Genomic DNA, 144,179 nt, shown 5'->3' on the forward strand with positions numbered 1-144,179 from the left:
GTGTGACTCCATAGTGTTTCAGCATGGATTAACATGGCTTCATTCTCATTTCTCCTCTTTTCCCTTGTAATCACTGTAAAATGACGCCCAACTTGGCTGCCAGCCAAAAGAAAGTGCTGTTTATATAAAGGACATGAAAAGTAAAATAACGTAGTGTCACTCATCTTTAAACTCCTTGAAACTGCCTAGATTCTGCCTTAGTCTTTACTGCAGTCTACATTCTCATCTTTCTCTAGTTAAATCTGTTTTCTTCTCCATAAACAGATTTAGATAAATATAGTTAAGACTAATTATTCAATTATTTAATCCTGTGGATAGTCGTCTTTTAGTTGCTGGTATTAAACAAAATTGTTTCCTATATTGAAAAATATGCAGCTTGCAGCTACATTTTGTTCAAATGCTTCTAAGGGCTAGAACTGGACCTTGGCCTCCACTTGGCCATCACTGGTCATCAAATATTTATTGAGCGTCTACTATGTGCCATGTCTGTACTACATTTAGAACATGGTTGGTTTTTCTGGTACTTCAGGTTCCTCATGATGCTTTACAAACAAGATTTAGGATCTGGCTTATTTGCAAACTCGGAAAGGCCTGAATACTGACCATATATTCCCTTAGGGCTGGCATTTGGTATCCACAGGGAAGTGAGGTTTTATGAGCCTGTCACCACTTCTGATGCACAGCCCAGGGCAGATAGCTTTATGGCATTGTGGTAACTAGTTCCTGTCTTATTGGAGGAGCAGTGGTGGGCCCCAGGCAGCTCTATTTGCCTGCAGAAAGCTCAGCTGTTCCCTGGGTGCCTACAGCAGTGTTACGATGAGAGGAGTATGAAACGAGACCCTGGGCAGACTCTCCGCCAAGGGTGTTGGCAGTTCAGTTGGAGACAGCTGTGTAATGTCCCTGTTGCACTGGCCTGGGCTTCTATCTAAAGCCATCTTATTTGTAGTGTTTATTTTCTTCCACTTTTGCCCTTAGGTGCCCTATTGATGTTAGTGGATTTCCATATCAGAGAGGGACTTGAGGAGCTCAAAGAGGTTAATCAACTTGTTCCTTGTTACTAGGGAAGTGTGGGGTAGAACGAGAAAGGCATAGCTTAGCACTCCTGCCGCCCGTTAAGATCTGTCTTAGTTACAGCCAGAGAACTTACAAGTTCCCATGTGTCATTAAAGGAAATACACTGTGGGACCTACACAGGCTTTGGCATGTGTGAAATTTCACACCTCACAGATAGCGCTTCTGTCTGTGTCCAGGCTGCTTTCTTGCATGTTAGGTTTTTTTGAAAGTGTGAGTTATTCTATACCAAGAACTTCACCATAAATTATTTAATTTTTTTTCCAGAAAAACATTTCCCCCATTTTGTTAATCACCTAGTCACAGAAGCAATTCCTGAGTTTTTTTCAAAAAATACATTTTCTCCGTGGTTACAAAAGTATTACATGTTTATTGTTAAAAAAAAAAAAAAAAAAAAAAAAACAGAAAAGCATAGGGAAAAAAGTTTAAACGTCCTATAATTCTATCACTCTGACATAACTACTGTTAACATTTTGTGGAATATGTTTTTAGTCTTTTCTCGGTACATATATAATTTTTAAACAATATTGGGATCATACTACTTCCTATAATTGGTGCAGTTTGTATTCTGTTTTATTTACAAAGAACATCAATGTGTAAGCATGCTCTTGAAAAGGGTTTTCAAAAATGTTATTTTTTTAATGGCTTCATAATGTTTCAGCAAGTGAATTAACCATAATCTATTTAACCAAGCTCTATTTGAACATTTAGTCGTTTCCAGCATTTCGCTTTGTTGAGCATCCTTGATATGAATTTTTGCCCTACCCAGGATTATTTTCTTAGAATAAATTTCTAGTGGTGGAATTCCTGAATGAAAGGGAGTGAACTCTTAACAGTTCTTTATCTTCCAGAAGGCTTGGCCAAGTCTCCCGTCTGTCAGAAATGTCTGAACGTTCATTTGGTGGCATTGGGCCATTTTACAAATATTTTTAAAAGCTCTCCCGATTTGATAGGAAAAAAATGGTATCTTAGTCTTATTTTAAGATTATTTAATCATTGATAAATTTGATTATGGTATGCCTTATTATACCATAAGTTTTGGATGGGAAAAACAATCCTTGCAAATTTGGTTCTGTTTTATGGTTAAGATTTCTTCTAAAGTTTGACTACTCAGAAGTTCCCTGTTATGAAAATAAGAAACTTGTTCGGTAGCTATTGCTTACAAAGCATTAATTGTGGAGGGTTTTTGGTTGTTGCTAGTTATCATAGATATGGTTAATTTTTATTCAGCAACAGTTTTCATAGGTAGGGAAAATGCCCACAATATTTTTGCCAAGACTATTATGGTTTGGTTTTGAAAAAACTCCCCTCGAAGTCTCCATGGCCTATTTCATTTCCTGTGTCTCAAACACAGCTTTCACTAACATTCTGTATACAGTCTTCTGCTCCTATTTTTGGAATTACATTTAAATCAACAATCCAGATCTACCTGCTACTTTGCGCTCCGCCAAAACAGAGCAAGACCTGGGTCTTGACTTACAGAAGCTTACAACTGAGTCAGATGGCTACGTGTATAAGCAGATGAAGATGCCTGTAGTGCTAAACATTGTCATAGGGTGTAAAATGCTGGAAGGCCACTGAAGGGTGGGAGTTATACCAAGCATGAGGATTTGGGGTGGCTTCTTGTGTTGAGTTTTGGAAGAGAAGACAGATTTTCCCAGAATGAATTAAAAAAAGTTTCCAGTGCCACACGCCCTTATAGAAACTTTCCACTCACCCATCTAAAGGTAGAGTCTATATCCTCACCCCTTGAACCTGAGGGAGCTTTTATGATTGCCTCTCTGAACAGTAGAATGTGGCAGAAGTAATGCTGCCTGACTTCTGAGGCTAGGTCATAAAAGGAGATATAGCTTCCTCCTTGCTGTAGCTCACTTGTGACATGTGTTTGGAGCCTCCATGTGAGAAGTCTGGCTACCCTGACCTCCTGAGCCACCATGCTGGAGAAACAGGACAGAGGAAGAGAGATTGAGATTATTTCAGCTGTAAGAACTTGACTGGTGATAGTTACTTGAGACATTCTGAGCAAGAACCACCCTACTAAGCCCAGTCAACCCTCAAAGCCATGAAAGTTTACAATAAAATAATTGTTGTTTGAAGTCACTAAGTTTTGGGATTGTCATGCAACAATGCATACCTGGAGCAGCAGGTGTGAGAAGAAAGGGCATTCCAGGCAGAGGGGATAACCTGAGAATGTTTTCTTTGCCGCTTTCATTCTGTTTTATGTTTAAGTGTTCTCTCTACGTAGATAATGTCTGTAGCTATAACTGTGATCCTCCCCTCTCTCAAATTGATGCCCAGTATTCCTCTTTGCTTCCTAGAGTGCTATATCTGGAGATCCTACTCAAACTCAATAGATCACAAAATGAGCTCAAAAAGATCCCCTAGGCTGGGCATGCTGGCTCCAGCCTGCAATCTCAGCATTTTAGGAGGCCTGGGTGGGTGGATCACCTGAGATCCGGAGTTTGAGACCAGCCTGGCCAACATGGTGAAACCCAGTCTGTACTAAAAGTACAAAACATTATCCGGGCATGGTGGTGCCCACCTGTAATCCCAGCTACTTGGGAGGTTGAGGCAGGAGAATCGCTTGAACCTGGGAGGCGAAGTTTGCAGTGAGCCAAGATTGTGCCATTGCCCTCCAGGCTGGGCAACAGGAGTGAAACTCCATCTCAAAAAACAAAACAAAAAAAACCCCTAGAAACACATATTACTTGTGTTCAGTGTTTTGTTAATGTCACCACCACAGTCCTGATTATCCAAGCTGTTAATCTTAGTGTTTTCACAGATTCTTCCCTCTCCACAAATTTCACATCCAATTCCTCTTACCTCTAGCAGTTCTCCTTCCACAATATTTTGCACCTGTTTTACCATCAATGTCCCCATGTTGTCGTACCCTACTTCTATTCAAGTTTAGATCCCTCACTTGACCTAGATGAGTAATCTGAAACTGGTCTTCAGCTTCCTCCATCCTCACATAGTTTTACCGTAGAGCAACTCTGATCATGTCATCTTTTGCTCAAAAACCTCCAAGAGCCAACTCTCCTCACCAATTTCTTACCAAAACTATGCATAAAGTAAGATGAGAAAAACACACAAGGAGGCCATATGACTTCCAATCTGAGCAGATGATGAAATTATACTCAGGTGGAGAACAGGGAAAGTAGATTAAAAAGTAGAAGGCTTTGTGTATTTTCTGTGAGTCTCCACTACCCCAGTGTTGTGTCAATAAGTGTCCTACAGTCCTGGGATTCATTCCCTGCCTAGTCACCCAGCTGTATAGCCCAAATCAGAGTAGAACTGGAGAAGCGGTGGGGAGAGCAGGGAACCAGCCTTGAATGGTGGCTGAAAGCCAGGGACTGGGAAATGGTTAGCTATGTGTACCCATGGGCCTGGCCCAGTCCTTGGAATAAGATCAGTGCCAAGGAAGTAGCCTAGGGTGGAGCAGGGAGATGGAGGGGGCAGGGAGTCAATGAAATTTCATGAAGCAATGAGATTGAGTAAGAGTTATTGCCTAGTGGGTCAAGCTTAGTAGGGAATTTTAAAAAGCTCTTCCCCTTCTTTTATAAAGTGAACTATACAAAGCACCTAATTCCATTCTTATTCCTTCTTGGATGAAAGGACTAAGTGATCGGCATCAGTGGAGCAGACAGAGGTCGAGACAAGAGGAAGGGCAGCAAAGTACCAGGAGGAGATCTGACTGGCAGGCTGGCTGAGCATTCCAACCTCTAAGATCAACCATTAGTCCTAAAGTTCTGGTATCTTCAACAATGTGATAAAATAAAAGAGATCTGCCTGCCTAGGTTGAATAGGTCCTAGAGAGTTCCAATATGAAAGCTCAGTATGACTGGATCAAATAGTGTGAGACAGGGAGAGCTTGCAAAAGACCCTCTGTCAGACCATGACAAAGGCTGTCCTAAAAAGTGCCAAGCCTGGGGAGCTCGAGGTTGGCAAGGCCTACCCAGATGCTATGAAGGCTTCCCAAAGGCCTTTGGCTATGATGACTACCGGCTCCCTCCGGGGGCTCTTGTGCCTGCATTGCCAGCCAGGTTCAGCTGTAGGAGAAACATGCTGTGGGAGCTGAGGCCACAGTGGAACAAGCAGCCATGGTGTTCATGTACAAATGCCAGCCTGTGCCAGGAACCCAGCCTGGGACTGGGTGGGGTAGGATAGCTATTTCAATCACTTAGCGTCCACCAGCAGCCACTAGCTAAGTCCCTACTGTGTGACATCCTACACTAGGCTAGGGAAAAATTGGAGAAAAAGCAGTCCCTGTCTTCGAGGAATTCACAATTTATTAGGGGAGACAGTGTTGGGAACAGGCCCCCAAATCTGGCCATAAACTGGCCTCAAAACTGGCCATCAACAAAATATCTACAGCACTATGACACGTTCGTGATAGCCATGATGCCCACGCTGAAGGTTGTGGGTTTACCGGAATGAGGGCAAGGAACACCTGGTTCACCCAGGTTGGAAAAGCACTTAAAGGCATTCTTAAACTATAAACAATAGCATGAATGATCTGTGCCTTAAGGACATGTTCCTGCTGCAGATAACCAGCCAGACCCATCCCTTTATTTCCTGTAAGGAATACTTTTAGTTAATCTATAATCTATAGAAACAAGGCTTATCACTGGCTTGCTGTCCATAAATATGTGGGTAAATCTCTGTTCGAGGCTCTCAGCTCTGAAGGCTGTGAGAACCCTGATTTCCCACTCTACACTCTATATTTCTGCGTGTGTGTCTTAATTCCTCTAGCGCTGCTGGGTTAGGGTCTCCACAACTGAGCTGGTCTCGGCAAGACAGACCAACAGAAGGTGATTTCAGTGTAGTATGGGGCAGGCAGGAAAGCACCAGGTAGGACATCAAACTCTGGCCCGGGCATCAGTGAAAACTTCCTGGAGAGAATCTTGATAATTCATTGAACATGGGAAACTGTCTGCATTCCCCAAATCCAAGCCAGAAAGATCTCTGTACAGAAATTTGGTGCAAAAGAGTCTGCCTGGTCTTTTGAATCTCAGGAGTTTAGGATATCTTTGGCATTTCAGGGAGCAGCTCACCCCAGCATTGCAGACCGGAAGGTCTCAGAGCAGCTACACCATTGCATGTCTCTGGTTAAATGGCCTTCTCTGGGTGATATATTCCTCCACTGGTGGCCATGATCAGCTATATCTCACAGTCGCTGGACATCTGATTATCAAGGTGCCTGGCTCACAAGCATGTGGGTCAATAGTACTCTCATCATCCAACCCCAGAAACCTAGGGGCAGCCACTGGGTTGAGATCAGAAGCAGACGGAGGCAGACACTAGTGAAACCCCCCACTGTCCGCTCTGCACACACCAGCACAGCCTCTTTCTAACTCCTTCCCAGCTCCCCTCCCTGCCCAAAGGAAGAACAGGTGCTAATCTCACAGGTCAGAGTCCAGAATATTCACTGGGCCACATTTTATTGGTAAACCGCCAGGTCACTGTACATTAAAGGCAACACCTTTTCTCCTCTGTCCTGCTTTGGTCCTAGGAAGGTCTCGGTCTTTGGGGCCTCCTGTGCTTTTGCTTCCTTCCTGTATGTGGTGAGCAGACCCAGGTTGTGCTGCCACCTCAGCGTGGGTCTGGCCGTGCCTCTCTGTTCCTGGATATGTAGTCAATAAGTAAGTTCAGTTGGGGCCTGCTCTCTCCTTAGCATGTGTACTTGTGTGTGCTGCCACCAGATTTAGATTCAAGAGGAGGGGAAGTAGGGAAGCAGCCACCTGATACAGTCATTCTTTCTCCAGCTTTTGCATTGACGTGTCAGCTACCAATAAGGCTAGCAAAAAAAAAAATGTAATTCACATCCTGTTATTCCTCCTTATATGAGAGGCCAAGGGGCACTGAATGATTGGCAGGACAATATTTTAGCCTTCCTGGGTCCCTAGCGGTAATGCCATTTTACTATTTATAGTTCTGCTGAAACCCTAACCCAAGCCTCTAACCGTCTCCTGCAAAGGGAAAGCAGAGCCTTCTGCTTATGGGCATGTTGGACTGAAGCCCAAAATCCTTGGGATCCTCCGAGGCATGTTGGCTGAGCTTCAGGAAACAGGAGTGAGCAGACAGGCCACTCAGGGCTTGGGGTGAAAGTACCAGCCTTGTACCAGCTCTCCAGAGGGAGTCGGCTGTGCCAGGTGCTCAGCCTCGCCTTGATAGTGATGCATTGTGGCATGAGTCTGGTGAAGTATTCAGCTGGGAGGTCTGGCCAACTGGTTCCCAGGGATGGGTGTGTTGTGGGAGGGGGATGGAGGAGAGGAAATCATGTGGGTCTTCCTTGGAATTATCTCTAAGGGACTCATACTCCTGGATGAATCTTGGCCAAAAGGGCCATGGTAGCTGAATAATGGCCCCCGAAGATGGCCTTGCCTCATCCCTGGAACCTGTGAATATATTAAATTTGCATGGCAAGAGGGACTTTACAGATGCAATTAAGGTTATAGATCTTAAGATGGGCCAGGCACAATGGCTCATGTCTGTAATCCCAGCACTTTGGGAGGCTAAGGCCGGCGGATAACTTGAGGCCAGGAGTTCAAGACCAGGCTGGCCAATATGGTGAAATCCCACCTCTACTAAAAATATAAAACTTAGTGGGGTGTGGTTGTGGGTGCCTGTAATCCCAGCTACTCAGGAGGCTGAGGCATGAGAATTGCTTGAACCCGGGAGGTGGAGGTTGCAGTGAGCTGAGATCCTGCCACTGTACCCCAGCCTGGGTGACAGAGTGAGACTCTGTCACCAAAAAAAAAAAAAAAAAAAAAAAAGATGGGAAGATTATCCTGGATTAGCCGGGTAGGCTGAGTGTAATCACATGAACCATTAAAAGTGAAATAATTGGCCAGGCACAGTGGCTCCCGCCTGTAATCCCAGCACTTTGGGAGGTCAATGCAGGCAGATTACTGAGGCCAGGAGTTCAAGACCAGCCTGGCCAATATGGTGAAACCCCATCTCTACTAACAATACAAAAATTAGTGGGGGGTGGTTGTGGGCACCTGTAATCCCAGCTACTCAGGAGGCAGAGGCAAGGAGAATCACTTGAACCTGGGAGGTGGAGGTTGCAGTGAGCCAAGATTGAGATTGCGCCACTGTACTCCAGCCTGAGCGACAGAGCAAGACTCCGTCTCAAAAAAAAAAAAAAAAAAAAAAAAAGGTACAAGAATCTTTCCTAGTTGAAGAGTGAGAGATGCAGCAAAAGAGAAGACAGGAAAGGTAAGGCATGAGAAGGACTTGACCCTTTGTTGCTGGCTTCAAAAATGAGGGGGAAGTGAAGGAATGTGGATGGCTTCTAAAAGCTGAGAATGACCCCTGGCCAACAGCCACCAAGGAAATAAGGACCCCAGTGCTACAACCACATGCAACTGGACCCTGCCAGCAACCTTCATGAACCTGTAAGTGACCCTCCTCCAGTAAGGAACACAGTTCTGCTGACACCTTGTAGTCTGGTGAGACTTATGTCAAACTCCAGACCTGCAAACTGTGAAATAATAAATGGGTGGTTTTTTTTGAGCCCTCACATTTGTGGGAATTTGTCATGGCAGCAATAACAAATTCATACAGAGGTGGAAAGCCAAGAGGTATTACTGAATCCATCAGTGACCTTGGTCTTGGGGTGCACTTGTCCATCTGTATTTTCTTAAGTGGCTGGTAGGTGAGATTTTTAAAACAAACTGTGATTCTCACAGGAATGTCCTGCCAGTTTCTTGGGGCTCTCATTCTGAACAGGAAACTACTCTGCTTCTTGCCCACCTACCATGGTCATGGATGATATCCTCTGACAGTCCTGGTCCTATTACCTCTAGATGGCTTTCTCAGGAGACCCCACAGTTGCCCTGAGTCTTTCTGAGAAGAAAGAGTAGCCCATGGGCAGGGAATAGCTATGTCTGGTGCAATCAGGGATGGCATGCTCTGTGTCCCACAGGAGAGGATTGTGGAAATCAGGGGTACCATCTCATCTTTGACGGTGTGGTTCTAGACGTTAGGACAGAGCTATTAGCTGAGAAGTCTTTGAGTCTTCCTGGAGACTGGGTCAGATAGAATTATGTCAACCCTAAGCTGTGGGATTAGCCAAGGACAGGCCTGACACTTCCTGAGGGGCCAGCTGGGGACATTGCTTGGGAACTAGCTATCTAGAAGATGGGCCTTCCCAGGTAGGATCCAATTAGCTAGGAGCATGTTGGTGCAGCTGGGTTTTTGCCTGTGTTTGTCTCAGTTGGCTCACTCTCTTTTTAAAAGAAGCAGATTCACTCTAGGAACCACCTGACATCGCTCACACACCTCCCATTAGCCTACCGGGAGGAAGGGAAACAAGGCAAAACCCAGACTTCTCCAACTTGACCAAGTCGTCCAGATGGCAGAAAAGGCAACAATTTAGGAGAGAAATCAAGGCTCTCTGCCTTCACCAAGTCTTTCTGGCAAATAAACAGGGGAAAATCATGATTAGATTCTAGCCTTGCAACTTAAATGCTAAGTGAAGATTCAAATAGAAGATTCAAAACCAAATCAACAGGAAAAGGAGTCAAGGAGATTTCATGCATAGCATTTTCAAGCAAATGGTAAACCCTAAGAGAACTGCTCTCCATTAAAGATAGGCAGTAAAATACTCAGCATGAAACCTATGCAAAAAAGCATCTGCAAAAAAGAACATAGTAGACAAAAGATGGATGAAGAGAATCCTTCTGAAGTTTTTCTCTAGGAAACAGAAGAATGACAAGATCTCGGACTGGTGAGGGGCTGGAGCCTGGCCCTTTTATGCTCTGCTGGTGGTGACATAAATTGGCCCAGCCTTTCTGCAGTCCACTGGGCTGGCAGGAATGAACATTTTAAATGAGTGTACCTTTGACCCTGTGATCTCACTTCTTGTAATTTACCCCTGGACAATCATTGCCGAAACAAATGGAGATCTAAAGACAAGTCTTTCCCTCTCAGCCTTGTTTATAACAGTTAAAAGTGGATGGCTGAATCATTGGTTTAAAAAATATAAAGAAATTATGGCACTTCCATATAGACAATATATAAACGACGATGTAGATCTTCATTTGATGATATGAAAATTTGCCTATCACATGTATAATTGAGTGCAAAAAAGAGATAACAGAACAGCATGATCCCATTTGTATAATATTTTAATAGGTGCACATGGAGGGATGTCTGGAAGGATGTTCACCCTAATAGTTGAATTTTACTTTATTCTTTGTACATTTCTGTATGATCACAATATTTATAATAAGCCTAAATCTTTAAAAGAATAAAGCTACTTTCAAAATAAGAAGGATATAATAGAAGTCTGCTCAATCTACCAGTTGTGATAGGATCTATAGTTGACAAGTTGGAAATTGCCAGTTACTGTGAGGTATTTTAAAGAATGACATAAGCATGTGTTAAATATTTTAACTTAAAATATATAAATGAATGCCCATTCACTATCTTTTGATATAGGGATATTTTCTTTTTATGCTTCATAAACCTAATCTGAATGCAGAAGCCTTCTAGATTTTTCCCCATAATACCTGCCTATATTTAATCTGATACTGATTATTTTTAACTAAAAAAATTTTTTTAGAGATGAGGCCTTACTCTGTCACCCAGGCTGGCATGCTGTGGTGCAATCATATCTCACTGCAGCCTTAAACTTCTGGGGTCAAGGATCCTCCTACCTTGGCCTCCCTAATTGCTGGGATTATAGGCATGAGCCACCACGCCCAGCCCTAATCTGAAACTGACTTTTTAATCACCTTTATCAAGTCAATACTCAGTCTGAACACTCCCTCCTCCTTGCTTGCTTCTAGATTAAGAGTGGAAAAGTTGGCCGGGTACAGTGGCTGATGCCTGTAATCCCAGCACTTTGGGAGGCTGAGGCACTCAGATCACGAGGTCAGGAGTTCGAGACCAGCCTGGCCAATATGGTGAAACACCATCTCTACTAAAAATACAAAAATAACTGGGCGTGGTGGCAGGCACCTGTAATCCCAGCTACTCAGGAGGCTGAGGCAGAAGAATTGTTTGAACCCAGGAGGCAGAGGTTGCAGTGAGCAGAGACCGTGCCATTGCACTCCAGCCTGGGCAACAGAGCGAGACTCCATATTTTTAAAAAAAAAAAAAAAAAAGGAAAAGTTGCTTTTCCAACCTTCTCTTTAGCAGGAATGGCCAGGTGGTAAAATTCTTAACAAGGCATTAGCCATCTACTAAGGGTTTCTGGGGTAGCTTTAGCTTGCAGCTTTCCATTCAGCCATCTAGTCAGCTACTAACATTTTGTTCCTTCCCTTCTATCCTAATTTCTCTTCTCCTGTCCTTCTAACACTGAACCTGCCTTTCCACTGAGCATTGGCCTTTGCAGGACATCACTGCAGATCTGTGGGACTCTTCCACTCCTCTGCATTAATTAGAAGTTGTCGCTGCATCTGCTGTAGCTCACATGCATGACTGCTGCTACTCTTGGACGCTGCCACCTCTGCCATGCCTTGTTGTCACCGTCATCCACACCACTGCCAATAGTGTCAAAGTGGTATAGTGGTCTATAGCAAAATGAGCAAGGGTTACAGTATCTGTACTCCTTGAAATGTTATGCTCTATTGGAAGAACCCCAAGTGAGAGCTGTGTATACCCCTTTGGGTCCCTGAATTTTCAGTGAAAGAACTCTTTCCATTTTAATTCACACTCTCTTGCTGTGCCCCAAGCCACAGGAGACTGGCTGGAGCAGGTCTGAGGGATGGACACTCAGCTATATATGGAATTATACCTCACTTGAAAACCAAGGTTCCATCAGTGGACCAGCTTGGTATCTGGACTCTTGTGCTGAGTGAGTTTTCTACTAGCAGGCTCCTACCCCCTCGTGCCAACAGATCCCACCAAGTTCTCTAGACATGGTTACATTTTATTGGTGAACACACTTGGACTCCAACTGGGTCTTCCACTGCAGACTTTTTGGGAAAGGAGAAGGAAGCAGGGAAATATTCTTAAATATGTTGACTTTGAAACAAATCTTATTTTATGATTACAAAATTAATACATACTTTTATAAAAAATATGTAAAGTACATAGAGAAAAAAGACCCAGTGAAGAACATAAAATTCACCTGCAATCCCACTACTTGGAAAGAATCACAGATAGGCTGGGCATGGTGGCTCACGCCTATAATCTTAGCACTTTGGGAGGTCAAGGCAGGCAGATCACTTGAGGCCAGGTGTTCAACACTAGCCTGGCCAACATGGTGAAGCCCCATCTTTACTAAAAATACAAAAATAAGCCAGGTGTGGGGGCATGCACCTGTCATCCCAGCTACTCTGGAGGCTGAGGAACGAGAATTGTTTGAGCCTGGGAGGTGGAGGTGTCAGTCAGCTGAGATCACACCACTGCACTCCAGCCTGGGCAAAGAGCAAGACCCTGTCTCAAAAAAGAAATAAATAATCACAAATAATGTTTTGATGGTTTTTAACTCCTCCATTGTTTTATATTGTTAAGATTACATTTAATATAATTTTATAGCTTGCTTTTTAATGACCTATCATGATGTCAGAAGCCATTTCTCTTGATACTAAAAATTATTTATAAGCAAATTTTTATTTTATTTAGATAGGGTCTCATTCCATCACCCAGGCTGGAGTGCAGTGGTATCACAGCTCACTGCAGCCTCAACCTCCCTGACTCAAGTGATCCTCCCACCTCAGCTTCCTGAGTAGCTGGGACTATAGGTATGTACCACCACACTTGGCTAATTTTAAAATTTTTTTGTAGAGACAGGGTCTCACTATGTTGCCTAGGCTGATTTGAACTCCTAGGCTCAGGTGATTCTCTAATCTCAGCCTCCCGAAGTGCTGGATTATAGGCATAAGCCACCATACCTAGGCCTATATGCAAACTTTTAACAATTATCTGATGCCCAGTGTTATGTGGATTAGGAGTGTTTTGGTAGAAAATCACAAAAATCCACTCAAGTGAGTGTAAATTTTTTTTTAAATGAAGAAAATTTGTTATGGGATCAGGGATGTTTCCTGGAAACGAAAGGAAGAGACACAGCCAGACCTCAGATCTAGATTATGAACAGATACTAGAAAAAGGGGTAGGAAGCCCACAGCACCCCTTCCCTCCAACTTGCCTCTGTTCCCCTCTGTACTTCTCTATTTTTGTATATGGTCTTTTGCAGAAAATATGGCCATTGACCACTCCTGAGTTTGCATGTCCAGGAACTCCAGGGAGAAGCTGATCTCTTTTAGTTCTCGTTTCAAATATTTGGGAAGATGTCTTAATTGATTGACCCAGTTTTGATCAGGTGCTGATCCATTCAACAGTGGGCAAGATGACCACAGTCATTCAGTAGGAACTTGTCATTCAGTAGGAACATGTAAACCGTGGCAGTATGAGGGGTTAAAGGAAAGGGAGCTCCCAGAACACTGGGAATCAGTGGAGTATGGTCAGGCAAACTATGTGTTATCCCAGAGCTTACCAAACTATTTCCCAATCATTTTGATCAGTGCTTGCAAGTAGATACTGGGTTGGGAATGAGAGTTGATATGTTGCCTCACCCTGCTATCCATGAGCATACAGGTCCCAGCTCCTACCCAGCCAAGGTACCAACTTGTACTTACAGACAGGTATTAATGGAACCGATGGAGAACTCTTCTGGGTTATCAAAGACTGTTGCTGGACGTCTCTAGAACTGAGCAGGGAACTTTCCATATGCAGCTCTCCCCTCAGGAAAAAGCTTCAACGTGTTCATAATATGAGAAGCCTCTCATTCAGTAGAATTAATGACTGGTAAATTTTAACAAAGGAAAGGAAATACTTCTTTCTATCCTGAATAACCCAGTCTGTGGCAGGGGGTAATTTGTATCGGAAATAAGGCTTGGATTTCCGAAGGAGTTGGATGGTTTTATGATCGCTAGTAACACTCACAGTTATGCATGTGTGGATTTCGTATTTCATGGTATGAGCTGATTGCCTGGAGGGGTCAGGAAGGCATATTTTCCAGAATTATATGAGTGGGTAGGTCCATTATCAGAAACCGTTATCTTCTTCTAAAGCATTAATTGTCGATCATTGACTCGGTGAAACTATCAGAAATGAAACAAAACCAAGCCCTGTGTATTCTAGGCTTATTTCTGAGGTCTCACCGGCTTACAAATGAGCCTTGGGGGATGCTGTGGTTCAGTGGTCCTAGCCCAAGGCTGGGAGGAGGCAGGAACCGGTATGGGTTCCATACTGATTTGCATAGATTAAGATGTAGGGGAGTTTCCTGCCTCACACAGGAAGGAATCTTTCCCAGACACCTCCCGTCAGAACTCCCTTCAGGCTCCAGTGCAAGGAGTGGATCAAGCGTCCCTGTCCTTGTACATCAGAGGTTGGCAAATGCAGCTTTCAGGTCCCCTCCTCAACACCCTCCTGTAGTAGAAGCTGGATTGGTCAGCAAGAAAGCCTTGCTGTTGGGTGGGCAGCCGTGAGTGTCTGTCTACCACCCCACTGTGCACAGAGCACTGGTGCTCGGCATCGTCATGGGACACAAAACAAGTATAAGTCAGTTTCCACCCTCAAGGAGCTCAGTATCTTTAAGTACAACTGAAATAATGGTACTGATCGAGTCAGAAAAGAAACAAAAGGATGAAGAGGCCAGTATGTGCTGGAATAGTCTGAACAGACTTTTGGCAGAGGTAGGGACAGAGCAGGAACCTTGAATGGATGATGACGTTTTGTTTATTTGTTTATTTTTAATTTAATTTTTGTGTGTTATTTTTTAGATAGATTCACTTTTGTTGCCCAGGCTGGAGTGCAATGATGCAATCTCGGCTCACTGCAACCACCACCTCCCAGGTTTAAGAGATTCTCCTGCCTCAGCCACCTGAGTAGCTGGGACTACAGGCATGTGCCACCATGCCCAACTAATTTTTGTATTTTTAGTAGAGACAGGATTTTGCCATGTTGCCAGGCTTGTGTCGAACTCCTGACCTCAGGTAATCCTCCCACCTCGGCCTCCCAAAGTGCTAGGATTACAGGCATGAGCCACTGTGCCTGGATGGATGATGGAATTTTTAAAATGGAGGGAGAGAGAGGAGGACATTCCAAGCTGGGGAAGCACACACAGGCTAAGACAATGAAGCAGATAGACAAGACTGCTGCACTGCGGGGTGGGGGTCACCTAGATGCACAGAAGGGGCTCCCTAAACCAGGAGGCTCTAGGCCTCTGGGCCCCAAATGGTTGGCAGAGAGTTTGAACTGAGTGCAGAGGTCTTCATATCCCATTGAAGGTTTTTGAGCAAAAGTGCCAGTTGGCCCAAGGCAGGACTGTCTTAGGGAGATGAATCTGTAGTATGGTATAGAGGTAGAAGAAAGAGAGTCTTAAGGAAGCAGGTTAGGAGGCTGTTGAAGAGAATCAGTTATGAGGGGGACAAGAAAGGCCTGTGTTATGTCCAGGGTTCCAAATGAGGAAAGTTTTCTGGTTAGGGAAAGGGGTAGGAAACTCAGTGAAGGACCGATAGGGCTGGTTATTCAGGAGGCCTGAGCCTGGGAGGATCAGGCTTTGGGAGGAGACAAGCAGAATCCCAATCTGCATCCTCAAACTTATAACAGTCCTGTGAGTCCAGAGAAATCCGTAGCTCAGCAGAGCTGCCCTGAGATCCTGGACCTTGGGGACAGCCTTAAGCTGGCAACAGAGGGTGACGCCTCTGCTGCTCAAAACCCAGGGTCCTTGAGGAAGATTCCACACCACACCACACCTCCCTGGAGTGTGAGTGATGAGGCCATTTAAATCCTGCAGGACCTGAGGTGAGGCTGAGCTTCCTGGAGGAAGGATCACCAGGGACTCAGGTGAGGGAAGTGAATCAGGACTGGATGACCATCAGACAGGGCTGTGACCTGGGAATCTGAAAGGAAAGGACAGGTCCAGGAGGCAACTTGAAATTCTATCTTCCAGTCAAATACTGGGGCAGAGCACAGATGTGCAGCTTCTCCAGGGGAAATCATTCATCAGGAATCATGTAGACCCTGCAGCAGCATCCAGAAGAGACCGTAAGAGTGAGCTGATTCAACTGCTTCATTATATAGAACGGAAACTGCCCAGAGAGTAGGAAGGACTTGCCAGAGATCAAAGAGTGAGTCCTACTGCCCACCCTAGTGCTTTACTAGCAGGGAGATTCTGGGCAAAACACCTAGAAAGCAATACATCTCCCTACTGTCTTTCCAGTTTTCAGCCTGCAGTGTGGATTCTGGAAGACTGAGCCTGTGTTTATCAGCTCAGATCTCCCTTTGCCAAGAGACTTGTTGGTCCCAGTAGGGTAAGCAATTGATCTCTCTTCTGCAGATGAATCCCATGTTGCTCTGGGTAGCATTTCCCCCTCTCCCCCAGGGCACACCACCTCCTCTTCCCACTTGGCATCTACCAGGGCTTTACCTTGGGGCAGCTGGCATCAGGCTTCTCTGGGCCTACAGAGGGCTACAGCTGTGCTGAAAGGGTAGTGACCAGGTCCCTGACCTATGAGCCCTCTGGAATATCTTCCCTTGGTTTCCCTTGAGGAACCAAGACAGGTTCTCGGCACTGAGGGGATCTGTGTCTCTATACAGACTGCCCTTGGAGGCACAGGCAGCCTGTCCTTGCTGACCATTGGAGAGCTGGGGCTCAGATACACCCCTTGGATACCATGGCTCACAACAGCACCCAGAACTGCTGTGCTGGACCTTAGCATAATGTATTCATAAACCATGGGTTTTAATAATAAAGACCAGGAAATTGGAGCACTGGCTTTCAACCCTGGCTGCATGTTATAAATTACCTAAATTCTTAAAAATTTTTATTTATTTTTATTAATACATAATAGTTTTACATATTTATGGGATACATGTTATATTTTGTTACATGCATAGAATGTGTAATGATCAAGTCAGGGTATTAAGAATATCCACCACTTCAACCATTTATCATTTCTATGTGTTGGGAACATTTCAAGTCTTCGCTTTCAGCTATTTTGAAATATGTAATACATTGTTGTTAACTACAGTCACCCTATTCTACTATCAAACATTAGAACTTACTTCTTTTTTTCTCTTAAGAAATTTACAGTCTAAGTACTTATTCCTTCTATCTAACTGTATATTCGTATCTATTAGCAAACCTCTCTTCATCTCCCACACCCACATCCTTCCCAGCCTCTAGTAACTATCATTCTACTCTCTTCCACCATACGATCAACCTTTTTTTTTTTTTTAGCTCTCACATATAGTGATTATACGTGATATTTGTCTTACTGTGTGACAAATATCACTTAACATAATGATCTCCAGTTCCATCCATGTTGCTACAAGTTACATGGCCTCATGCTTTTTTTTTTTTTTTTAGACGGAGTCTCGCTCTGTCGCCCAGACTGGAGTGCAATGCCGCCATCTCGGCTCACGGCAACCTCCACCTCCTGGGTTCAAGTGATTCTCCCACCTCAGCCTCTGGAGTAGCTGGGATTGCAGGGGCCCGCCACCATGCCTGGCTAATTTTTGTATTTTTAGTAGAGATGGTGTTTCACCACATTGGCCAGGCTGGTCTTGAACTCCTGACCTCAGGTGATCCACTCACCTTGGCCTCCCAAAATGCTGGGATTACAGGCATGAGCCACGGCACCCAGCCAGCTTCATTCTTTTTTATGGCCAAATAGTATTTAATTGTGGATCTCCTTGTGTCAGATCCAAATTCTTAGAGGAAGGGCTTTTGGCTTTTTCCCATTCAGCATGATGTTAGCTGTGGGTTTGTCATATATGGCCTTTATTGTGTTTAGGTATGTTCCTTCTATGCCTAGTTTGTTGAGGGTTTTTGTCATGAACAGATGTTGAATTCCATCGAATATTTTTTCTGCATCCACTGAGAAGGCCATATGGTTTTTGTCTTTTATTCTGCTGATGTGATGTATCACATTTATTGATGTGTATGCTGGACCATTGTTTTATCCTTGGGATAAATCCCACTTGATCATGGTGCATTACCTTTTCCTGTGCTGTTGGATTTGTTTTGCCAGTATTTTCTTGAGAATTTTTGCATCTATGTTCATCAGGAATATGGGCCTCTAGTTTTCTTTTTTCAATGTATCATTATCTGGTTTTGGTATCAGGGTAATGCAGGCCTTAATAAATGAGTTGGAATTTCCTTCTCATTTTTTGGCAATACTTCAAGGAAATTGGTGTTAATTCTTTCAGTTTGGTGGAATTTGGTGGTGAAACCATTACGTCCTAGGCTTTTCTTTGTTGAGAGACTTTTTATTACTGATTCAAAGTTGTTACTCATTATTGGTCTGTTCAGATTTTCTATTTCTTCCTTATTCAGTCTTGGTACGTTGTACGTATCCAGGAATTTATCCATTTCCTCTAGGTTTTTCAGTTTGTTAACATATAGTTGTTCACAGTAGTCTTTGATGATCTTTTATATTTCTGTGGTATAGTTGTGATATCTCCTCTTTCATTTTTGATTTTGTTTATTTGGGTCTTCATTTTTTTCTTGGTGAGTTTAACTAGCAGTTTATCAATTTTATCTTTTTTAAAAAACAACTTTTTGTTTGTTTGTTTCTTGACCCTTGGTACTTTTTTAGTCTTTCTTTAGTTCTGCTCTGATCTTTGTCATTTGCTTCCTTCCACTAATTTTGGTCTTAATTTATTCTTGCTTTTCTAGTTCCTTGAGGTGCATCTTTTGGTTATTTGAAATCTTTCTCCTTTTTGGATATAAGTGTTTATTGCTATAAACTTCCCTCATAGCACTGCTTTCATTGTATCTCATTGGTTTTGGTGTGTTGTGTTTCAATGTTCATTTGTTTCTAGACATTTTTAAATTTCCTTCTTAATTTCTTCATTGACCCCGTGGTCATTCAGGAGCATGTTGCTTAATTTCCATTTATTTGTACAGTTTCCCAAGTTCCTCTTGTTATTGATTTCTAGTTTTATTCCAGTGTGGACTGAGAGGATACTTGATATGATTTCAATTTTAAAAAATGCATTGGCACTTGTTTTGTGGCCTAATATATGGTCTATCCTGGAGAATGTTGCATGTGTTACTGATAAGAATGTGTATTCTGTAGCTCCTGAATGAAATGTTCTGCAAAGGTCTGTTAGGTCTATTTGGTTTAAAGTGCAGTTTAAATCCAATGTTGCTTTGTTGCTTTTCTTTCTAGATGCTCTATCTACTGCTAAGAGTGGGGTGTTGATGTCCCCAACTATGACTGTATTGGAATCTATCTTTCCCTGTAGGTCTAATAATATTTGTTTCATATAGCTGAGTGCTCTGCATTGGACACATATACATTTAGAATTGTTATAGCCTATGGCTGAATTGATCCCTTTATCATTAAATAATGACATTCTTTGTCTTTTTTTTTTAACAACTGTTTTTGACTTAAAGCCTGTTTTATCTGATGTAAGTATAGCTATTCCTTCTTGCTTTTGGCTTCTGTTTGCATAGAATTTTTTCTCCCATCCATTTACTTTCAATCTATATGTATCTTTACAGGCAAAGTGAGTTTCTTGTAGGCAGCATATAGTAGGATTATGTTTTTTAATCCATTCAGCTAGTCTAAACCTTTTAAGTGGAAAATTAGTCCCTTTATACTCAAGGTTATTATTGATATGTGAGGGCTTATTCTTGTCATTATGTTAATTGTTTCCTTTTTGTTTTACATATCTTTTTCTTTATTTTTCTTATTTTATTACTTATCATTGGTTTGGTGGTTTTCTACAGTGGTAACATTTGAGTCCTTTCTCCTCCTCACTTGTGTTTGCTCTACTTGTAAGTTTTATACTTGTGTGATTTTATGATGGTAGATATTGTGGTTTCACTTTCAGGTGTAGGATTCCCTTAAGCATTTCTTGTAGGACTGATTTATGTGGTGATGAATTTCCTCAGTTTTTGCTTGCTGGGTAAGTCTCAGTTTCTCCTTTATTTATGAAGGATAACTGTTGGATGTAGTATCTTTGGCTGATAGTTTTTTCTCTTCTTTCAGTACTTCGAATATATCATCCCATTCTCTCATGGCCTGTAAGGTTTCTGCTGAGAAATCCACTGTTGGTTTGATGAGGGTTCTCTTATGTGTCACTAGATGCTTTTTTCTTGCTGCTTTTGGAATTTTCTTTGTCTTTGCCTTTTTTTTTTTTTTAAGATAAGGTCTCACTCTGGAGTGCAATGGCATGATCACCATTCACTGTAACCTTGACCTCCCTGGGCTCAAGTGATCCTCCCACCTCAGCTTCCTGAGTAGCTGGGACTACAGGCATGTGCCACCATGCCTGGTTAATTTTTCATATATTTTGTAGAGATGGGATTCCGTCATGTTGCCCATGCTGGTCTCAAACTCCTGAGCTCAAGCAATCTGCCCGCCTTGACTTCCCAAAGTTCTACAATTACAGGCATGAGCCACTGCACCTGTACTGTCTTTTACTTTTGACAGACTATAATGTGCCTAAAAGACCTTTTCGGGTTATATCTATTTGGGGATAGCTGAGCTTCCTGTGTCTGGATGTCTAAATCTCTTACTACATTTGGGATGTTTTCAGCTATTATTTTGTTAAATAGATTTTCTATGCTATTAAACTTCTCTTCACCTTTTGGAATGCCCAAAATTAGAATATTTTGTCATTTTATGATGTCCCATGTGTCATGTAGGTGTTCTTAATTTTTTTTTATTCTTTATTTTTTTCTTGTCTGGCTGACATATTTCAAAAGGCATGTCTTCAAGTTATGAAATTCTTTCTTGTGCTTGATTCTAGTCTATCGTTGAAGCTCTTGATTGTATTTTTTATTTCATTCATTGAATCTTCCATTTCCAGGATTTCTCTTGGCTCTTTTTTGTATCTCTCTTTTCAGTGAATTTCTCATTCATACCCTGAATTGTTTTCCTTATTTTTTATATTATGTATCTGTGCTTTCTTATATTTCACTGAGCTTCTTTAATATCATTACCTTGAATTATTTTCCAGGCATTTCATAAATTTCTTTTCACTGGAACCTATTGCTGGAGAATTACTATGCTCCTCTGAAAGTGTCATATTCTTGTTTCTTTGTGTCCTTTTATTGATACCCACACATGTGGTATAACAGTGACTTCTTCCAATTTTTTGGATTTTCTCTTTTCTTTTTCTTTTCCTTCTTCTTCTTCTTTTTTTTTTTTTTTTTTGAGATGGAGTCTCACTCTATCACCCAGGCTGGAGAGCAGTGGCACAATCTCAGCTCACTGCAGCCTCCACCTCCTGGGTTCAAGCGATTCTCCAGCCTTAGCCTCCCAAGTAGCTGGGACTACAAGCATGTGCCACCGCGTCTGGCTGATTTTCGTGTTTTTAGTAGAGACTGGATTTCACCATGTTAGCCAGACTGGTCTCAAACTCCTGACCTCAGGTGATCCACCCACCTCTGCCTCCCAAAGTGCTGATTTACAGGCATGAACCACCATACCCAGCCTTGGATTGGTTTTTTTTAGGGGAAGACTTTTTAACAGGAAAAAGTCCTCCCCTACAGTGTTAGTTGAGTAATGCACTTTGGCTTTGATTCTGGGTGTGTGCAGTACTGTAGTCTGTGTACGATGTCTTTGGCTGCAAACATTATCAGTGGTATCTGTGATTTTCTTAGTGGCTTAGGCTATGGCTGCTGGTGGTGGCTGTGGTGAAGTTTTACTGGGGACAGAACACCAGATGGGCCAGTCCTCAAGCTCTAATGGTGGCAGCAGTGGCCTGAGAAGGTCTGTCGTTGGGCCGCCAGGTGGCGTACATGAACATTGGTATTAGCAGGTCCAGGCAGGCTCACTCTTGGGCCTCCAGGAGGTTTGCTTGGGTGCTGGTAGTGTCGGTGGTGGACTGGGTAGGTGGGAGAGTCCTTAAGCCCCTGGGCCACATGCTTGGTGTGGGTAATGATAGTAGTGATGGTGGAACAGCCCCTGGGCTCCCATATGTCATTCACTGGTGTTAATGGTGGCTAGGAGGGCCAGTCCCCAGGCCCCTAGGTGGCATGTGTGGGTGGGTGTCAGTAGTGGTGGTGGAGCAGGCTGGGTGGGCCCATCCTCAAGGCCCCCAGAAGGAGTGTCCAGATGCCAGCAGTGGTGGACCAAATGGCATGCTTGGGTGCTGGTGGCAGGTTTTCTGGGCCTGTTGTTAGGCCTACTGGTGGTACGCATGTGTTCTGAGAGCAACTGACAGGGTGGGGCAATACTCTGGCTCTTGGGCAGTATGCTCAGGGACTGGGGGAGCAGTGCCAGGCAGGCCAGGCCTGTTCCCAGGTCCCCTCAACGGTGTACATGGGCAAAGGCTTTGGTGGGCAGGACAGGGTGATCCCCAGGCTCTGGGCAGTGTGCTCAGGTGGTAGTGGCAGCAGCAGCAGTGGGCAGGGAAAGCCTGTCCTCAGGGCACATGTAAGTCCTTGGGGCCCCTGCTGCTAGGGTGGGGAGACAGAGTTGCTGTCTGTGGTAGCTACCCCAGACAGGTGGCTCTCAGGCTCTGGGGAGTGTGTACATTCGGGTTCCTGCATGCGGTGGCTGGCTGAGAGAGGCTATCCTCAGGGCACATGCAAGTGTGCTGTTGTTCAGCTGCTGGTGGGGTAAGGTTGCTGTCAGTGACAGTGGCCCCAGGCAGACAGGTTTCAAGCTCTGGGGCATGCACACTTCAGCTCCCTTTGTCTGGGGGACAGTCTCCTCAGTGCACTACTCTGCCCTTTCCCCAGCATACAGGACACAGAGTAGGCTGGAGTGCTGGGAACGCTGCTGTTCCATGGGGTCCACCTGCATCACGCCACTGCAGCCCTCTGGGTGGATGCAGGGGGATGTCAGTGGGGGTCCAGGGATATGGAGAGGCAGAGGCTGTTGGGCCCTGGGGGAGGGGATACAGTCTGGTAGGGGCTGAGCTCTCAAAATGGTACCATTCTGCATCTGCTTGGGTCTTAGGGGGTGATATGGTTTTGGTCTGTGTCCCCACCTAAAGCTCAACTTGAATTGTAATCTCCATGTGTCAAGGGAGAGACCTGTAATCCCTACGTGTCAAGGAAAAGAGTAACTGGATTATAGGGGTAGTTGCCCCCATGCTGTTCTTATGATAGTGAATTCTGAAAAGATCTGATAGTTTTATAAATGGTAGTTTTTCCCTGTACTCACACACATATACACTGTCTCCTGTCACCTTGTGAAGAAAAGTGCCTGCTTCTCCTTCCGCCATGACTGTAAGTTTCCTGAGGCTTCCCCATCCATGTGGAACTGAGTCAATTAAACCTCTTTTCTTTATAAATTACCCAGTCCCGGGTAGTATTTTTATAGTAGTGTGAAAATGGATGAATACAGGCGTGTGGGACCCAATGCGTACTTCCTATCTGCAGCAATGTTGTCATGTGGACTCCAGGGAGTTCCTTATACCAGTCTCAGGGCCCACAGGTTGAAGGACTCTGCTATGGCTAGGACTGTAGGAGTCCACAGTAGGAACGTGGACCACTGGAGATCGCTCATGTACTCTTCTTCCACACTGGAGAGTTTCTCCAGGTTCCTGGCTGATCCCAGTCAGGCCGTCTGCCTCACTTCCTTTTCGTTAGACACCTCAGCTGTTTCCTGTCACTTCCATGCTGAATTCTAGAGTTCTCTCTTAGATGTTCTGTTCAAAGTGTTATTATCTAGTCATTATTTTGTTGGTTCTTTGTGGAGAAGAAGGGATGTTCAGTGCCTCTAGTCAGGCATCTTGAAGCTCCTCCTCACCTAAAATTTTTTTTAAAATTTGGATGCCTAGGACCTCCTCCCAGAGATTCTGGTTTCCTGAGTCTGGGATGTGGCCTAAGCCTCAGGATTTTTAAGACTGATATGCAGCCAAAAGCAAGAATCCCTGAATTAGAGAAATTGAGATAAATTCATTTTATATTACAGGGAATCAAAATATGTCCTGTCTTCATTTCATTTTGTATGGGTGCATCCAGATTCATCTGCTGATTTTGATTTACTTTCTGGTTGCTTTTGTCAGGGGCTTCCTTCCCATTTCTATTCACTCTCTCGCAATTCCCCCTAGATTCTGGGGTGAGTACATGGCCCATATGGATTCAGCAAGGCTCAATGAGCCAATGAGTTCTGAAAAGAAATTGTTGTTGACCCTTGTTAAAGATGGTAAGGCAGACTTTAGTTAGGACCATTATGATAGGTGTAAGGACCACTGCAATAGGATTTTGCAATGGAGAGAGATTGGGCTCAACTCTGAATACAAGGAAGAGTGGGAATGTATAGCCAAGGAGCAAGGTGGGGATCAGTGGATAGAAAATTACTTAGCAGAAACATCAGAGGTAAAGAGAATCCTGGCTAAACTGACCAGACAGAATTCATGCTGAAGGCAACCACGGTGATCCTACATCACCGGGCGGATGGTGGAGTATGAAGAACCTCTGTAGATATGATTAGATTAGGGAATCTGACCTAGCAGGATTCTTACCAAAATTGGACACTGCAGAGGTAAACACAGAAGCCCAAATGTCCCAGCTTAGTTGAGAAGAGAGTTCAGGGGAGCCTGCAGAGAGTTTGTTCAAGGAGAGAATCTTTGTTGGAGTTGCAACCCTTGGATTTTCTCTGAAGCTACGGGGAAAGAGAAGCCCTCTTTCTTCTGAGTTGGAACTGGTAGCCTGTGGCACTGGCGTTTCGGGGACCACCATGGAGAGAGGGTGAGCTTGAAAATGAAGCCACCATAGGGAGAGCAGAAAGAAGAAAAGGCACAGCAATGAGGACATCACCTGAACACCTGGGTCTTGGCATACATGAAACCAGGTACTCCTGGATTTTACTGTTATTGAGCCAAAAAATTGCAGGTTTTGTTTAATCTATTTGATTTTGAGTTTGTTGTTTGCATCTATAAGAGTCCTATCTATGATAAGAAAGTTTCTCAAAACCTTACAGATAAGCTCTTAGGTATGTAAAGGTTTCTTCTTTCCCTTGCGTTCTGCCTACATAGGTTGGCATGAGCAATTTAATGACCAGAGCAAGGCAATATTTTAGATTTAAATAGAGCTGGCTCTATGATACCAATCTCAGGGGTTTGCTGTGAGGATCACATGAGATAAATCTTGTAATGGATGGTCCAACAGGCTTTTGTACAAAAATGTCTTGCCGTTGTTATATTTTGTTGGTTGGTTAGTTTTAGAATAGCTGACAACAGCATCTCTGTCTGGGTTGGGGCAGGGACCACCTCATGCTATCCTTGTTATATAAATGGTCAGACCAACAGACTACCCACTTCTGGGGAAAAGGAAAGGTATAATAGAACTTTTATTTAAGATGGCAAAGACAGATAATCACTTAGGTGTCCAGAACTTTAGACAGTGGGAGAATCAATTTGCAGAAAGCACCCAGAGTCCCTCCTGGGAAGAATGGACTGACAGCCCAACTCCTTCTCTCCGAGACCTGGAGCTGGTACCTGTGAAGGCCCAGTGCCAGAGAAGGGTGAGAACAATATTGAGACAAAGGTATCTTGAGAGCAGAAACAAAACAACAGGCAGCTCAGTACAGAGTAGTAAAGGACAAATGGGAGAGGATAGTTCTAGGTTTAGGACACAAGGCATCCTGGAGCCTGTCATAACCACTCTTTGTAGTGAAGACCTCCACCTTTCACAAGCAACTACATGCGAAATAACTGGTCACTCTATCCCCTAGTAGCAACCAGATAACTGCAGTAACAGCAGCAGCAGCAGCAGTGGCAGTAGTAGTAGCAGGAGCAGCAATAGCTAATGGTTATTAAAGCGCTATGCTAAGCACATTTACATCTACATCTCCTTTAATAATCTCAGCAATCCTATGAGCTTGATATCATTATTATCATTAGTAACAGAAGGTGCTTACTCTTTTCTACAGCTGGGGGTAGAAAAGATTAAGCACCTCGCCCAAGGAACTCTGACTCCAGAGCTCACAAACTCTACCACTCCTTGGTCATCACCCTGCAGACAATCTGACAAGTGCTTCCTGCCCACTGCCTGTGCCCCTCCATGGCAGGAATCCTTATGGGAACAGATCCTTACCCAAACCAAAGCTGGGGAAAGAAACAAGCAGCACTAGGACTTTGGGGGCCTCGGGTTGGAGCCATAATACTAGAGAAGTGGAATCACCTATACCCCTGCTACAGTTTGAATGTGTCCCCCAAAAGTATTGCTGGAAACCTAATCCCCAGTGCAACAGCGTTGACAGGTAGGGCCTAATGGAAAGTATTTAGGTTATGAGGGCTCCACCTTCATGAATGGGTTAATGCCTTAATCCCTTTATTATAGATCTCTTGCTCTTCTGCTCTCTCACTTAAATGCACTCTCTTGTCCTTCAACTTTCTGCCATGGAATGATGCAGCAAGAAAGCCCTTACCAGACGCAGCCCCTTGATCTTGGCCTCACCAGCCTCCAAAACTGTGAGACAAATAAACTTCTATTGTTTATAAATGTCCCAGTCTGTAATATGCTGTTACAGCACTACAAAATGGCCTAAGACAGCTTCACAGGGCCTGCCACTCAGGCAGTCATTCCGTGGAAGAAATCAGAGAGGATGAGTTACTCTGCTTGGGAAGAGCTCCACTGTACCAGGCAGCTTGTCCACACTGGGCAGCTTCTCAACACCAGGCAGTTAGAGTCCCTCCCATGCCAGGACAACACAGTAGATCATGGCAGAGACCAAGTCTTTTCTCCCTGTATCCCTTCTCTCTCTCTCTTACTTTCTGTAACAGAAATGCACCACCAGCTGTTAGCAGGGCACATTAGCCCAGCTAGAGACTACATCTCCCAGCCTTTCTCATAGGTAGATATGTTCATGTGACTATGTTTTTGTCCAGTGAGATGTGAGCAGAAGCTGTAGGATGTGTTCCACTTTGGGGTCTTAACTAAAAAGAATTGGGTCCCTTCTCCCAGCCCCTTTTCTTTTCCTTTCTGGTTAGGAAAGAGTAACAAATGGGTCCTATGCCTTGGACCCAGAGATGGAAGCCATGCATTGAGGATGTACCTTGCCAGCTATTGTTGACATCTGAACTTTTATGTTTAAGAAAAATAAGGGTCTAAAATTTTCATTTTATAATCACCGTATATTTTGGTTTATTTGTCTATAGCCTAACTACTATAATGTTCAAGCTGACTGGAATGTCCAACTCCCTACGCAAAACTAACCAAAAAGGCTTGAAGCACATGGCGATTCCTAGGCAAATAAAGCTTTTGATGGGGGAGAGGAGGCTTACGGGAGGAATACAGAATTTCCTGATAATAACAGTATATGTTTGGCCATTTATGGCAAGGCAAGTTGTTAGTTAGGATAGAGTAGATTATGCTGTATTGACAAGCAACAACAAAATTCTGTGGCTTAACATGTAAATACTTATTTCTTACTCATGCAAAACCCACCACGGATCCAGTTGACTCTTGAGGGCAACCAGCCTCCATATGTGGTAACCCAGTGACTTGAGCTCCTCAGTCTTTTGTCCATGCCACCTATACACAAGGCCTTCTCCAAGATTGTTGCACTAGGAAAGGAGAGCATTGGGAGGTCTCACGCTATCAATTAAATGCTTCAGTCTAGTATGGACACATGCTACTTCCATTCACAACCCAACAACCAGAGCCGGTCATATGGCTCTGCCTAACTGCTGGAAGACAGAGAAAGAAACATTGTCCTTTTCATGCCAAAAGAAGAGCACAGCTGGGTATGGGCATGCACTGGAAGTCTCCCCAATAAGGGCGCCTCCAATTATACGTAAGGTACTCAGTAAGGGGCTTAAGTGCTCAAAAAATTGGGCAAAGCGGGGAGGTGGGGCAAAAAACCCAGAGAGAGGAAAGAGAGAAGAGAGGAAGAAGCATGAAGAAAATTTGCAAAAAGAAATTAGATCCAGAACCCAAAGCAAGAAGGCCCCAGGGCCCAGCCAGTGGTTGCTGGAGCCAGCTCATGTACTAGCTCATAAGCATCAGTTGCTAAATTTTCAGGAACGGAGGCCAGTTATTAAGCAGAACGATGATTAAAAATTAAATTATATACACTTAAAATCTTATCGAAGACAGAGGTAATAAATACACAGATACATCACATCCTAATTCTCTGACTACATTTTACTATTAGCTGTGTTCTTGAGGTTATTTCCATTGATTACCGCATGGTGAACCCCACTTCCCATCTCCATGCCCAGCGACATGGCTTGGTAGCCTGTGGGAGTATTTACTCCTTGGGAATCAGGAAATGCTGCAAATCAGGGCTTTTATTCCCTAGAGAGCTGGTGAAACATTTATCAGCCAGGGAGTGGCCTTCCTTCCCCTGTGCATCTAAACTGAGAGTTGCAGTGAAGCTGGTAAGTGTGTCTTGACTTCTCCAGAGCAGTGCTGGGGCAGGACATTTCCATTTGTCACCAGCAACTGGTTGGGAGCAGGTAGTTTAGGGAGTGCTGATGGGTGAGCATTTCCATTTGGAGTTCCTATGGGAATGGACTACAGGGTTAGCAACCCTAAGTCATAGGGTTTTGCAAACAGATATTCCCTTCCAAGTCTGCAAAGCATGGCCCTCGCTCAGAAGCCTACATCATTGTTATGTTCCAAGGAACCAGAGGCTGGTGCTGAATAGTAATCATCACCTGCCAGGAGCCTATTGACAGGAGGACTGCCTGCTGCCTGTAACTCCTGGTAACAGGGAGGCCCTTCTGGGAGCTATCCTTACACTGGCTCCTCAATGAGATGGTGATGTCTTTCTCTCTCTCAAAGTATTTTTACTGGGTCTCTAAGACAGTAGCCACCAGAACCAGTGCCAAGGCTGACAGTGTGAACTGTGAGAGGCCTGAGTTTATTTGGCCAACTCAGAATCTAAATGTATGAGCATGGGACTTCTTTTTATAGCCACTGTAAAAATTCTCCTTACGCTCACTACTTCACTTTTCCCTTAAGCCCAATCCTCTCCCCACCCTGTCCGTACCCAGCTCAGCCATTACTGGCCACTTACCCTCCAGTGTGCAGGACCTCTTTTAAAGCACTATTAGATGTCTGGATGGTTTATGGATCTCCGGGCTTCTGACTCCATGTACTGCATTACTTTAAAAGCTAGACCATAAGATGCAATTGCAAAGGGGAAAGTTGGAGGGGGCAGTGCGTGAGTTTACTATTTAATGAGTGAATGTATTACACCAAATGGATGGAAACGCTATGCTAGCACTTTTTACTTCTTTATAGGTTTCTGATTTTTTTTTTTTTAAATCAATTGGCATGTTTTTACTTATATTAACTCACATAGCCTCAGGATCTTCAGTCTTTTGGAGTCCCTCTCTTCAAGTGGTCAATTAAACATGCTGAAGCCTTCATCCCATGTACCACAGAAAAGCTACTGCCCTTCTCAGGATTTCCAAGGGACCCCCAGGGATTTCACAATCCCTTGGTTACATCACCTTGAATTTCTGCTCCCTTTGAGTTCTTGATCTTCTTTTGTCACCTGGCCTTAGAGTAATCATTTCACATTCTCCTTTGTTTCCTAAAGCTCCACTCAAATAAGGTTTTCCATGCAGCAGACCTTTTTCTAAGAGTTTGGGGATTCCTAAGGGGACTATAGGGCAATTCTGAGCAGGGAACAACCCACTGTAGAATTTCTGCCATCTTGGATATTATAGGCTTGAGCCACACACCATAGGAAAGCCTCAGTGGCCGTTGTTTCCCTTGGGCCCCAGCATCTGCCATTCTTTGGGCCTGTTCTCTCTCTTGTCTAGACTGTTTCCCCATTCCAGGGTCCCTCTCTTTGCCTGGTTGCCAGCACAAAACTGGTGGCCTTTTCAGAGTAAGCTAGCTCTCTTTGGTTTCAACCCTCTTTCATTTAGACTATCTCATAACCAAAGAGCCTGTTATGAAATGTCCTAACCAACAGAGCCATCCACCCCATGCAGCCATCCTGGGCTACACCTCCAGCAACATGAAGAACAGACAGATGTGTGGAAGTTTTAAAAATGTACCTAAGACGTACCTGAAAACATACTTGCTGAAAAAAACCCTGAAACCACACAGACAAACCACACTTTCCTCCAACGCTTCTCCATACTTTCTGCAACCCTAGTCCTCCCCGAGAGAGGACCCCTGTCATCAGTCCACACTGTGGCCTTCCAAGACTTTTTTAGGCATTTACATACATTTGGAAATACATATCATTTTGATTTGCATGAGACATTTATTTTATACCAATAAATCCCAGATGACGGTCTGCTTTTTCTTTGATAACCTGCCCTTTAGATGCATTCATGCCACATTGTTTGGAAACAGCAACGCTCAGTTAGGACACTGCTGACATGACCACTGGTAGGCAATGGTTAAATGGTGTTCCTTAAATGCCTTGAACCATCGTGCAGATAGATGTCACTGCTTAGCCAGTGGCTAGGACTAAAATGAGGCAAGTAAGAGCAGGTGTCAGGACCCACTTCCCCCACCCTGGCTTTCTATGCTTGGCCCCATCATCCTTCCTCTTCCAAAGGTTCCAGGACTCCTGCCTTGCCTCCTCCACTCCTCCCGCCACCCACTCTGGCCTAGCTCTGGAGTGAAGTACAGAATACTCTGCTTCTTCCTTCACTGATCCTCAAAACAAGCCCATGAGCTCTTTGGATTTAAGGATTTCATTGTTGCTTGCTCTGGAGACCCCGGTTCCCAGCATGGACAAACGCTAACAGTCCCTGGTCTGCAGCTCCCAACTTCCTCTGAGATGGCAGCTCCTGAGAGGGGTACGTCCACCCTGGCCATGAAGTTTCTCTTTGTGACCAGGCTCTGTGGTCAGCAAAAATATTCAAGTGGACACTTTGTGTTCCTGTAGCCTACAGGACTAAGCCATCCTAGGTCCTTCAGCCGAGCCATGGAATGGCTACTTTGGGAATGTTTTCTCAGGGTCCGCTGAGCTCCAATACTGTGGGCCAGGTTTACTGCTGGTGTGAAAGCTGGCAGGACAGTGGGTAGGGAAGAGGAGCAGGAGCCCAGGGGGTGACTGGACTTGGCTGGGAGGCCTGGGTTTGTTCTAGATGCAAGGAGGCCTATCCAGCTGTCTCCATTGTGCTTAGAAAACACCCAGCAAGATTACTGCAGAGAGTGCAGCTCCAGGAGGGTGGAGACACCCAGAGCAGGCCAAATTTACAGGTGTACTCACACACGGTAGCCTAACCTATCGCTGAACCAGAGTAATTGTCAAGTAGAGCCAAGATATTTACTGCAAAGTGCTACAAATGGTCAAGTCTGAGGTAGGCTGACAGTGAGCAAGAGTGAGCCAGCTCCCCCAGCAGCCTCCTGCACAGCCTTGCCACCCCTCCCTTCTGGGCTTGGATTTCTTCTGGGCCCTTGCTTCATCTGTCCCTGAGCTCATCACACTGCATTATACTGTCAATTGGCCAAGTCTTGCCATCTTCCCTCGCTGGACCATAGTAAGAGGGTAGGGAAGCATGGCTCAGAGCCATGGCTGTGCATGGTCAGCAGTGCTGCTCTTTCTGTGACGGCTGCAGGGGATGGGGCCCAGAGAAGCATACACAGCTGATGGAACCCCCTAGATGTCAGAGTTGAGGGCCCTGATGCCCAGCTTAGACCTCATTCTAGAGCATGGCGTTGGGTAACCTGCAACGTGTCAGTGGCATCAGACTATAGCTGAGGGACCTAGGGATAGCAGGGATGCAGGGTAAAAACCATGCTGCTTGGTCTTCCTCTTCTACTTGGCTTCCTGGCAGCAGACCCAGACTCCTGAACACTCCCTTGCTTTATGCCTGACCGATGACCTCTCAAGACTGGCTGTACGTTACCTTGAGGTTATATACGTGTCATCATGGAGGTCCCAGCCCAAACATCACTTTCTCAGACTTTTCCTAATCACTCTAAAAATCAGTTACCCATCTTCTATCTATCCTACATTACATTAACTTTTTTTTCATGTTACTTAGAACCATCTAAAGTGATTGATTGATGTAGTCAGTGTGTCTTCCTAACCAGGAGACAATCCCCATGAGGGCGGAGGGTTGTCTTATTCCCTTTTGCAACCCCAGTGCCTGATGTGTACTCTGTGGGTGAGAAGGTAGTGAGGAATGAATGTGGAGTAGAGGGGGCAAGCAATTAATGCCCATTCCATACCTGAATGTGGAAATCAGCCTTCACCAGAGAGTTCTGGGAGTATCCTGACCAGGACCACCCTCAAGGGTCTTTTTAAAGAGCAATCTCAACTGCCAGAGCTCCCAGTACACACACCCAAAGGGAGGGAGAGAGCTGGGAAGAGAAGGATAGGCCATTATGATGAGTCAGAATTTGCATTATTCTTCACATACCCATAAACATTTTATCAAATTTTGAAATCTGGTATTTGTAATAATCCCATTCTCCACCTGACTGGCAGTGGCATTGGTGATATCAGTATCAGCCCCGACTGGAAGCAGAAGAACCCCAGATGGGTTTGGCCTGATAGGTGAGTTCCCAAATTCAATGGAAGGAAGAGGTTGAGGGTGGAGGGGAACCTTGAGATTTTCCCTCGGACTCTTAGATATTCTTGAAAAATAGAAACAGTCACCAAAATAACTAAAGAAATCCACTAAGCCTTTTTCCTTCCTCAAATTCGCAAGAGAACATAACCTTTTTCACATCTCTCCCTGCCATGGTATAAGGTGCCCAGCAGGGCAGTCTGGAAGACACAGGAAGTGCCCCAGGAATGCGGATACCCTCTGCTAATGGAGGGGAATTTCAGCTCTTCTCCTTGGATTTTACCAGGCCTTCCTTTCCAGGAGAAATCCCCTTCCAGGGGCTGTCTTGGGGGTCTGCTCTGTAAAAAGGAAGGTTCTGTCTCTGTTTCTAATTGAAGGCTGGCATTCAAGCCAAGGAAGGAGATATTAATCACCACAAATGGATGGAGATTGCCCCTCAGAGCTTTGTAAATTCCACACCACCTCTTGTTTCGTGGCTGTGGGCCTCGGTTTACGGTATGCCTTGCCAGAAATGAAAACCTTTCATCAGTGCAGAAGCAGGGCCTCACTGCTGCTGTGTTTGGGCTACAGAACTGAGGTGGAACGTGTTATTTTAGGGTGTTGCCAAGAGTCAGAGCTGTGATTCGAACAGCAAACTCAATTACCCTCACCTTTTCAGTTTTTAAAAATAAGAAATAACATTTTAGGTCATAATTTATCTTGTTGATATCGTATTTATTTATTTAGGTCAAGAGAGGTAATTTAAGTTAAATTCATTCAGTGGACTTTCAGTTATGGGAAGAGGGAAAATAAACTTTCTGTTACCAGAGGGATTTTGCGTGCAAACACACACGAACTTGCGCATGCTTGCACAAACAGATGTAAACACACACAGAACTATAGCACGCAAGTCAAACAGAAACATGTCATTTAGGATAGAAATGTACCCTGTAAGCTACAAGAGAATGTTATTTAAAAATAAGAGAGATAGAATCAATTTAAATGTAAGTTTTCAAACATTTTCCCACAGGATAAAATCAAAATATAACAGAGTGGTACTCTATATGGCTAGAACATCTGGAAACTCAGCCTTTTAGACAACACATTGTTTATGAGGCTCCACCATGTGCACTATTAGGCACTATTTCTACTGAGAGGTGAAAAGCTTGGATCCATGCTAGCCCACATGAAATCCTAGGGACATGACAAGGAACTCCATTGTATATTATATAAGAGGTTGGCAATAGAAGAAAAATGAAATAAGGAGACATTTACAGGGAGAATGAGCAGAAGCTTCTGGGACAAACGGAGAAAGAAAAGTGGGAGCCAATAAGGAATCGTCAGCTGATGAGAAGGAGTAAAGTATTAAAAACGTTTGTTGGATGAATGAACAAAGCACCTGATCATAAGGTGGTAGAATGGGAAACCCCTCTAGTGACTTGGCCTGCTGGGACATGCCACTTTCTGAGACAAATCACATGACGTCTCAGAGAGATGCCATGCAGACCCATGACTCCAGAGCATTTCTATAACTACTCATAAATGTGTTCTTCTAGCTATTAAAAGAAACAGAGAAAATTTGGGAGGAAAAAAGAAATATAGATACCTGAGCTTAGAAATCTTTTGGATAAAGGAATCATAAATGTAAATTAAAAGTCACAGCTGAGCCAACTGTATGCCACATCCTCTTTACATAAGAAAAACCATATTTCAGAAAGCAAAGCTGTGGCCAGCCAGTTCTGGCAAGGTCTGAGTTGTAGGAATTCATTTCCTGCATCCATTGCATGCTTTCGGCTTGAGTTATGTGGGCAGCCTCATCTGATCTGACAGCCCAGACTTCTACCATCTGAAGGCAACAACTTGGCATGTGGAAGTTTTGTGACTTATTATTATCCAGTCTTTTCTCTTCTGTATTTTCTGCTCATGATGAGCCGGCAAACTAGGGATGCAGTATTAGCTTCCTGTGACTGCTTATAACTAATGATCACAAACTTGTTGGCTTAAAAAACATGTATTTTCTCATAGTTCTGCAGTCCTGAAATCTGAAATCAAGGTGTCATCAGGGCCATGCTCCCTCTAGAGGCTCCAGGAAGAGTCCATTCCCGGCCTCTTGTAACTTCTGGTGGCTTCCCAGCAGTCTTTGGTGTTCCTTGGCTTGTAGCCCCATCACTCCAATCTCTGTCTTCTCATCACCTGCTCCTCTTCTGTCACTCTCCTCTATACATATTATAAGGATACTTGTCATTGGACTTAGTTCTCACCTGGATAATGCAGAACGTTCTCATCTCAAGATGTTAAACTTAATCATATCTGCAAAGACCCTTTTGCTAAAGAAGGTAACATTCACAGGTTCCAGGGATCAGGACGTGGACATATCTAGGGACCCCCATTCAACCCACTACAGATGCCATCACAGAATTGTCCATGGTGCTGGTATACCTTTCAAAGAGGCTGACCTTGAGGAGATGCTGTGAAAACTTAGAGGGAAGGTAATGCAGCATAGCTCCTCTTCAGATGGCAAGAAAGACAATGGTTCCAAATTTGAGCAGCAGGACAGGGGCCACATTTCAAAGCGCATTTGAGCTTCTCTCTCACACTTCCTCCATGGCTTTCTTAACCTTTCAAGTGTCTGTCTGCCAAATAAAATCAGAACTATCTCAGCTAAATTGAAACCCACAGATTTCAAAATGATTATGAAATCATTTTGCCTACCCAAACTTTCCTCCCTCCTTTATTCCCTCCCTCCCCATTCCCATTCCATAGAAGGAAAGATTTAGCAGCTTGTGGGCCTTTGAAATGTCAGAGGCTTCGTTATTTTCCAGAATAGGTGTATAGTTCGTGGTGAGTGAAGACGCTTCATGCTGCATTAGGCTTAGTTCACTAAAGAGAAGCTGATAGGAGAAGAATTAATTACAGTTTAACAGTAATAATAAAAAGCAAAACAAGAGATGGAGATAAAATAGCCAAGGGAACAAATGGTATTCCGAGAAGAATGGTGTCTATTCACCGTGGAAAATTTATATGTAGAATAAATGCTGGGAATTGGGACACAGAAGAGGCAATCAAAGGCCCAAGGAGGCTCCAGCAAGCAGGGGCTGCTTTTCACTGAATTGTCTTATTAGCTGGCTGGAGGTATAAATAAATTCCTCCAGTGTCTTTGTTGTCTGACAAGATGGAAAGCAGAATGAGTCCTGACGGGGCAGGGGGTGGGGGATTTGAGGAGAGGGAGGATGACCCTGACAGCCCTTGGAACCAGGGCTGGGAGGGAGTCTGCCAGTGGGAAAAGAATAGCCAGCGAGGAAGGTGTCGGCTTCCTTTCATGGCAGAGGCAACTGGGTGTGGGCTGCACTGAGGGCCAGGGAGGGGCTGGGATTCCCAGGGCTGAGAGGCTTTGTCCTGAGGCCAAAAGCATGGCTTTATCATGGCAAATCCTACTCTATGTCACCACAGCATGTACTGGGAGCAACAGTCGGGAGCCACAAAGCCTACCTCAGGGTGCACTCAGCCACCAGCTTTCAATCACAGCACCCTTGATAGACTGCCATGTGTGACTGTTTGCAAGGCATTTTACACAAGACTTGTTACAATGAATGGAAGTACCAACATTTGTGAATAATTAATATTTTTAGAACAAGGAGATTCTGGGAAGATGGCAGTTGTGACAATATAGCTGCATTTTTAAAAATCAGCTTCATTGAGGTATATAATTCACATACTATACAATGGAATGGTATTTAGTATATCCACAGAGTTGTGCAAGCATCATCACAATCAATTTAGGTCATTTTCATCACCCCTATAAAGAAACCCCATCCCAACAGCAGTGACTCCCCATCCCGCCCCCGACAGCCACACCTTCAGCCCTAGGTAATCACTAATCGACTTTCTGTCTCTATAGATTTGTCTCTTCTGGACTTTTCATATAAGTGGGTCATATAATAGTTGTTCTTTTGTGTTTAGCTTATTACACTTAGCATAATGTTTTCAAGGTTCATCCATATTATAGCATGGGTCAGAATTTCATTCCTTTTTAAGGCTGCATAATATCCCATTGTATGTATATGGTACATCATCCATTTGTGGACATTTGGGTTGTTGCCACTTTTTGGCTATTATGAATAATGCCTCTATAAACATTTGTGTGCAAGCTTTCATGTGGGCCATTCTTATGATACTGATTATAAAGTCTGAGAACCACTGATCTACAACATAAAAAGATGACAAGGTATGGTAACAACTCCAAAATATTAGTAGGTGGGTATAAGCTACTGACAACTGCAAGAATCATGTGATTTTGGAAACTGTGTGGGAAGAAAGGAGAGAAAAGGACTCTAGTATTCCTGAAAGCCAACCCACAAATTGCCTTGGAAATTTTGGTGGCTTAATCTGAGAACATCAACCAAAAGTTGGAGAAAGTTTCATAGGATCCCGTTTGCATGTGAATGCCAAGGGATCTCTGGAAGGTGGAAAATGTTGGAATACTCTGGACTCTCTGAGTTTTTTAAACTAACACATCAAATTTTGTTACAGGATAAACTGCACTGAAAAGCACTCGCTGGGAACAGAATTTAAATGAAGCATCATGGGGATGGGGGGAGCAGAAAGAAGGAGGGAATAAAAGTGAGAGACAAGAGCAATGGTGACTCAGCTTAGAAAATATTTGGCCTCCGAGACGGGCGGATCACGAGGTCAGGAGATCGAGAGACCATCCCGGCTAACACGGTGAAACCCCGTCTCTACTAAAAAATACAAAAAAACTAGCTGGGCGAAGTGGCAGGCGCCTGTAGTCCCAGCTACTCGGGAGGCTGAGGCAGGAGAATGGCGTAAACCCGGGAGGCGGAGCTTGCAGTGAGCTGAGATCCGGCCACTGCACTCCAGTGTGGGTGACAGAGCAAGACTCTGTCTCAAAAAAAAAAAAAAAAAAAAAATTGGCCATATTTTTTAAAAAATCACTTTGTGGGCTGGGTGCGGTGGCTCACACCTGTAATCCCAGCACTTTGGGAGGCTGAGGCAGGTGGATCACCTGAGGTCAGGAGTTCAAGGCCAGCCTGACCAATATAGTGAAACCCCATCTCCACTAAAAATACAAAAATTAGCTGGGCGTGGTGGTGTGCTCCTGTAGTCCCAGCTACTCAGGAGGCTGAGACAGGAGAATTGCTTGAACCTGGGAGGCGAATGTTACAATGACCCGAGATGGCGCCACTGCACTCCAGCCTGGGTGACAGAGTAAGACTCCATTTCAAAAAAACAAAACAAAACAAAACAAAACCAAAAAAAAACCCTACTTTGTGAAAGTGAGCTTCCAGGATAGTAAATCTAGGAAGATTATACCAGCCTACCTTTTTCTCCTGAAAGTACAAAAAAATTCTCTCATTAAAAATGAGGAAATCGAGACACATTTTAAAAAAAAATCTAGAAACAAATGAAAGTGAAAAAACATACCAAAACCTGTGGGATACAGCAAAAGCAGTGCTAGGAGGAAGGTTTACAGCATTAAACGCCTACATCAAAGAACTAAAAGGTCGCAAATTAATAACCTAGCATTATATCTTAAGGAACTTAGAAAAAGAAGAACAAAGACAGGTAGCAGAAGAAAAGAAACAACAAAGATTAGAGCAGAACTAAATAAAATAGAAAAAAATACAAAGGATAAACAAAATTAAAAATTGGTTCTTTGAAAAGATGAACAAAATTATAAACCACTAGCTAGACTAACCAAGAACAGAAGAAAGAAGATCCAAGTAAACACTATCAGAAATTAAAAAGGAGACATTACAACTGATACCACAGAATAAAAAAAAAAATCATCTGAGACAGGTATAAACAACTATACACTAACAAAGAAGAAAATCTAGAGGATATGGGCAAATTCCTGGAAACATACAACCTCCTGAGATTGAACCAGGAAGAATTGAACAGACCAATAATGAGTGGTGAGATTGGATTTGTAATAATAAAAAAAAAAACTTCCCCTCCCCAGAAAGCCCATGATTAGATGGATTCACAGCTGATTCCTACCAAACGTACAAAGAAGAACTAACACAAATCCTTCTGAAACTATTCCATAAAATCGAGGAGGAGGGAATTCTCCGTAATTCATTCTACAAGGCCAGTATCACCCGATACCAAAATCAGAAAAGGACACAACAAAAAAAGAAAATTACAGACTGATATCCCTGATGAACATAGACACAAAAATCCTCAACAAAATACTAGCAAATTGAATCCAATAGCACATCAAAAAGATAATACACCATGATCAGGTGAGATTCATCCCAGGGATGCAAGGATGTTTCAACATATGTAAATCAATAAATGTGATACATCACATAAACAGAATTAAGGACAAAACCATGTGATCATCTCAATAGACACAGAAAAAGCTTTGATAAACTTCAGCATCCCTCAACAAACTAGGCATAGAAGGAATATGTTATATTCCTTAGAAGGAATAATATGCTTAGGAATAAGTATGTTTAAACATAAGGCCACCCATGACAAACCCACAGCCAACACACTTAACAGGGAAAAGTTAAAAGCATTCCCTCTGGGACCTGGAAATAGACAAGGATGCCCACTTCACTGCTCTTATGCAACATAATACTAGAAGTCCTCACCAGCGCAATCAAGCAAGGGAAAGAAATAAAAGGCATCCAAATTTGAAAAGAAGACGTCAGATTATTCCTATTTGCTATCATATGATCTTATATCTGGAACACCCTAAAGACTCCACCAAAAAATTATTACATTTTATTAATTAATTCAGGAGTTTCAGAATGCAAAATTAACATATAGAAATCAATAGCATTTGTATACACCAATAACTGTCTAGCTGAGGACTGAAAAAAGAAGGCAATCCCATTTATAACAGCTGCAAAAAAAAAAAAAAAGGAATATATTTAACAACAAAAAAGTGAAAGATCTCTATAAAGAGAACTGTAAAACACTTATGAAAGAAATCATAGATGACATAAACAAGTGGAAATACATCCCACGGTAGTGAATTGGAGGAACTGATATTGTTAAAATAATCATACTACTTAAAGCAATCTACAGATTCAACATAATCCCTATCAAATTACCAATGTCAATTTTTACAGAATTAGAAAAGACAATCCTAGAATTCATATGGAACCAAAAAAGCTTGAATGGCTGAAGCAATTCTAAGAAAAAAGAACAAAGCTGGAAGCATCACATTACCTGACTTCAAATTTTACAAGTCTATCGTGACTAAAACAGCATGGTACTGGTATAAAAATAGAGACATGGATCAATGGAACAGAATATAACCTAGAAATAAAGCCACATCCCTACAACCAACTGATCCTCAACAAGTCAATGTATACTGGGGAAAGGACACCCTGTTCAATAAATGGTGCTGGGAAAACTAGATATCCCATATGCAGAAGAGTGAAACTAGACCTATACCTCTCATCATATACAATAATTAACTCAAGATGTACTAAAGGCCTAAATGTAAGACCAGAAACTATAGAAATCCTAGAAGAAAACCCAGAAAAAACTCTTGTGGACATAGGCTTAGGCAAAGAATTTATGACCAGCCCTCAAAAGCAAATGCAACAATAACAGAAATAGATAAATGGGACTTAATTAAACTAAAAAGCTTTTGCACCTTTTTTTGTCAGTAAACAAGACAACCTACAGAATGGGAAAAAGTATTTGCAAACTATGTATGCAACAAAGGGCTAATCCAGAATCTACAACAAACTCAAACCATTCAACAAGAAAAAACAACCCCATTAAAAAGTGGGCAAAGGACATGCACATTTTTCAAAAGAAGACATCCAAGCAGCCAGGAAACATATGAAAAAATGCTGAACATCACTAATCATCATAGAGGTGAAAATCAAAACCACAATGAGATACTATCTTATACCAGTCAGAATGGCTATTATTAAAAAGTTAAAATACAACAGATATTGGTGAGGATGCAGAGAAAGGGAACACTTATACACTGTTGGTGGGAATGTAAATTAGTAAAAACCTTTATGGAAAACAGTATGCGGATTTCTGAAAGAACTAAAATAAAACTGCCATTTGCTCTGGCAATACTGGGTATCTACCCAAAGGAAAATAAGTCATTATACGAAAAAAGATACCTGCACTCATATGTTTATTGCAGCACTATTCACAATAGCAAAGAGAATTAACCTAAGTGTCCATCAACAGAAGACTGGATAAAGAAAATGTGGTGTGTGTGTGTATATATATATATATATATAATTTTTTCCATAGAATACTACTCAGCCATAAAAAAGAATAAAATTATGTCTTTTGTAGCAACATGAGTGGAACTGGAGGCCATTATCCTAAGTGAAATAACTCAGATTCTGGGCTTAATATCTAGGTGATGGGTTGACAGGCGCAGCAAAGCCATGGCACACGTTATCTATGTAACAAACCTGCACATCCTGCACATGTACCCTGGAACTTAAAATAAATAAATGAACTGATTAAAGAAACAACTCAGAAACAGAAAGTCAAATACCACATGTTCTCACTTATAAAGTGAAAGCTAAACAATGGATACACATGGGCATACAGAGTAAAGTAACAGACACTGGAGGCTACAAAAGATGAGGGGGTGGGAAGGGTGTGAGGGTTGAAAAGTTACCTATTGGATACAGAGTTCACTATTTGGGTGATGGGTACACTAAAAGTCCAGACTTCACCAATGTACAAAAGATGCAAGTAAGAAATTTGTACTTGTATGCCCTAAACATATGCAAATTTTAAAAATGAAACAGAAACAAAATACCTAAAAAAGAAAGAGATGAGCAACAGAAAATGATCATGAGCAAATTCCATACAAAGTCACATAAGAGAAAGGAAAATAAGGGATAGAATGTTGTGACACATAATGAAGTCATGTTAGAAAGACGTGCTTATGAAACAGGTAAAACTTGTAACCTAATACATTAAATGAACCAAAAGAAATTAAGAAAAATGATAAGCATATGAAGTAATAGTGTAATCAGGTTAGAAAAATTTAGAAGGGAAATAATTTGAGAAAAGGAAGATTTGAAAAGAGAAATGACAACTCCAGAAAGAAAAAGAAATAAAAAACAGTTTCATAAATGAAGATTAAAATGGAAGGGACATGTTTTAATTTTCTACTGCTACATAATTTTTTACCCCAGAATTTAGTGGAATGCACCAACAACAATTGTATCATGCTCATGGATTCTAGGCTTAATTGGGACAACTTGAATGGTCAGGGGCTGAGACAGCTGGGATTAGATTTAGATCGACTTCCAAGATGGCTTCTTTAATTACCTATCTGGCACTTGAGGTAGGATGGCTGGAGCAGAGGTTCAGCTAGGACTGGCCATTGGAGTGCCGACAGGTAGCCCCTCCAGCATGATGTTCTTGAGGTAGTTGGGCTTTATACATGTTGACTCAAATTTCTAAGCGTAAGGGTTCCAAAGACCAAGGCAGACCAACTTAGTCCTTCATGACCTAGCCTTGGAAGTCTCATAGCATCACTTGCACTGTAGTCTATTAGTCAAAGCAGTCACAGGCCCACCCAGATTTAAAGGGAGGAAACATAGACTCCACTTCTTGGTGGAGGAGTGTCAAAGAATTTTTGTCTATTTTTCTCAGTTTTGTTAAAGTATAATTTGCATACAATAAAACAAATCCATTATAATTGTGTAGTTTGATCACTTTTGGTAGTTATATACAAGTTTGTAACCACTAACAGTCAAGATATAGAACAATTTTATCATCTTAAAATGTTTCCTCATGCCTCTTTCTAGCCATATTTCAGACAACCACAGAACCCAAATATGAATGAACACCAGCTGTAAAGGAGAAAACTTTTAAAATCAAAGACAAATGAAGAAGACCCAATATATGTGGAATAAAAATCCTGAAGATGAAAATCAAACCAATAGAATAAAACAAATACAAACATATTTAGAGTAAGAAAACTTTCATGAAATAAAACAGACTTGAAACTTTATAGTGAAAGGTGTATTTTTGTATCTGGGAAAATCAACCTAAAGCAGCTAATATTCTAGTGGAACTACTGACTTCAAAGTAAAAGAAAAAAAAGTTCTTAAAAGACATTGGCAAAAAGACCAAGTCATTAATAAGAGAAAGAAAATTAGATTGTCATTAGACTTTGGACACAACCCTTTTTGCTAGAAGACCATGAAGCAACATATTTAAAATACTCCAGGAAATAAACTGTGAAGCAAGGATTTTATAGCAAATAAGCTGATCTTCAAATATAAAGACAGACACACTGTTATGAAATGCAAAAAACTCAGGGAATGTTGTTCTTATGAATCCATCCTGAGGAATCCACTAGAGAATGTACTTCAAAAGACCAAAATGACTGGAGAAGTATCAGCACAAAGACTGCTGATAAGCATGAAAGACATGGTTTCCTGTAGAATTAAGACTAAATGATGGTTCTTAGCAAGAAAGAAAAATATGAACAGCTTTATGTCCTGACAATATAAATAGAGCACAATTATCAAAAATGGGAGAAGAATGGAGAAAGTACATAAGAAGTTCAATAAGCTTGAAAACTGTCTTGTAGAGTACAGCAGGGAAATTATAGTTAATAACAATTTATCATATATTTGAAAATAGCCAGAAGAAAAGAATCGTAATGTCCTCAACACAAAAAGAAAAGACAAATGTTTGAGATGATGAATATTCTAATTGTCCTGATTTGATCATTACACATTGCATACAGGTATCAAAGTATCACATATATCCCCAAAATATATATAATTACATGTATCAATTTTAAAAATCTTCCTTGTAGGTTTTAACGGGGAGTAAAAGGATATTATTGCAACTTAGATTTGGAGAAGACATGGAGAAAGAGGAAGTTACTAGGTAACTTCAATATCACTCATGGGGAAAGGGGGATCAATCAACAGGCAAGAGCATGAAAAACAGGAGATTAGGAGTAAACGTTTTAGAATTGTTATAAAGGTAACAATCAGAATGAAAATATAAATTTGCCTACATTTAAAAGATATACCCTCCCTGATAAAAAAAAGAGACCAAATAAAATAAGCCATAAAGGCAAATATTATTTCTATAAGATATACTTCCAATATAAAACAAGATGACAAAATTTTAGAGGTCAACCTATCAATAACGTCAGTGTACTCAAATGGTCTTAACCTAAAACAAAATGATTTTCAGCTAGCCAAGCAAAATTCATTACCACATGGTACAGAGGAAATAGCAGATTTATAAAGGTTAAAATAAACATTTAGACAAATATATATCCAGCAAATGCAAATTTTAAAAAAATAGAGGTCGTCGTAATCTAAGTAAAGGACAAGATAAAATTCAGACCAAAATCATTAGAAGAGACAAAGAAGGACACAAGTGCTAAAGGATACAATTCACAATGAAGAAATATGGGTTATTAATATTTATGCACCCAAGACACAGTATCAACTTACGTAAAATTTAAACTAGAGGACATGCAAGGAGAACTAGACATATATATACTAAGAAGAACTTAACACATTTTGCTCAATCCAAGATTAAGCAGGCAAAACTTAGATATACATCCAACTCAACCCTGATGCTAGAGAATACACCTTCTTTTCCTTTTTATTTATTTTTTTAAGAACAGTGTTTCACTCTGTCACCTAGGCTGGAGTGTAATGGTGCAATCATGGGTTACTACAGCCTCAACCTTCTGTGCTCAAGCAATCCTCCCACCTCAGCCTCCCAAGTAGCTGGGACTATATGTGCACACCAAGACACCTGGATAATTTTTTATTTTTTTGTTCAGACACAGTCTCACTATGTTGCCTATGCTAGTCTCAACTCCAGGCCTCAAGCAACCCTCCTGCCTTAGCCTCCCAAAGTGTGGGCATTACAGGCATGAGCCATCTTGCGTCCAGCCTATGTCTTTTTAAATGCCAACATAGAGCATTCATGAACATTGACCAATACATTTCAAAGGCCATAGCAAATATAAAGCAAATTCTTTATCCATAATGCAATAAAACTAGAAAGTAATAACAGGAAAAGCAAAAAAGCCCTTCTTTCTGGAAATTTTTATATTTTATAAAAGAACTCTTCAGTCAAAGAGACAGTATAAAATGAAATTTCAAAATGTCTTAACAACTATTGTAATGAAAACATATCAGAATTTATGAGATATAGCTAATGCAGTTCATTGGTTGAAAATGTGTAGCATTAAATAAAATAGCTAGAAGAAGAGAATTGCAATAAAAATTCTAATTTAAAAAAATGAAAATACCTAACTGAAAAAGCTAAAAAATAATAATGAAAACACAGGGAACAAATGTAAGAGATAAAAAATCAATAAACTTTTTAAGTGTTAATGAGTTAGAAAATAGAAAGGCAGTACAAATAAGTTTTTTAATCCAAGTCAACTTCTTTAAAAAAAAAAAAAATAGCAATTTGCTAACTTAATTAAAAAAAGAAAGCACAAATGTACAAAAATAACTATAAAACAGTGTGTTACCGAATGCAGGTTCAGCCGGTTACAAAACAAATTAGCAAGATTGAGATATGGTAGAAGTAGAGTGACTTTATTATAAACCAAAGCTAGCAGTGGGGAAAACAGTCCAGGCTCTTGCCTTAATGGAACCACTTCAAATTTCCAAGCAAAATGCAAGGGCTAAAGAAGGGGAAGCCTTGGCATGGAGGACACGCAGGGGGCAAGGCAGTGCAGGTCTACGTGACTTGTTGCGATGACTCGTCTTGAGTTATGGACCCCTCTGGTGAATGGGGTGGCATTTTCTTGGGCTCAGTTGGATTGTAAATTAACTCTATCCTTGAAGCAATCTCCTGGTCAGGGAGATTTCCACAGGTGCCTGTATTGTTTCAACATTTAGTCTCTGGAACTTTTGTGTAAAAGTGAGTTGTTGAGTGAGAGACAAGAAAAAGCACTTTTGCTTAAAAAAACATAGAATTAGATGCACTAGCAATGTGAGGGGGTGCCTAGTGATAAAGTGAACACAAAGAAAAAAAATTAAAAATAGGGTACTCAGTTACAAAAGGAAAATTTAAAAATCGTGAGAAGTTACTTTGCCCTAACTCTGTGAAAATAACTTTGAAAACCTAGATGAAATGACACATTTCTAGAAAAAGTTATCAAGATTGATCCCTATATAGAAAATTCTAATAAACCAGTGTTTGGAAAATTCAAAGTAAAAAGATTACATAAAAATACCATAAAAACCATCAGGTCTAAATGATTTCACTTGGGAATTCTATCAAATATTTTTAAATTAGATAATCCATTATTTAAAGTTAGGCAATCCAATATGATATAAAATGGCAAATTCCAAGTTTAATTTGTGAACCAGGTATAACATTAATCTCAAAACCTCACTGAGATTAAATCAAAAAACCATATATATCATTTATGGATTTTACTGCAAAAACTATAAATTATTTCTTTTTGCAGACAACATCACAGATCTCCAAAACCCAAATGGAAAAGGTGCTACAGATGAGAAGAAAATTTTGTAAAGCAGTAAATTATAAAATCAACATATAAAAATCTATAGCATTCATAAATACAAACCAAATCAGTTTAAAAAGCTAATGGAAGAGAATATTCCATCTATGACACCACAAAGAAAACAAAATACCTAGGCATAAACTTAACAATAAATATCCAAAATGTACATGAGAAAAACAATATTCCTGAAAGACTCCAAGTGGACCTAAGAAAAAAAAGGTAAAACAGATCATGTCCTTGGATAAGAAGAATACAATAAAGATGGCAATTTTTCCCAAGGTAATTTATAAATTTAATGTAATACTTCTAAAATACCACCAGGCTTTCTTCTGGAGCTACATAAATTGATAATAAGTTTCATTGTGAAGAAAAAAAGCTGCTTGAGCTAAAAAGACTCTTAAACAGCAGATACAATGAGGGTTACTGGTCCTAGCAAATGTTAAAACATATTTAATTAAAACAGCATGATGTTAATATATGTGATAATGTGAGATCTGTATTTGGTTTTCGACCCGTTCCCAGGCTCACAACTCCTAAAATCCTTGAAATCTCCCAAGTGATGTCTTTTTGTATGCTAATAATGATTGACTGGTGGCTGGCAGCCCCTAGGTAGCTTCAGAATGGGGGCTGATCACCAGTAAGACCAAGGCAGGATTAGAGAGTTGGGACTTGCCACCCCACCCCAGGACCTCCTAGGAGGGGAGAGGGGCTGAAGGTTAGGTTGATCACCAGTGACCAATTGTTTAATCAATTGTGCCTCTGTAATGAAGCCTCCATAAAAACTGAAAAGGGTGGGTTTAGAGAGCTTCCATAGGTGAACATGTGGAGGTTCCTGGAGGGTGGTACACCCAGGGAGAGCATGGAAGCTCTGTGCCCCTTCTCACATGCCTTGCCCTATGCATCTCTTCGTCTGTATCCTTCATGACATCCTTTATGATACACTGGTAGTTGTTAAGCTTTTCCCTGCGTTCTGTGAGCTGCTCTAGCACATTAATTGAACTCAAGGAGGGAGTTATGGCATGGGACCCAATTTGTAGCCAGTCAGTAAGAAGCACAGGTAAAAACAACGTGGAGCTTGTGATTAGCGTCTGAAGGTGGGGGCCAGTTTTAGAGACTGAACCCTTAACCTGTGGGATCTGATACTATCTCCAGGTACATAATGTCAAAATTGAACTGAATTAGAGGACGTCCAGCTGATGTTTGCTGCAGAATCGATTGCTTGCTTGGTGAGCAAGGAAATACCCTACACACAGCTGGTCATAGAGGTCTCTGTATTGATTGTTGTTGAGTGAGAGACAAGAAAAAGCACTTTGAGTTTGTGTTTTTCTACACACATGTATAATAAAATAAACTATGGAACAGAATAGAAATACAGAAGTTGGTTCAATTGCAAATGGAAATTTAGAATATGAAAAAAATTAGTGGCAAAAAGATGGCATTTCTAATTTACATTGGGATATCTAGATAGCTGTATGAAAAGACAACATTAGTTTCATTTATTATATCATATACCAGAATATTTTCCAAATGGGTCAGAGATTTAAATATTTTTAAATGAACTAATACAAATTAGTCTTTATAACCCAGGAGTTGGAAAATATGTCCTAATTATAATACAAAATCTAGAAATCATAAGGAAAAAGATAAATTTTATTACATCAAATTTTTATGACCAAAAAAGTGCCACAAGCAAAGTAAAAAGACAACCACAAAAAAATTTGCGTCTTTTATTACAAAAGGACTAATATTACAAATATGTAAAGAATTTCTAAAAATAGACAAGAGAAAAAACTTATAGAAAAATAGGTTAGAGATAAGGACAGTCAATCAGAAAAATAAATGCAAATGTCTCTTAACCATGTGAAAAGATGTGCAACCTCTCTCATAAGAGAAATGCAAATTAAAACACTCTGAGATAACATTTCACACATGGAATTGGCAAAAATTCATGTTGGATTATGTCAGGGTACTTCAGAGAAACAGAACCAATTGAACATACATAGAGAGAAAGAGAAAATAGATTTATAAGGAATTGGTTTACATGATCATGGAGGCTAAAAGGCCCCCAAGACCTGCAGGCAGCAAGCTGGAGACCCAGGAGAGCCAATGATATACTCCTAGTCCAAGTCCAAGGGCCTAAGAATCTGAAAAATCAGTGGTATAAAGTCCAGCCTGAGTTTGGGTCTGAGACTGAAGGCAGGAGAAGACCAATATCCCACCTTGAAGAAAGGTAGAGGGAGAGAATTATCTTATTGAGCCTTTTTGTTCTATTCAGGCCTTCAGTGAATTCAATGAGGCCCATCCACATTGGGGAGGGCAATCTTCTTTACTCAAACTACTGACCCAAATATTAATCTCTCCCTGGTGGTCTAGTGGTTAGGATTCAGTGCTCTCAAATGTTAATCTCATCCAGAAACATCCCCAAAGACACACCCAGAAAAAAGTTTAAGCAAATATCTCGGCACTCCTATGACCCAATCAAACTGACACATAAAATTAACCATCAAAGACTTATGTGGAAAAACATGTTCTAATTCATTGCTGGTAGGAATGCAAATTTTTATAACCACTATGAAAGAGAATTTGGTAATATCTAACAAAATTACATATGTAGTTATCCTTTGACCCAGAAATTACACTTTTAGGAATAAATCTTAAAGATACGGTGGCAAAAATATGAAAAGATGCAAGCACAATGCTATTCATTACAGCACTATTTGTAATAGTAAAACACCGGAAACAATCCAAAAGTTCACCAATAAGGGACTAGTTGAATACACTATGATACAATCGTATATAATGAAGTTCCATGTAATTGAAAACAAGGAATGAGAAATCTCTCCACATACCATTGTTTAGTGATCTTGAGAATATTGTGTTAACTGAGAAAAGAAAATACAGTTAAAAAGATGTAAAATATTCTACCATTTATCTAAGAAAAGAGAGCTACATATATATTAAATATATTTGTATATATTATGTGCATATGCATTTACATGTGTTAAAAACAATAGAATGATTTAAAAATCTTTCGAATTCTTATGGGGGAAGAAAAGGAAAAGGGCAGAGAAAACAGGTTAGGAGCTAGACTTCTTGAAATATATCTTGTTTTATAGATTAGACTTTGGAACCAATAAATAATTATAATTACAAAACAAATTAATTGGGTTAATGCTGTTACTAAAACTGAAAACCAAATGAAACAAGGAACTCTCACAGCATATCCAGTTTGTGGCTAACATGACAGAAAGGAATTTTTCCAAGTGACTTTAAAAGCCAGTAATTGACATAATAATACAGCAGTCTATGTATCCTTATACATCCTTAATGGGATATATCCTAAGGACAAAAAGAATAGAAAAAAATACCTAAACTGTTTCTAGTAATGATATTGTTGTTAGTAGCGATGTTGTCATTCTGTCAAACACAGACTGTGGCTTGTGTATTAAGGGATAAATCAAGTGGGTAGTTAAGTTGGTGTCAATGAGAACTGAGATTTTCAACAAGATCAAAAGAGATACAGATGTTAACATTTTGTTGGAGTTAAATAAGAAAGCTATAGTTTTGACTTTGAATTGGAATTACCATCATAAATTCATAATGTATTTTATATATATTCTGTCAACATAAAGCACCTTGAAACAATGATAAACCCCATAGTAATAACCACTTCTAGTCCCAGATTGTGTATCTAAATACCATTTCCCATTAAAAAGAGTCAGGGTTTCTTTAAGGCTCCAAATCTGGAACAGGTATGTACAGAGTGAGCCTGAAATATCTTTCCAAACTACCAGAAGCAAGGAAGCAATCACAGACTATTACGATCATATTAAAAAGACTCCTGAGCTGGCTTGAAGGCTCACACTGGCCAATATGGGACCATTTTAGCATTGTGTTCCTCCAGAAACTGACCCCAAGATAAGTATTTTAATGTAAAGTTTATCTGGGAAGTACAAGAACCACTGGTAGGGGAACAGGAAAGAGAGAGAGAGAAGGGAAGGCAGCCTATAAAAGGTGTATTATCGGCCGGGCGCGGTGGCTCAAGCCTGTAATCCCAGCACTTTGGGAGGCCGAGATGGGTGGATCACGAGGTCAGGAAATCGAGACCATCCTGGCTAACACGTTGAAACCCCGTCTCTACTAAAAAAAAATACAAAAAACTAGCCGGGCGACGTGGCGGGCGCCTGTAGTCCTAGCTACTCCGGAGGCTGAGGTAGGAGAATGGTGTAAGCTCAGGAGGCGGAGCTTGCAGTGAGCTGAGATCCGGACACTGCACTCCAGCCTGGGCGACAGAGCCAGACTCTGTCTCAAAAAAAAAAAAAAAAAAAAAAAGGTGTATTATCAAACTAGGTACCGCAGTGGTGACTGGAGCTTAATCCTGTGGGGGAATTCTGGGAAATAGTGTAAGGTACATTTTTCAGTGTTATCCCACTCAAGGAGGTGAGGAAGTGCAGTAGTTACACACTGACTCCTGGCAGTAGCTTATTGAGGCCTTTTGGGGGTAGGTGTTAACTCTCCAGCCCTTCTTGATTTTGTATGTAACCAATTTGTAATTTTCTGGTAATTGCCTTCAAAAAAATAAAAAGAAACAGGCCGGGCGCGGTGGCTCACGCCTGTAATCCCAGCACTTTGGGAGGCCGAGATGGGCGGATCACGAGGTCAGGAGATCGAGACCATCCTGACTAACACGGTGAAACCCCCGTCTCTACTAAAAAAAAAATACAAAAATTAGCCGGGCGCGGTGGCGGGCGCCTGTAGTCCCAGCCACACGAGAGGCTGAGGCAGGAGAATGGCGTGAACCCGGGAGGCGGAGCTTGCAGTGAGTGGAGATCGCGCCACTGCACTCCAGCCTGGAAGACAGAGCGAGACTCCGTCTCAAAAAAATAAAAAAATAAAAAGAAAAATAAAAAGAAACAGACAAAATTATTTTTAATAATAACTTTTATTTGACCCATCACATCCAAAATAGTCTCACTTCAACATGTAATCAATATAAAAATTAATGAGATATTTTACATTCTTTTTCCAAACTAAATCCTCAAAATCAGTGTGTATTTCACACTTAAAGCACATCTCAGTTTGAATGCTAAATTTTCATCAGAAATACTTAAGCTGTATTTATATTTCATAAAATTTATGGTTGAAAAAGCAGATTCACATACCCAAGCTGTATTTAGATTTCATAAAATTTATGGATGAAAAAGCAGATTCACATACCCAAGTTGTTTCAAACTTCAGTTTTCCAATAACTGAATCAAGTATCACTTTTAAATTTAAATGTGTATTAATTAAAATTAAATACAATTTAAAATGTAGTCCTTCAGTCACACTAGCCACTTTCCAAATGCTCACTAGTCAAATGTCGTTAGTGGCTATTGTGTTGGATAGTGTACCATTACAGGATAAACTTGCTTTCTTCAACCAAAAAACTATAAAAGAAAAACAAAACTATGTAGTGAGAACATGCAGATTAAAGAAACTTCGGAGACGTATCAATTCATCATTTTGTATGAATCTTATTTGAATTCTGAATCAAACAAACAAAAAAAAAATTAGGAAAATATCAGCTTCCAAAAATTCAGGTAGAGAATAGTACTTGGGGTACCAATTGGCCTTCTATTGAAAATTGTTGAAGTCATACACTGGGATCCTTACACTATTCACTCTACTTTTGTTTATGTTTGAAATTTTCTGTAGTAAAGATAAATATGTATGCGTGTGTGTATATATATATATATATATTTATGTGTGTATATATATATTTATTTTATATATATAATAAAATAGAGTCTATTCAAAGTTCTCCATAATAGCCTTCAGATCTGTTTTCTTGCGTAAAAAAGAAAGTGTTCCCAAGATAGCATATGACGTCGTCCTGCCATGCATCTGAATGCCATCTGTTGCATTTGAGATCCCTGTTCTTTCCCCACTTAATATACTGTGAATGTATTTTTATTTGTGTACATAGAGATCTACCCCATAATTATAATGGCTCTATACCCTTCCATTGTGTGGATGTGTCATAATTATTTTAACGATTCCACTATTGATTGCTATTTGGGTTGCTTCCAAACATTCATTAATATAAACAAGGGTTGTGATGAGCATTCTTCCTCATACATCTTTTCACATCATGTGGTTATTTCCTTAGGATTCATTCCAAGAAGTGGAACTGCTGGGCAAAACAGTCATTAACAATTTTAAAAGCAGATCTTTGAAAAGATGAGGCCCACAGCACCAGAACTGGCCTACTGCCAAAGAGTTCTGTGGTTGCTCTAGGCCCCAGGAATTTGGTCCTGTGGCCACAGGGCGCTGAGCTCCCTCTCTCAGGGCAGAGAATATCCTACTCCAGATTCTTACTCAGGAGGTCTGCACTGGCGTCCAGGAACATGAATCTTTAAACAGAGGTCCAGCCGATGCTGATGCAGATGGTCCAGGATCACTTCAGTAAATGAACACTTGTCAACCCTGTCTTCTCATCAGTGTCTCCTGAGAAGCTCTGAAAAATACTCAGGCCTGGGTGTGACCCTGGGAAATTTCTTTTTCAGTGACTCTGAGGTAGGGCTGGTATATGAATATACTGACTATGTGAATGCAAACATGAGATCATATCATAATGCATGCTGCCTTCTCCTTAATACAGTCTTATTTTGCTCCCTTTTCTATTTTTGCTTGCCTCCTTTCTCTTCCTCTCCTCCTCATCTTCACCTCACTGCCCTCCCAGGCAACCTGTGTTAACAACCTAGTTGTTAAACTGAATTGTGAATATGATATGATTTTCTCCATGCCAATGTAACAAATGCAAAAATACTATGCATTAAATATATGTATCAGCCAGGGTTCTTAGGAAGCAGCAGAAACCAACTCTGGCTGGTTTAAACAGAAAAGCAGTGCCTTAAAAAGATACTGAGTCATTCACAAATGCTCTGTGTGGGTTGGAGAAGCAGCCAAGAAGGCCACTGATGGCCTTTTCTGAACCGCGCAGGAGTGTAGGTAGCAGGGCAGAGATGAGAAGGGATTGGGAGGTGCTGAGAGGCAGACTTCATGAAGGAAATTTCAGGTAGCCACAATTAGAAGAGGAAAATCTTGGCAGGAGAAGACATTTCATTTTGTTTGTTAGACCACTTGGGGGTCATCTGGAATAATTCCTGGGGAGGGGTATTTCTGTGGAAAGAATGTGTAACGAGTAAGTCCAGGCTTCTTACAGTATGTTCAGGAACACAGAGGTATCTCGTTAGGTCCTCCAGAAGGCAGACATCAAGACAGAGTTAGTGGTGCCGTCCTGTGCTGCCACTTAACAAAATAGATATGTTTTGGGAAATGCTTCCATAGGCGCAATTTCTTCTCGGACCTGCCGTAGAGTGTACTTACAAACCTAGATGGTCTAACCTACACATACATAGGCTATATGTACAGCCAGTTGCTCCCAGGCTACAAATCTGTACAGCATGTGACTGTGCTGAATGCAATAGGCAACTGTAACACAATGCTAAGCATTTGTGTGTCTAAACATAGAAAAGGCACGGTAAAAATATAGTATAAAATATAAAAACGAGGCTGGGCGTGGTGGCTCATATCTGTAATCCCAGCTCTTTGGGAGGCTGGATCACCTGAGGTCAGGAGTTTGAGACCAGCCTGGCTGAGTACATCAGGTGAGCCGTCCTACCTAAAATGCCAAGCTAGCCGGGCATGGTGGAGCATGCACTGCTTGGTCACCTACTTGGGAGACTGAGGCAGGAGGTCAACCCCAGACCTGGGAGTCAGAGTTGCAGTGAGCTGAGATGGCCACTGTACTCCAGCCTGGGGAGTGAACTGAGCAGACTCACCTCCAAAAAAAAAAAAAAAAAAAAAAAAAAAATATATATATATATACACACACACACACACACATACACATATGTACACATATATGCACATATACACATAAAGTCTCTGGCAGTCCAGTGGGAAGCTCCAGGACAAAGAGTGCCCAAGAAGACGTCCAAGTGGGGCAGAAGGTGGAAAGTAGCATCTCTCCGTGCTCAGCTATTGGCTGGGGGCTGCCCAGGAAGAGCCTGAGCTTACAGTGGGTCTCCAAGGCACTGCAGCTGGAGGCTGTCAGCTAACCCAACTCCCATAGCTGATGTCAAGTTCTTTCTTGAAGGCGAGATCCAAGTGGCATGCCTCCATGACTGCCACAACAGGTTTTAGCCACATTTCCACTGACAAACAGTATAATTTTTTTTTTTTTTTTTTTTTTTTTGAGACGGCGTCTTGCTCTGTTGCCCAGGCTGGAATACAGTGGCCTGATCTCAGCTCACTGCAGCCTCTGCCTCCCGGGTTCAAGTGATTCTCCTGCCTCAGCCTCCCTAGTAGCTGGTACTACAGGCACGTACCACCAGGCCTGGTTAATTTTTTGTATTTTTAGTAGAGACAGGGTCTCACCACGTTGGCCAGGCTGGTCTTGAACTCCTAACCTCAGGTGATCCACTTGCCTCGGCCTCCCAAAGTGCTGGAATTACAGGCATGAGCTACCACATCTGGCCAACAAAGATTATAATTTTTAAAACTCAAAGTGTGATGGTTAATACTGAGTGTCAACTTGATTAGATTGAAGGATAAAAAGTATTGATCCCGGGTGTGTCTGTGAGGGTGTTGCCAAAAGAGATTAACCTTTGAGTCAATGGACTGGGGAAAGCAGATCTACCCTTAATCTGGCGGGCACCATCTAATCAGCTGCCAGCGAATATAAAGCAGGCAGAAAAATGGGAAAAAGCGAGACTGGCCCAGCCTCCCAGCCTACATCTGTCTCCTGTGCTGGATGCTTCCTGTCCTCGAACATCTGACTCTAAGTTCTTCAGTTTTGGGACTCGGACTGGCTCTCCTTGCTCCTCAGCTTGCAGACAGCCTATTGTGGGACCTTGTAATTGTGTAAGTTAGTACTTAAAAAACTCCCCTTTACATATATATATATAATTTATTTATATATACATTTATATATATATATATATATCGCCTATTAGTACTGTCCCTCTGGAGAACCCTGACTAATACATAAAGCAACAAGTCATTATGTCAAAGATCATTTGAAACATGATGTAGAGAAACATATGTAGAGAAACATGTCAAAATAATTTGAAACATGCAGAGAAATACAAAGAAATGAAGACTGCTGTTATCCCACTAGAGATTTCCTATATATAATATGTACAAATAAATATACATTTATTTAAAATAAGATCATGTGCTACATGCTGTTTTAAGCCTTTTTTACTTAAAATATATTATGAACATATTCATATTCCCTTTTAATTTATAGAAATCTAATTTTTCTAATGAGTGCCTAGTGTTCCTTGGTATGAATATACCAGCATCTGTTTAAGTGGTCCCCTATGGCTCACCAGTTTGGATGTTTCAAATTGTTTGTGACTATAGCCATCACTGCAATGCCAATCCTAGTACATGTGTCCTGTTCTTGGTTTTGGCCTTGGCCTCTAGGGATTCCAGAGCCTGCCTCTGTGACTCTCTGATGCTGCACTGTCTTGACAGTTAAGATGTTGCCCTACCCAGGAGCTCCCCTGAAATGTTGCCAAGGATGCAGAGGTACAAAAGGAATGACCCCAAGAGAAAGCCATCTGTGCCAGGTGGCTCTGAAGATCCTTTTGAAGCAAAGAGCCAGGCCTGGTGTCATGGCTTAGGGAAACCGGAACCCTTTCTTACTGGTACATCCCTACCAAGACTCATGGCCCTATTGGGCTATTTGTTTGTTTGTTTGTTTTTATATCATCTGCTGCTTGCAGAGATTTAATCCCCCAATTCCAGTGAGGAGAATTAAGGGAAGCAAATCTTCAGAAACTGAGGGCCATTGGTAGAATTATTACATCATTGTAAGAGTAACTTTTCTCAGCCTTTGCCTGGGAGCCACCTGCCTCTAAGACCAGCATGGACAATTACTGTATCTTCAGTTTCCATGGTGATTTGTAGGGCTAGCTCCCACGGAGTGCCCAAAGAATGTGGTCCATCCCTCAAACCCTCTCAGGTACCAGGACTGAACTCAACTGAGCCACTGGAAAAGGCTGGTGGTGGGGTGCACCCGAAGTTGGGAATCAGAGGCCAAAGGAGCTGGAAAGAGAACACAAACTAGACTGCGGTGTTCTTTGTTTTCCTACCAATGAAACTGATTTCTCTATCAAGTGCCATTCTACTGTGTTATGATTTTTATTTCAGCGTTAGGGGTTCCCCCCACCCTTTTCCCTGGAGTTGGAACCAAGTTCTCAGGGCTTATGTAGTGTCAAGCGGGAGAGTTCTTACCGCCCTCAGCCTTTGCTGTATGTCTCCTGACATCTGCTGAGCTGAACATGATCCCTGCTGACCCCACACAGATGTCCACCGAGACGTGCACTCCCCATCTGCCAGGCAGGCTGCCATACGTGCTGGTCACTCTGCAGCCTTCCTTTCCTGCTTTCCTAAGTTGTCTACATTTCCACTTTAAACATGTACCACTTCTGAAATCAGAAAAAAAGTTATTTAACTATTGTCATTAGAATACGGCGTTAGTATTGCTGTACGTTGTGTTTCTGTCTTAAAAATATGGTAAGGCAGAACCCAGATGGGGTGGGAAATGGGCAGATTTGGAACATGCTCTGGATGAATATCATCACTTGAGAGCAAAACTAGGACACTTCAACCTGTAATAGACGCAACACAAACCCATCTGAAAATGCGTTTATCAATTTGTGGCTACAGATTCTTGAAGGAGCCACCTAGATTTAAGTGCAGGGAGGTGACTGGGGTGTGGCTGAGAGAAAACAAAGCTGCCCTGCCCTTTGGCTTTATGATTAAGGTAGGGCTGTGTTATAGGGCAATGAACCAGATACAGGCTGGATCGGAGGAGGCTACCATCTTCCAGGAGAACCCTGATGACACATGTGCAGAGAGACAAATGGAGTTTCTCCTTTCACTCCCTTGAAACAGATACCCAGATTGGAGAATATGGTTACTGTAGCCAAAAGCCACTTTTGTCCTGTGTCTCTGACATTTTTCTGGTTCTCTTGGCTGGCTCTGGTGTGGAGATGGAGTCTTGGACTGATTGAGTTTGATGACAATGTCCATTAAGATACATCAATCTGTTACAATTCTTTCTAGAAAGCAAAGTGGCAGCTTGTATTAAGATCTTTAAAAAGTCCATACCTTTGATCCAGTAACTCCCCTTCTAATAATCATCAGAAATTCAAACACACATGTGTGCACAATAGTTTATGTTGTGGTGTTATTCAAAATGGTAAAAAAAAAAAAAAAAAAAAAGGAAACAACGTTAATGTTCAGTAACAAGGGAAAGAGATTAATAAATCATGGTGTCCCCATACATTGGCCTAGTATGGAGCCATTGAAAATGGTTTTCCAAGAGTTTTATTGGTAGTAGGAAATATTCACAGTCTAGCAAGTTTAAGAACTAGGATTCAGAATTGTGTAAATAGTCTTTCAGTTAGGTAAAATTATTACATGGAGAATCCTAAGTAAAATATTAAAAAGAAATTTATCAATTATTTAGGTGTTTATGGTTGATAATTTTTATTTTCTTCTTTGTATTTCCCACCAGAGAGGAGCCTTGCTTGTTTGCTTGGTGTAAAGTCGTCCATTCCGGTTTTTATAAAGATAATTGAATATATTTGCTATTTTACCACATTGTCACATATTATAGAATTTTCTTTTTTAAAAGGCCGAGTAATAGTCCCTGTACCATGTACTGCATTTCCTTTGCCCACTCCTATTTTAATTTCCATTAGGAAAAATACATGAATATGAGTGTTTATGGCCATCATATTATTCATTATAAATTAATAAAATGGCCTGACAGTTGTGGTTTTTAAAAGCTTGTTTCACAAGTGAGGAAAACCCCTGCACTGGAAGAAGATGGTATGTAATGAAAGGAGGTTTTAGAGAGAATACAAACATTCTCAACTGTTTCACCTGTCTCCCTATCAAGAAGAAATGCCATCAAACAAGAATGAAGGAAATGCAAGGCCAAAGATAAGAGATCAGATGGTGGAAAAGTACTTTAACCAAATACACAAATTGGACCCTCTCCCTTTTGGCTGTAATATATAGAGAAAATATGAAGAAGCCACTGTTCAAATATTTCATAAGTGTCTTTGAATGGATTGAATTTCTTTTGAACCCCTTAAAACCACAAGGGGTTTAAGGGTCAGGGGGTGGAGAAGGGAGAGGATTTGAGAGGAAGAGTTATTTGGAGAGAATGGTTTACATCATGTCAGGTATTTCCCCTTCATCTCAAGTTAAGTGGGAGAGAGGTTTCAAAGGAGAACAGGTATGGGGAATGGGGAGAGGGTGGGATGCAGTAAATTGGGATCTGATTCTTGCTTGAAAAAATCGAAAGATGAAGAATGCTTGAAACACTTACTAGTCTCAGAAAGTGAAGAGCCATTTTACAAAAGTGCCACAGAAGGGCTTTCCTACTCCTCAGCCTCTCAGCACCGCCCCACCCTAGAGGAGTTGAAATTCCAGGTTTATAAGCTGATGTAGGAGAAGAGGTTTTTTTAAAAAAGAAGAAACCAGATGCACACCGTTTCCAGCTATAAGCTGCCTGCCTGCAGCAGACTCAAACTGAAGAGGAGGATTTCACCTTAAACAAAGTGTACAGTTTTGCTTGTTATATAAAAGCAGATTTCTAATATCTAAATAAAGACTATATTTAGTGACTTAAGGTGATTATAGTACGTTTATTTATCATGAGTGATATGATCAGAAAAGTTACAGGACTGATAAATTTTTATCCATAGACAGGGGAAGGATATGCCTTACTGAATAAATTTTAAGGGACAATGGAAAACAAAATAAAGTTGCTTTCTGCTTATACCTGGGGATCCATTTATCCCATGACACTAGCTAGCTTGCGTCAATGAGTTTAAGCCAGCTGGTGCAGACAGATGACCTCCCAGATGATGGCAAGGGTTACCTGTAACATCTTTGATAGAACCTGGAAAATCAGAGAGAGTAGCCAAAACAGTGAAAATGGAAAATGGTGTCCTGATTTTTAAATGGGGTGATAAATGAAATTTACAATTTGACTGACGAGTACCCCCAGTGCCAACAAAAATCTAGAAGGGATTATTAAACGGATGGTTTTCTGAGTACTTGAAAAAGAAAGCAACGTTTGCCAGGAACTAGCGTGGACTCACTAAGAACAAGTCTAACCTTCTTTCTTTTTCTCTTTCTTTGTAAGTGATTAAATTAGTGGATTGGGGTATTTCATAGACTCTGTGCCTTGATTTCTGTGATGACTTTTCCTAAATCTCTCATGATTCTCTTGTGCAAAGGTGGAAACATGTCAATGGGGACTACAAGGTGAATTTATAGTTGGCTGAATAGTCCTTCTCAGAGAGTGCTGATTCATGAATCACCAGCACCCTGGAGGGGAGTCTCTGGTGGCATTCCAGCGGGCTTTATTCTGGCTTTGTCCAGTTTAATATTTTTTATTAATAACTCAGGAGATGACATAGAAGCCAATTTTATCAAAAGTGTGGAAGACATGAAGAAAAGATAGTGAACACATTTGGATGACTATAAATTTTTTAAAATTTGCAATCACGGCTGGGCGCAGTGGCTCATGCCTGTAATCCCAGCACTTTGGGAGGCCGAGGCAGGTGGATCACCTGAGGTCGGGAGTTCGAGACCAGCCTGGTAAAACATGGTGAAACCTCGTCTCTACTAAAAATAAAAAAATTGGTCAGGCTTTGTGGTGCGTGCCTATCATCCCAGCTACTCGGGAGGCTGAGACAGGAGAATTCGCTTGAACCCAGGAGGCGGAGGTTGGAGTGAGCTGAGATTGCACCACTGTACTCCAGCCTGGGCAATAGAGCAAGACTCCATCTTAATAAAAAAGATAAATGTGCAATCACATGTGCTGATGTATTTTTTAAATGAAGGTTTAAAACATCTGCAACCAGGACAAACACTGTTTAGGGTTGATTCAATAACAGTTTTCTTTCCTCTCAGACAAACGCTAACTTGCACAGCCTGCTGACACTGTGGGCCCTCTCAGTTATGTAGTTCTCCATGCCACTATCCCCAGAGGCAACCTCTGCCTTATTCTCCTCATTCATTGTAATGACACCCCAGCTCCTCCCCACAAACTGGTCCCAACATTGCCAGGCAGGCCCCACTGAGCCAAATGAGCCCCTTCAGGACCTTCCCTTGCTTAGGCCCCTGCCCTGGCTCAGCAAGGTTTTAAGTCCTTGGGCATCCTGCCAGCTCATGGCCCATTATCAGTCTCCCCAGAGTTCTGTGAGCAGGGCCGGGAATTCCTTTCCCTCTTTCCACCAAGTGTCTACTTGTTCCAACATCCTAATCCCATATATCCCTGTGCATAAATATACATGTACTTCCTACTGGTATGAAATCTACAGGGATGAATGTCAAGTCTGCATTGTTTAAAAATTCAATTACAGTAGAGAATGGGGGAAACCTGTCTTGACAAGAATCTATATTGAGCTTTTGGGCCAATTTGCCTAAGACCTATTTGCCTAAAGTCAACTTGCTTAAAGTCCCAACCACTGAAAATGTATATCCTCAGAGAACATTTGTAGCATTTTATATAACATAAAATTACTTTATAAAACATTTTGAATGTTAGATGAGTCTTCCTATTTTACCAATTTTTAAAAAATATTTTATCAATAATTAAGAAAAAATTTTTAAAGTTCTTTTATTTCACATGTCTGTAAGTTATTTCTAAACTTACTGTATGTCACTTGGTAGTTTCTAATAAAGTTCTACTTCTAAGTATATACCCTAGAGAAACCAGTGTATTTTAAAACAAAAAGACTTCTGTAACAAGCATGAACAAAAAAACTCATATTCAGTTTTTATTTTTATTTTTTTAAGTGTTTTTTTGAGACAAAGTGTGGCTCTATCATGCAGGCTGGAGTGCAGTGGCATGATCTTGGGTCACTGCAACCTCCACCTCCCAGGTTCAGGCCATCCTCCCACCTCAGCTTCCTGAGTAGCTGGGACTACAGGTACACACCACCACACCCAGCTAATGTTTTGTATTTTTGGTAGAGGCAGGGTTTCGCCATATTGGCCGAGCTGGTCTTTTGTTTTGTTTTTGAAATGGAGTCTTGCTCTGTCGCGCAGAAGAGTGCAGTGGTGTGATCACGGCTCACTGCAACCTTGGCCTTCCAGGTTCAAGCCATTCTCCTGCCTCAGCCTCCTGAGTAGCTGGGATTACAGGTGCCCACCACCATGCCCAGCTAATTTTTTGTATTTTTAGTTGAGACGGGGTTTCACTATGGCAGCCAAGCTGGTCTCAAACTCCTGACCTCGTGATCCGCCCTTCTCGGCCTCCCAAAGTGCTGGGATTACAGGAGTGAGCCACTGTGCCTGGCCTAAAAAAATATTTTTTAGAGACAGGGTCTTGCTATGTCAGCCAGGCTGGAGTGCAGTGATATGATCATGGTTTACTATAACCTTGAACACCTGAGCTCATGTGATCCTCCTGCCTCAGTTTCCCAAGTAGGCAGGACTATAGATGCACATCACTGTACCTGGCTAATTTTTAAAATATTTTGTAGAGATGAAGTCTTGCTATGTTGCCCAGGCTGGTATCAAACTCCTGGCCTCAAGTGATCCTCTTGCCTCTGCCTCCCAAAGTGTTGGGATTACAGGCATGAGCCACTGTGCCCAGCCTCAGTTTTATTCTTAATAACCAAACACTGGAAAGAAAACAAATGTCCATCAACAGGTAAATGGATAAACAAATTCAGCTATATTCATACGATGGATTATTACTCAGCAATAGAAAGAAATTAACTACTGATATTCTCAGCAACATGAATTAATCTCCAAAACATTACATTGAGCAAAAGCTGCCAGGGAATTGATAAGTACAATTCCATTTATATGAAGTTCAAGGACAGGCACAAATTAAAGTGTGCTGAAAGAACTGGTACAGTTCTTATCTGGTGGTGGAGAAGCACTGGGAAAGAGTAAGAGGGAGTTTTCTGGAGTGTGGAAAGGTTCTATCTGTTCATCTGGGAAGTGGCCACATATGCAAAAAGTCATATGTGACACAAAAAGTCACAGAGCTCTACTCTTAAGATTTGTGCATTTTACTTATGTAAATTCATACTAAATCACTGTTTTTAAATTTTTACATTTCATATGTTTCCATTAAAAACACACGAAGTTTTAGTATTTTTACCTCTAGTTTGCTGTTTAATTCAGTTTTTAAAAACTTTTTTGGAAAATGCAGATTTTTAGAGAAAATTAGCCACACATTCAGGTTAAGACTTATTTAGTGAGCAGATGTCATTTGAACAGCAGAAGTGAGATACATCTCTCAGAGCACATTCAGCTCCTTTACAGTTTAAGTTTCACAACACCTGATTGGTAAATTTATGCTGGGTGACGAAACTGAAACACACACAACTTCAGAACACAGCGTCCTGAGTTCAGGTAATTGTGGATATTTGCAGCTGGGCTTCAGCCACATGCAACGTTTTCTAGACTTTCCTCAGTCTCCATGGCCTCCATGAGCTCTCACCCGCCACAGCCAGTGTTGATCCTGATGGATGGTTGGCAGGCACCAGCTAGCATCCTGTTTCCATAGTCTCATTCATCTGGATCAGTCCCAACCTACTGGGCATGCTTTGAGTAACCATACATTCCCTGAGGTTGCCAGAGTACGGTAGAGGTTGAAACTTTTGCATCATCTCTCAGGTTGGCTTGGTGTGGCCAGGAAGTAGGCTCTACAGGGCCCACCTGGCTGTCCATTCAGATTACCCACCTTCTCCCAGGATGGTGGAACCTTGTGTATGGAACAGCCCATTCCCCTAAGTCCACCTGCCTTAACCAGCATGCCAGATGCAACCCACATGTAAGTAAAATCCGAATATTTCTCTGTGAATATTCACTTGAGGCTTTATTAATACATGCTTAGTGTTGCTGTGGGCCTGGTAAAATCCCCAACTGGAACCCAGTCCCACAGTTCTAGCCATGTAATATTTTCTTCCTTCTTGGAAGACGGGAAGGTGTTAATAGATAGGATTATTGTTCTCGAGCAAGGTAGGCTAAGTCGTAGTGCTCTTTTTTGTAAGGAATCTGTCTGGTGACACTGAGCACAATGAGCGTAATTCAGTAATCCCTTGGTTAGAGACCCTCTTGTTAAAGAATCCCTTCCTTCCTTCCTTCCTTCCTTCCTTCCTTCCTTCCTTCCTTCCTTCCTTCCTTCCTTCCTTCCTTCCTTCCTTCCTTTTTCTGAGACAGTTTCACTCTTTTTGCCCAGGCTGGAGTGCAATGGAATGATCTCGGCCCATGGCAACCTCTGCCTCCCGGTTCAAGTGATTCTCCTGCCTCAGCCTCCCAAGTAGCTGGGATTACAGGTGCCTGCCACCATGCCCAGCTAATTTTGTATTTTTAGTAGAGATGGGGTTTCACCATGTTGGCCAGGTAGGTCTCAAACTCCTGACCTCAAGTGATCTGCCTGGCTCGGCCTCCCAAAGTGCTGGGATTACAGGTGTGAGCCACCATACCCAGCCAGAATCCTCTTCTCTTCGTTCCATAAATAGATTAGGGAGAATGCTGCTCCTCTGTGTACCAAATAGGTCAAGAAGAAGTTGTAAAGAGACTGCATCATGGGCCATATGACTGTTCTGGCAAGAAGAATGAGAGAAATAAGGACTTCTCTCTTTATTTGAAGAGTTGCTCAGATCAGACAGTGGGTGGAAAACAGTATGAACAATGCTGTTATTGATTTTTTTTACCTTAGTTTATTATTTTTTTGATGCTGAATTGGATAGCAATTAAATGGCTTAGCCTGGACAACAGAGGGAGACCCCATCTCTACAAAATATAACAATAAATTAGCCAGACATAGTGGCATGTGCCTGTGGTCCCAGCTTCTTGGGAGACTGAGATGGGAGGATCACTTGAGCTCAGCAGGTTGAGGCTGCAGTGAGCAGTGAGCCGAGATCACGCCATTGCACTCTAGCCTAGGTGACAGAGCGAGTCCCTGTCTCAAAATAACTTTTTTTTTTGCAGGGGGGTGAGACAGAGACTTGCTCTGTCACCCAGGCTGGAGTGCAGGGATGTAATCTCAGCTCACTGCAACCTCCACCTCCCAGGCTCAAGCAATTCTCCTGCCTCAGTGTCCCAAGTAGCTGGGGCTACAGGCGCACACTACCACACCTGGCTAATTTTTGTATTTTAGTAGAGATGGGGTTTCACCATGTTGGCCAGGCTGGTCTCAAACTTCTGACCTAGGTGATCCTCCTGCCTTGGCCTCCCAAAGTGCTGGGATTACAGTTGTGAGCCACTGCACCCAGCCAAATAAAAATTTTTTGAAAAGAAAGAAGAGAGCTTTGGCCAGCCTCTCAAAGCTCAGCCTGGCTCCTGGGAAAGTAGTTACCAGGTGTGGCAGGCCCTGAATCAGATGTCAGGGTGTCAGGCTGTGGGTGAGGGAGACAGCATATCATAAGGTTTAGAAGCACAATCTCTGGAGTCAGGCTGACCAAAGGCTCAATCCTGGCAAGCCATTTTACCTCTTTAAGCCTCAGTTTCCTCCTCTGTAAACTGGAGTTAAAAACTACTTCACCAGCTCATCATGAAAGTTTAAATGAGACAATAAGTATAAAGTGCCCCATACATAATGAGTCTTAATGTTATTGTTCTCTCATGACAAGAACAAGAACACACAGGAAGTACTGGGTCCCTTTCTGAGATTTTGGAGACTTAAGAGCAAATGTAAAGTGGAAAATAGTCAATATCAAAATGGAAGGCCTTCCTGGTCATTGAAGGGGCTTTAGAAATCTTGAAATATGAGGAATAATTGAGGAAACTGAGGGCGTTTTACTTGGAAGAGAAAGAATTATCAAATATTTGAAGAGCTACCTTATATTCAAATAGGGGCTAAAAAGCCCTTTGCTGGCTGGTATCAGCAGCTCTCAGTGAAATTCAGATCCCCAAAGCATCCTGTCCCGAAGCTAGCAGAGATTGGAGGGCAACGGCCCAGGCTCAAGGTTGGCAGCCGATGATATCCAGGGACTTGGATTGGAGGACGCTGAGCAGACACCAGGTTGGCCCTCTGGCTGGGGCGGAAGGATTTGGAACCCAGAACAGCCCAAGGAGAGGGGTGGATAGTGGTTTATCACAACTGGACCATAGCAGCCTTCTAGAGAAATACTAATGCTATTCCTAGTACTTTGTCTACATTTGAGAGAGGCCATTTCAGGTCACAGGAGCATTCCTCCTGGGTGGAGTAAAGTTTGTTTCCTTGTGGTCTGGCCAGGAAACGCCAAGCCGGGTGGCCGAGAGGCTGGCCGTCTTGGCTGGAAGGCGAAATGCTTGGCCAACTGGTCTGTCTCCAGAGAGCAGACTGGCCCGCCTCGACTGGCTGGTCCTCAGGCCACTCTTGCTGCCTGCAGAGCATCCGCCACCAGCCAGTGGATTTTCTCATTGCTAGATTTGTAAGTGGCGTGATTTATGACTCTGCTCATCCATGCTGGCCCCTGGGTATACACGCTTTTGCTTCCAGGCTGGGAAGTGAATAATGAATTAATCACCCTGCCTCGGGTTCAATACGGAGCTGAGTGTTTGCAGATCTTTATTGCACTGTGCAAGCCAAGTCGAACTGCTCAATTTACACTTCTAATTCATTTGAGTTTGTGCAAGTCTGCCTGTTTGAGGGGAGCTGCAGCCTCGTGGCTGCTTAGTCTCTGAGGAAGCCTCACTTCCCCAATTCCTGGCCATTCCCTCCCTCTAAGAGTGAATGAATGTCCAAGACTTCAGGGTGCTCAGAGAAGCCAACCCACTTCCTCAGAGACTGCTCCCTTGGATGTGTCTTGTCCTAAATGGTGTTGTTTATGACAGTTCTCAGCGCAAAACAGATAGGTGCACTGATGCCAGCCTGTGTGCATGGCATAGAGAAGGCATACAGGAAATGTTTGTTGAATGAATAGCCCTGGCGCCACAACACAGATGTTTATCAAAACTAATGGCTTGCAGTCAGGGCTGGAGTCAGTCCTCTTTTGCTTAGTTCTAGTTCTCTAGGACTTGGGGAGAAGAGTTTTTATTAGGTTGAGCTGATGAGATCTGAGTGATGAGATAGGGCAAATTCTCAAGTTCACTCAGAAGCAGTGGGAGGCAAAGTCTGCATTTGAAGATTTGGGACTTCCCAGCTTTGGCCATTTTTCTTCACCTCCCAAAGACATATGCAGGTACTTTTCACTCAGTGCTTGAATGTGAAAAGCAGGTGCACAGAGTAAGGCTGACCCAGGCTGTATCCTGATGGGCTGTAAGAAGGGGGCACATCTATTCTGGGGACATATTCTTCCTGACCGAGTGCGGCTGAGATGCTGCCTTGTCCATCTCAGCATCCAACCTCCCCACAATGCACACATCTGATCCTGCAGTCCAGAGGGACCACCACACCCCCAGTGTCTTTCTTGGGGCTTTTGTTCGCCTTGTTCTATTCTCCTACTCCTTGCCTCTTTCCTTGCTACTTAAGATTCCTCCTCCTCCATTCCTCAAGACCTGCCTCTAAAGCTATCCTGTCTCAAACCTTTCCAAGCTGCTTCAAATCCATGTGGTTTCCTTTCCCTTTTGGCCTCAGCCACATGCTGCTTGTCCTTCTTTTAGCCCTTCTCTGACTCTGACCCATGTCCTCATCTCCTGACTGACTGGGCATGGCTTCTGCATTCTCACTCTAATTACTGGTAAAAATGTGAGGACAAGAAAGAGCCGAGGGCAGCCCAACACCCACCATCAGGAACTTCCTTACAGATTAGCTACAACTACCATCTTCCATTCATCAGACACAAACATTTATAGAGCCCCTACTCCACCCAAGCACTGGGGTTGCAACAGTGAACATGACTTTACCTCTTCTTGTTTCTCCCCTCCAAGCTCCAAACACATCAACTTTCTACAATGCCCTCAAACCCACCATGTCCTCCTGCCTCAGGGCCTTGGTATATGATCTATGCCTGAAACATCCTAACTCTCCTTCTCTTCTTATTTATTCATTCTGATCTTTTAGAGCTCAACTCAAACACCAATTATTCAGGGAAAGCTATGCTGGAACCACCACCACCACCACTGCTCCTTGGTCTGGATGTTTTCTCTGAACCCCTAATCACAACTGTAACTACAGTCATTAATTATGTTGTCAGTTGTTTCCCATTCATCCCCACCCAAACCCAGGATGGAAGCTCCCTGAGGGCAGGGCCATGCCTTTCTTGCTCACTGCTCTATTTTTGTTGCCTACAACAGGACCCTACATAAGGGAAGTGCTCAACAAATATATTTTAAAGAAATAAAATGTATCATTAAAGACATTTTTAAAATATCATCTTGTATTCTGGTCTAGGAGACTTATCAATGGGAGAAGTGTGGTCAGTGGGCATGAGAGCCAGACACTGGTGATTTCCATTTCACATGCCATTCTAATTTGTAGAAAACACCAGAACAGGACAGAGGGGAAGAAAGATGCTGGTGCAGGTGCTTTATTCTTGCAACACACTGCTCCCACAGAACGCTGCAGGCAGAGTCTGAGATAGGAGGAGTCCTGGTAACAACACATGTTGCGGATTGAAATTTTTGGTGTGCTCCATTATAGAAGACCCAGGGGGTGTACCTTATGAGATTCAGCTAGCCATGAGCTGAGCTCTGCAAGTTTGCCTGCTGTCAACTGAAACCAAATGGGTTGTAGAGTAGGGCCTTTGTAGAACTTACAAAAACATAAGATTAGCAGAATATTATTCACTATAGAAATCAGAAAAAAAAAAAAAAATCCCTGGTGTGATTCCATCCTGCACGGCTCTCCTCTGGAGTAGTCATTTATCTCTATCCACCTTCTCTCCCACCTAAGAGTGTGCCACCATCCCCAGGAAGATTCAATGGACATGGACATGAGCTCCCTGAGGCCCCAGAGCTATCTTTTTGGTTGTGAACTAAAGGCCAATCAAGATAATCACTTTAAGGTGGATAATAATGAAAATGAGCACCAGTTATCTTTAAGAACAGTCAATTTAGGGGCTGGTGCAAAGGATGAATTACACATTGTTGAAGCAGAGACAATGAATTTCGAAGACAGTTCAATTAAAGTAACACTGGCAACTTTGAAAATGTCTGTACAGTCAACGGTTTCCCTTGGGGGCTTTGAAATAACACCACCAGTGGTCTTATGGTTGAAGCTTGGTTCAGGGCCAGTGCACATTAGTGGACAGCATTTAGTAGCTGTGGAAGAAGATGCAGAGTCAGAAGATGAAGAGGAGGAGGATGGCCGGGCGCAGTGGCTTACCCCTGTAATCCCAGCACTTTGGGAGGCCGAGGAGGGCAGATCGCGTGGTCAAGAGATCGAGAGCATCCTGGCTAACATGGTGAAACCCCATCTCCACTAAAAATACAAAAAATTAGCCAGGCATGGTGGCGGGCGCCTGTAGTCCCAGCTACTCGGGAGGCTGAGGCAGGAGAATGGCCTGAATCTGGGAGGCGGAGCTTGCAGTGAGCCGAGATTGCACCACTGCACTCCAGCCTGGGTGACAGAGCCAGACTCTGTCTTAAAAATTAAAAAAAAAAAAAAAAAAAGAGGAGGATGTGAAACTCTTAAGTATATCTGGAAAGTGATCTGCTCCTGGAGGTGGTAGCAAGCTTCCACAGAAAAAAGTAACACTTGCTGCTGATGAAGAAGAATAAGAAGGAGAAGGAAGAAGAAGGAAGAAGATTTTGATGAGGAAACTGAAGAAAAAGCACCAGTGAAGAAATCTATACAAGACACTCCAGCCAAAAATGCACAGAAGTCAAATCAGAATGGAAAAGACTCAAAACCATCAACACCAAGATCAAAAGGACAAGAATCCTTCAAAAAACAGGGGAAAAAAACCTCCTAAAACACCAAAAGGACCTAGTTCCGCAGAAGATATTAAAGCAAAAATGTAAGCAAGTACAGAAAAAGGTGGTTCTCTTCCCAAAGTGGCAACCAAATTCATCAATTATGTAAAGAATTGTTTCTGGATGACTGACCAGGAGGCTATTCAAGATCTCTGGCAGTGCAGGAAGTCTCTTTAAGAAAATAGTTTAAACAGTTTGTTAAAAATTTTCCATCTTACTTCATTTCTCTAACAGTTGCTATTTGGCTGTCCTTTTATAATGCAGACTGAGAACTTTCCCTACCATGTTTGATAAATGTTGTCCAGGTTCCATTGCCAAGAATGTGTTGTCCAAAATTCCTGTTTAGTTTTTAAAGATGGAAATCCACCCTTTGCTTGGTTTTAAGTATGTATGGAATGTTATGATAGGACATAGTAGTAGCAGTGGTCAGACATGGAAATGGTGGGGAGACAAAAATATACATGAAATAAAACTCAGTATTTTTATTAAAAAAAAATCAGAAAAAATAGAAAATCAATTGGCATCCTTAATTAAGGGATGCAAGAAGACATCCCATTTCTGCTCTCTAAAGCTAGAGCAGAAAGTCATATGCAAAGGAAGCACTAAAATTTTTAAGAAATGCAATGACCTGTGTGCGAATTCAAATTGGAGATAGTAAAAAAGAACCCTGAGAAACCCAAATAGTGATGTCAAGGAAAAAAAAAAATATGAGAAACTTTTTCAAAGAGGAAAAGTCATGAAAATGGTAAAGATACACAGGGAGGATTTTAAAAATTAGGAATCTGGCCGAGCAGGCTGGCTCACACCTGTAATCCCAGCACCGTGGGATGCTAAGGCAGGTGGGTCATTTGAGGTCAGGAGTTTGAGACCAGCCTGGCCAACATGGTGAAAATCCATCTCTACTAAAAATACCAAAAAAAAAAAAAAAAAATTAACTGGGCATGGTGGCGGGCGCCTGTAGTCCCAGCTACTCAGGAGGCTGAGGCAGGAGAACCGCTTGAACCCAGGAGGAGGGGGCTGCAGTGAGCCAAGATCGCACCACTGCACTCCAGCCTGGGTGACAGAGTCTCACACTATATATATATATATGTATATATGTGTGTGTGTATATATATGTATATATGTATATATATAATGAAACTCTCATATGTAATATATATATGTATATAGATTAGGAATATATATTTATAAATATATATTAGGAATATATATTTATAATACATATTATTTATAATTATATATATATAATATATATATATTAGGAATCTGCCTTAAGTAAATTAGATGTTTTCAGGGCAACAATCAGAACATTTGAAATAAGCAATAATTGAAGACCCACTAAAAAGATTTCCCTAAGTGGTAAAATGTTCTGAGTCTGCATATTAGAAAATTTTACTACATTCAAAAGGTAACACAGAAAATCAGCATCCAGGCACATCCTGATAACACTCTTGAATTCTACTAACAGAGAAGATTCCTTTAAGGATGTAGGCACACAAAATCAGTTATCTACAGGGACAAAATTAGGTTGACCTCAGACTCAACAACATTAAACGCCAGAGAACATGACAGTAATATCTACAAATATTTGAGAGGAAAGCTTTGTGACATAACATGGTTAAGTGTGGCCACCGTGACTTCTGTGGATAAAGGCCATGGAAAGATATTTTTAGAAAATATACCATCAACATCGCCTTCTTCACATATCCTTCTTTTAAAAATTACCTGTAGATGTGCTCCTGCAGACTTCAAGATAAACCAAACCAAGAACTCAAAAACAAATGGGGGAAGAAGATAGTTTGGCAGCTTCTTACAAAACTAGACATAAACCAGCAATTGCACTCTATGTTCTTTACCTGAGTGAGTTGAAAGCTTATGTCCCTATAAAGCATACAAATGTTTGCAGTGGCTTTACTCAAAATTGGGAAGCAACCAAGATGTCCTTGAATAGGTGCATGGATAAATAAACTGTGGGACAACCAGACAATAGAGTATTATTCAGTACTAAAATGAAAGGAGCTATCAAGCCATGAAAAGACCCACAGGAATGTTAAATGCATATTACTAAGTGAAAGAAACCAATCTAAAAAGGCTACATACTGACTGATTCCAACTATATGACATTCTGGAAAAGGTGAAACTATGGAGACAGTGGTTGCCAGGAGATTGGGAAGAAGGAGGGAGAGAAGGATGAATAGGTGCTACACAGGGAATTTTTAAGGTAGTGAAGCTACTCTGTATGATATGCAGTGATGGATACATGGTTGTTATGCATTTGTCAAAGTCTATAGAATGTACAACATCAAGAAGGAACCCTAAAGTAAACTATAGACTTTAGTTAATAATAATGTATCACTATTGGCTCATCAACTGTAACAAATGTATCACACTAATGCAAGATGTTCATAATACAAGAAATTGGGGTGGGGATGATGGGATATATATGAGTGAGGAGATCTCTGTTTACTCTCCTCTCAATTTTTTTTTGTAAATCTAAAACTACTCCAAAAAACCTATTGATTTAAGTGGAAGTAATGATATCAAAGGACTGGCAAGTCTTCTTAGATTAGATCCCAAATTCGGTTGAACTGCATGTATTCAGTGGTCTTCAGCAGCCTGAGGGCAAAGCTAGACCCCCCAAAGTCCTTCCCTTGGTGGTTTTCTGCTGTTTTCTTCAAGCTCTGCCATGTCAGAACTCTGTTTGCCATTTTTCTTGCCCTATTTGATGGCTCTTGAGCAACCCCAATTCTCTTCTGGTCCAGTTCTTACTAACAGAGGTCACATCCTTTATATTGTTGGTATTCTATGCTAGGAGAATCACTAAACATTTTTATCTTTCCCTTTACAACAGTGGAGCTGCACATAATGACATAGCAACCATTTTCACAATCAAGGAAGCTGAATAGCTGAAAAACTAGTCAGTTTACACTATCCAAAGCCCAAAGGCTCAGAAACAGGCAGCACAAGATACCTTGGGAAGTAGGAGTAAAAGTTGATCTGAAAAGAGAAAGGTGGGTGAAAGTCTGTTAAAGAAGCACATATCCCCCAGATGCCCTCATCCACTCAGCTCAGCTAGGGAGCAGTCCCTCTCTCACTCTGTAGAAAACTGTAGGGTTATTCTCTGGAGAGTACAAAACAAGTTCTCTAGGCTAAAAAATACCAGACACAATTGAAGGCAAGGATGAGATCATGGAAGCTGATGCATCTAGCTTTCTTCTCACACCTGGATTTCAGAATTCTAGAAACCATACACACTTCCAAAAGGAAATTGGGAGAAACTTCTACAGGACTTTAGTTTCTAAGAGAAAAATAAAAACTAAGAAATTAATAACAGGATTATCCGCAAAATGACCCAGGAGGACCATTGTATTGTGAAACCCTCAGCTGACAAGGCTTTTCCACTGGCCTGAATGTCTAATCAGGTTTTCAGTGCCCTACTCCTTTAAGTAGACAGTACATGAAAAAACGACATCATTAATTATCAAGGAAATGCAAATCAGAACCATAATGAGGTAACAATAGGCACCCTCTAGGATGTCTAAAATTAAAAAACTGACAGTACCAAGTGTTGATGAAAATGCAGAGCAATTAGAATGCTCACATTGCTGATGAGAGTGTACAACTGGTACAACCACTTTGGAAAATAGTTCGACAGTTTCTTATAAAGTTATGAATACCCTTGCCATAAAACACAGTAATTTCACAACTTGGTATTTAGCCAAGAGAAACAGAAATGGTTTTCCATATAAAGAGTTGTACATGAATGTTCATAACAGATTTATGCTCCAAACTGAAAGCAAGCCAAATGTCCACCAATAAATGAATGAATGAACAAAGTGTGGTGTATTAATATAATAGAATTAATTAATAGAATAAAAAGGAAAGTAAACCACAGATTCACACATGATCGATGAATTTCAAAAACATTAGATATGCTACATTCCTCTGAAATTCTAGAGTCAGTTAACTAATATATAATGGCATAAAGCAAATCAGGGGTCCCTGGGGCTGGAGGGGGGCAGTGGGAGGGGGACTGTAAAGGGGCACCAAGGGTAATGGAAGTGTTTCATGTCTTGATTGTGGTGGGGGTCACATTTTATTTTTCACATGCCCGCCAATGTATGTCACATATGTGCCAATACATGTCAAAATGTAGTGAACTTTACATTAAAATTGGAACATTTGTTGTATGTCAATTATACCAATGGAATGAAAATACAAATTATATCTCAGTGAGGTTGACTGGAAAATAATTCATGACACAACCAAGAATCACTGAACATTTAAGGAAAGCATGTAATATGGAAGGCAGAGGCCTGGGGAAAACACATGGAAGAGGCAAGATGAAGAAAACCGACCTTTTATGGACAAGAAAACATTAAAAAATAGAATCTCACCATTAATCTTCAGAGATATTTTCTTCAAAAATGATACATCTACAAAACAAGAAAGGTTGCTATAGGAAAAGAATATTCAGAGAACAAAAAAGAACTTTTGTAAATTAAAAATACAATAGTAAAAATGTTTTAAACTGAAAAAGGTAAATTGGAAAACTGTAAGAAAATCTTTCAGAAAGTAGAAGGAGAAAACTAAATGGATGAAAATAAAAAATAAAATTAGGGCCCAATTTAGGTCCAAGATGTGAATTACAGGAGTTCCACAAAGAGAAAAGAAAGAAAACAGGAAAAAAAATCATCGAAGAAATAATTCAAGAAAGTTTTCCAGAACCGGAGACTGTGTTTCCAGATTGAAAGAGCCCATTGAATATCTAGTGGATGAAAACAGACTAACTCACATCATGACAAAATTTCAGAAACTAAAGACAAAGAGGAGAGGCTTCCAGAAAGGGGGAATAGTCAAGAACCAGAATTGCTTTAGGCTTCTTGGTTACAGCATTAGAAGCTAGAAGACAGGGACTCTTTCAAAACTTCTGAGGGGGAATTCTAACTGACGTAGAATTTTAAATCTAGCCAAATCATCAATTATTGATGAGGGTATAATAAATTTTTAGACATGGAGGGTCTCAAAAATGTACTTCTTATATATTGTTTTTAGAATACTAGTAGTTAGGAAACTACTAGAGACTGTGATTCGTCAAAACAAAAGATTAAATGTAGAAAGAGATGGGGGCCGGGTGCAGTGGCTCAGCCTATAATCCCAGCACTTTGGGAGGCTGAGGTGGGTGGATTCCTTGAGGTCAGGAGTTCAAGATCAACCAGGGCAACATGGGTAAACCCCACCTCCGCAAAAAATTCAAAAATTAGCTGGGCCTGGTGGCGTGTGCCTGTAGTCCCATCTACTCAGGAGGCTGAGGCGGGAGGATCACTTGAGCCCAGGAGATGGAGGTTGCAGTGAGCTGAGATTATGCCACTGCCCTCTAGCCTGGGTGACAGAGGGACACACTGCCTCAAAAAAAAAAAAAAAAAAAAAGTGGGAATCGGAGACTGGAGTATCTAGGAAGCAAATGAGGGAACTCCCCAGATGATGGTGAGGGGGAACCCGAGATAACATCTGTATCACAGCCAACTCAAACTAGAGCAGGTCAGAGGGCTACAAGGGCAGGTACTTCAAGAAAATGAACTTGAATAAATTGCTGATGCATCTGGAGATATCATGAGCAGATCTGGGGAAGCAACTGAGAATTTGGGCTTGAGTTGGTGACAATAATGCCCAAAAACCTAAGCAAATGGAAAAATTAAGACAGGTCATTCCAGGGCAAATAAAACCTTATTCAGGAAAGGAAAAGTAGTCTTAATTACAGGACACTCATAGTTCAGCTATGAAAAATGCTTACATCATCAAAATATTGTAAATATTGAATACTGATGTAACCAAATTGATGATGTAAATGAATTGAGAGCATAAAGAGATGGAAAATATGTGTGCTTGTGAAAAATCTTGAAGCAGCAGTAGAAGCATGTTATTTAATAATTCAGAGGAAAATGGAATCAGCTAAAGAGTTGAATGTGGTTGCTCCTGAGAAGCAAGAAATTAAGGGAAAGGGTAATGACTATAATTTTTGTAACAAGTTTTGCAGACCTCTTAAAACCCAGCATGTGATACCTAGCTCCTTCGAGAAATGGCTGATTCCAGGGCTAGGACAGGATGAGTACAAGATGAGCCTAGAGCAGATCTTTGTGCCAGAAAGTAACAAAGTGCTCAAAGAAAGCTGGAAGCAGGTCACAAGGACATGAGCCAGCTTGAAGGGCTCCCTCTGGCCATCTCTGGGACACCGTGAACACCAAAATACTTACATACAATAATGTGTTATGAACAGGCTGTTGTGAAAAAAATAATAATTAGCCTATACTGAAAATGATAAATAACAAATAATAAACACATAAATGGGAGAGAAGGGAGGACTCTTGAAGAAGGCCAGAAGTCCACTAGCGAATGTGGAAGGAGTACTGGAGTTAGAAAACCATCATTTTGTAATCATCATGCTAAAGATTGGATCAGGCAAGATCATCAGTAGATACTAATTCTAGAGGAAATTTTGATGAGAAACAGAATATTTATATGGTCTTAAAGTGTCTATCCAAAGGCCACTTATTAGTTGCAATGAAGAAAAAAAGGAAACTAATTCTATAGTGGGAGAAATAGGATGACACCTTGACAGGGTGATCAAAATTCAGCACAGCTCTGAGGGATCAGTGAACATTCTGTGCTTCCAAATGTGACACCCTGAAAAGGACACAGTATCTCCAATACAGTATTCTGGCCATGAAGGCATAGCCATAATTTAATCTAAATGAAACATTTATGTAAATGGGTAACATCCTAGTTTAAAAGGTAGGTGGGAGGGACTGCATTCTTGAAAGAAAAGTCACTGTCATAAAAGTCAAAAAAAAGGCTGTGAAAATGTTCCAGATTATGACAACTTATCACAATGCTTGACCCTAGACTACATTCTGTGCTGAAGGACAGAGATGCCATTACAGACATTATCAGAGCAACTGACAAAACTGGAATATGGACAGTAGATTAGATTAAATTATTGTATCAATGCAAGTCATAAATGTATGAAATTAATCACTGTACCATGGTTATGTGAGAAAATATCTCCATTCTTTGGAAATACCAAAGTATTTAGGGGTAAATGACCACGATCTATAACTTACCTTCAAATGTTCCCCAAAAAAATATTCTGAGAGAGAGAGAGAGAGGAGAGAGAAGGAGAGAGAGAAAACAGGATAAAGCAAATGAGTTTAAAATGTTATCAATAAATAAATTAAGATATATGAGTGTTCCTTATTCTATTTTTATTCTATTTTTATTTTTTATAAGTTTGAAATTATTGTCAGATTAAAAGTTTAAAAGAAACTAAGCACATTTTAATAACTCCAAAATTTTCATTACAAAAATTTTATTATGAAAGTAATAATACTAAAAAAAGAGAACCTTATAAGCCTTAAGAAATAAAATATTACTGAAGGATTTGAAAAAAAATCACATTGAGCAACCTGAGTATTGAATATGTTATTTGGGAAAGGCTAATAAACCACAGATGTCATAGATACAGATATAGATCAGTTATAGATTAGATAGATAGACAGATAGATAGATTTCTATGTCCTGCTTCACATTTTTGTTCCATCTAGAAACTGTTAATATGTACTCACAGTGCTTAAAGTTCAGCATATACTGTATGGTCTCAGTAATTTGAAAAATGCTAAAGTATAACTACAAAAATTATATTATTTAAGAAAATATATACAACTGAATTTAATTTTCTGCTTCATAAATTTATGTATTTTCCAAACTTTCTCTAATAAGCATATATTACATTTATCAATATGGATGCAATTTTTAAAATCAGCCTTATAATTTTACATGTATTATATGATCACAATCATGTAAAACTACAGACAATAAAAAAGAAAAGGTAATGTATAAAAATGATTATTTCTGGGTGGTGAGAACATGAGTTTTTTTCTTCTTTCTGTGTTTCCATATTTTCCTAATTACTGCTATTATGATAAATCATTTTGTATTTTATCAACGAGAGTTACAGATTATTTTTAAAGTGAGGTCCTCACCTCACTCTATGCACCAAAGTTAATTCCAGTGATTTTAGAGAATTAATTTTACAAATTTTAGCAAACTAGGAGAACATAAAATCAAATACGAATCAAACCTCTTGAAGGGAGTGGTTTTCAAAACTTAGGAATACTAAGAGAAATCACAAAGAAAAATATTTGCTATATAAAAATTCTGTAATATTGTCTTCAGAATAGCATCTTAAGTCCTGAGGGCGTAACTCCACACGTTGAAAGATATGCTGACATAAGGCTCCTAACCATTCAACCCACTGGCCTTAATCTCCCTCCAGTCTCCTCGCCTTCCTGGCTCAGGTTGGCCCTGGTCGTCATTCCCTTCACTTCCACCTCTCCTGCAAGACAACCTGAGGGGTTCTGGTGCACAGGCACCCTTCTTGACCTTGACATGAAGCAATTACAATTCTTGACACTCTCCATTCCTCTCTTTGCTTCCTGACTCTACAAAGGATGAAAACTACAGAAAACTAGCATCCCTTTTTTTTTTTTTTTTTTTTAATCCCACTTCCTGCCAGAAGGCTCTCTTCCCAGCTTGGCCAAGGACTCCTGCAGAAGGGCCAGCGCGGCATCCTCCTCTCTCCAGGACGCATCTTTGTCTCGATCGCGGTGCTGTCTCCGGCAGCGAGGCACACCATCTGCTCCTGCCTCCCACCAGCTGCCGTCTCATCTTAGCTCTCTGTCTCCCCTGAGAACTCCCTGACTTTCAGGCCCATGGTATTCTCTCCTGCCCTTGCTCAGGAGGGGGCCTTATCTTCTGGGAGCTTTCATAATCTCTCCCCATCACTTAGCATTGCCCTGGTTTCCCCGTGAGGCCTGAGATCTGAAGCCTTCCCCACTGAGTCCCCTACTGTCATCTACACCATCACACGGGGTGATAGCAGAGGGCGTGCATCTTGGGAAATGCTTGAGAGAGCTCACAGGGGACTTACAGCTTCCGCCAGGAAGAAAACAGATCCCGGGGCTCCAAGTCCCAGGGGATCTTAGTTTCAATTCCCATATGGAGTCTCAAACTTGTGAATCATATCCAAAGTTGAAATTTTACTTTGGTATCTATGTAGGGAACATTCTCTTCACACCGTGTCTTTCTCTGCTCTCACACCACCACAGCAACAGTCACCCACACAGAAGGCTTCTGTGACCGAAAGTTTCCCCCCACCACACCAACCAGTGGACCGCAGCTGGGTGTCCTCCAATTCAATTCTGATGCTGTCCACCTGGAGAGTGTCTCAGATCCTACAGGCTGCAGGCTCAGTGCCCAAGACTGCCCCGACATATCCGCAGACACCAGTCGCAAGTCTAGGCCTCTGGAACTTCTGATCACCCGGCTTCAAGTTGGGGTCTCCATGATCCCCTCTTTAGGTTCAATTAATTTGCTGGAGCGGCTCACGGAACTCACATTTGCTGATTTGTTATAAAGGATATTACAAAGGAGGAGATGTGTAGGGTGAGGTATGCGGGAGGGGGTGCAGAGCTTCCGTGCCCTCCCTGGGTGCCACCCTCCGGGAGCCTCCACGTGTTCAGCTATCTGGAAGCTCTCTGACCCCAGTCCCCTTGAGATTTTATGGAAGCTTCGTGATGTCAGTGTCCCTTCCCCCAGTGTATAGGGTGGGACCCTCCCTGGACAAGGCTCCTAAGGCTCTAAGGCCCACCATCAGAAAGGTGGGGGAAGATCACAGTCCTGCCTTGAAGCAGGTGAAAAGAGGACAGGAGAAGGTTAGAGAGAAGAGCACATCCATTTAGCTCAGACTCTTTTCCACCTAGAACGCTCTCCCCGACATGTCTCCACATTTTTAAGACAGGCACATCCGTCCGACCCGGAAGAAATGCTGTCTCCTTCGGGAAGTCTTCTCTGCTCTTCCAGATGAATGTCATCATTCCTCCTTCTCAAATTCCCTAGTCCTGTATTCAGACATCCCCTAGGAAGAATGTATGCCATCCATGCCCTGCTACACTGCCTGTCCCCTCCCTTTCTCAGCCTGCTTCTGAGGCCTCAGCAGCTGCAAGGCCCAGCTTGGTCAAGTTACAATTGACTGAGCCAAGGTGCTTGCAGACCCAGACCTATCACAGTACTCATTCTCAGACATGAAATTCCTACCCAGACCACAGAGCTCTGTGTGCATGGCTCTCTCGTGTCCTGCAACCCTGCAGTCTTCATCATTACCTGATCTGTGCCAGGCTCAGGACACATGAGCCCAGGAGGGTTCTCATAACACAAATGGGTTACTGATGGCTCATTTTCTTCGTCCCCTCATTATGGGTCAGGTCCCTAGAAGCAGAGTCAAAGATGGAGATTCTTAGGCAAGTGATGTTTTGAGGGAGTGCTCTCAGGAGAAACCTATAGGGGAGTGAGAGGAGCAGGAGAAGGTGGGGGAAGGAACTCAGTGAGAATGTCAGGGGAAATCCAGCCACAGATTGATCCCCTGGGGAGCCCTGGAGCACAAAGTGTACCACCAAGGTCATCCTGCCCAGAGGCAATAGGGCTGGGCTGGTAGACCCCCCATTTATCAGCTATTGGCCACAATGCCTCCAGAGTAGGGTGAGAGGGGACTTGTAACCCCCCATACCTCCAGCCTCTGGGGAAGGGTACAGTTGTGTGCAATTAGCAGCCAACACCCACAGCAGCTCAGAGATGGGGCACTCTCTCGGTAAAGGATGTCTAAGTGAGACACCAACAATATCTATTGTACCTCCTTACTTTATCTCAGTCACACATATTTTGACATGTCTGTCACCAGCTTACTCTTATTTTTTTTTTTAATCTTCATAGACATGAACACAACCGACTAATTCCAATCTTGATCAGTAATACTGAAGCCCCAGACTCCATGCTTCCATGGACTAGACAAGCGTTCATTTGGAATTGTTACCACAGAATTTTAGACACCATCTAGTGTTGTTTCTCCATTTCATAGATGAAGAAATCGAGGCACAGGGAGACATGCTTTACCTTGTCCAGCAAATTTTGTGGCAGAACCGAGGCAGAGGCTGCCTAACTGTCAGGCAAGAGCTATTTCACCATACCTCTATTTCTGCTTATAGCATTGCATTAGGACTATTTTGCTAAGATTTTCCAATCAATCATTATTGGAAATGACTATTAGATAGAATGTTTGGGAAAAAGTTACATGCCAGGAATAGTATTCCCTCCTGTGGTTTATGTCTTAGATGAGGACGTGGAGTTAAGCCAGATATAGAACCTACTTTAAACCTTACAGAGTTTTTAAACCAAACTTGAACCTTCTGGAGTTCATTTATTTATTCTTGGCAACTTTCAGCTTCCTGATTCTTGGAAAGTTGCTGGCTCATTTAGAAGAAAAACTCATGAGACTTCTTGTGCATTGAGTAGCTCTTACAAAACAATCTTTTGAAGTGTAAAGTGTAAATGAATAAGAAGCAGAAGACAGAAGTTCTCCTAAAATACACATGGATGTAATCATTAAGGCAACAGGCACTCTAGCAAAATGCATAATTGTTTCTTGGGCCTGAAACACTGTGGAAATAGTCTTGCGCTCAGCAAATCCCAATCATGGTAGAGTATTTCCTTTGTCTGAGACTCTCTTTAACTATGTGAGTGACATAGGTTGATGCCAAAGGGCAGCAGAGGGGGCATGGCCAGGCCTAGATTCACTCCACATTGTCTCCCAAGCATTTCTCTTACAATAATATCCTCTATCAATTGAGCTTCTTTCTGCTTCCTAATTCAAATTGGTCAGAATCATATGATGCCTAATTAAAACAACTGCTTTTCTGCATTTAAAGGCCTAATACTCCGAAGGTTGAATGCCATGGAAGAAGGGTCTCCTCAGAACACAGATAATTTCTTTTGATACATATAAAAGTTTTTTGCTTCTTATTTGGCCTTTAAGAGATCAACTGGTCTTAGTCCTGCTTCACACTTCGAGTTTCTTCTAGTCCAAGTTCAGTTCAAGTTTCATTAAGAGTTCTTCCTTTTTTTGCGAGGTGGGAGCGGGGAGATATGGTTTTGCTCTGTCACCCAGGCTGGAGTGCAATGGTGCAGTCATGGCTCACTGTAGCCTTAACCTCCCAGGCTCAAGCAGTCCTCACACCTCAGCCCATGCCACTACCAAACCCAACTAATTTTTTTTCATTTTTTGTAGAGACGGGGTTTCACCATGTTGCCCAGGCTGGTCTCAAACTTCTGGGCTCAAGTGATCCACGTGCATTGGCCTCCCAAAGTGAGATTACAGGCGTGAGTCAATGCACCTATCCCAATTTCTTAAACAGTTCCATTCTGTTGTCTGTTATAGAAGATGGCTTTCTTCCTTAATAGCCGGTCTATCTGTTGAGGCAAAGAGCAAAATAAGCAATTGTCTAGTGTCCGGAAACTCATTTTGGTTGTTCTAGACAATTGGTTCCCAGTTCACCACCCACATTACTCCTCTTCAGCATGATCCAGGGAGAGTATTGTAAATTCTCCCTCCACTGCACAGTTAACACGGACCATCACCACTCCTACACAACTGCAAAAAATGTTCAAGGCCAGTTTTAATTATGTTCATGAGCTATTAAAACATTCCAGATCTCCCTACTATTTTGAAAGATGGCAGAAACAGCATAGCTGAGTAGATGGGGCACAGGGTTTGGAGTCAACTGATCCAGGTTTAAATCCTGGTTTTCCTCCTCATTAGCTCTGTGGCTTTGGGTAAGAGGCTTGACATTTCTGAACCTAAGCTTCCTCATCTGTATACTAGAGGTAACATTGCTTAGCTTGCAGGATAGTCGTGAGGGTCTAATAAGTTAATGTTCAAAGATGACCAGCCCATAGTAGGTGCTCAAAAACTGGGAGTAGTTACTATTATTCTTGTTTTGGTGACATCTGTCCTTCACTGCAGATTGTACAAGGGTACCCAAATCTTAAAGACCTCTGCCGGCATCTGGGGCCAAACTCTGAACCATTGCTGTGAGCTAGTACCACCAGCCACTTACTGTGCTTTTTCTCTTCCTGCCCCCTCAACCCAGCCACAGTGAGGAGAGTGTAGACTCATGAAGGGCTGAAATGACTTGCTCAAGGTTTCTCAAATGCAGTAGGCCCTCCTGAGTAAGGGAATCTCAGAATTATAATGCCTTGTTATTTCTTGAGCTTTTCAATGGAGATGGGGAAATATTTTAAAGCATCAGCTCTTTTCCTTCTGATTTACGTCTACTTCTGACTTAAAAAAAAAAAAAAAATCAGCCATTGGCTGCTGTGTACTCTAGCTCCCACCAGAGCTGGCCAAATTTCCTGGTATTTCCAACTACATATCAGGTGCCTGGAAATGTTGGCCTGGAGTTTGGAAAAGGGGTAGAAGATGGATACTTGGATTTTGACATCCTCTAACTGAGATGTTAGCTGAGCTTCTGGGTGGTGAGTGCAGTCTCATATGCTAAGAGATCATGTGTGATATGTAATATGATCTATTATGTAATAGCCAAGAAAATTTTGATAAAGAAAAATAATGAGAGAAGAGCTCACCCCACAGGATGTGAACACATATATAAAGCTAGTTTGAAAGTAAAAGAGTGGTACAGTGCCTGATAGAACAAGATAAGCAGTTAGACCACAGTATACACATAACAACTTAATATGTGATCAGTAAATGCCTCCGGGTCATGTAATTGTTGATTCGTTATTTGAAAAATCCAGTTAAGTCTTGAGGAAGAGACAGACAGTGCTTACCAAATATTCTGTGGGATCCCCCCAGCTGGAAACAAAAGACTTTGAGATGGTAGAGTTGCAGGTAGAAGCAGCCTGGGTCCCTGAGTCACTGCCTGGAAGAGCACCAAACAAGGAATGCTATCCGAACATCACTGGGCTTGATGTGAGTGAAACCTAAGGCTTTGTTGTGTTAAGGCATTAGATTTCAGGGTTTGGCCATTGTAGCAGCTGGCATTAATTATCTCAAATACCAACACCTTTGCACCTTATACCACATATTAAAATCAAAATAAATTCTAGGTAGAATAAGAAATAAAATGTTGAAAACAGAATATAAAGGTGCATGTTTATTCAGTCATTGGAAGGGGTTTTCCTAGGCCTGAAAGCAGTAGAAGAAATTAGAAAAGGGAAGATCCATAGTCTAACTACACAAATTTTAAAATTCTGTTTGAGACAGATTTGAATTTCAAAACAGAATTGAACAACACTTGGGGAAAGTGTCTTTGCAGCAAATATGATGAAGGGTTAATATCTTCAATATTTACCAAGCTCATAAAAATGGAGGCCAAGAGAGAGAGAGAGGATTATCTGAAGCAAAGTTTTAATCATAGCTGGCTTGTCCTGTTACCTGAAATGTTTCTGAGTTCCCTGTTGCTGCCAGTTGGTTTGCGTTCTGTACATGCAAACTGTATTTAACATTGGCTCAAACCCAACATAATTAGTAAAGTCAATCTGCCGCAAAGAAAAGATCATTATAATGCTTCGTGCAGCCAAATGTCCATGATGTGCTGCATGTGTTATTGGAAGTTCTCCACATGACTGCTCCCCTCTGTTGGTGCAAGAAATTTAGGGCTGGTCATACGCCGCTTTCCAGGAGCTTAAGAGGAATGGTGGGATTGTCACCAGGAACAGAGGTAGGAGCAGACAATGGAGAAATTTGAAGCAGTTTAAAAAATACATCCTGCTTGTACTCATTGAATTATATTATGGATGCCATTATGTAGTGCTACTTACTTTCTATGCATTACCTCATTTAACCCTCACAACAGCCCTATAGCTAGGTATCATTTTCTCTTTTTCAAATAAGGAAACTGAGGCTCAAGTTGATGAAGTAATTTGGCCAAGGCTACACAGGAACTGGCAGAGCTGAGATTTGAAACCCAGTATGTATGACTCCAGGGACACGTAACCAGTCGCTGCCCATATTACCTGCTGCTGAAATATAGAAAGGTTCTAAATAAATGACATTTCTTGGCAATAGCAGGGTTTGAGAGGCATAGGAGGATGTGGGAGAATGGGTAAAGAGGGAGGCAAGGGTACAGCTTCTGTTGCCAGCTACCTTCTGACCTGAAACAACTAAGGAAATTCCAGACAAAATATATTAAACAGCGGTTTCCAAGATACTGGATACCAGTAAGAGAAGAACAGTGATCCTTAGGAGATGGAAAACAAATATATGAGTCCCACGATTGCCCCACCTATCTGCCAGGCCATGTTGCAAGAAGGGGGAACCCAGGCAGAACCCAAAAGTCTCCTTGAGATGAGGAGATGGAGGTGGGATGCCAAGACAACTAGAATTCACACGCCAGAGAACGAAAAATAGAAGGCTACACAGGCAGAAAGCTCCAGCAATCTATAGAGAGTCCTCTTTGAGTCTTCAGCTACTTCTCATCAGTTCACATAAGTGAGGAAACAACCCAAGACCAGGGGGAGAATAAAGATCAGGGGGGAAATTCCTGGAGCTCACACAAGGCTGCAAATGGTTCTTGCTTTCAACAGCCAGATTGGGAAACCTCAAGATTTATGAGGCATTGGGTAAGAGACTCAAAAGGATTTTACCTAATCCGTGGGGGCAAAATTAGTCCTAGAATAAATTCTTCTCTGGTTTGAAACAAAACTTGAAAGCAAGACCTGGCCGGGCGTGGTGGCTCACACCTGTAATCCTAGCACTTCGGGAGGCCGAGGCGGGCGGATCACGATGTCAGGAAATCCAGACCATCCTGGCTAACACGGTGAAACCCCGTCTCTACTAAAAATACAAAAAATTAGCCGGGTGTGGCGGCGGGCGCCTGTAGTCCCAGCTACTCGGAGGCTGAAGCAGGAGAATGGCGTGAACCCGGGAGGCGGAGCTTGCAGTGAGCTGAGATCGCGCCACTACACTCCAGCCTGGGCGACAGCGAGACTCCATTTCAAAAATAAAATTTAAAAAAAAGCAAGACCTAAAAAGATCAAACTGTTTCCAAGCAACTTAACTGAATCCCAGAATAAATCTCAAGGATCTTATGAGAATAAAAAGTATATATATTCAGTACCCAACAAGTCAGATTCACAATGTCTGATGTCTAATAAAAAATTAGATATGAAAACAAGTTGGACAATAATATGCACAATAAGGAGAAAATCAATAAATTGAAACTGATGCAGAAATGACACAGATGATAGAATTAATAGATGGGGGAATTAAAAGTTATTATAGCTGCATTCCATGAGTTCAAGAAGCCAAAGGAAAAGAAAGATTGAGCATGTTTAGTAGAGATGTGGCAGTAGAAAAAAAAAACTAAAGCAATGTCTAGATATGAAAAACTACAATGTATGAGACAAAACATAAACTGGATAGAATTAAACACCACAGAGAAAAGAACACTGAATTTGAAGATATAACAATAGAAACTATCTAAAATAAAACACTGAGAGAAAAAAAGACTGAAAAACAAACAGAGCATTAGTGAGCTGTGGGACAACTTCAAGAAGCTCAATACACAGGTAGTTGAAGATCCCAAAGGAGGAGAAGGCAAAATAAAAAAAAGTAGGAAAAAAATAATGCCTGGAAATTTTCCAAACTTGATGAAAACTATATAATCACATATTCAAGAAGCTCAACAAACTCAATCACAAGGAACATGAAGAAAACTACACCATTATTATAAGCAGTTGCTTAAAACCTGTGAGAAAGAGGAAATCTTTAAAGTATCTGAAGTAAAATACCCCTATGTACAGAGGAACAAAGATAAGCATGGCAGGAGACTAATCAGAAACAACGTGAGCCACAGAGTGAAACCACATTTTAAAAATACAGAAAAAAAAAGTTAACCTAGACTTTTATACCCAGCAAAAATACATTTCAAAAGTGAAGATGAAATGAAGACTTTTAAAATCATACAAATGCGGAACGAATTTATCACAAGCAGGCTACAGGAACATTAAAGCAAGTGCTTCAGGCAGAAGGAAAATGATACCAGATACAAATGTGGCCCTACCCAAAGGAATGAAGAGCACTGAAGAGGATATAACTCTGAGTCTAAATAGACTGTTTTCTTGTTTAATCTCTTTAAAGCATGGCTGACTTTTTTTTTTTTTTTTTTTTTTTTTGAGATGGATTTTCGCTGTTGTCCCCCGGGCTGGAGTGCTGTACTATGATCTCGGCTCACTGCAACGTCCGTCTCCCAGGTTCAAGTGATTCTCCCGCCTCAGCCTCCCCGAGTAGCTGAGACTACAGGCACCTAATTTTTGTATTTTTTGCAGAGACAGTGTTTCGCCATGTTAGCCAAGTTGGTCTCGAACTCCTGACCTCAGGTGATCCACCTGCCTCAGCCTCCCAAAGTGCTGGGATTACAGGCATGAGCCACCATGCCCAGCCAGCTGACTCTTTATAGCAAAAATGATAGCAAGGTATTTGGGAGGCAAAAACAGAAGTATTTTGTTGTAAGGTTTTTATATGAAATGGTATAATATCATTTGAAGGTGGAATGTGATTTTTAAAATATATACTATACACCTTGAAGCAGCCCTGAGGAAAGGATAACTGATAACTCTACTAAGGACATAAAAAGGAATCATTAAAAATATGTAATTAATTCAAAAGAAGACTTAAAAAGAATACAGAAAACAGCGAGTTATTAGAGTTTAAAAGTTCTTTAAATGTATATGGTCTGAGAGTCCCAGAAAAGGCAAAAATTATCAAATTGGATAAATAAAGCAAGCTACAACCATAGGCTGCCAACAAGAATCTCATTTTAAATATAAAGACACAAATAGGTTAAAAGGAAAGGGATGATGTGATGGTTAATTTCAGGTATCAATTTGATTGGATTAAGGGATGTACAGATGGCTGGTAAAGCATTATTTCTGGGTGTGTCTGTGAGGGTGTTTCCAGAAGAGACTGCCATTGGAATCCATGGACTGGGTAAGGAAGACCCGTCCTCACTCAGTGTGGGCCCACACTATCCCATCAGCTGAGGCCAAGATAGAATTAAAAAGCAGAGGAAGTGCAAAGGTGAGTTCACTTTCTCTCTCTCTCTTCTGGGCCTGACACCCTTCTTCACTGGCTCTTGGATATCAGAACTCCAAACTCTCCAACCACTGGGCCCCAGGACTTGCACTAGCAGCCCCCTGGGTTCTTGGGCATTCAGCCTTGGACTCAGTTACACTGTTCATTCCTGTGGTCCTAAGGCCTTTGGACTTAGGCTGAGCTAAGTATCCCTGGTTCTCCAGCTTGCAGTCTTCTGCAAGACTTCTCAACCTCCATAACCATATGAGCCAATTCCCCTAATAAATCTCTCCTCTCCTCTCTCCTCTACTGTCTCCTCTCCTCTCCTCTCCTCTCCTCCCCTCCCCTCCCCCTCCCCTCCCCTGTCTCTGCCCTCCCTTACCCTCCCCTCTCTCTCCCCTCCACTCCCTTATCCTCTTTTCTTCCTCTCTTCTCTCACTCTCCTCTCCTCGACTCCCCTCCCCTCCTTTCCCCTCCCCTCCCCTCTTCTCTTCCTCTCTTCTCTCTTCTCTCCCCTCATCTCCTCTCCCCTCCCCTCTCCTCTTCTCTTCTCTTCCCCTCTTCTCTCCCTTTCCTCTCTTCTCCTTTCCTCTCCCTTCCCTCCCCTCCCCTCCCCTCTCCTTTCCTCTCTCTCTCTCTCTCTCTCTGCCACACCTCCCTGCCCCTGTCTCTCTCTCTCTCTCTTTCTGCATCTCTGGAGACAGAATGGTAATACTATTAGTAAGAGATACACCATGTCCTATTAGATTCCTCGGGCTAACATAACAAATTACCACAAACTTAGTGCCTGAAAAGAACATAAATTGTTTCTCTCACAGTTCTGGAGGCCTCAAGTCTGAAATCAAGGTGTTGACAGGGCCATAATTCCTCTAAAGGCTCTAAGAAGAATTCTTCCTTGCCTCTTCCAGTTTCTGGTGTCTCCTGGCATTCCTTGGCTAGAGGCAGCACAACTTCAATATCCTGCTCATTCTTCACATGGCCTTCTCCCTGCTTCTCTGATGTCCTTTTCTGTTTCTTATAAGGATACTCTTATTGGATTTAGGGCCCACTAAATTCAGTATGATCACATCTCCATTCTTACCTTAATTACACCTGCAAAGACCCTATTTCCAAAAAAAAGGTTACATTCTGAGATTCCAGATAAACATGAATTTTGGAGGGACATTTTTCAACCCACTAAACCTGCTAACACTAAACAAAAGAAATCTGGGGTGACTATGTTAATACTAGATGAAGTAGATTTCAGAGCAGCAAATATTTCCGGGGATAACAAATGTCATTTTATGTTGGTAAAAGCATCAATTAATCAAGAAATATCAAAATTCTAAACATTTATGCACTTAATAACAACTTCAAAGTACATGAAGCAAAAATTGATAGAATTGGAAAGATAGACAAATTCACAATTACAGCTGGAGATTTCAACACTCTGTCTAAATTGATAGAATGAGTAGAAAGATAATCTGCAGAACATAGAAAACATGAAAAGCACTATAAACTGACAACTTAATTGTCATTTATAGAACATTCCACATAACAGCAGCAGCATGTACATTCTTCTCAAGTGCACAGATAATATTCACAAAGATAGACTATATTCTGTGCTATAAAATAACTCTCAGTAACTTTAAAAGGAGTCAATTCAGCTGAGTGCAGTGGCTCACACCTGTAATCCCAGCACTTTGGGAGGCCAAGACAAGTGGATCACTTGAGGTCAGGAGTTCGAGACCAGCCTGGCCAACATGGGGAAACCCCGTCTCTACTCAAAATACAAAAATTAGCCAGGCATGGTGGTGCGCGCCTGTAGTCTTAGCTACTAGGGAGGCGGAGGCAGGAGAATAGCTTGAACCTGGGAGGCAGAGGTTGCAGCAAGCCGAGATTGTGCCACTGCACCCCAGCCTCGGTGACAGACTAAGATAAGACTCTGTCTCAAAAAAAAAAAAAAAAAAAGGAGTCAATTCATACAAAATATATTCTCACACCACAATGAAATAAGATTAGAGATCAATAACAAATATCCCTAGAAAACTTCCAAATATTTGGAAACTAAATGATACACTTCTAAATAGCCCATAAGCCAAAGAAAAAAATCAAAGGGAATTAGAAAGTATTTTGAACTGAATAAAAATAAAAACACAATGTATCAGAATTTATGAGATATAATTAAAGCAATACTTAGAGGGAAATTTATAACATTAACTGTCTATATTAGAAAAGAAAGATCTCAAGTCATTGAACTAAGCCTCCACTTTAAGAAACTAAGAAAAAAAGAGCAAGGTAAGCCCAAGGTAAACAGAAATCAAATTGATATCAGAGAAACAATAGAGAAAAATTAATAAAACCAAAAGGTCGATATTTATTGAAAAGATCAATAAAATTGATAAATCTATAGCCAGAAAGAAAACAGAATACACAAATTGCCATATTAGGAATGAAAGAGATAAATCAGAGATTCTAGAAAAGGATAAGAGAATATTAATCTAGATAACCATATATATGTATTAAAGAAATTTAATTTGTAGTTAAAAACATTCCCACATGCACAAAACAAATTCCAAGTCTAGATGGCTTTACTGATTAATTGTATCAAATCTTAAAACAGAATTAATTCCAATCCTACACAAACTTTTTTAGGGTATTGAAAATGAGGGAATACTTCCCAAGTTATTCAGTGATGAAGGCATTATTACACTGACACTAGTCAGACAGACATTAGAAAAACAGAGGTGAGAACAGATAATTACCAATCTACATCTCTAGTAACTGTCAATTAAAAACAAAATGTCAATTAAAAACAAAATGTCAATTAAAAACAAAACAAAAACAAAATTATAGAAAATCGAATCCAGCAATATATTAAAAGGAAAATGGCTATGTTCTTAATGTTTGTATCCGAAATTCATATGTTGAAGTCCTAACTACTGAAATGATAGCATTAAGAGCCGGGGTCTTTGGGAGGTGCTTAGGTCATGAGGATAGAGCCCTCCACCCTTCCTCCATGTGAGGATACAGCAAAAAGACCCTGTATGAACCAGGAAGTGGACCCTCACAAGATACTGAAACTGCTGGCACCTTGATCTTGAACTTCTCAGCCTCTAGACCTGTGAGAGATAAACTTCTGTTGTTTCTTGGCCACCTAGTCCATAGTATTTTGTTATAGCAGCCCAAACAGGTTAAAACAATAATATATCCCAATGAGGTGGGTTTATTCCTGTAATGTAATATTGGTTGAACATTGAAAATTATTGAATAAGTTGGGTGCAGTGGCTTGCATCTGTAATCCCAGCACTTTGAGAGGCTGAAGTGGGAGAATCACTTGAGCCCAGGCGTTTGAGACCAGTCTGGGCAATACAGGGAGACCCTATCTCAAAAAAAAAAAAAAAAAAAAGTTACCCGGGCATGGGGGCACATGCCTGTGGTCTCAGCAACTCAGGAGGCTGAGGTGGGAGGATTGCTTGAGCCTAGGAGGTCAAGGCTGCAGTGAGCCATGATTTCACCCATGCACTTCACCCTGGGTGACAAAGTGAGACCCGGTCTCAAAAAAAATACATTGACTAAAATATGGTCATCTCTATAAATGCAGAAAGAAAACATTTGGCAGAATCTTACATCCATTTGTGATTTTTTTTAAAGAAAAGAACTCTTCCAGAAAACTAGGAATAGAAGTTTCATTACCTAATAAAGGAGATCAACAAAAGTCTACAAAATCCTAAGCACATCATGTTTAGTGGTGAAAGACTGAATTCTTTCCTCCTAAAATCAGAAAAACCTAGGATATCCACTCTCATAACTTCTGTTCAACATTGTAGTGGAGATTCTAGCCAGTGAAATAAGGCAATGAAAAAAAATGAAAGACATACAGATTAAAAAGGAAGAGACAAAACTGTTTCTGTTTATGGACAACATTATTACCTTATACAAAATCTTATGCAATCTTCAAAAGTTACCAGGATAACCAAACTTAACAATATTGAAGGACAAAATAAGTAAAGAAAAATCAATCTGTTTATACCAGAAATGAAGAATCCAAAATTTAAATTTAAAAACCTACACCATTCTCAATAGCATTAACAAATATTAATAAAATGCTTAGGAGTAAATCTGATTTAAAAAAGGTATGCAAGGACTGCACACTGAAAATTATAAAACACCTGTGAAAGAAATTAAAGATAAACTAAATGAAGACATATACCGTGTTCATGGTTTGGATAATTTAATATTGATATCAATTCTTCTTAAATGGATTTGTAGATTCAATACACTGTCAATCAAAAGCCCAGGACGGTTTGTAGAAATTGGCGTGCTTATTTAAAAATTCATGTAAGTCAAAAAAAGGACCTAGAATAGCTAAAAACAACCTTTAAAAAGAAGAACAAAGTAGGAGGATTTACACTACTGTTACTGGTGGAGGCTTTCCAGGTTCTTGGCGAATTGGACAAAATGCACAAACAAAGAAAGGAAAGAAAAGCACAGATTTATTTAAACAAAAGTACACTCCACAGACTAGGAGCATGCTTGAGCAAGCAGATCAAGAGCTCTGCTTACAGAATTTTTTGGGGTTTAAATACCCTCTAGAGGTTTCCCATTGATTACTTGGTTTATACCCTATGTAAATGAAGTAGTGGCCTGCAACCAGTCTGATAGGTTGTGGAATATGACTAATCAGAGACTGAAGTGAAGTTACAAAGTTACACATGAAGACTTGGCCTGTGACCAGTCTGATTGGTTGCAGGAGGGGACAAATCAGAGGTACTTTCATTTTTCATCTGCAATGCAGAAAACTGAAGGGGTTGCAAAGGGAATAGCCTCTGATCCTTTTGTTACATGGATATGGAGAGGTGAGGGTTTTTCTTTTGATTCAGTTCTAGGAATCAGCATGAATTGGCCTTAGGTTCCCTGCCTCTAGATCCTATTCTCTTGCCTCACTACTGATTTCAAGACTTCTAAAGTTATGGTATTCAAGAAGGCATGGTATTGGTATAAAGACAGACAAATAAATCAATGGAACAAAATAGAGTCCTGAAGTAGACCCAAAACAGATAGGCCGATAGATTTTAAAGAAAGATGCAAAGGCAATTAAGTGTGGAAATGATAACCTTTTAAACAAATGATGCTCAAATTTGGCCTATTAAATATTCATAGACCAAAAAAATCCCCTCCAATCTTCACCGCATACTATCTACAAGAATAAACTCAAAATGGATCATAAAGCTAAATGTAAACTTAAAACTATAAAACTTCTAGAATAAAATCCAGGAGAAAAATCTTTGTAAAGCTGATTTAGGCAAAGATTTCTTAAATGCAACAAAAAGTATAATCCATAAGTGTCTATAAAATTGATAAATTGGACATCAGCAAAATTAAGAACTTCTATTCCTTGATAGACATTACTAGGAGAGTCAAAAGACAAGCCACAGACTTAGAGATAATATTTTCAAAGAAGCATATCTGTTAAGGACTTATAAACACAATATATAAAGAACTCTCAAAACTCAGTAATAAGACATACAACCCAATTTTTAAAATAGGTAAAAGATTTTAAAGAGACACCTCACCAAAGAAGATATATATGGACGGCACAAGAAAACATTCTCAACATCATTAATCATCAGAGAAATGCGAATTATAACCACTACATCCCATTTGAATGTTTAAAATCAAACAGACGGATCATCTCAAGCATCAGCAACAAAGTGAAGCCATCACTGTAAGTCTCATGCACTGCTGGTGGAAATGTAAATCATGCAACCACTTTGGAAAACAGTCTGGCAGTTTCTTAAAACATTAAACTTACACCTACCGTATAACCTGTCTGTTCCACTCCTATATGTTTATCCAAGAAAATGAAAGCGTATGTTCATAAAAAGACTTGTATATGAATGTCCATAGCAGCTTTGTTCAAACTAACCAAAAACTGGAAACAACCCAAAATGTCCATCAACAGGTGAATGCATACGTAAATGCAGTAGACTAGTTCTCAGAAATAAAAAGGAATGAACCATTGATACATGCTACAACATGGATGAATCTCAACATAATTAAGTTCAATGAAATAAAAGACAGACAATAGGCCAGGCACGATGGCTCATATCTGTAATCTCAACACTTTGGGAGGCTGAGGCAGGAGGATTTCTTGAGCCCAGGAGTTCAAGACCAGCTTAGGCAACAAAGGGACAACTCATCTCTACAAAACATTTAGAAATTAGCCAAGCATGCTGGTGTATGCCTATAGTCCCAGTTACTCAGGAGGCTGAGGTGGAAGGATTGTTTGAGCCCAGGAGGCCGAGGCTACAGTGAGCTGTGATTGCATCACTGCCCTCCATCCAGCCTGTGTGACGGACCAAGAACTTGTTTCAAAAGAAAAAAAAAAAAAAAACAATAACAGAGTACATACTCTATGATTCCATTTACATAAAATTCTACAAAATCCAAACTATTCTGACAGAAAATAAGTCAGTAGTTGTTTGAGGACTAGGGACAGGAAGTGTAGGCAGGGAGGAGTGGGAAGGAAAGATTACAAAAGAGAATTTGGGGGCATGATGGATATTTTCATTATCTTGATTGTAGTAATGGTGTCCAGAGTGTACACATACATCAAAACATACACACCATGCATGTTAAGATGCAGTTCATTGGATGTCTATATCTCAATAAAACTGTTAGAAATAGACACAGAACACTAGGACAGGAGGGTCTAAGATGTTTGGAGAATATCACTGGAGAGAATGTTGAGATTCATGACTCTGGAAGGTGAAGGATCCAACAGGTAATGATTGAAATAATAATTGTTATTATAGCTAATGATTATTGTCTGCCTACTATTTTATCATTTCACACAAGGGAAGGAACATGAAGCCCAGAGAAGCTAAGCAACGAGCACAAGGTCACAGAGCTGGTGAGAGGTGGAACAGGGATTTGGATCCCACACAGTTAACCAAATCACTGGGGAGTTTCTGGAACAGACTGCAGGGAGCCCTGGGTTTCCTACAGCACTGGAGAGGTGTTAGCGTAAGTTCAGTTGCAGTGACCCCCAGCCCTCCTGAATCTGCTGGGCCCTGTCCAGCCTCCACAAGTTCTTCTCCTCCTGTTTCTGCCGCTGGGCCATGCAGGCAGAGCCATCGCTGACAAGCGCAGATTTTGGCAGCACCATTCTCATGAATTCCAAGCCAGGAGGCTGGGAGCCAGTGTTCCGAGAGATATTTGAGAAGATGAAGACAAAAGCTGTCGGGAAAAGTGACACAGGAGGGCATGCCTGAAATATCTGCAGGTTCAACTACTTCTCCAAATCATCCCAGAGCAGGCACGTGGCCCGGTCGTGACAGGTGCTCCAGCATGTCTCAGGAGGCCTGGGAGAGCTTGCAAGAACCAGAAGAGAAAGAAGTAGACACAGGGAAGCCTCAAAGATCCTTTGCAGGAGGAACCAGACACCATGTAGGGGCTGAAGGTTTCATTAGGTCAGCGTGGCTGGCATGGGCGTACCCTCCTGCAGAGCCAGCTGTCCTGGGCAGTGAGAGGAGACTCCCATGCATCCTTGTACTCCGTGGCCACAAGTCAGAATGTGGCCATTCCCAGCCTAGAACCCCATGGGGCTTTGCTACAGTCAGAAAGTCTGAGCTGGTTCCACTTCAGGGAAGGAAGGGAGGGGATCCTGCCAGTTTTCTTGGCAGTAGAATTGTGTTCCAGAGATTGTTATCACCAATCTCCTTCTGCAACTGACGGTAGCTCAGGCCAGTATTTCATCAACAGTTCCCATTAGGGTAGCCTCGTTGGAAACATCAAAAGGAATTCCTACCCCCAATTCCCTCTCCAATCTCCTTCTTCTCCCCTATATTAGTTTCCTATCCAATTACCACAAACTTAGAGGCTTAAAACAACATGAATGTATTATCTTACAGTTCTGAGGTCAGACGTCTGAAATGGGCTTCCTCGGGCTAGAATCAAAGCATTGGCTGGGCTGCTTTTCTTGCTGCAGGCTTTGAGTATAAACCCATTTTCTTGCCTTTTCCAGCCTCTAGAGACTATCTGCATCCTTGGCTCATGCCCCCTCCCATCTTCAAAGGCAACCATGTCTGGTTGAAGCATCTTTCTCATATCACCTCTCTCTCTGTCTTACAAAAACCCATGTGATTTCATCTACCCACCTGGATAATCCATGATAATCTTATTTTAAGGGCAGCTGATTGGCAAATTTAATTCCATCTGCAACATTAATTCTCCTCTACCATATGACCTAACACACTAAGACAGGGATTAGGACAGAGATGTCTTTGGGGAGTCATTATTCTCCCTACTACAAACCTGCCAAAAGAACAATATGTCTGGCTAATTAAAAGCATTAAACAAATCTTATGTTTCCAAAAAGCTTTTTTTGAAAGGTGCATCATGAGAGCCTCCCCTAGATTTGCTTTGGGCAAGGAGGTTGGTGAACAGGAGAAATTTTGCTTTCGTTCTTGGCAGAAAACATCACCAATGACAACCCACTACCCTCTCCCTGCCGAAAAGAGCCTGGGAGCCACCAGGGAAATGCTTGACTTTATAAACGTACTTGCGGGCTTCAAATCCAAGCAGGAAGTAAAGTCAAATCCCCCAGGGAAAATTTTTCTAAAATGTCAAGAAGACTGCCATTTCTCAATCCTGAAAAGGCTGTCCACTTTGGGCAGCCAACTGGTTGCCTGTTTACAAAGACCCCTCTCTGTTTATTGTAGCCATGGTTTCCTCTGTGTTAAGCAGCCAAAGGGGAAGACCTGGCATCCCGTGCTCAGGAAAGCCCTTCTTTGGATTCTAGTCTTGAGAGTTGCTGGTCACAGAGCCATGCTGGATCTGGGCTGAGCACTGAGGATATGTTTTAGTTACCTGTGGCTTCCATAACAATTTATCACGAGCTGAGTGGCTTAAAACAACAGAAATTTATTTTCTCACAGTTCTGGAGGCCAGAAAACTAAAAATCAAGGTGTCAGCAAAGCTGGCAAGGCTCCGCACAGCACCGTCTGGAGACTCTGAGGAAGAAACCATTCTCTGCTTCTCCTCTAGCCTCTAGTGGCTGTTGGCAATCCTCAGTGATCCGAGACTTGTAGGTGCATCACCCCAACCTCTGCCTCCTCCTTCACATGGTCTTCCCTGGGCTTTCTTCCGTTGTCTTTGTCTTCTCCTCTTCTTATAAGGACATTTGTCATTGGATTTGAGCCCATCCAGTTAATCCAGGATGATCTCATTTTAAAGAACCCTTAACTCAATTACATCTGCAAAGACCCTTCTTTTCAAATAAGGTGACATTCACAGGTACTGTAAGTTAGGACTTGGACATTTTGGTTGGGGGGCACAATCCAACCCCTACAGGGAGAGATCTGGCTCCCAAATGGCATTGAGTGGAGTCCTACCACTGAGTTTAAACCCCATCCCTCCAGGTGCAGCGAATTATTTGAGGCCACCCTGCAGCATCACCACATGGTCCTTTCTAGGCAAAAATACTCTCTCCTCTTCCTGAAAAACTGGCTGCCCTTCAAAATTCACCTGAAGCATCACCTTCTGTATAAGGTCCTCCCTGGCCCAACCCCATAAGTGATACTGATCAAACAATCTTTGTGTTTTGATTTCCCCAACAAATCAAATCTTGTCTGTTCCTCTATTGTAGCACCTATTACTATGGTTACTTCACACGTCTGTTTCTCCCACTAGGATGTGACAGCCTGAGAATTCGGAAATCCACATGTTCACATGCATCTATTCATTCAGCAAATACTTACAGAGAGCCTGCTGTGCATTAGGCACATAAGAATGGCTCAAACTATTCTTTAAAAAAGGCATCGGCCAGGCGCAGTGGCTCATGCCTGTAATCCCAGGACTTTGGGAGGCCAAGGTGGGTGGATCATGAGGTCAAGAGATCGAGATCATCCTGGCCAACATGGTGAAACCCTGTCTCCGCTAAAAATACCAAAATTAGCTTGGCGTGGTGGTGTGCACCTGTAGTCCCAGCTACTCCGGAGGCTGAGGCAGCAGAATCACTTGAACCCAGGAGGCAGAGGTTGCAGTCAACCAAGATCATGCTACTGCACTCCAGCCTGGTGACAGAGCGAGACTCTGTCTCAAAAAAAAAAAAGAAAAAAAAGAAAGAAAAGAAAAAAAGAAAAAAAAAAGAAAGAAAGAAAAAGAAAAAGGCATAAAACTAAGAGATCTTATGATGTGGGAGCGCAACCTAACCCAGGTCTGGGAGACCAGAGAAATCTTTCCCGAGGTGTCCTTTGAGCTGAAGCCTGAAGAATAAGTAGAAATGAACTAGAAAAAGGAGGGAGGAACATTCTAGGCAGAGGGACTAGCATGGACAAAGACTCAGGGGTGAGAGGAAGCTTAGCAAGTTCAAGGACCTGTAAGAAGCTAAGTGTGGCTGGTGCAGGGCTGGGAGTTCCTGTCATGGCAAAATAACACTTGGGGTGCAGGTCAGGGTCAGAGCACACAGGGCCTGAAGATCTCGTAAAGGCATCTGGTCATTATTCATCTTTATGTCTGATATGGTTTGGCTCTGTGTCCCCACCCAAATCTCATGTTGAATTGTGATCTCAAGTGTTGGAGGTAGGGCCTGGTGGGAGGTGATTGGATCATGGGGATGGTTTCTAACGGTTTAGCACCATTCCCCTAGTGCTGTCTTATGATTGAGTTCTCACAAGATCTGGTTGTTTAAAAGCATATAGCACTTTCCCCTTTGCTTGTTCTCTTTTGCTGACCATGTGAAGATGTGCTTGCTTCCACTTTGCCTTCCTCCTGATTGTAAGTTTCCTGAGGCCTCCCCAGTCATGCTTTCTGTACAGCCTGTAGAACTGTGAGCCAATTAAATCTCTTTTCTTTATAAACTACCCAGTGTCAGGTAGTTCTTTATAGCACTGTGAGAATGGACAAATACAACTTCCCAGCTTAATCAGTGTTGAATGAATGAATGTAAATTGACCATTGTCTGTTAAGAGACAACAGAGTACTTCCTCTTTTACCATGTATGTGAAAACAAATAAAAAAGTTTATCCTTTCAAAATGAATTTGCATCCACTAGTGACTATTCAGATTCAGAGTTGAAAGGCTAGTTTCAAGCAAAAATGACTTTTGATATTTTAAAAGTATTTATTTAAAATTACCAGTATAAGTATTTATTTAAAATTGCCAGTGTACTAAGATCTATATCAAATACTGAACTGGCCTTGGTTCAAATCAAAGGTATTTCTAACCTATAAAGGAAAGAGACTAGAACAAAGTACTTATAAAACAGCTTAAAAATACCCACCCCCAAAAGGAGGTCAGGCTGCAGCACTGATTGATCATGCAGCTCACAGACAGTGAGCTGCATCAGTCAACGGTTAAAAATACAGCTTGTTAAAAATAGGGTAGTTCAGACCCCACCCCAGACCCCGATCAAAATGTCCAGGGGTGGGGCTCAGGCCACTACCAGATTGCTATTAAGCAACCCCTCAGCAAAACAAAGTTTAAGGATCCCTAATATAATGACTTTTTTATTATGGCAAAATATCTAGGTTTTTTTGTGGCATGTTAGTGGTGTTATTTATAGTGAAGCTAGAAAGAGGATCAGAACTAGGACAAGCAAGGTGGGGATAGCAATGGATATCAGCAAAGGTTGAGAATAGAAAAGGGAATTGAGTAGGGAGGTGAAGGTTAGTCTTCTGAAATAAGTAACCCAGAAAGTACTGATTAGTCTTTCTTATCACCCGACTGCCCCTGGTGGTAGGGAAGATGTTTAGGTTTCTGAGATAACTTGAGGTCTTATTCCCTAGCCCTGTACCCAACAAGGCACCACCTTGACATTTCTCCTTCTTGCTCACAAAGTGTAATCACCCCACTGAGAGTCTGAGAGGTGACGACACACCCCACACAGTGGGAGCCCAAGAGCCAGAGGAGGAGGACATCCCAGAAGCCAGAGCTGCCCTGGCTCCCCATATAGCTGGGGTAGAAGTAGCAGTCGGTCCTATGGGACAAACACCAATCGTCCTGGGGGCAGATGGTGTCTATGGCTAGGGATTTGGTCCTTAACAGTGTCCACAGATTGACTGCTTTGCATCCTACAGGTTTGCTACCTGGGAGACTGATAGACCCTTCCGGAGAGCAGGAGGTCAAGGGACCCAGATGCTGAGCAGGCATGAAGGGGAGGATATACAGAAGCAGACCATGGACAAGTTCCTGCAGGGTCCCCTGGCTCTCAGCAAACCCCTAGTGAAAATATTTCATATTTCCAAACAGCTCCCCAAATTGTATTTTTTAACATATGAAAATCTTTAATACATAAAAATGCTTTCCTAGAGCCTGGTTGTCTGGCCTGGGCTCCCCAGCAAGGGAGGAGAGTTCATAGTCTCCTTGAAGCTACAGACTAGGCAGAGGAGTCTATAGAATATTCACACGTCAATGTTTGTTTCTGTGTTGCTGGTAAACGGAGAAGGCTTTGGATAAAGTCTGAGGTCAGTTAGAACCTCAGTTCTTCCTCACTTTTTCCTACTTTCAACACCCCTAGTGGGATTCCAGCTCTCAAACCAGCCTCCCTTTGGACAAATTGTGCAGACAACTTCAACTAGGGGCAACCTTCACCTGTAAGTCAAGAAGAGACCTGGCTTTTCTCTTGAGTCCTGGGCTTCTTCCTCATCCTGAGGTTAAAGAACCAGAATTTGTGAGGGGAGGGAAGAGGATGCAGAGATGAAGCTCTTGATCATACTGTATGGCAGGCCAAATACTGGCCTCCAAAGGTATCTACACTCCAATCCCAAGAACCTATGATATGTTATGTTACATGGCAAAAGGACTTTGCAGATGTGATTAAGGTTACCGATCTTGAGACAGAAAGATTGGTAAACTCAATCACACCTGCAAAGTCAAGTGTGAAAGTTCAGCAGAGAAAGGCTCTCAGCTTTTAAGAGCTCAGGCGATTAGACTGGGCCACCCAGGTGACTGGGAGCCTTTCCCTGCTTAACTCACAGAGATGCAACGAAAGAAAAGGCAGGAGAAATGTAAACTGTGAGAGGACTCTACCCACCATTGGTGGCTTGGAAGATGGAGGAAGGGGACCACCAATCAAGGAATGCTGGCAACCTGTAGAAGCTGAATGTGACCCTGTGACCCTTAGATGGCAGCCAACAAAGAACCCTCAGTCCCACAACCACATGGAACTGAATTCTGCCAACAACTTGAATGAGCAAAAGCATGGATCCTCCCTTGAGCCTCCAGCAAGGAATGCAGCCTGCACACACCTCAGTTTTGGCCCAGGGAGACCCATATTGGACTTCCGCCCAGCAAAATTATAAGCTAAGAAGCAGATGTCATTTTAAGCTGCTGAATGTGTGATCATTTATTACAGCAACAATAGAAAAACTAATACACCCCTAACACACTCTTATCCCTACCAGAGATCAGGAGGTCAATGGGTGCTGGGAACCAAGCAGGAACCAGCCTGGGCTTTGTGGGCTCATACCTGACTGAAGTAGGTTGGGTGAAAATCTATACCCATGAAGGGGTTGGCTTCCTAGACTCCAGAAAGTGGGGATTTAGGCAAGATGAGAGTAGAATCAAAAGATGATCACCACCTTTACTTTCTATCCTTCTATCCAAATAGAGGGTGAAAGGGGTTCAGGAATGCTCCCTGATTCCATGGATGGTCAAGTGGTCTTTCTCCTCCTCACTGGTTTGAGTGCATCCTTTAGGGCTGCAATGATCCCAACTACACAGCTTCTCTCTCAGCTCTGGAAGCAGCCCATGCTGGGATGGGGGATTAAGATTCATGATCCACTGAAGAAGCAGGGAGGCTTGGAAAGGGTGCACCCCAGAATCCTTCCCCAGGCTCAGCATTCCTCCCATCCGCTCCGGGCAGGGAGGTTTTGATCCACCCCCAGAGATGAGAAAGGTTCTCATTCACTTGTTTCCAAGGGTGGGGGTAGGGTGGGCAGGGGAGGGAATCCCACAATGGGACTGTGACTAAGACTAAATACAGATCAAAGCTCAATTTATGTCTCCAGGCTGAGCACAAACAGTGCTGAGTACCAGGATGGTGCAGAACTAGCATCTTGGGCCCACGGGAGCAGCTGCAAAGCACCTTGGGAAGCTCCTTCTCCCCAGCCATGGCTGGGAGAAGCCAGAGGTCTGCTTCAGCCAGGTCTGCTGATGGCAGTTCTCTCCTTCCTTGAGTATGTGCTAATGGCCTAAGCAAGAAGGACTGTTCCCAGGAGACACCAGGGGCCAAGCTCTCAGGAGACAGTGAGTCCATGAGCCAGGGGCAACCCCGTGGCCTAGAGTGCACACTCTCCCAGAGCCAGCGTAGGCTCGCATGACTCCTCCAGAGTGGCCAGCACTGGGCAGTTGCTTATCAAGCAGGGTGAAGGTGCTGTACGGTCACCTGAGGTCAGGTGGGGATGTCCGTGAGAGGACAGTCAGGACTTCTCCATCCTTTCCTCAGCTCCCAGAAAGTTGCACATTCAAGAACTTTCTTGCCCTTGCCCCAACCTCCCTCCTGGCCACTCCTTTGCCACGCTTGATTACTTCCGCCAATGTACCGTGAACACTAGGCCTCTCTGACTCCGCTTATGCCAGACCTTGTATAGAATGCCTTCCCTGTCTTGCCAAAATAAATGTGGTCTTCAAAGTCCAGTCCAACCATCACCCTCCCTGGGGAGCTTTCTCCAACTTCTCCTCATTTCCTACTCCAATTTAAGTAGAATTATTTCTTTGCTATTAAGAGTATTTATATTACTTGGCACAGACTTTATGGGTACATTTGTGGCAGACTAAGATTTTGAAATATTAACCAATGAATTCTACCCCTCTCCCCATATTTTCCTTCAGCCTGGATTTCTCTCCTGGTCTGAACCAGGTGAGTCATCACTCATTGCCTTAGGCAAAGGTTGACACTGCAGAAGATGAAATCAATTCTCAGCCTTTGAGTTTCAAAAGCCTTGTCATAAAGAATTATGGAAACAATTTGGTTGCTAGAGGGATTTGGGAGAATGCACAATTCACAGAATTCAAAGCTTTCTGCCATTCCCTTCACTCCCTTCGGAGACTAGACCAGAGGCTGAACCAGGGCCACAGCTTAACCATGTCACAGTCTATGACAATGGTGCCTCCTAGAATTGTGCAACACACAACGTACATGACTATACACAGTGACCTTAGAACCAGGCCCTTATTTCCACCCATTCTCCTTAGCATCAAGTCCTTTATCACTGATCATTGATCATTCTTGCAGCCACATAGTTGCGGGACAGCTGTTGTACCCATTGGCTTTACAGTCCTGTTCCTGGTGGAAAGGAGAGAGAAAGGCAGAGAGCCCTTAGTGAGGACTTTTATTCAGGAAAGGATGCCCTCTCTAGGGACTTCTGCCTTGATCTCATTGGCCACAACTGTGTGTCCTCTACAAGGAAACCTGAGTCTTCGTTTTCCAATCTCTATAATAGGAAGGCAAGGGAGAAGATTGTGAGCAGTCAGTTTGCTTTGTCTACACAAGGGGAGAACATTCCAGGCAGGAGGTAGAGCGTGAGCAAAGGCTGGAGAGCAAGAGCATCACTGCTGGGATTGCAATGCCTGCCACTGCAGGGCATAGCAGGCACTCACCAGACACTAGCTGGAGGAGTGAACGGATAGATAAAATGAGATCATAGCATGGTACAAAGGCTACAAAAAGTTTAGCCTGGCTGTATTGTAGCACTTAAGACAAGAAGTGGCAAGACAAGAGGCAAGGTATTACATGGCAGCCAGAGCACCAGGGGCCTTGTGTTTGAGTCTTTATACAAAGAACAACAAAGAGCCTTGGAAGAAATGTCTATAGGGTGTAACTTGATTAGATTGTGTTTGGGAAGATCATGCTGCCTGTAGGGAGGGGTACATTTTGGAGGTGAATGAGACAAAAGGTAAGGAGTGTATCTGGAGCCTATTGCAATATCCAAGGTAGAAAAGAAGACAGCCTGGAAGAATATGTGGTAATGGGGACAGAAAGTGGTCAGAGTCAAGAGATATTTTGGAGGCAGAACTGACTGCATTTGGCAAAGGATTGAACATAGGAGAAAAGAGAAAAGTCAAGGACAACTCTGAATTTCTGGCTCAAGTTACTGAGTCTCTGGTGCTATCAATCATTGAATCAGGAAGCACAGAAATAGCAAGTTTGTATTTGGAGTAGAGGGATGACGAATGCACTTTGGATGTTATACTAGGCCTTGTTATATACACACCCCAAGATTTGCTCATCTCCATCTACCCCACAGGTCTTAATCACTGGTCAATAAGGATCTCCAGCTGCAATCACGAGTGTACCCTCATCTCATCCCATGTCAAGCTGAACTTGGAGCAGTGCCATTTGGCTATTTGAACTGCTTATCGTGCAGCCATAACAAGGACACTGCTTCTCATGTAGTAGACAGGAGGTGGACTTGGGTAGCAATGCCACCAGCACATTCTCCACATGTTCCATGGGCAGCTGCCACAAATGCTTAATTCTTTTCCAGCCCAGGTCCTGCAGCTCATCCACCAGGTTCCTAGGCAAAGCTGCATCTCTAGTTCTTTGTATACCATGATGTACTACAGCTTTTCTGCCTCATCCCACTCTGTCTGCATCAACAGCTCTTTCAAGCTCCAGTCGTCCCTGGGCTTGGCTGAACCCGTTGGAGACTACGGCTTCTCTGATCACTTTTTGGTTCAACTGAAGCACCAGACTGAAAACTTGCGGTCTGGTTTCTCCAGTGGATCCCTGGAGGGGCCGATTAACACAACCCAGAAATGGGTGGGAGTTAACCGTGAAGCAGACCTGGCCTATATGTACAGAAAGAAGCCACCAGATAAATCTTTTTCTCTCTACCCGCAACCCCAAAGAAGTGTTCCAAGGCATGGTTCTTCCGTTAGTCCTGTTTATAAAACATTCCACATGACCAAGCAACAGGCCACATTTTTATTTATTTTTATTTTTTGAGACAGGGTCTTACTATGTTGCCCAGGCTGGAATGCAGTGGTGTGATCATGGCTCACTGCAGCCTCAAACTCCTGGGATCAAATGATCCTCCCACCTCAGCCTCCAGCCTCCAAAGTAGCTGGGACTACAGGCAAGCACCACCATGCCCTGCTAATTTTTTTTTTTTTTTTTTGTAGAGATGGAGATCTCACTATGTTGCCCAAGCTGGTCTTGAACTCCTGTCCTCAAGTAGTCCTTCCACCTCGGCCTCCCAAAGTTGCCTGCATTTTTAATGAAGTTGTGGCTAGTTTGGTGCAGTCACTTCCTAGCGCTGCCATAACGAAGTACCACAAACTGGGTAGCTTGAAACAACAGAAATTTATTCTTTCACAGTTCTGGAGGCCAGAAGTCGGAAATCAAGATGCTGGCAGGACCATGCTACTTCTGAGGGCTCTAGGGGAGAATCCTTTCTTGCCTCTTACAGCATATGGGGGCCCCCGGGTGTTCCTTGGCTTATGGAAGCTTTATTCCATCTCTGTCTCTGTCTTCACAGGGCCTCCTCCCCTCTGCATGCCCTTTCCTCTTCTTATAAGGACACCAGTTATATCCCGTCTAATCCAGCTAGCCTTCCTCTTAATATAATTAACCACATCTTCAAAGACCCTATGTCCAAATAAGGGCACATTTGCAGTGCTAGGAGTTAGTACTTCAACATATCTTACTGAGGACACAACTCAACCCCAAACACTCGGTAACACACCATCTCATGTTTGCTTCCCTCCTCCTCTGCCCCATGTGCCTACTTCTCTTACACTTTGCTGCCCTGAATTTGTACCACCCAATATGGCCTTATCATAGGCACTTTGTCTAGGGATTTATTTTCTAGGAAATTTGTGTAAAGAAAGACTTGCTGAGTTTGCAACATCCAAATGAAGATATCTATAATTCTGAAATGCAGGGTAAAGGTCTGGATGGGAAAACATAAATAGGAGCTTTTATGGTAAATATCTGCTTTGTGCTTCCTGTATTCCTCTCCCTTCTTCTGGCAGTAGTACTTTTTTCCTTTAGGGATCTCTTCTTCCACAATTCCATGTGGTCCGGGGGGGCTGGCAATTCTTACCACCGCAAATTCACTCAGCTCCTTTGAGTCAGCATGTAATTTCAGTTGAATCAACCACTGTCCTTTCCCAGGAATTGGGAGAAGTTCTGTCTTTCCTCCAGAGTAGTTATCTAGGATGCTAAAAGCCCTGAGTCATTTATGATCACTCCTGTGCCCTCCCCCAACTCCATGAGGAATCCTGTGCAATAGAAGAGAATGAGGCCAAGACAATGATAGAGACAGGGCTGGAGATGGAAATGGTGGGAGAGTGATATGTTTTGGCTGTCCCCCCACCCCCCCGCAAATATCACCCTGAATTGTAATAATCCCCACAAGCCAAGGGCGGGCCCAGGTGGTGATAATTGAATCATGGCGGTGGTTTCCCCCATACTGTTCTCATGGTAGTGAATAAGTCTCACAATATCTGATGGTTTTATAAATGAGAATTCCCTTGCACAAGCTATCTTGCCTGCTGCCATGTAAGATGTGACTTTGCTCCTCATTCGCCTTCTGCCATGATTGTGAGGCCTTGTCAGCTATGTGGAACTGTGAGTCAATTAAACCTCTTTCCTTTATAAATTACCCACTCTAGGGTATGTCTTTATTAGCAGTGCGAGAACAAACTAATACAGAGAGAAAGAGGCCTGACAACATCATTTGAGTCCTTAGATCCAGACATGCGAGTTTCACTCTACTTCTAAACTAGCCTATTATGCTAGCCAAACATTTCTCTTTAGTTTTGCTTGAGCTAGTGTGAATTGGGTTGCTGTCATTTGCAACCCAAAGTCCTGACTATATAGATGTCATCGTGGTTAGATGCTGACAGAGCCTGGTCAAAGTATGAAGGCTGACAAGAGCAGAGGGCCTAAGGAAGAACCCCAAAGGGCAGGAACATTCAAGCAGCATTCAGCAAAAGCATTACAGAAGACGAAAAATTAGTGACCAGAGAGATGGGAAGAAAACAGGGAGAGTGATAGAAGACAAAGGAGGTGAGACTCGGAAGAAGGGAATTGTCCACAGTGCCAAGTGCAGCTGGTGGGTCACACAAACAAGAAATGGAAATGCCCATTGGATATAGCAGCAGCATGTCCCAGTGATTTTGAGGAAATCAATCTCAATGGACAGGAGGGGACAGAAATTTAATGACCAAGTATGGAAGTACTCCTGGAAGGAAGTGAGACCGTGAGGGCAGAAAACACTCAGGAACTGTGGTTGCAAAAGAAAGAAAGGAGATGACAAAGGGGGAAAGATGGAAAGTAAAGGAGAAAACTTGAGAGTTTTTCTTAAGATAATAAAGACTTGAACACATTGAAATGTTGATGGGAAGAGACCAGTAGAGAGGTAAAGCTTACAGATATAAGCAAGGGAGGGAAGAGTGGTCCCTGAAAAATGAGAGAAGGGCTCAGATTTATCCATGGTGTCAGGAGAGAGGAGGAAAATAAAGGTGCAAGTTCAGAGAGGTTTAGGTTTGATGGCAGGAAGTTGGGGGATTTGCAAGGTTATTGCTGACAGTGACAAGGGCTGCAGGGTAGCAGGCAGGGAAATGGCGGGGTTGGAGTGTGAGAGAAGAATTAGAATGGCCTGTGTGAAGAACAGGAAACAGAGGTCATTAGAGACATAGAAAGATTACTAGTCATGGAGGGAACCATTGGAGACCATGAAGTTACAATGGCTCCAATGCACATGGCCATGGGAGGCTTCGGGGTAGTGCTCAGCTGTGTCAATATAGGCACAAAGACAGCAAATGGCTGGAGTATGACAGAACTGCAGGACAAGGAGTAGAGGCTCTTGGAAAGCTGAGTAAAGATGGAAGGGAAAACAGAAGGCAGCCCAGAGAGGCTCGAAGTAGAAGGTCTAGGACTCGAATAAAAGAGGGGACTCATACCTGGTAAGTCCCCATATTTTGCCTGGGATGCTGAAGAACAGGTGAGAAGGGCATGTGTCTGGGCTCAGATCACTCATGCAGACCCTGTCTGACATGGACCAGAGACTCACTGCCTGTCCCACTGCCGCCCGCACTGAGTCTGTCTTCACAATCTGTCCCTGATTTGACAACTTCTCCCCCCACACTCTGCACATGATCAGCTGTCTCCTTCCCTCCTCAGCCTACATTCCTCATCCTTACTGCCTCTGGGCCCTTCCTCATGGCCTCTCCATCCCAGCCCCCTGTATAACTTCTCCATACACACAAACACACACATACTTTTTGCCCATTCAAATTCCCTCTTACCCTCCAAGGCCCCGATCAATACTCTCTCCTTAATGAAGCTTTTATCAGCTATTCTGACTTCCTTTTCTGAATCCCTGGGGCATTTATAAACGGTATCTCAGCATAACTTCATAACAGTCTCATGGTATCTATTAATTGTCTCATTTGTGATTTTGGTCTTTGTAACTAGATTATGAGTTCCTTGATATACCGAGCTACTTGGCCACTGAAGATAGATGATGGATGGATGGGTGATGAATGGAATAGATGAATGTAAATAGATGAATCAGATAGATATAGATGAATGAATGAACCCCTGAACAAGACAGACTAGGGCAAGACAGACAGACAGATAGATAGATAGATATGAATGAATGGAATAGATAGATAGATGGAATGGGTTTTATTAGGGATTAGATAGGTAGATAGATGACAGATGATTTGTATGGAAGGGGTACCAATTTCTTACCTATGGGGGGGAATTGCCAGGTAGGAGTCCCCACTTTTATCGCCTTTATAGATGGGCCCCAACTTATGATGGTTGGACTTGAGATTTTTCGACCTTAGATAGGTTTATCAGGGTATTAAGTGCATTTTCAACTTACAATATTTTTGAATTACAATGGGGTTGATAGGAACATGACCGCATCATAAGTCAAGGAGTGTCTGTACACACAAACACACATAGACAAGTGAACATACAATGCGCTGGGTACAGGGCTCAGGGACGCAGAGACAGAGGCCATGTGAGGATTAGCCCTGATTATTCTAAAGCCATCCCAACTCTGCTTTTCAAACAAGACTCCAGCCCCACCTGGACCCCTCCCCAGTGAATGTCTGTGACTGCTAGTGCCAATAAGAACTTTCCAGACCTCCTCCCCGAGCTCTTGGGACGGAAGCAGTGGCTCCACAGAGGTGACAGGCAATGAACAACAGCCTTGGACCTGCCTATGGGAAGTGTCCGAGAGACAGTCTTTCTAGATGACTGGCCTGTGCTGCTCATTTCCACAAAGGAGGGTCATGGGGCCTGATGGAAGAGCACCGATCTTCCCCATATTTTGCCTACAGAGAGCAGATTTAAGAGAACAAGATCTGAGAAAGCAAGCTGTCCCTCAATTGTCCTTCCCAGGGAAGCCAGCTCTGGACTCCGAATAGCTTCATTAGGCCCAGGGCAAGGCAGGCCCTCTGGGTCAATGATAGGGAGAGAGGAGAAGAAATGCAGACTTTCTGGACTTTGACTTGTCAACGCCCTTCACTCCCCTCCCCACCCCTCAATAAAGGATACTGTGCTGCTGCTGGCAAATCTGCCTGGCTTACAGCCTCTAAAAATCAGCCAGTCTCCACACCAGAAATGTGAGCCTCTTCTGTTACAGTTTAAGTGGTGGTCCTACTTATAGAAACAACCCCCAGGGAGCCTGTGAGCCCTGGGCCAGCAGAGGCTCCCCTCCAGAGCCTGGGGAGGCTGGGACAGGGCAAGTGAGGCAACAGGGGAGGGGTGTGCACTGCCACCGCCCAATGCTGCCCTAGTGGAAGCTCCAGGCCGAGAACAGTTCTCTTTTATTTCCTCCACGCTGACCAGGCCAGGCCTGCAGCTGACAGCAGGAGAGGGGCTGAGCCACAGAAGCACAGGCGGTCTTGTGTGGGGCAGACCTGGGCGGCTGGGGGGTGCTCGAGGGACAACTTCCCCTGCAATTGCCCACTCCTTGCTGCAGCTCCTTAGCCTTGACACTGAGTCACTGCACAGTTGGTAACTCTGGCCTCAGTGGTGACACAGAAATGGACAGGAGGGCCCATGAGGATGATGGGCTCAGCGACAGGCCAGGGGGTGGTTTCCAAGTGGGCCTGGCACTCTGGCCTGACACAGTGAGATTTTTGGGTGATATCCACCTGAGTGGGGTAGTAAGGTAACAAAAATAGAGAAAGGGAGAGCACCTTTCAGAATGTGTGTGTATGTGTGTGTGTGTGTGTGTGTGTGTGTGTGTGTGTGTATATGTATGTATCGCTCCTGTATGCTTAAATGGTCGAGCTGTGTGGAGGGGCAGATCTGAATGTATTCAGTTACATGATGATGACAGGCTTCAGTGCATGATGGGCTGTTGGTGGTTGTGTTTCTCAGTCATCCATTTGTTGTAATAGTCATCTATTGCTGCATAACAAATGACCCCAATTTAGTGGCTTAAATGAACAACAGTTATCATTTTGTAGTGTCTGTGGGTCAGGAATCCGGCACAACTTACGTGGTCCTCTGGCTCTGATCCTCTCACAAAGCTCCAATCAAGGGGCTGGCCTGGTCTGCAGTCATCTCAAAGTTTGACTCATGGGTCATTGCATGAGTTCCTCATGGGTTAGTGGACTGAGGGTCTCAGGTCCTTACTGGCTGTCACCTGGAGGCTACTCCCAGTTCCTTGCCACACAGGCCTCTCCATAGAGCAGTTTACACATGGAAGCCAGCTGCATCAGGGCAAGCAACTTGAGGAGAGAGAGAGAGGACAGCATGGGAACCTGATCGCAGAGGCAACACTTATCCCCATTTGTCTTAGTCCATTTAGGCTGCTGTTGCAAAGTACCAGAGACTGAGTGACTTATAAACAATAGAAACTTACTCTCACAGTTCTGGAGACTGGAAACCTGAGATCAGGGTGCCAGCATGGTCAGGTTCTGGTGAGGGTTCTCTTCTGGGTTGCAGACTGTCATCTTCTCATATCCTATATGGCAGAGAGGGCAAGAGAGCTCTCTGGGGTTCCTTTTACAAGGACACTAATTCCATTCGTGAGGACCCTACCCTTATGACCTAATCACCTCCCCAGGGTCCCACCTCCCAATACCACCCCAGCAGGAGTTAGGGTTTCAATATATAAATGTTTGGGGGAAACATTCCGTCCACTGTACCTTTGCTGTCTTCCATTCATTAGAAGTGAGTCATTCAAGGGAAGGGGATTACACAAGGGCATGAATGTCAGGAGGCAAAGAGCACTGAGTGCTGTTTTAGAAGTTGTCTATCACATCCATTAATTCATTTGGCAATTATTTCCTGAGGACCTGCTATGTACAAGACAACATGCTAAAGGTGGAAGATAGAACAAAACTGTCCTTGTCACTTGTAGGTTACGACCTGGGAGGTAAGGCATGTATCAATTAAATATACAAATAAATATCAAATTCCAAGTACAGAAAATGCCTCAAAAGAGGGAGGCACATGGTGCCATGAGAGCCTTTAACCAGGGGACTGGGCCCCGGGGGCTCCCTGAGGATGACGATTGAAAAGTGTGCCAAGGCATGAGAGAGGACCAGGAGGTAGCCGGGCAGTATGGAGGGGAGGGGACAGAGAGGCAGCACTCCTGGCCCAAAGAACAGCATCATAGGTATATGATGGCGATGGATGACAGCCCAGAGCACGTGTGCATGTTCGTGTGCCTTCTGTGTCTGGGTGAACTTGTGTGTTTACACCGTGTGAGTGAATTTCTTAGTCGCACAATGCTACTGGTGCACTTAAGGACTCTAGAAAAGGAACAGGAAGGTGGCAGAGAGAACCAAACCTGAGCAGCCTCTCTGCACTTTCAGAATCATGTTCCTTCACTCTGCTTTCCACTCTCCCACTTTCCCGATCCCCTCTCTGTTAAGGTTTCTTTGGGGAGTCATATATGTCCTCATAAAAAGCAAAAATCTGCTGATGCCACCTAATGTAATATCCGGAAAGGCAGAGCTGTCTGCAAGGGCTGGCTCTGCACCCAGCCCAGCTTTGGAGGCTCCATTCTACAAACCAGCATCTCCCTTGTTAAAAAGATGGTCTATTGATTGAGGCTAAAGTGACTTTTTATGGGGCCTTCAGTCCAGAGACAGGAAAGAGACTGGGAGGAGACTGCAAGGCAGGAGCCCCTGGTGGAAGGAGGTGGGGAGAAGCCCTACAGCCAATGGGAAGGGCAGAGGGGGGCGGGAAGGGAGCTGGGAAAGCCCCTAGCCAGGACAGGACCCCTCTAGGTGTTAGGGGAGCCAAGTTTTGAGAGGGCTGAGGCTAGACACAGTGTGACATGTGGCCCAGCCCCATACACCTGTGTCTGAGGCTGACGAATCCCATGCAAGACCCAGTCATGTACAGACAAGCCCAGACCTGCTCAAATCAGCAAACATGTGTGGGTCGTGTCTTCAAGGCACCCAAGGAGGGGGCTTTCCTCCTTCCAGTAGCACCTTGATGAACTACGCAAGCCGACCCAGGACCTGGGATTCTAGCTCCACTCAGCCAATGACTAACGGCATGACTCCCACTCATTCCTCTCTTTGTTTATTAAAATAATTATCCATGCCCCTGTGCCAGGCACTGCATTAGCCTCTGGGAGCACAGGCATGGTCCTAGCACTCATGGGCCTAACAGTTTAGATAGAAAAGAATCATTAAGCAATATTCACATCACCATAGGATGACAGTTACAAGAGTTACATGAACGAAAAACACAGATCTAACATGGTTCGGAAGACATTATGGAGCCAGCGGGTGCTGAGCGCTGTAGAGGTGACTAGGCCTGTCTGAGTGTCAGCCTTGGCTCCCCCCTCCATTCCAGCAACAGTGTCCATTGCTGCATTTTCTCAGCAGATTAAGTGTATGATGGGCTACTTTCCTCTGACCCACCACCCAGTTTTGCAGTCATGGACCTAGTCAGTCCTCTGAGACTGAGCCTGTCTCTATCCTGCACGGGCCTGGAGCTGTCCTTCCCACTGTCTCTTGGGTTTCCTTGCCCCACAACACAGTGGGCCCCAACATCAGCCACTTGTGTGACCCCTCTCTGGTGCCCAGGAACATTTCCTCACTCCCTTCACACACTGCTGGAAGGGAAAGGGCCTCAGGGTGAGATGGACTGAGAGGATGCTTCAGGTCCTCCCTGCTTCAGTGTTCCCCCATTGATATTCACGGATTCTGGACGAAATGAGACAGCCTCCTCCACCTTTACATCCCAGCCCACCCCTAGTCTGAACCATGACACGGGGACTGAGGTGCCACCCTCCTCCATGTCCTCACTGGTCCTCGTCTCTTGCCACCCAGCAGTACTTGTATCTCCATCTGTGTCACGCTCTGCTTTCTTCCCTTTTCAGACACCCATCTAAGGCCAGTCATCTAAACTTAGGATGTTCGGAGCCCGCACATGCTTTTTTGCACCCCCACAAAGCCTGGCTTTTACAAATCAAAGTCTTACTTTTCTGACCATTGTCATTTCTATCACTTTAAAGCAGTGGTTCTTAACCTTGGCTTAACTTTTGTAGGGACCTGAAAAATTTCCATTCCCAGAACTTCTGATTTAATTGATCAATTGATCTTAAAGTTCAGTGGACTTAATTGATTATGAAATCAATTGTAATCAATTCTGCAAGGCAGGATGATGATTCCACCTTGCAGCCAGGGCCGAGAACCGCTGCTTTAAAGAGTTTCATTTAAGAAGAGCAATGACTTCTTTGTTGCTGCAGATCCTGCCTTCCCTCCCCATGAAGGAAGCGAAGCTTCAGCAGGATGCACTGATTCAACACATATTAGTTGAGCCCCTTCTATGTGCCAGGCACTGTTCTAGGTGCTTGGGACACAGCAGTGAACAAAACAGACAAAAATCTCTGCCCTTATAGAGCTGTCATTCTAGCCAGGAGAGAGACAGGCAATGAGCAATAACAATAGCAAATCATAAATTTCACAGTATATTTATAGGTGATATGCACAAAAGGGAAGATTTTTTTAACAGTGTAATGGGTATCAGGTTGCCATTTAAAAAAGGGTGGTCAGTCAGATGAGACCTTGTATAGAAGGTGACATTTGAGAAAAGACTTGAAGGAGACGAGAGAGCGAGACCACTCAAAATTCCCAGAATAAAAACCGTAGCAGGGCTGGGCACAGTGACTCATGCCTGTAATCCCAGCACTTTAGGAGGCTGAGGTGGGTGGATTACCTGAGGTCAGGAGTTCAAGACCAGCCTGGCCAATATGGTGAAACCTCATCTCTACTAAAAATACAAAAAATTAGCCAGGCATGGTGGCAGGCACCTGTAATCCCAGCTACTCCGGAGGCTGAGGCGAAAGAATCACTTGAACCCAGGAGGTAGAGGTTGCAGTGAACCAAGGTAGCACCGCTGCACTCCTGCCTGGGTGACACAAGTGAAACTGTCTCAAAAAGAAAACAAACCATAGCAGATAATTCAAAATATTATCCTGCTACACTTATTTAGGAGGGAGAATCAATAGGACTTGGTGATTAGAAGTTGAGACCAGGGAGGGATGAAAAAAAAGGCTCCATCAAGGGTGACTCTTGGTTTCTTGCACAGCAGCTATGAGTATTAAAGGGTCTTTGACGTAGCTGTGGACACTGAAATCTGGAGGTGTAGGTCCAGGGTGACATTTTGGCCATGCTGGTGTGCAACGTCTACAAAACATCCCAGTGAACCGACACGCAGATGAAGAGACAACAAACTACAGCCTGTGGGTCACTTCTGGCTTGTCATCTGGTTTTTACATTTTTAAATTATTGAAAATAATCAAAAGGAGGATAATATTTCCTGATGTGTGAAAATTATATAAAATTATATAAAATTCAAGTTATATAAAATTCAAATTTTTTAATGGTTGAAAAAATCAAAAGATGAGTACTATTTTCTAACACATGAAATTTATGTAAAATTCTAATTTCAATGCCCGTAAACAAATTTCTTTGGAGCACAGCCGTGCTCATTTGTTCTTTTAGTGTCTATGGTTGAGTTTGCACTAGAATGGCAGAGTTGAATAGTTGCAGAAGACACCATTTAGCATAAAATATTTACTATCTGGTCTATTACAGAAAAAAATTTGCCAACCCCTCTGTCGACAGTTGGATACATGGATCTGGAGCTCAGGGGGATCATGCAGGCTGGAGACATAAATGTGGAGGCATGTAAGCCATGGAAATGGGTGGGATTGGAAAGCAAGTATGGAATGAGAAGGGAAGAGGTTCAGGCCAGGCCCTGAAAACCTTGGACATTTGAAGCTTGGATGGAGGAGAAAGAGCCCAAAAATAAGATGGAGAAAGAGTAGGCAAGAGGATGGAGGAAAATCCAAAGAGTATGTTGTCAAGAAAGAAAAGGAAAATAAGTTATCACGAGGGACCGAGAGGTTAACAGATCAATGCTGCTGAGAAATCAAATACTATGAGAATGGAAAGTGTCTAATGAATTCAACAATGAAAGGGTAATTAGTGGCCCTGGTGGGGCAGTTGCAGTAGAGCAGTGAGAGAGGAAGCCAGTTTGGAATGGGATGAAGAGAGGATGGGGAGGAAGTGGGGACGAGACATTAGGATAACTTTTTTCGAGTAGCTCAACTGAGAATAGGAGTTCATCAGCCCATAAAGAGAAAATGACGGTTAGAAGTAGATGAAGGTCAAGGAGGTTTCATTTTTGTCATTGTTGTTTGTTTTAGCTTCAGAATGATTGGAGGGTGTTTGATTGGAAAAGGGAACGAATAAAGAGGTAGGAGAGAGAATAGCCAGCAAAGCGACCTGACCCTGTGAAAGCTCACTGACAGAAGCCCAAGAGCTCCTAGTTCCTGTGTGGCCCTTCCTCCACTGCTGTGAGCCCTTAGAAGTTGGGGAAAGCAGTTGGGGCATGGTGGCTCACACCTGTAATCCCAGCACTTTGGGAGGCCAAGGCAGGCAGATCTCCTGAGGTCAGGAGTTCGAGACCAGCCTGACCAACATGGACATGGAGAAACCCTGTCTCTATTTAAAAAATACAAAGTTAGACAGGTATGATGGTGCATGCCTGCAATCCCAGCTACTCGGGAGGTTGAGGCAGAAGAATCGCTTGAACCCAGGAGGTGGAGGTTGCAGTGAGCCAAGATCACACCATTGCACTCTATCCTGGGCAACAAGAGCAAAACTCCGTCTCAAAAAAAAAAAAAAAAAGAAGAAGAAGAAGAAGTGGAAGAGGAGGAAGAGTAAGAGGAAGAAGAGGATGACAAACAAGAGGAAGAAGAAAGAAGAAGAAGAAAGAAGAGGAGGAAGAATAAGAGGAGGAAGATGAAGAAGAAGAGGTAGAGGAAGAAGAAGAGGAGGAAGAAGAGGAGGAGGAAGAAGAGGAAGAGGAGGAGGAGGAAGAGGAGGAAGAGGAGGAGGAAGAAGAAGAGGAGGAGGAGGAAGAAGAGGAAGAGGAGGAGGAAGAAGAAGAGGAGGAGGAGGAAGAAGAAGAAAAGGAAAAAGAAGAAGAAGAAGGAGAAAGCCAACCCAGCCAGAGAAGCCTGTACCTTACCTTTCTCCTGTGGCAGGTGTGGTGGAAAAGGGCGACCCTCTGGAGCCAAACAATGCAGCTTAAAAATCCTGTCTCTGCCTCTTCCTGCCTCAAAGTGATCTTTGCAAGTGACTATCTCCAGAGTCTCGGTGTCCTTATCTGTGAAGTTGGGGACAAGCCTCTCTTGTTCACAAGACTTGTGAGGATCAGATGCAATGACCTTCACACACCAGCCACAATGTCTAACACATCAGAGACACTCAACTAATGTTAGATTTCCTCCTCCTTGTCCCAAACCATCCCCAGCCCAGCTACTTCCAGACTTTGTCTTGGAAAAGGAGAAAAGAATCTCAGATAAAAACTTGACCTACATTTAGTGCCAAGTCTCTCGTCTTTCAGGAAGGGAAGAGATGCAATTCCAAGGATGCATTCAGCCAGCTGGCCTGGACTCAGCCAGATGCATTGCTTTGGAAACTCCCTGCTAAGGAAGGACTCTGAGATTCCTTCTTCCAATCAGATCTTGGCACGACCCCTCTGGCTATCTGAACTCTGGAAGCTTTTGTCAAAACAAGAATTTCTAGCCTGTTTTGCCAGGGTCCTAGTTTTATAGAAGGTTCTGTAGCATTATAGTGTTTGGAGCTTGTCTGGAATTGTCACCAGGCCACCAAACTTTCACCTCAGGAGATGATATTTCTTTGTTTGTTTGTTTTGAGACAGAGTCTTGCTCTGTCACCCAGGCTGGAGTGCAGTGGTGCGATCTCGGCTCACTGCAACCTCTGCCTCCTGGGTTCAAGCAATTCTCATGCCTTAGCCCCTGAGTAGCTGGGATTACAGGTGTGCACCACCATGCTTGGCTAATTTTTGTATTTTTAGTAGAGACTGGGTTTTACCATGTTGGCAAGGCTGGTCTCAAACTCCTGACCTCAAGTGATCTGCCCACCTGGGCCTTCCAAAGTGTGGGGATTACAGGCGTGAGCCACCACACCCTGCCTAGGAGATGGTTTTTCTTTCAACTCCTGAGAGCCCACAGAGATCAATGGTTCCCAGCACAAAGGAGGGTGTGGCCAAGATCAGGAGACACGGCCAATGTAGGGTGAGGGACAGTGTGGGGTAGTGTCCACTGTTACCATGCTTGCGGGGGTCATCTGCACAGAGCACCTGCCTCCTCTCAGGCTGCAACCCAGAGCATCCTGTTCTAAGCCTCATCTCCCCAACCTGTTGTTTAGAAAACATAAAATGGATAGATTTTCCTGGCATTTCCTTGTCAAGCCTGGCAACATGACTTCAGCCTTGGCTTTACACTCAGTTGGGAAAGCGTTTCATTATTTTCTAGGACAAAAATCCTGTGAAGGGGACAAACCAGGTTGGTCTTTCATCATGAGAGATCAGCGCAGCAGGCCAGGGAGGGAGAGAAGCCATTTGTTCTGGGAAGCAAATCAAAGTATCAAAGATGCCTCCTGCAAGTATTTAAATTAAATATTATGTTTCACTGAATGTAAGATATATAATTAATAAAGGTTCCCCACCTTCTTTATAGTCTTACTGAGCTGCAGAGAGATCATTACCAAACAAACCTCTCCACAGTGTCCAGAATGATGGGTGTGTGCGTATGTTTGCACGTGTGAGTGACAATGTGTGCCTGAGTATTTCTGACAACTTGTGCCTCAGGAGTCATTTGACTACAAAAAGCCCACCCAAGCCAACTTATGTAAAAGAGAATTTGTTATAAGGAATTGGGAACATCTCACTGTAACAGACAAGTTGAGTAATGCTCCTACTCTGTCAGCGTCTACACCTTCCGATGGGACCAAACCACCCCCCTCACCAACACCCACAGCTCACTGGACCGGGACGCCCAACCCATGCTGCCTCAGTTGGCTTCTGACTCCCAGAAATTTGAAACTGAGACCCAGACGTTCAAATTAGTTGGTGGTGCTGTGACTAGGAGGGTGTGTCTCAAAGGTGTGTGTCAATGTTTGAATTATGTGCCTCCTTAGCACAGTGGTTCTCAAACTTCTGCATGTCAAAGGAGCACCTAGGGCATTTGTTAAAAATGGAGTTTCTTTGGCTCCATCCCCGGAGATTCAGGGCTCTAAATTTTTAATAAATGCTTCTAGTGATTTGAATGTAGATATTTCAGCAAGACAGAAGAGAGAAAGAAAAAAGAGAAGCAGATGACCGATGGAAAACCTTGCTGCCCCAGAATGCTTTAAAAAAAAAGAGAGAGAGAGAGAGAAACTAACTACCTCGGTTGAAGGTGGCTTCCAGTTTTCAGTTAAAGTCCCTCGTAAGACCCTTCCATCATTTCTGCCCTTGTGTTCTTCGGATACCTCTGATTCCTAAGAAACTAAGTTGGTTTCTGCTTCCTGCCACCAAAGAACTCCTAAAAGCACTGGTGCTTATGGAACCAAGGGCAAGTAACCATCTGGTCCAATTAGAGGTGGCGGGTGGGAGCAGAGGCAGGACCGCTTTCTATAAACACAGTTACTTCCTCTGCCTCTCTCACAGGTATAGTGGCAGGTCCTCGCATCTACTACAGTGGACGTTTCTGAGCGTGTAAGGGCCCCTGAATGTTTGTGTGCCTGTGTGTGCGTGCAGGTGCACAACTCTGGGTCTGCTGCCTGTGAGGTACCTGGGTATGGTGTTTTCTCAGAGAACAAGATTATAATTGTGAGTGGGTGTGTGTTACTGGATCTGTCTGTGCACATGAGTGGGAGAGAACCAAGCCAAGCTGCATTCTAGGTTATAATTGTCTACATTAGAGACTCATTAACTGTATCGCTGCATCTACCCATAATACGCCAGGATTATATTTCGAAATTAGCTTCTTAAAGAGAGAGAGCAGAGAGCCCCCTGTTATATGGGAGAGGGGAGTTCCAGACCATTTGGAAAAGGAAAGGTGACCAGTGTTGCACTCAGAATGACCTGGGGACTAGGCAGAGACAGACACTAAAGGTCTGCAGGGTCAACCGCAGACAGCCTGAGAAGGCACCAGGTTCCGTTGCCATGGTGTGGGAAGCAAAGTTAGAGCAGAGGGAACATGGCCCCAGAGCCAGGAGACAACAAGGACACAACATGCCTGGGCCAAAGTCCCCAGGGCGTTAAGAACCCAGTCAGTGATCAGAGGAAGCGATTTCCTCCCACCTCAGCCTCCCAAGTAACTGGGACTACAGGCACACACCACCACATGCAGCTACTTTTTTGTATTTTTTTTTTTTTTTTTTTGGTAGAGTTGGGGTTTCACCAGGTTGCCCAGGCTGGCCTCTAACTCCTAGGCTCAAGCGATCTGCCTGCCTTGGCCTCCCAGAGTGCTAGGATTATAGGTGTGAGCCACCATGCCTGACCTTGTACAGCATCTTAAGGGCACTTCTACATCTATGACAGTCACTACAGCAAAATTCTCATCACAAACCAGAGCGGAGAAGCAAGCTCTCTTTCCCATACAGCACCCCCACCTGTGGCACTTTATCTATCTCTCTCTGAGATCGTGTATTGCTTTCTGCCTCCCGCTTTATCGTGTGCTGTATGGGAAGGAGAGGTTGCTTCTCCGCTCTGGTTTGTGATGAGAATTTTGCTGTAGTGACGGTCATAGATGTAGAAGTGCCCTTAAGATGCCCTCCTTGCCTTGTGTGTCTGTGCTCGGCCCATTCTCCTTCACCTTTCTTCTGTTCTGCAGGGCTGCATTTCTCAGGTTTCTCTATCATCTGGTTTTTTATTGTGTTTGGCCACTGGGTAGCATTGGCAGGAAATTGGGTGCCGGGCTCTTTCTCACTCTGCCTCTGCATTAAGAGGATCTCGGACAGTTGCTGTATGTTTTCCATTCCTACAGATGCTGCCAGACAAGCCCACTGTGGTTCCAGCTCTTGCTGGGTGACCCTGCAGCCTGGGGGAGACAGTGCTTCCTGCTGCTGTTAACTTTGAATTGTCTCACTGTCCTCTGTTTAACTTCTCGGCTGGGCTCATTGTTCACATCTATTACCTGGCTATTACTTGTTTAACAAATTCCCTGCATTAAAGTCCCTCTGTTTTAAATATTCAAGAGATTTCTATTTCCTGGTGAGACCCTGACTGATCCAACTCAGAATAAGAAAGGACTTTGTGGTGGGATGAAGGAGACGGGGGTCAGGGGAGAGTTCTGGAGGAGAGACACAGGTTAGAGGATCACTGACATAGAGGTGGAGGATAAAACCAGACAGCAGTGAAGGATAAAGCCACGGGAGTGGCAAGACTGATCACACAGAGGGTAGGAAGCTCACTAACTCACAAAGCAACCCATCCCGAATTAGTAAAAACGACTGTTTAAAATGAATTGGAATCCGCCTCACTGTAAGGTGCACCAACTGTTACTGCAGATCAAATCTGATTTTTTCCACATGCCTGTCCTTCGGGTTTTCAGTGAGGCATATCTTGCTCTCTTCCACATCTTCCGCTAAGATGACATCTCTGAATCTTCAGGCATTTCCTGGCAAGGCAGGGTTCCTGAGGTCCTTGCTCCCCTGCCCTGGTGACTCGCCTCTGGACATGATCCCATTTAGCAGTGGCTCCTACAAATAGGCTCCTATGGGGAAACACTGGTCTCTAGATGTCATCTCAACTTCCTTGCTTCAGAAGGAAGACACGAAACCTCTACAGAGGCATCCAAGGCTGAATTCCAGCCAGGCACAGTGGCTCACACCTGTCATCCCAGCACTTTGAGAGGCTGAGGCAGGAGGGTTGCTTGAGTCCAGAAGTTCATGAGCAGCCTGGGCAACATGGCAAAACCCAGTCTCTCCAAGAAAAAAAAAAGCAAAAATTAACCGGGCATGGTGGCATGTACCTGTGGTCCCAGCTACTCAGGAGGCTGAGGCAGGAGGATCTCCACCCCAGGATGTAAAGGCTGCAGTAAACTGTGATCATGCCCCAGCCTGGACAACAGAGTGAGACCCCATCTCGAAAACAAACAAACAAACTGAATTCCATTTTGGAGTTGTAATCCCAACTACCGGTTTCCTGTGGATTTGCAGACAGGTCACAGAATGGGAAAAAAGATAGGTCTTCTATTTAAGGTAAACTCACCCCCTCCTGTCTGTGGTAGTTGGTTGGATAACTCAACATGCATTCTAATCTCCTTTGCCTGCCTCCACTCCAGAGACTGGGAAGATGAAATACTTTCTTTCCCAGCTTTCCCTGAAGCTGGGGGTGACAGGCCTATAACATAGTTCTGGCCAATTAAATCTGAATGTAAATCTGTTGGGGCTTCTGAGAAAGTTCTGCCTTCCTAATAAGAGACAAGTATCTCTGCAGCGATCCCTTCCTGGTCCTACCTGCCTTTGACATAGTCATAATGTGACTGTGAGGGAAATGCCTGGAGAATCTCAGAAAAGCTGGCCCTGACACAGGGGACCATGGAGCCAGTGTGGACAGTCCCCACCTCTGGACTTCTTGCGTTAGGGAAAAAATCTGAACCAACACATTGAGGAAAAATAGTTTCAACTTCTATTACAAGGAGTTAATATTCCCGATATTTTAACAAAGTTCCTAAAATAGAAAAGACCTCAACTAGTTAGAAAAATAGGCAAGGCAGATGAACAGACCATTAATGGAAAAGAAATGCAAATCTCTCTTGACCATACGGGTTGCTCTTAATAAGAGAAACGTAAATGAAAACTGAGATCCCATACTCACCTATTACTGGTAAAAATTCAAAGCTTTGACAACATGATTCTGTTACTGCAGCTCTGGAGAATAGACACTCTCATACTTCGGTGGTAGGAATGCAAAATTATTATACAATCACCATGGAAAGAATTTGGCAAAATTATCTCTGTTTTCACTCTTTGTCTCAGCAATCTCACTTCTAGAAATATCTCCCAAATATGACCAAAAAAAAAAAAAAAAAAAAAACGCAACACATGTGCAAGCTTATTCATTACAGAGTTATTTGTAAACGCAAAAGCTGCCCACACTGACCCACCCAACGATGGGGATTGTTGAATAAACTATGGTACATCAAAATCCAAAATGCTCCAAAATTCAAAACATTTTGAGCATGAACATGACACCACAAGTGGAAAATTCCACACATGACCTCATGTGACAGATGCAGTCAAAAGCAGTCAAAACTTAGTTTCATGTGCAAAATTATTACAAATATTATAGAAACTTACTTTTAGTCTCTGTGTTTGAGGTGTATATGAAACAAATGAATTTCATACTTAGATTCGGGTTCCATCCCCAAGATATCTCGTTATATATATGCAAATATTCCAAACCACCCCGCAACCCCCAACCCCCCGCCAAAAAAATCCAAAATCTAAAACACTTCTGGTCCCAAGCATCTTGGAAAAGGGACACTCAGCTTATATAGCTATATGATGGAATTATATGCAGCTGTAAAAAGGAATGAGAACCATTTCTGTACATGACTAAAGAGGAGTTTCCAGCACATGTAAGTACATAAAGTAAGATGGCAAATGTGTGTATAGTATGCTACCACTTATCCAAAAAGGGGTAGGATACAATTATATTTTTAATGGAAGGTTTTTTTATTATTAAAACATGGCTACTAAAGAGGCAAGAAAGAGACCAGGCGCAGTGGCTCACGCCTGTAATCCCAGCACCCTGGGAGGCCGCGGCAGGCGGATCACTTGAGGTCAGGAGTTAAGAGACCAGTCTGGCCAACATGGCGAAATCCCAACGCTACTAAAAAAAAAAAAAAAAAAAAAAATTAGCCCGGTGTGGTGGCGCATGCCTGAAATCTCAGCTACTCGGGAGGTTGAGGCAGGAGAATCGCTTGAAAGCAGAAGGTGGAGGTGGCAGTGAGCCGAGATCGCGCCACTGTACTCCAGCCTGGGTGACAGAGTGAGTTGTGATCTCAAAAAAAAAAAAAAAAAAGAAAGAAAGAAAAAAGGGCAGGAAAGAAAGAAAAATAGTGGCAAGGGCAGGGACGGAGCTGGACTTCTTAGACTGCCCCTGGTTTTATAGATTTGACTTTGGAACCATGTAAACATACTCCATAATGATAAAATTTAACGTTAAAAATGATATCTAAAACTCAAAACTAAAATGAAACAAGTAAAACAAAAATGAATCTCTATTTCAGTAAGAAAAATTCTAATATTAAGTCAATCTTGCATTCCTAGGATAAATCTGATTTGATCATGATGTATTATCTTTTTTACCAGTGTGGAATTCTGTTTGCTGCTGTTTCGTTTGGGATTTCCACTTTGTTACCCACTCAAAATTACCCTATAATTTTCCTTTCTCATACTATCCTCTCTGTTTTTTTTTTTTCTTTAATCAAGCCTGCACAAGTCTCCTAAAAGTTGTTTAAAGGTATGCTATCGTGTTCTATATGCTGGCAGAATTTACATGGCATTGAAATTATTGTTCTTTCACTGTTCGGTAGAATTTAGCCACATGAGGCCGGGCGTTGTGGCTTACGCCTGTAATCCGAGCACTTAGGAGGCCAAGACAGGTGGATCACTTGAGGTCAAGAGTTGGAGATCAGCCTGGCCAACATGGTGAAACCCCTGTCTTTACTAAAAATACAAAAATTAGCTGGGCGTGGTGGCAGGCACCTGTAGTCCCAGCTACTAAGGAGGCTGAGGCAGGAGAATCGCTTGATCCTGGGAGGTGGAGGTTACAGTGAGTTGAGATGGTTCCACTGCACTGCCAGCCTGGGTGACAGAGAGAGACTCTGTCTCAAAAAACAGAAAAGAATTCAGCAACATGAAACAACCATGTGAAACAATGGTTTTCAAGGCACTGGATATCAAGCAATGAAAGACAGGTCTCTCTCAGAGACAGGAAATAAATAAGGTCAGCCATCCTCTTACCCCAACTTCCTGCTGCAAGGGAATTTCCAGACTCAAAACAGGGATGGGTCTCAGGCAGAGTCTGATAGACACCCCAGCTGGAGGAGATGGAGATGATAGTCCAAGAACATCAAAAGTCTTTTGAACTGAATGAAAATGAAAACATATCAACATACCAAAATTTGTGGCTACAGCTAAAGCAGTACTTAGAGAGAAATTTAAGCAGTAAACACCTATATTAGAAAAGAAAGGCTGACATAGAACTGTAGTTTTGAGGAAAAAAAAAGAAATGATTACGGCTTCCACCTTAAGACACTAGTAAAAGAAGAGCATATAAAACGCAAAGTAAGCCAACAGACATGAAAAAATGCTCAACACTGGCCATCAGAGAAATGCAAATCAAAACTACAATGCGATACCATCTCATGTCACTTAGAATGGCAATCATTAAAAAGTCAGGAAAAAACAGATACTGGAGAGGATGTGGAGAAACAGGAACGCTTTTACACTGTTGGTAGGAGTGTAAATTAGTTCAACCATTGTGAAAGACAGTGTGGCGATTCCTCAAGGATCTAGAACTAGAAATACCATTTGACCCAGTGATCCCATTACTGGGTATATACCCAAAGGATTATAAATTATGCTATTTAAGGATGCATGCACATATATGTTTATTGCAGCACTATTCACAATAGCAAAGACTTTGAACCAACCCAAATGTCCATCAATGATAGACTGGATTAAAAAATGTGGAACATATACACCATGGAATACTATGCAGTCATAAAAAAGGATGAGTTCATGTCCTTTGTAGGGACATGGATGCAGCTGGAAACCATCATTCTCAGCAAACCGTCACAAGGACAGAAAACCAAACACTGCATGTTCTCACTCATAGGTGGGAATTGAACAATGAGAACATTTGGACACAGGGCAGGGAACATCACACACCAGGGCCTGGCAGGGGGCCGGGGGCTGGGGGAAAGATAGCATTAGGAGAAATACCTAATGTAAATGACCAGTTGATGGGTGCAGCAAACTAACATGGCACGTGTATACCTATGTAACAAACCTGCACGTTGTGCACCTGTACCCCAGAACTTAAAGTATAATGATTTTTTTTAAATGCAAAGTAAGTAGAAGAAAGAAAAAAATAAAAATCAGAAGACCAATGGATGAAACGGAAAACAATAGAAAAAAAATCAATGAAAGCAAAAGTGATTTTTTTAAGATAATAAAACTGATAAACCTCTAGCTGGGCTTCTAAGGAAAAAAAGAAAAAAGACAAAAATTACCAATATCAGGAATGAGAGATATGATATCACTACAGATTCTACAGATAAAGCAAGGATAATAAGAGAGTATTATAACAAACTAATATTATGATACCTTAGATAAAAATGAAAAAATTCTTTAAAAGACACTAATTACCAAAATTCCCTCAAGAAGAAGAATCTGAATAGCCATACATCTATTAAAGACATTTAATTTGTTAATTAAAAATTCACATACAGAGGCTGACAACAGCAGCTCATGCCTGTAATCCCAGCACTTTGGGAGGTCGAGGTAAGAAGATTGCTTAAGACCAGGAGTTTGAGACCTGCCTGGGCAACATAGCAAGACCCCTTCTCTACAAAAAATTTAAAAATTAGCCAGTTGTGGTGGCATGTACCTGTAGTCCTAGCTACTCAAGAGGCTGAGGCGGGAGGATCACTTGAGCCCAGGAGTTAGGATTCAACGTCACCGTGAGCTATGATTGCACCACTGCACTCCACCCTAGGTGACAGAGCAATACCTTGTCTCTGAAAAAATCAAATTTAACTAAAAAATTTAAAAGTCACACAAAGAAAACTCCAGCCCAGGTGGTTTCACCAAATATTATAGGAGGAAAATTTCCTTCAAACATTATGCCACAGATTAAGGAGAAAAATTATCAATTCTGCACAAATTCTTTCAAAACATTGAAGAGCAGGGCGTATTTCCCAACTTATTCCATGAGACTAGCATTACCCTGATACCAAAACCAGACAAAGACATCAGAGGAAAAAAAAAAAATGGTAGACCAATATTCTTCATGAATATAAACACATAAGTTCTAAACAAAATTTTAGCAAATCAAATTCAACAATATGTAAGAAAGGATAATACATCATGACCAAGTGGAGTTTATCCAAGGAAAAGAAAAAAAGGCACCAGTCTTTATTGGCAGGTGACATGATCCCCTATGTAGAAAATGTGATGGAATTTACAAAAATAGCTACTACAATTCATAAGTAAGTTAGCGTAGTTGCAGGACACAAGATCAATATATAAAAATCAATTCTACTTCTAAATACCAGCAATGAACAATCAGAAGTTGAAATTTCTAAAACACCATTTACAATAGCATAAATAAATATGAAATACTTGGGAGAAAGATATGAAAGATCTGAACACTGAAAAATATAAAATATTGCTGAGAAAAACTAATGACAACATAAATAAATGGAAATATATCATGTTCATGGGTTGAAAGACTCAAGATGTTTGTTCTCCCCAAATTTATGTATAGATTCCAGTGAAAATTCCAGCAGGCTTTTTTGGTAGAAATTGACAAGCTAATTCTAAAATTTGTGTTGAAACACAAAAGACCTAGAAAAGCAAAACAACTCTTTGTAAAAGAGCAAAGTTGGAGGACTAACACGGCCTGATCTTAATAATTATTTTAAACCTACAATTATCAATATAATTATTGCTGTAAAGACAAAAAATAGATCAGTGAAACAAAAAATAGAATTTAGAAATAGATACACAACTGATTTTCAGCAATGGTGCAAAGGAAATTCAATGGAGAAAAGATAATATTTTCAGCAAATGATGTAGCAACAACTGGACCATCCACAGCCAGGAAAATGAACTTCAATCCAACAACTTGCACTGTTTACAAAAATTAACTAAAAATGATCCTAGATTTAAATGTAAACACTAAAACTATAAAAAACTTTAGAAAAAAGTATAGAAGAAAATCTCTGTGACCTTGACTGAGGCAAGGATTTCTTAGGTATGACACCAAAAGTACAATCTGTAAAAGAAAAATTGATAAATTGAACTTCATCAAAATTGAAACATTATGTTCGTTGAAAGACACCATTAGAGAATAAAAGACAAGCTACAGACCAAAAGAAAATGGTTATAAACTGTATGCCTGCCAAAGGACATGTATCCAGAATATACAAAGAATTTTCAAGACCAAATAACCTGTTAAAAATGGTCTAAAGATAGACACTTTACCAAAGAAGATATGTGAATAGCAAATAAGCATGGAAAGATTTTTAACATCATTAATCATTGAGGAAATGCAGATTAAAACCACAACAAAATAGAGCTACACAGCCACAAGAATGGCTAAAATAAAAAAGCCTGACTATATCAAGTGTTAACAAGGAAATAGAGAAACTGAATCTCTCATGCGCTGCCTGTGGGAATGTAAAATGGTTCAGTCACTTTGGAAAATGGTTTGTCAGTTTTTTAAAAAGGTGAATATATACCTACCGTATGCTCTAGCCTTTCTACTTCTAAATATTTACACAAGAAAAATGAAAGCATATGTCCATACAAAGACTTGTAGATGAATGTCCACAGTAGATTTATTTGTAATAGCCCAAAACTATTAATAAATGGCTCAAATGTCCATCAACAGGTGAATGAATAAACAAATCATGGTGTATCCATACAAATACTATTCAGCAATAGAAAGAATGAACTCTTGATAAATACAACAGCATAAATGAATCTCAAAATAATTATGCTGAGCCTAAGAAGATAGACAAAAAAGACTACATACTGTATGATTCCACTTATGTAAAACTCAAAAAATGCAAACTAATCTATAGTAACAGAAAGCAGATCAATAGATGCCTGTTGTGGTGGGTAACCTTTAAAATGTCTCCCTGCAATATCCGCCCCCTGGCACTCACACCCTTGTGTAACTCCTTCCCCTTGAGAGCGGGCAGGACCTTGCAACCCACTTCTAATGAATAGAATATGGCAAAAATGATGAGATGTCGCTTTTGAGATTAGGTTTCAAAGAGGTGGTGACTTCTGTCTTGCCTATAAAATGAAATCACAGCCCTGGCGGATCCCATGGTTACAACCTTGGGAGAGACCCTGAGGCAGAGTCACCCAGGTAAGTTGTGCCCCACACTCCTGGCCCACAGAATATGAGAGATGATGAACATTTGCAGTTTTCAGCTGATAAATTTTGGGGTTATTTGTTATACAGCAATAGATAAGTAATACATCTGTAGACTGGGTATTACTATTAATTACTATTACTATTAATAGTAATTAATAATATATAATACTTACATAATAAATAGATTATATTATATGGATTGCATATAATAAAAATATAAATTATATATAATAAATAGATCCAATTTCATAAATAGATAAGTAATACATCTGTAGATTAATATTATTAATTACTACTACTATTAGGTATTGCTATTAATACTTAGGTGTGATCATTGGGGGGAACACAGGTGTGAGAGGCAGAAGAGAGGGGTTGCAAATGGGCATGAAGAAAGTTTTGGAGGTGAAGGATAGAGTCATTACCTTGATGACCATGATGGTTTCATGAGTGTATGCATATGTTGAAACTTACTAACTTCTACACTTTAAATATGTGTAGTTTGTTATATGTAAATGATATCTCAAAAAAAGTTGTGTTTTAGAAAGGTGCTGTGAGGTCCAAGAGAGAACTAAGAATTTATCAATGGGCCACGCATGGTGGTTCATACCTGTAATGCCAGCACTTTAGGAGGCTGAAGTAGAAAGATCACTTGAACCCAGGAGTTTGAGACGAGCCTGGGTAACATAGGGAGACCCCAGCTCTACAAAAAATAAAAAATTACCCGTGCGCAGTGTCGTGTGCCTATAGTCCCAGCTACTCAGTAGGCTGAGGTGGAAGAATCACTTGAGTCCGGGAGGCAGAGGTTGCAGTGAGCCGAGATCATGTCACCGCACTGCAGCCTAGGTGACAGAGTAAGACCCTGTCTCATATATATATATATATTTATGGATGCAGCAATGTGGAGGTCATTGATCTAGGGTGACCTCCAGTCTGGATTTGCCCAGGACTGTGGTGGTTCCTGGAACACAAGAGTTTCCATTTTAAAGCCTGGAAATGTCCCAGGCAATCAGGATGACCTGGTTATTCTGCTGCTGATGCTGATGGGATGAGAGGGGCATCTGTCGTGGAAGTCAGTGGCAACCTTGACAAAGGCTGTTTCAGTGGGACTCTGAGGACAAAAACCTTTTGGAATAGTTCAAGACAGAATGGGAGAAGAATTGGGGATGCTGAATATAGACAACTCTTTCGAGAATTTTTGTTGCAGCAGCAAGGAGAGAATTGTGGCAGTAACTAGGCAGGCGCGGTGGGTATGGTGTCCAGCAAGTTAAGTTTCAAGATGGGCGTGATTACAGCTTGTGTGTGTGCGAATGGAAATAATCCAGTGGGGAGAAAGTTTTTGATAATGCTGCACCATACAGACAGAGATCACTGCAGGAGAAAAGCCTCCAGCAGCCGACCTACTTGTCAAAGCAGAGTTCCCACATGTGGTCTGTAGCTCCCTGCCAAGCCACAGGAGCTCCCACAGTGGGTCACAGTGACCCCTCAAGTCTCTTCTTCACTTCTTACAGGCAAGTGACTCCTGCTTCTATAGACACTCATAGTTTTGGCTTAGAAGGGTTACTTACTAGTAACCTAATAAGTGAGTCATGAAAAGTTACTGAAATGTGCTATCCATAAACTAAAATTACCTAGGACTCTGGCTGTGTCCTTTGCTAAAAAACCTGGCTGCCACACAACACTTGGCAACATTGTCAAGCTCCTGCCCTGCAGCACACTTGCAGATGGTTAGAATTTCACAACTTTCTGGAAGGGCTCATGGCTACGACTTCATCAGTGTTGCCCACTGGCTGTGGTTTTGTTTCGTTACCGATGGCCTTGCTATTTTTATTATAAAAGCTTCTTTTAGTTTAGCTTTAATGTTACCATTCACCTTTTTGTGGGTTGCTAGGTTTATTTCACAGTCTACAAAAATCCACATTGGCATCGATAATACTTAACTTGCAATTTTCCTATATTTCATCAAGGCCATCTAAGTTTGGTGTCCAACCCTTAATCACTCATATCCCTATGATGGGCTGTTTGCAAATATCAGCTACTTTCATAAGTAAAACAAAACTATTGAGAGTTATTTTTAAGTTTTTAGGAAATTGTTTTATAGTACAAAAATGCTTTAGTATGTTCATATTCTTTTTTTCTTTTCTTTTCTTTTTTTTTAGATTGTCCAGGCTGGAGTGCAGTGGCACGATCTTGGCTCAATGCAACCTCCACCTCCCAGGTTCAAGCAATTCTCCTGCCTCAGCCTCCTGAGTAGCTGGGATTGCAGGTGCCTGCCATCACGCCCAGCTAATTTTTTGTAATTTTAGTAGAGACAGGGTTTCACCATGTTGGCCAGGTTGGTCTCGAACTCCTGACCTCAAATGATCCACCCACCTTGGCCTTCCAAAGTGCTGGGATTACAAGTGTGAGCCACCGTGCCCAGTCTAATATGTTCATATTCTAAAGAAACTACTAAGTGAATCATTTATATATTGCTAGCAGCATGACAAATCCAATCTGTTTTATTTTTTTTCTATTCATTATAATCCTTGAGTTTTTTCCTGAGTGGAAATTTGAGGGGAGGGGAGAGCACGAAGTCTTATACCCTGCCTATGAATGCCACAATCAAAAGGTTCAGGGGCCCCAATTCTACAATTCTAGAAGGAGTTTTAGGGCTTTTTAGGACAGACCTTCGTGCCAGCGCAGGCAGAGTCTATAGCTCTCCAAATCCTGTGAGCAGCAGTTTTCCTAACTCCAGCCTGGCTCCCACAAGTGCCCACAGCCATTCCTTCCTTCTTCTTAAGAGCCAGCCCAGAGTAGGCTGTGGCTGTGCGTGACAGGGAATAACATCCCATTTTTCTGGGCTGCATCTTTCATCTTTTTCTTGTCTCCTTTGGCCTCTCTCTTCTCCTTGCTGCAAGATTTAGACTTACTGCTCTAAATATAGCTTCCAACAGGTGTGCAGCCAGGGCGGGGAGGCTGTGGTCCAGCTGTCCCCAGACACATGGATTCTCTCCAACCGCCTTGCCGGGTCACGGCATTGGGAGGGACAAAAAGAGGCACAGCTTCTCATTCCCAGAGCAAAGCTAAGCCCAAGAGAGTGTGCAAGCTACCTCCAGACTAGGGAGAACTACTCCGGGTCAGCACGGAATCAGGAATTAGGTCCTATGTTCTCATTCATGGCAGACACTGCCAGATGTCTACTCAATATACGCGTCCTCCTTTCTTGTTAGTATAAACCCCATTTGGCAGGAAGATGGGAGTAGAGAAAGGGATCAACAGAACTAAGAGTCCCAGCTAAAGACAAAACGAAATTAAACAGACCAAGCACAGTGGCTCATGCCTGTAATCCCAGCACTTTGGTAAGCTGAAGCGGGCAGATCACTTGAGGTCAAGAGTTCAAGACCAGCATGGCCAACATGGTAAAACCCTGTCCAGATGTGGTGGCACGTGCCTGTAATCCCAGCTACTTGGGAGGCTGAGGCAGGAGGATTGCTTGAACCCAGGAGGTGGAGGTTGCAGTGAGCAGAGATTGTGCCATTGTACTCCAGCCTGGGCAACAGAGCAAGACTCCGTCTCAAAAAAAAAAAAAAGACTAAATTTAACATTATATTTTCTAGCCTAGCTCTGGCCAATAAGACATACATACATTAAAGGTTTCTAAGAAAGACTTGCTTTCCTCTCTTCCTGCCCATGTCCTGATGACTGGAGCTGCAGCAGCCATCTTGTGACTACGAGGAAAAGGCCAAGAGAAACAGAGACTGCAGACCCAAATCTTTGAACCACTAAAACACCACCACTACTTATCTATCTTTCTTGTTGTGTGGGGTAAAAAAATAATAATAATACATCCTTAAGGTTTAAATTCCATCTCTCAACCGAATGCAAGTCCTAATGGATAAACCATGTGATATGGTATGGTCTGGCTCTGTGGCCACACCCAAATCTCATCTTGAATTGTAATCCCCACATGTTGAGGGAGGGACCTGGTGGGAAGTGATTGAATCATGGACACGGTGAGGGAGTTCTTATGAGATCCCATCGTTTACAAGCATGGCATGTCCTCCACGTGCTCTCTCTCCTGCCACCTTGTGAAGAAAGTGCCTGCTTCCCCTTCGCTTTCCACCATGATTGTAAGTTTCCTGAGGCCTCCCCAGCCATGCGGAACTGTGAGTCAATTAAACCTCTTTTCTTTATAAATTACCAGTCTCAGGTAGTATCTTTATAGCAGTGTGAACATGGACTAATGCACTATCTTTCACCCAGGTCATGGGGCTGGGCAGGTAACTGAGGACACGCCTGTTTGATATCATCCTTCCTTCCTCCCCTGCTCCTTTTCCCCCTCCTCCCATATCTCCTCCCTTTCCCCCTTCCCCACTGAGTCTGTACTCTGCACCAAGCTCTGGGCCATGCCCTGAGAGAAAGTAGTGAAGCTTCAGGTAGCCCTGGGGAGAGCCTGCCACCTGCTCTACAGGGCTGATCTTATCCCGAGATAAGCTTGAGTCTCCTAGGTGATTTCTATGGCTTCTCCCTCTGCATATGGTTTCTTTCTCTTCTTAGGGGGGCAGGTGGTAGAGAGGGAAGAGCATAAATCTCTGTGTCACAGCCCTGTGTTTGAATCCCAGCTCTGCCCCCTGTTGGCTGTGAGATCCAGGTGAGTCACTGAGTACAGTTTAAGGGTGAGCTCCTCTGAAAAATGAACTGCCCTAAGGATTAAATGACACAGCAAGAGTTTACCCTTAGTGGGTGCCTACTCTGGGCCAGATGACTTTTAGACATGATTTTTGATCTTCAGAGCCAGTGCTTTTTAAATTTGAATGTGCAAAGAATCACAAGGATCACAGGGAATCTGCAAGGATCTTGTTTAAAGGCAAATTTGATTCAGGAGGCCTGGGGTGAGGCCCGAGATTCTGTACTTCTAACAAGCTCTCAGGATGCAGCTGGTCTACAGACCACTCTCTGAGTATCCAGGCTTACGTATAAATACACGAGGCAGGTCAGAGGTCACAAACTCAAATATCTCCAGGGGGCCAGCAGCAAAACTCACTCTGAGCAAGAGGTGCTGGTGGGACCATGGCAAACTGAAGCAGGGATGGCTTGTCTGAAGGAGGTAGCCCTCTGCAGCCTCCAAGAAGATGGGCTCAGCACTGCCAAATATCTCCCTTCTTTTCCCCCAAAGAAACCAACATGCCAGCGTTCCTGATTGTAAACAACGTCAACAAATTCAACTTTTAACAGCTTCATTGAGGTATAACTGACATACAACACACTCCAGATATTTGAAGTTTACAAGTTGGTAAGTTTTGATATTTGTAAACACCCATGAATAAACTCAATGTTTTCAAAAAATCACTCAGTCAACTGACTAAACATAGTTGCAGATTAGATACAGGCTATAAACCTCCAATTGCATCCTCTGAAATAGGACTAGTACTTCCACTTTAAGATGTGGTCATTGAGGACCAGAAAGGTGAGGTGACCATCGTAAGGTCACACAGCCTGCAAGGAAGGTGTCAAGGTTCAATCCTGGATCTGACTCCACCGTTCATGCCCTCCTCCTTCATCCTCTGCCACCAAGGAAAGTCTCTCATGTCACCTGTCTCTGGGACTATAACAAATGAAGGATGACTCCCTGCCCCCTTCTCCACTTCTCATACTCAGGAAATGATCTCTAAAGTACAAAGGCTCAGCTCACACATGTAACCCCAGGAGAAATAATAAAATAGGTTCTGCTGAAATCATGAACCCTCCTAGAGAATGGATCCAACCCAGAATCCTCTGCTCTGACTCCCAAAGCACAGCTCTGGGGGCTCTCTGCAGCCTAACGACTCCTGTGGGAGAGCCCAGGTCCCCAGAACACACATAGAGGGCAGGAACTGACCAAAGCACTCAGGGAGCAGATTCCAAATCAGGGAGAATATTACTTTAGCTACAAGTAATAGAACGCCTCAACTCAAAGTGTCTTAGCACGTAAGGGGGTTATTACCTGATAGATCAAGAAACCCAGAGTTGGGAAGACAGGATTCCAGACAGGCTACTTCAACACTCAGACTCTCTTCTCAGTGGTTTTCTGAGAGTTGCCCTACTCTGTGTATTGGCTGGAAGCAAGGTGGCCACAGAAATTCCCAGGCATCACAGCTGGACAAAGAAGAAAAACCATCTTTTCTTGAGCTATTTATTAGAAGCAAGGAAACCTTTCTCAAAAGTCCCCCTGCAGACTTCCCCTCATGTCTCCTGTAGTCTTTCCATGGTCTGAGCTTCCTCACACCATGGAGATTAGGTTCCAAGGGCAAGCACTGAGAGGGAGAGAGAGAGAATAAATATGCAAGTGGGACAGACGTCACATCTCCTTTCATGACCTAGCCTCAAAGTCATGCAGTGTCACTTGTGCCACATTCAGTTCATCAAGGCAGTCACAAAGGGCCACCCAGCTTCAAGGAGAGGAGACACAGAATGCACATCTTGATGGAGCAGTGGCAAGTTCTCAAAAAACAGGAAACAGATTATGGCCACTTTGGGAAAATATAATCTTCCACATAAAGGGATCTCATCCCTGTTTGCACAGCCGCCCTCACACGGCTCACTCCCATATCCAAGTCTTACTGGGCAGGATGAAGACCATCTGCAGAACCCTCCTGCGGGGGTTCCCTTGTCAACACCCACATTTCCCTGGAATGAATGGCTGGTTTCCCTCAGGACTAAAGTTCCAACCATGGCTGATGTTGAGAAAATCTTACGTGTAAATCTCCTGAAACAAGGGGCTAATATTGACGATGGCACTGGAATTTAACACTTCTGTCTTGAACTAGACTCTGTTGTCTACTCTTCTCAGTCTCTGTATTGTACCTGGGAATGAACATTCTCATCTCAGAGGCCAGGGTCTCCAATTTGGTTCGTTTAGTGCCAAGTTTGTCCAGATACTGTTGATACTAGTCTGTTTCAGAATTTTACACTTATTTTAACATTTACTTACTTTTACTAATCTCTACTGCTAAACTCTGAGCAGTTAATACTCTACGTAATATCTAGGTACCAAGGTGAGCTTTGTCTTGTAATGATTACAGAGGATTTATGAAAGAAGGCTTTTCCTCTCTAGCTGGCTAACAAGATATATATGTGCAAAGGGGAAGTATAAAACACACTGCTTCTTTTTCAAAGTCCTTATCACAATTGTAAATAATTATTTGGAATAATTATGTGTTTAAGACGGTCGTGCATAGATTCTAAAATCCCTATCTGTCTCGTTCAAGTCTAGTTTGGCTGGAACATGGAAGGTGTTCAATAGATGTTTGCTGAATATCACAGGATAGAATGAAGCAGTAGAAATTAGGAAGGTAGCAGACCCTGTTGGTCACTTCCCTGTCAGTTATTCCTTCTTTCTTAGCTGTGGCAGGCACTGTAAGCCTGTGTGGGATAACCACACAGGGCTCCATCAGTAGCTAAAGCAAGTGCTGGGTTGATGACATTGTAATATACATTAAATCATATGTTATTTCCTCAATTAATAGAATGAAGGTAGGGGAATAAACAGCACAGCCTCACACCCATTCTCTCCCTCTCTGATGTTTCCTTCTTAAGAAACAAACACATGGCTTCATTACCAACAAGCTCAGGATAAATTAATAGGAGCTGAAATCCGTGAAATTAGATTCACTTTTCTAATTAGCTGGAGAGTTCACAGATACCAGGGCGGTCTTTATCACGGGCTCTCTTCTTGGGATGGGGATAGCCATTTGTGATCTCAGAAAATTAAACCCTCCCCTCTTACATTCTACAAAAAAATATCTGATTGAAGTGTAAATGTGAATTTCCTTTGGCCACCTGGAAGATCATTTTGAAGTTGTGACTCTTGAGCAAATTGCTCATTAATTCCACCCTGTGGTTGGGAGATTGTGTGATACAGCAATTTCCATTTTCAAAGGAATTGTCTTTTACTAATAATGTCCTCAGATTAGTTGGCACCCTCCATGGAGTTCAAAGTGATTTTGAGACTTTTTGTCTTTAATTCCCACATGCCAAAGAGAGAAAACAGGGGGCCAGGAGAGAAAGTAACTGCTTTCCAGATAGCCAAGTGAAGGAGGCTGAGGTCAGAGAGCCAGGGGCCAGGAGACAGAACAAAGTTGTCAAGATGACCCAGTGGGTCAGCGGCAGCCCCAGAGAATCCCAACTCTTATTTTATTTCCTCCTCCAGCCAACCAACCACCCCAATTATTTCCTAAGATTCTGAAACTGTCCAACAGACCCATAAGGCTCAAAGCAAGGACTCTGGAGGCCTTGCTCTGCCTCTTTTAAGGATTCACTAAATGACTTAAAATGGCAAAATTTGCCCAGTGAAAGAATGGGCTCCCTATCCACAATAGCTAGATGCCCAGTATCCAGGAGTTCTTTCATTCACACTTGCATTCAGTTATATGATGACTTTTTATTGAGCACCTACTATGTGCCAGACACTGTTCTGAGTGCTGAGAACATAGAAGTGAATACATGAACAAAAATCCTTACCCTCCCAGAGGTTATCCCAGTGGGGAAAGCAAACAATGAACAAAAGAAATAAGTAAAATATAAGTTTTGTTAATAGTGATAAATGCTAGAAAGAAAATAAAGCAAGGACAAGGGACTTAGTGTCAATCCCAATAAGGGTACCAGAAAGGTTGAAATTTTAGTTGGGGTAACCAGGGAGCACTACACTGAAAAAGTCCAGGAAGAGAAGAAAGATCACAATGAATATTATGGAGGGTATCACAGCCTTGGGCCAAACATGGAACCAGATGTTTCCTACAGTCTCTTTTGAAATAAATTCATTCCTCTGTCACGCATCTGTGCAAGTATTCTTCAGAGGGTTGTAGGAGTTAAGAAATTAATTAATGTTTGTACAGGGTTGAATAGTGTTCCCCCTCCAAAAAAAAATGCATATCAACCCCAGGACCTCAGAATGTGACCTCATTTGGGAATAAGGTCTTTGCAAATGTAATTTGCTAAAATGACATTATATAGGATTAGGGTGGACCTTCTGGTATCCTTCTAAGAAGGCCATAAAGTGACACAGAGGACAAACATGAGGAAGACAGTCATGTAAAGATGGAGACAGACATTGGAGTGATGCAACTACAAGACATGAAATGCCAACGGTTGCCAGTAACCACCAGAAGCCAGGGAGATGCATGGAATGTGTTCTCCGTCACAACCTCCAGAAGGATCCAACCCTGCTGACAGCTTATTCTTGGACTTCTGGCCTCCTGAACTGTGAGACAATAAACTTCTATTGGTCTAAGCCACCTAGTTGGTGGTGATTTGTTACCACAGCTCTAGAAAACGGATACAGATTTTGGTACCAAGAAGTGCTGCTGCCTAAAATGTACAAGGGCTTTGGAATTGGGTAATGGGTAGAGGCTGGAGGAATTTTAAGCCTAGATTGTTGAAAGAGATTATCAGTACAAATATAGGCATTAAAGTATATTCTGGTGAGGGCTCAGAAGGAAGTGAAGAGCACAGCAGAGAAAGCCCCTATCATCTTAGAGAAAATGTATATTGTCATGAACAGAATATTGGTTGAAATATGAACATTAAAGATGTCTTTGGTGATATCTGAGATGGAAATAAGGAGCTTATCATTGAAAACTGGAGGAAAGAGTGGCAAAGAACTTGGCTGAGTTGTGTGCTAGTGTTGGGTGGAAAATAGAAGTTGTAAGTGATGAACTTGGATATGTAGCTGAGGAGATTTCCAAGCAAAATATGGAAGGTGCAGTCTGGTTTCTCCCTGCTGTTTTTAGTAAAATGCAAGGGGAAAGAGATAAATTGAGAAGGAGCTACTAAGCAAAAAGGAACCAGAACTTGATTTTTGGAATATTCTCAACTCATCCATATTGTAAAAGATGCTAAGGCATACTCTGCAGAGAACACCAAGGGTGTGGCTGAGCAATCTTCTGCTGGAGCCATTATATGTACAAATCATGGATCCAACCAACCATCTCAGCAGGAGCTGGGAATAGAGATGGGGCTACCGAGGAAGGATCTGTAAAGAACTCTGTGTCTAATGAAGTGGATCCTCTTAATATACACAGGAGACCCACAAGGATTTTGAGAATGTCATGCCACCAACAACACTACCAGCTTGCACTAAATGGAACAGAGACAGGAAAAAATGAAAGAAAGCTGCCATTATTCTGGGATTCTATAGGCAGGAAACCAGCCAATAGAGTGATTCAGCTGTGAACATGTATTATCCTTCAAAAAAGGAGAAGATGACTGGCGGAACCCATCAGGGCTGCCTGTGCTTCCCCTATAGAAAGTGTCACCCAAGATATTAGGGCTCCTGTGCAGCAATTCTTGTTCCCTACATACAGCCCAGAAGCAGGGGAACATCAGCGAACCACAGAAGCAGAGACTGATGGAGGTCCTTAGGTGTAGTTCCGTGGGTAGAGGTTATGTAATCCAAAGACTTAGGAATTAAAAAGACAAGTTATTTGACCTTGACACACTTACCATAACGAGATGGGGATAGGATATCCCCAAGAGAAACCCCCATCTAAAAGCAGGGGTAGGCTAGGCACAGTGACTCATGCCTGCAATCCCAGTATTTTGAGAGACTGAGGTGGGAGGATCACTTGAGGCCAGGAGTTCAAGATCAGCCTGGGCAACACAGCAAGATACTGTCTCTACAAAAAATAAAATAAAATAATAAAAAAAAAATTATCCAGTCATGGTGGCGTGTGACTATAGTCCCAGTTAGGAGGATCACTTGAGCCCAAGAGTTCAAGGCTGCAGTGAGCTATGATCCAGCCACTGCACTCCAGCCTGGGTGACAGAGCCAGGCCCTGTCTCTAAATTAATTAATTAATTAATTTAACAAAGGGGAGGGGCAAGTGGGAGGTACATATATTCACTATTCCATAGTGATTTTCAAATCTAGCTGGGTAGATGTCATCAGTTCTCTCAACTCTGAAGGCAAGGCGTTTTCTTTGACTAGGACCTATTTTCTGCTTCCTGGGTGTGATTTCCTGATCTATTGTTCTCTTTGGTTCTTGGCTTCATACTCTAGGTTCCACCATCTGAGACATCTTTCCTTTTAAAAAATGAATAGATCCGATTTACAGCTGGATCTCTGTTTTCTGTCTGTAAAAAGTTGGAAGCCTGGAGATCTTTTTTCATTTTGTTGTTTCTGTCTTCCTATGTTTATTTTTTGAGACAGAGTCTTTCTTTGTCACCCAGGCTGGAGTGTTGGAGTGTAGCGGCGTGATCATAGCTCACTGCAGCCTCGAACTCCTGGACTCAAGCAATCCTCCCACCTCATCCTCCCAAGTAACTGGGACTACAGGTGCATGCAACCACAGCTGGCTAATTTTAAAAAACAATTTTTTTTTTAGTAGAGACAAGTTCTCGCTATGTTGCCCAGGCTGCTGGTCTCAAACTCCTGAGCTCAGGCCATCCTCCCACCCCAGCCTACCAAAGTGCTGGGACTACAAGCATGAACCACCACACTCAGCCTCTGTTCTTTTTAATCCAAGTTAGTATTTTTTTTTTCCAAGACAATTCTCTTTCTTATTGTGGATTTCCCATGAATCTGGCTGGGAGCAACTCCATTCTTCAAAAGCCACATTTATAATACTTTCCAAGCTACATCTCTTTCTACTTTGGGTTGGTGTCCAGATTGTTTTAGAAGCTACTTTGTCTAGCTAAGAGGATCTACGAGGTACTGGCTTAAATCTTTCTGAGGTCTAAACAGAGTCCTATAGCCACAATATTGATTCGTTCTTTACCCTGGGACCATTTCTTATTTTGAGTATCTTTTGCTGAAGAGACTGTCCTGGACTGTCTATATTGCCTCTAGATTTTGCTTGAAAATGGAACGGCTCCTTCTTGAATTCTTCTCTCCCTTATAATACCTTGTCTTATGCTGCTAAAAGAAGCCAATAGGTCCTTTCAATATTCTCACTGGAAATCTCCTTAGCGAGATCCACAGGTTTATTAGCTACATTTTCTATCCTCCAAATAACACTAATTGTATTACATAACACAGGTTGCCTTTTCTCCAGCCTCCAATAACAGCTTCCTCACTGTTCCCCCATTGTCCACTAACAGTTTCTCTGTCATCCTTCCATCCTCCAGCTGCCACGAAGTCCCAAAGTCTATCCGTGTATTTTATTCTTATTTTATTTATTTACTTACTTATTTTTAGAGACAGAGTCTTGTCCTGTTACCCAGGCTGGACTGCAGTGGCAGGATCACAGCCCACTGCACCCTCAAACTCCTGGGCTCAAGTAATCCTCTTGCTTCAGTCTTCCAAGTATCTGGGACAATAGGGATGAGCCACCAAACTCAGCTAATTTTTTTTTATTTTTTTTAGAGTTCAGGTCTTGCTATGTTTCCCAAGCTGGTCTCGAACTCTTAGCCTTAAGCGTTCCTCCTGCCTCAGCCTCCCAAAAGGCTGGGATAGCAGGCTTGAGCCAGTGTGCCCAGCTGCCATGTTTTACATTTTTGCTACAGTAGCACCTCTACTCCTATTTCGAATTTCTATTTCAGTTAGCCTCTGCTACATGAAAAAAAAAAAAAACTATTCCAAAACCTAGTGGCCTAAAATTAGCAATCTGGGCTGTGCTCAATTGAGCAACTTGTCTCTGCAACAGACGGTTTCAGCTGACTCACTCATGCACTTGCAGCCAGCTGGTACCTCAACTGGAGGTGGAGGAACCAAGACGGCCTCACGCACCTGCCTAGGCCCAGCTGGGATGACTGACATGGCTGAGAGTAGGCTGGGCCTCACTCTCTTTCCATAGGGCTTCCTATCTTCAAGGATGTTAGCATGGGCTCCTTTACAGGGAGTCCTAGGGCAACATGAGACTGAAAGCAGAGGCTATAAGGCTCCATCGTGCCTCAGAACTTGCACGATGTCCATTTTGCTGCATTCTGTTGCCCAGGCAAGCCACAAGACTGGCCCAGAATCAATAAGGAGAGAACTACAGAAGGGCAGCAATTCAGGACCTTCATTTCTCAATATTCCAGAAGCCTCAAAGATTGAAAATAGTCTGGGTTCCTCTGGGCCAAAGGAGAGTCTCTAGCCCAGAATAAGGGCTCAGTCAACATTAGACGAACAAGCCAAATAAACATGTGCAATGTGCTCTCCTCACTGGCTGAAGAGTCACTTGTACCAGGAGGGAGGCGTCATCTAGCCCCGCCCTTGTGGCATCCTCATCCCCTCAACGTGAGCCCTAGCATGTGGCTCCCTCCTCTATCTGCTCACCCCGGATGTATGACCAAGCCCAGATGGATCATCTAGGTAACCACAGGTTCCTGCCCACTCGCTTCTGGGGTGTCATGAGGCTGGACTATCCCGATAGGAAGGGACTCTTCTGCAAGGCCCACCAGCACAGCAGCCTCACTCTTGTGGGGCAAATCACAGAAAGGGGGAGGTGGGGAAGAGCATGCACAGGGGTGTCCCCACTCCTCCTGCTCCCAGAAAGTCCTTACCAGCCCTAGGATCATAAATGAGCAGACCAGGAAGGGCCCTATCCACTGCACAGGAGGAAATAGAGGCACAGAGAGAGGAGCCTCTGGTCAGAGGTCAGTGGCAGAGTCACACCCCAGGATCGGGGACTAATCTCAAAGTTCATCAGTTTTCTCAGGCAGTCACACAGCTGACACCCACCCAGATGGGAAGACCTGCACGGATTGCCCAAGACACTGAGGAGACAGTGCAGGGGAAAGGTAAGGAAATAGAGAGGATTTGTCCCTTCCCCAGGGTAACCCTCAAACAGACCCTTTCCCCACCCAGGGCCTTCTGACAGCAGGGCCTGGCAAGTAGGATCAGGGCTGGGAGTGTCTCTAGGTACTGAGCGCGCCACATTCCTCCTCCTGGCCCATCATTAAGGAATGGGGCCCCGGCCCACCCTCAAGGCTCACCCATCATCCCCAGACTCTTGCCCCAGCTGCCAACTGAGGCAGCTCCAGCACAACTTCCACCAGGCCAGTTCCCTCAACCCTCACCTCCCCTGACCCTCCCACCTCTTCCAGTCTGCAGCCCACCCCCACCAGGCTGCCTGCCTGTGTCAGCCCCCAGGGTGCACAGCCTGCCAGCCCCTGAGCTCATCTGTCACTTACTCTACTTGGTGCTGGGCCCAGGAGACAGCGATGACTCAGGTCCAGCCTGCCCTCGGGTCCTTCCAGACAAGGGCAAATGGCCATTTTCCCTTTGACAAGCAGATTGATGCTTTTCTCTCAGGAGAAGCTCTTAAAGCCTGGGAAATGTTGTCCCCTCTGGCTCCAGAGAAGCTCTGAGGCCAACGCGACGATAGCTGAGGGTCTCCCTCCCCAGCCACCACCTCCACCCTGGAATTTTCCAGAAATCCTTGGGTAAAAAGGATTAAGAAGAGAGAGAGGACTAGAGAGAGGTGCACACTCTCAGGCATCCTCATGCACACATAGGCACAAGCCCCACACACGTCCCACTGGGACATGGGCACACACACACCACGAGCGTGCACACACACAGAGACACAGGCACACAAACACCATGAGCATGCGTCACCCATAGACATACACATGCACACAGGCACACATGTGCCATGAACATGCATACACAAATGCACATGCCGTGAGCATGCACACACACAGTGAACATGCACACACAGGCATACAAGCACACAAACATGAGCATGCATGCACACAGGCACACCCATGATGAGCATGCACACAGACACATGCCATAGCATGCACACACACAGATACACACACACACAAACACCATGAGCATACACACACAGAGACACATTCACCATGAGCATGCACACACAAACGCATGCCAGGAACATGCACACACACATATACACACGCACACAAACACCGTGAGCATGCATGCACACAGCAATGCAAACACCAGACACACAACCACAGATACAAACACACCAGCATACACACAGACACACATGCATACTTAGACACACGAACACCTCCATGAAGTCACACCCAAGTGAACATGCATGCATAAACACACATAGAAGCCCACGAGCACCCACCTCATCACACAGGATCATGTGCAAACACAAACATGACGTGGAGGCCCACACATGCTGCAGCCACGACACACAGACACACGCAGGCATTCACATGCAGGCAAGTTCGCATGAGGTCCCCAAAGTCTCATGATCATGATATGAGGTGAGTGCATCACATTGGCTCCAGTCCACTTTGCTCCACCTGGGGCTGGGTGGTGCCCCTGCCTACAGTCTGGGGTTTTGCTGCCGTCCCTACCTGGATGGGCTGCAGCCTACTGACAGGAGGATTAATGGAGATCTAGGGGCATCTTTGAGAGGAGGAGAATGCCCTCTGAGGGAGTCCTCAGCCAAGCTGGGGCAAATCAGTGGCCCTGGGTGGGCTTCAAGGGTGGGCTTCAAGAGTGTCAGATGTCATTACAAGCCAGGCTAGCCACACTTCCCCAGTTGCAGATCAGGAAACTCCAACACAGGACCCAAACCACAAGGCTGCTCCCTGGAGAAGTGGGGAGGCTTCAGCATCCCTCTACTTGCCTCTGCTGAGAGGGAGGGAACCAAAGCCACCCCAGCCCCTGCCCTGCCCATGCCCTTCCAGCTAGGAATCCCAGACAGGCTTGCTGCTCCAGCAGATTTCCGGAGATAGGAGTAGAGGAATCGATGATGCTCGGAGCGTTTATAGCCAGTGGGAAAATCGTCCTGGGCCTCCCTGACACCAGAAATAAATGATTCCGCGAACAGAAAACCACTCAGACGCGGACGAATGACCCACTGGAGAGTGCTTTCACCTTGAGAAATTGCAGGCACTGGCGGCAGCCAGGGCTATGAGCTGGGTGGTCTGTGCAGCACAGGGTCAGATCACATTGCATCCAGGCCCCAAGACCCCGACAGCCCAAGCCACAGCCACCAACAGTTCTGCCGGGCAGCCTCTCATCTCTGGGGTACATGTGACGCAGGAACCTACAGGCCCAGCCCTTCTACAGAGCAGCTGCTTAGAAGGATCCGTCTGTGGACAAAAATGGGGGTCTGTTTTCTTCAACAGAAAACCTGGTTTCTTTTTCTTCTCATGTCATTCCAAGGCCGCTGACAAGCAAATCTCCCCCATCCAAAGTGTTTCTGGGAGTACCGGCAGGTGTCCCACATGTGTTCATGGACATGGCTGGTCAGTTGCTATATGACAGCTGATGTATTTCTCTTCTGCCGGGAACTGTGTCCGCCTGACACTGGCGCTTCTGCTGGGTACCGCTGGGTCCACCTGGCACCACTGTGGGGCCAGGGCCCATTCCTCCAGATGCAAAGCTGCGCCCCCAGCAGTTGAAAGCAGAGCAGAACCTCCCTCCTCCCGCGCCACTCTATCAAAGGGATCTGGAGCAGGGTTGTTTGTGCCTCACTGCCTCACAGAATTTTAGGAAAATTACTTTTGCAATTCCAACCATGCCACCCATCTGCTCTCCCATACCTTAGCATCCAGACATGAGTCCATGGAAGTCAGTGATAGAGACAGAGGCAAGGCTAGACCCAGAACTTTCCTGTCCCCTAATGACCTCTGCTGAGCAAACCTATTGGCCTGGCCGCCTATTCCCCTAGGTGAGGACTCTTCCCAAAGGACCATAATCCACACAAAAAAGGATCCTGTCCCACTGGTTGCCAGAGATATCTAGCCTTACCTGAATTCAAGAGATGGACACTGGTTTGGCTCAACAGAACCCTGTTACACCCAAACATATGTTCAAACTGCAAAAGCAATGACGACACCCTAACAATGATGGGGCAAGATCCGGGCTTGGGACTGTTTACCACCAATTCCACCTGCAATGGCTCAAAAGGCAAGAATATTGTCCACAATGGGCAGATACTTGTGCTCTGCTGAGGGCTAAAATGGGACCATGACCTCCCAAGGTCTTGGTGTTTCCCACTCCCACGACCCTCACCCCACTTGCTTCTTTTCCATGTAAAGTGAAGACTACTGGTGTGGAAGAAGGGAGGGAATACTAACAGCTATGGTCTCAATGTTTGTTT

The 144,179-nt window shown here is 42.7% G+C and overlaps 1 pseudogene; it reads left to right on the plus strand.

The window, feature by feature from the left end:
- The first annotated feature begins 4,966 nt into the window (after window positions 1-4,966).
- Window positions 4,967-69,634, plus strand: LOC116275906 (annotated as a pseudogene).
- The last annotated feature ends 74,545 nt before the right edge of the window (window positions 69,635-144,179 follow it).

This window comes from Papio anubis, chromosome 7 (assembly GCF_008728515.1).
Source record: "Papio anubis isolate 15944 chromosome 7, Panubis1.0, whole genome shotgun sequence".
Taxonomy (NCBI): domain Eukaryota; kingdom Metazoa; phylum Chordata; class Mammalia; order Primates; family Cercopithecidae; genus Papio; species Papio anubis.